The following is a 134,582-nucleotide window of genomic DNA, read 5'->3' as shown; positions in this document are numbered from 1 at the left end:
TCTGTGCTGTGGTCCTCCACGTTCCCACCGCCGCTGCGTTGTAGTTCTGTCATCAATATTTAGTGATCAGTCTCCTTCTGTTTTTCACCTGAAGTCCAGGTGTGTCTCCTGGGCGAGCTGCACTATTCCAGATGTCCAGTAAGATTCCTGGATCTTGTTTAGGAGACAGATGGGTTTATGTCTGGATCCGGTCCGTTCAGGACACCTTGGATTTGTTGGCTCTTTTCTCTGATCTGACTTCAGTCCTGATAAGGATCGGATCACACGGTCTGAACAGGTTCCCCTTCGCGATCACTCTGGCATCATGGCAGATGGAGAAGATGGCGAAATGGTGACAAAACAAGGAGTTTGAGCCTGAGGTCAGGGGTGCAATGTTGGACTTTGTCCAGCAGATGGAGCTGAAGCTTAGGGATTTATCGTAATTCTCCAGAAGATCACCAATATTCCATCCATCCATTTTCTGTACCGCTTCCCTGTTGAGGGTCACGGAGGGGGTGTGGGGAGGTGGAGCCTATCCCATCTGTCATTGGGTGAGAGGCGGGTTCACCCTGGACGGGTCACCAGTCCATCACAGGGCCATCAGGAGCAATTAGAGGTTCAGTATCTTGCTCAAGGACACTTGGACATGGTCACTGGGGGAAGTGGGGATCAAACCAGTGACCCTTCAGCTGTTAGATGGCCTCTCTACCTCTGAGCCACGCCGCCCCCCTGTCAATCGTCTTATTAATTTATTGACTTCTCAATTTGTTTGCTGATTAAGCAAACAGGATGTTGATAAATGTTTTTAAGTTTTTCTAATCCTCATCCAGGATAATCCAACAACAGAGGTAACCGGATTTGGTAAACCAACATTAGAAGGGGCAGCGCTGGACGGTGCCAGGGCCCTCCTGGAATGGAAGGAATCGTGATTCTCCTCCCAAGTAAATGGAATCGCCTTTTTGAGGGCCTCAACAAAACTCTTGGAATTTTCCACAAAAATCAGCGATGATGGAAAAGTCTTGTGCGAACACATAGAAAAATAGCTTTGTTTCACCGTCGTACATGAAACTCTGTGACATCAGGCCAACAGGAATTCCACCATTTTGATTTGAATTTCTGACTTTTGCCATTTCTAGAGGTCGTCAAGCGGCAACGTGGGGGCAAATGTTGATGTTTCGCCATGACGCATGTCACGCGATGTCCTGTAGGTCTCATGTATGGGGTGAAAAATGCCTCAACAGCGCCCCCTAGAAATAGAAAAAAAAACTAATTTCAACTATGTGCACAAAAAAGTACCATAACTACACTTGCAAAAAAATCGCTGGTGCCATGACCTCAAACCAACAGGAAGTCCACCATTTTAGAATTTTGAGTGTAATTTTTGGATCTGATCTGTTCCAAACTTCACATTTGATAAAAGTCTGTCTGACATCTGCAGGTCAATCTTACCCCTCATCATAGTGCCACCTGGTGGCGACAGGAAGCAAGTCACGTGTAACAAACATCAACTGACTGGCATGAAAATTGCAGCGTGTGGCATTCACCTGATGATCAGCAACTAAATGTAGCAGGAGTTTTTGTCCTCTAGCACAACCTGGTGAACCAAAAATCAACAGCAGGAGATCCAGAGGAGGTGAAGGAGGCAGAGGAGGCGGAACACACCCGCCCAGGCAGCATGCAGGCTCCATCAGCCAGATGGGTCCCCTCGCCGCAGGTGGCCTGACAGCCAGCGACCTCCCTGTGGACGCGGTGGACATGAGGGCCCTTTGACCCCTGGACACAAGTCATATTCACAACCTTCAGAATGCATTTGCAGCACAGAGGTGACGATTAAAATGTATTCATGCAAGACGTCCTTATTGCTGAAGTACCTACAACATGAATCAGTTGGGATTCAAACTAATTGCTCCTACGTGTAAGTGAATGGATGGATCCCAGTCGTGTGGAAGTTCCTCTACCAGTGTCTGTTGCCTTTTTATGGCCTTCAGAGACAGAAAACCTTCTTTGCGCTTGATGTTGATATGCAGGAGTGCGTTATGATGTTGCTGCGACCCAAGAGTGCGTTACAAGCAAATTATTGTGTTTTGTGGTTGAATGTCATGAAAATGTAGTCAATATTCTGTTGCAATGAAGGAAAAAGAAACCCTGGAGTGCTGGAGGAGAAGATTTAGAGAAGTAAGTCACTGACGTTTTTATGTGTTTAAAAAATTCTATTTAACAACACACGTTCTATTTAGCGGTTCCCATCTTCTGTGCTAAGCTAACTAGCGGCGAGCTGGTCTCTATCTGGTTCTTGGAATGAAAGACAAACAGGGTGTCTCTCAAAATGCTGCTGTGTCTGCTCCCAGGCACCCTTGGGTCTGTGAGGGACTGGATCCTGCTGGGTTCTGGTCTCCAGATTGCAGATCTGCAGAATGCAGATTAGCAGCACAGCTCAGCAGCTGAACCAGGATCTTCACCCCGCCACTGTCACTCAGTGAACCCTCACCAGTCACATGCCCAACGTTAGTGGAAGGAGGAAACACTCAACGATGATTACCCTCCTTTCCACCAACAGAAACGTGTCACACTTCCTGCATCACAACGTTATCTTCACTCGCACCATCTCTGCACCGCAGCAGTTCCAGGGGAAGTGGTCAGCAGCAGCCGCGCGTGTCACACCTGACACACCGATGACAGTCACTCTTTACTAAAATGCCTCAAAAGATTAGAGAAACCTTTTCTGTTCTGCAAAACGTTGACCTCGTGTGTTGGCGGATGGTTCAACCCTTTCACACAGCATTAATACCATAGACAGCGGAGGACACAACTATTAACATTCTAAAAGACATGCTGATATTCACCAGCTCTCACATGCAAACATTTCCAAAGACTTCCTGTTGTATGGAGAGGAAACTGAAGAGAAGAACATGAGTCGGTGTCACAGGTCAAGAGTCACGTACGCAGCGGTGCTGCCAGCAGCTGAACCTCCTGGTCTGTCCCTGTGAATGTGTACAACCAATCACATTTACCCCTAAAACCAATAACTACCAAAAACAACACCGGTAGACTGACCGCTGGCCAGCGCTCACTGAAGTCTGCTCCCGCCTGGCTGAGCTCCTGCTCCGCCTCACGTTGTTGCTGGGAGCCAGGAGACGCAACACCTCGGGTGGACGGGACCCAACAGCATGCAGGACCTCCGTCCCAGCTCAGCTGCACGAGCCCTGGTGTGGACATCACCCGGAGGGACAGTCCTCACTACAACAAGTCCAAACTGGAAAAATAAAAGAAAAATTGATTGGAAAACACAAATACAAAATCAGTTTCAGTTTGAGTCATTGAGTCAAAATCCCACATCACTCCCAGCTTCCTGTCTGCTGGTTGACCAGCTTGTGGCTTCTCCCAGTCAGCTGGGAAACTCATCACAAACCACAACGAGCGCGAAAAGGGATGGTAACATGGGTCTTCTACAGAAGTCATGTAACATGGTGGCACCATGCTGGAGGCAGGCTACAGTTCTCCAGGTGGAGCCTGAGAGCGATGGCTACGACCACGAGGCGTCTACAAGATGCCTGAACATGATGTAACTCATACAGAACCTTGGTGATGCATTCAAATACTTTGTCTAAACCGATTAGCAACAGAAAGCTACACAACACCACCTTCAGTCAAACCAAAAACCACCAACCTGCATTTTAACACTGTTTACAAACTGCCGTCACGCCTGCAGTGATGGTTAAGTCACATGACGCCGACGCCACCTCACACTCCTGCAAACTGCAAACGAACCAGGGATTGTTGTTTGAAAGACATTTGCAAACACCCTTCCAGGAGCACTGATCAAACCAGTCAATGACAAAAGGGTGCCATGATCAAAAAGTGATCAATGATGATTTTACCTCAGTTTAAACAGCAATGCCTGCTAGCAAGATGACGGACGTGCGCGTACGTCTGGGCCGATTGAATTCACATTCAGTCAATAACAGACACATCTTCCAGCGCGCCAGAACACCAACGAGGCGTAACGAGCAGCAGCCAACATCCGCTGTGTCTGCGCTGTTAACATGAACGCGTGTCTAAGCCACATACATGATGATTAGTAGGCACATGCAACACAGCAAGACCTACAAAATAGTCTACTGGTGCCATGATGTCACCCAACAGGGAGTCTGCCATTTTGAATTTTGTCTGTACCTCCCAGCGTCTTCATCCGATCCTCCTCCAGTGTGACCCACATAGACGAGACACCTTGGCAACGTCAAATTTCAAAACTTTTCAAACTGTCATCGTTTGTGGTCGTGGCGGCCAGCAAATTTGGACGATTCTCCATGAAACCAGGAATTGTTTTAAACCCCAAATATCTCCTCCTTTATCTGAAATTCAAAAGTTGTCAGGTTTCATGACCTGAATGATCTACAGGGCTGTGACACACACACACACACACACACACACACACACACACACACAGCATCATAACACGTGTATTTTTAGATGATAAAACATAGGACTGACTTTATTAATGTCTTCTTGTTATTGCCGTACAGTGGTCCTTTATTAATCCCACACACTCCAACATTCCATCGGCTTCATGTAGTTGGCAAACACATGGAATTCTGGATGAACGCCACCTCGTTACTGAACCTCCTCATCAGGACAGAAGCACGTGTCTCCTCCTCGTTCCTCAGAGGGATCAAATCTGAATCAAGGAGCAGACAAACGCAGCAGCCCCGGGTCCACAGAGTCTTTGCTGCACATGAAAATGATGTTGCCTTCACTGTCATCTGACATGGATGGAAAAATCAGTGGGAGAGTTAGCGGCAGCTGGTTGAATAGGTCATGATGCTGTTAAACCTGACAGACGGTTTGCTGCTGTATTTTGTCTCGTGTGCCTGCTGAAGGTCACCACCAGTGTTTTCCACTTCATCAAAGCCCTCCCCGTCTCCAGCATGAGGAGACCGACATGTACGCGTCAACTATTGGTGTAAATGTCACCTGATGTTCTCGCCACTCTTACACAAACTTCCAACCGGCTCCAGAATGTCACGCAATTATGGTTAAATCAATGTTGCTTCTGTCTGGCAGCCTTGTTGTCATTGGCAACAGGGTTGTCATGGTAAACTGCTCAGACAGGGAGCCACTGAGCTGCAGTAGAAACCAGGTTGGACTTGCACAGGCCAGGAAGCATTTAAAAGCGGGTGGGACCAGGACTCAGCAGCCACCATGTTTGTCCTGAAGATAATCTGGTCCGTGAGGCGCAAGCAGGCTCACTCAGCCAGCAGAGAAAATGATAATAATGGTGGAGCTGCCATTTGTGGTGACTATTTTTGAATTACACGGTCTTGTTCTCGTATGATTTCAGAACATTCCCTGAGTACAGGATGTGTATTTAGCGGCTCAGCCTCCGTTCGTCAGTGTGGTAAAGGGCTCCAGCTGTCCTGCACACCAGGCCCTGCCCGCCCCACTCCAGCCGGACTGTGAAATTAGCTAATCTCCACACAGGAAACCCAGCAGAACCGGCTCTTAGACCGGAAACAAGCTGGAAATGAAGAAGCCCAAAGGAACGGGAACAAGTCCAGCGAAGAACACGTACGGCGTCATCTGTCATTTATTTTGTCTTGTTTTTATTGCTTACTATGTGCGACGGTGACCATTAGCATCCGGAGCGAGGCGGTATAACGACCGCACCTCATAGAGTCAGCTGAATGTCTGACGATCGGAAGAAGCAAGTATTGAAAAATGGGGTGTTTAAACAAATCAAATCATTATAAGATATTTTTGTAGCATTTTTTTCTAAAATACAAGTGATCACGACAAAATGAAGACACAGGTTTAGCTCATGTAATTTCACTATTTTGTATTTAAGAGAAACTTGATCCAGAAAGTGTATTTTGCCTTACAAATACTTGTAAGTAGGTGTCTGGAGCTCATAAAAGACATTCTCCCTTCCTGCATCGCTCCCTTGTATTCCAGTGTGCAGAAAGATCCAGCCACCTGTGTTAGGGTTGAAGCTAATGGAGCCTCAAGGCTAACGACAGCTAAACTGTTTCAAATGTACATTTACAAATCACCTCACCGGGTTTTATCCCCTCATCAGTGCTAGTTTGTTTTTGCTCAACTCAGAGTGTTGGTGGATTGCTGAACTTTTGTTAGCCACCATTCTATATTAGCTTTAAGCTAAATATATGTTGCTGGCTCTTCCTGCAATCTATGCTCATCAATGAAAAGATGCCTATTTATCTGTGAGTACTTGAAAGTAAATACACACTTTTTGGGGGAAGTCATAGTCTAACCTCTGCTGAATAAGCAACATGGTTTTGCAGTCGTGCTGCTAACATTGGCTGCAGCTGCTGCAGGGGAGATGATCACATGATCCGTTGTGACAGCTTTTATTGACTCATATTTGGTCTATTTTGTGTTTGATATTAGAAAAAGAGTAATTCTCATCGATGCCATTTGACTGTTCAGTTCCATATTTGGAGAAATATAGCGATAGTGTAACTGCAGAGAATTAGCTAACAACCATAGACTACGCTCTTAAGGTGCTTAGCTTAGCATAGCAGCTAGCTGTTTGTGTTCCCAAATTAAAACAACAGACAGTCGCTACCATGAAGCTCAGTAAAACATTTCAGATTTAATCTTCACAAGAGAAAAAGCAAACAGGAGAACCTGTGGTTTTGTGGGCCATTATGACCAAGTTCCCTGCCAACAGCTCGCACGCAACGCTGCGTCAAGGTTGTTCTTTCTTTCATACTTCAGTACTTCAGGCGTCTTGTCTTGAGGGTAACAGTAAATTCCACTAGCGTGAAGCCTTCACTGCCACTCATTGCTTCCACCAGCACTCTGACAGTGAAAAGAGTTAATGATGTACACCAGTCAGTGCAACACGAGCTGCTCGACAGCAGACGCTGCAGTTTGAATGCACCACGTCAGTCTTTGGCAAGGTTATGTAATCAACAAATACATCAGTACACCGATGCAGCTATGAACCCTCCGCTCCAGTCCGAGCCACAGTCACAGTAGAGGCTCCGAACTTCCCGTTCATTCCTTGTTTCCTCAATGTGTTGAGGGTTTTGTCGTCTTCAGGGCCTGCTGGGGGCTGCGTAGACCGGCTGCTCCCAGCTGGACGGAGGCGTGTGTGCAGGCGGCGCCGAGGCCAGGCTGTTGATGAGAGGAGCAGCGTACGGCCCGCGAGAGGAGTGGAAGTACTGGTACTGATAAAGACTGGCAGGGTAGCCTGCAAAGGTGCTGTAGATACCAGAGGTCTGAGGGTCAGACTGGCTGGCTGAGGCTGTGGAGGAGGGGCAGGCGGCTGAGCCGGGGGTGCTCTCAGGTAGGTGCGGAGGTGGGGGAGGAGGGGAGGAGCACTGGGAGCATCCTGGACTCAGTTGCTCTGTTTTAATCTGACGTCTGTGGCTGCTCTCCTTGAGACATCTGTGACTGGGAGGTGATGGTACGGGGGACGCCCCAGTTTGGGGTGTGTGGATGGAGGGGCGGATGCTGGGGGGGACGCATGACCCCGAGGCTTTATGTCCGTGGCTGTTGTTTGGCAGGGGTGGAGCAGCGGCGGTGCTGCTGTCAGGGCGCAAGTACTGGTCAAACTCATGCACATCGATGCCGTTGATGTTGCCTATGACGTCGGTGCTGAGCTCAGCGATGTCCACGTGACTGAAGTCAATCTTCTGGCGGCCGGTTGCAGGAGCGCAGCTGCTGCTATCAGTAGTCCTCTGGCCCTCCTGTTTGATCCCCACCTGATGGTCAGTTTTAGGAGTAGTGGGGGGTGTCGGAGGCCCGTGAGACGGACCTGCACGCCAGCACAAAGAAAACAATGACAGCTCAGATTTGATGGCATTTAAATGAAACTCACTCTATTCTTCAGCTGTGGTCATATTTCCCCTCCAGTGATGATGTCAGACTCCGCTACCCCCTCACCTGTCCTGTCAGCCGGCCTCGCTTTCCCTGCTTCTGCCCTAAACGAGCCCTGCTGATGCTGCTGGGCCGGACCAGGTCTGCAGTCCGCCCGACCCCCTGGTTTGGCACTCTTGCGTCTCCGTGGCTGGTACTTGTAGTCCGGGTAGTCTCGCTTGTGCTGCAACCTCAGCCTCTCAGCCTCGTCAATGAAAGGTCGCTTCTCAGGTTCAGAGAGAAGTCTGAGGAGCAGAGAGAGTAAAAACACGATCAATCACTGCAGCGCTGGATGAGTTCTCTCTGTTTCAGGATGTTTACTGTAATACGTCACATGGAGACATGAATGCAAACAGCAGCGGGGGGGGGGGTGCTGGACACACATACACAGAGGCTGCGATTATTTTCTTTTTATCTTTCAAAAAATATTCAGTTAAAACCAGACGCTGCGTCCCCCTGGCGCCTCTGTTTCGAGAGTTGAGAATTATTAAAAAACAAACTGGAGGCAACAACGCGGCTGATGAATTCCAAAAGCCCTGAACATTTACTGGCACCTTCAGGCAGGCGAACCGGTTCACTGGTCAGCCGGCACGGACCACATTGCTGTAACGCTCTGGTCTGGGACGCAGCCGTAAAGGAACCGTTACCGATGGACCTTCTGGAGGGAACCACCATGATTTGGGCGCACATACCCAACAGTGGTGCGCTCTGCCGGGCTCGGACTCACCTCCACAGCCGGCCCAGGGTCTTGCTCAGCTCCGCGTTGTGCAGGTGAGGATACTGGTCCGCCAGCCGCCTCCGCGCCGCCTGCGCCCACACCATGAACGCGTTCATCGGCCGCTTCACGTGACATTTGTTCTTCTGGCCTCGGCCCCCCTGACTGGACGCGGGCACCAGCGACCACCCGTACCCCTCCAGCACCTGCGACACCGCGTCTCGGATGCAGGTGGGGAAGCGCTCGTCCTCCGGGCCGCTCACGGCAGTGCGCGCTGCTCCTCCGGGAGGACAGTCTGATCCGGCGGTGCCCGCTGACGGGCTGCGCGGGTGGGCCGTCAAGGGCGTGTTCTCCTCGGTCATGTTTGGCCGGTAAAAGTGTCTTAGACGCTGCACTGCCCTGTCGAACTCTCCAGGTGTGGAGGGAAGCACCCCGCCCTCACCCGGATGGGGTGGGCCGGCTGGGTTCCTCCTGCTCTGGCAGCAGCCGCTCATGTGGAATGATTTACTGCCTGCTTGTCAGTTCTCCAGCCCCTGTTTGACACGAACCCGGGAATCAAACCGTGGGGACCTGAATGAGTTTCCACTGACCTCCCGTCTTCTAGCACCCATCCTTCACTCCGAGCCGCGCGACCCTCACGTGACACTTCACCTGCTCTCCTATGGAATGATGAATAACTTATTTTCTCCACTCCTCCAGTAACTTGAACACTTTTTTAATCATCAGCTTCTTAACGCTTTGTTGAAAATGTGATAATAAAATGAACGAGGCACGTGGAGCGCGTTGCCGAATGTTTTGAAAACGGTTTTTTAAGCCCGTGTTTGGTCACGTGACTGCATGACGCGTCAACATGGCGGCCCCCGGTGACGGTACACAACCCTCCGTGAGGAAGAGGCGCGTGGACCGTAGTAAAACAGAGACCACCGAGCTCGGAAGCGGCGGAGATGCCGCGGAGAACCCGACTGAAGGAGGCGAGGAGACCGGGAGGAAGCCCCGGTCGCTGCGGACCGGAACCTTCTGGCTTACGCGCGTCGTTCTGCTGCGCTCCGTCGCCTTCATCTACTGTGAGTCAGCCTCCCTCACCACGGTCACTCACCCGGGGGGAGGACCAGGCTGAGGCTCTCACCCAGAGAAGGGAAGGCGTTAGTTAGTTAGTTTACTCCTTGTGTCGTCAAGTTTAGCTAGCCAGGCCAACGCGTTGGCGTTCACGTGACGACGAGGGAAAAGTTAGCCTCAGGACCCAAACTGAGCTAAAGGGCTAACAAGGAGTGGTTGACAGGTGAAGCACGTCTCACGGAGCTAGAAGAGCTCCTGGGGAGTGGAGGGGCCCTGAGATCAGCCTGGTGCCTCCACACCCGACCTGGACCTGTGAGAGGAGGCTGGCGGCCTCTCTGCCCCTGGCAGTGGGGGTCGACCCGGAGGAGCGTTTCCACACGGCTTCCAGAGCCAATGAGCTAAAAACGTGGAAAGTCTCTGAGGGGCGAGTCTCGAGTCCAAGTTAGCAAACGTAACCACGAGTGTTGTTTTTATCAGTTTGAAACCTCTGTAACTCGTTTCTACAGGCAGCAGTGAATGATCGTCACTCCCCACAGACACCTGAGCAGGTGATGGTCCTGAGAACTGTTGGCAACACTCAACTTTTAGCTCTGACTCTTTCCTGGTCATCATGTGAGACTTAAGGCTCACCGTTAGCATGGACTTTCAGGACAAAGAAGCTCGAATCACAGGACCTCAGGGGAGACGTGAACACAAACTAACAGAAGCTTCTTGTGCTCGTCGTCTCCGTTGTGTTTGTTTATTTGTTCATGTCACTGTCAGGGAACTGTAGGCTGTAGACGAACAAAGACGTGACTTTTAAAGAGACAGATGTCTTTACAGCCTGTTTTCTGATGGCACCTGTAACAGAAAAGCATCTGTCTGGTTCTGCAGTCGTGGCCTTCAGCGTTGCCTACAGCCAGAACAAGCAGCTGATAGGGAGGCGTGGCCTGATGCCCTGCAAGGACTACCTGAACAGTGTCAAGCGCTACGTAGGGGGGAAGATCGGCATGGCCGCCCTGGCCTACACGCCCTCCATCCTCTGGTTCCTGGACTGGAGCGACATGGACGCCAACCTGGATGGGATCGCCCTGCTGGGGATGGTCCTGGCGGGCTTCGTCCTGGTGACAGGAATGGCCAATATGGTGATGATGGTGTCACTCTGGGTGCTTTACCACTCACTGGTCAACGTGGGACAGCTGTGGTGAGTGAGGAGGCTCACATGCAAGAACCCCGCGTGTGCAGTTTTTCACAATAAAATCATCAGGTTTCGTTTGTCAAATGTGCAGCAACATGGCAGGACGCTTAAAATGTACTTTTGGTCAAAGATATTGATCAACCTGAACAAGTGAGAGGAATCATTCATACTGGAGTGCAGTTTAAGTATTACTTCACCAAAGTATTTTTGCTTTTCAAGTACAAACAAGTGTCTGGAGTTCACAAGACATTTATTCCCTCTTTCATTGAGCCAGCATGTTTGTTTGGATTGAAGCTAATGGCAGCTAATGGCAGCTAATGGCTAATGGCGGTCTCGGTAGCGCCGAACCAGAGGCGTTATCTTGTGTGTTTGTACCTCAAACGGAAGCATCTGTGGGTGACTGATCGTACGTCTGGGTGAAGAAGAGGTGCGTAGTTCCGCAGTCTCCGTTAGCTTCAAGCTAAATACACATGGCTGGATCTTTCTGCATTCTGGAGTTTCAAAGAAGCCACGCAGGAGGAAAGACAAAATGAAGATTAGTCCGACTTGATCTAGAATCTGAATCTGGGTCTCTTATTTTGAATGCACCAACGTTTGTGTTGGTTTTTGTTTTATTTCTGCAGGTACTCCTTTGGTAAGTGAACATGGGTGTCCTGGCCACGCACCTTCACACTTGGTTCCCTTCTGCTTCCTGTGTTCCTCTGCTGTCATTAGAAGAAGTGGATCTGAAGATTGACATGAGGCGCACAGGTTTGGCTGTCAGTCAGCGTTCTTGCAAGCTCCTGATTTATTCACCAAGGAATGTGCCGATTGGCAGAATAATAGTGAAGAATGTTACCGTGTGTCTGCTGCTCATTGTTCTACTTTGATGATTTGTTTTCTCTGGATTTTTCCTCCAACGGCTGACACGCAGCTCCAGTGCTCCTGGGAGGCTTCACTGCGCAAGATGAAGCGCCGGTGAACCCAGTGGCCGCAGTAACAGTCCAGGGCAGGCAGACGGGAGCAGCGTAGGAAAGTTAAATAGGAGGTTGCATGTGGGGCTCTGGTCCAGATGCATTGGTTAATGACACTTAGTAGTCAGAGACGCCAGGACAGCGCCTGTGGTTGGGAGCTGTGGCTTCCATTCCCCGTATTTTCTTTGTTCCATTCTCACTGTCTCTGTCCTCCTCCTCCTCTCTTGGATGTGGTATCGCTCCGTGGCTGAGGAAGCTCCTGTTACAGGCAGTAGTTCCGAGAAGAGCTTGACAGGCAGATTGAAATAAGCCTTCTTTTTTTTTTAGAAGAAAATAAGAACTTGACACATTTGGTGAGGAGAGCGTGTGATTATTTGGGACTACTCGTGTTGTATTGCCTCATAGACGGCGCCACTCTCCCGCTCAGGAGAGGTTGTCTTGTGAGCAGGTACAGTCTGACTCGGTCCTGCTCTCGTCGGGTCTAGAGATGAGATGTCAGATCAGGAACATCAGTCAGGTGCCTGGTTCTGACGATATCCACGGATCAGCTGACTTGCTGGGATTGGGCTTCAGAATGACGGTACTGATCCAGGTCCCATCCATATCTGCCACCGGATCATGAACCCACAGTAGCCTGAGACATTGTACTGATCTATATGTTGGAAAAAAATGTTCTGGAATATATCTGAAAGTACTGCATTTGTGAGTTTTTTCTGCTCTTGTGATAAGAAGCATTGTCATGATGTAACTACAAACAAGTTCTGGTCCCAGATGAGAGCTGAGACTCGTGGGTGGGAGCGTCTGGTTCCTCCACAGCACCAGAGACTGTCCCAGCGGTCCAGCCGACCGTTAACATTCACCACTGATAGTAGAGGAGAAGCTGTCAGCTGATGCTCTGATCTGACGCTCCGTCCAGGTTGGGAGAGTCAGCTGTTGGAAACTGGGTTCCTGGCCATCTTCCTGTGTCCGATGTGGACTCTGTCTCAGGTCCCCCGCTGCTGTCCCCCCTCCCTCATCTGCATCTGGACCTTCCGGTGGCTGACTGTCCGCATCATGCTTGGAGCCGTGAGTACACCACTGCCCCCCTGCTGTCCACATACGTCTGGGTCTTGGGTTGCCAGCAGTAGACCAACAATACCAGAGAACAACATGATTTATCTGAATATTCATATGTTTGGAAAGAAATCACCATTTTTCTCTCAATACATCCATGATTGGCACAGCACAAGCCCTCTGCTGCAGAGGTTCTGCTCCTGGTTCTAGACCCGTACATTTGGAGCAGCGCTTTTCCATTCAACCACATGTGGAGTCTTGCTGTTAGACGGTTTCCACTGTGAATGTAGACCCCAACCTGGTTTCACCACCAAGAGAAAATATTCCCCTCCTAAACAGTCCCAGTCCGGTTGGTTCTGTTCTTCCCTTTTCAGTCCAATAATCAGATGATACATATTTACTTTTCCTGACAGTTGAGCTTTTTGTGTCATTTAAACCTGACTGTGTCCATTAGAGGAGACGATGTGGCGTCATGAGGATGTTTGCCATGTGAAAGCATGCAGTGATTAGCCTAGCCTAGCATTGGACTTTTACTAGGTCAAACCTGAAAGGCTACAATGCTGTCCCAGTCTTAAGAGTCAGTTTGACCTCAAAGTATTTGAATGTGCATTCTGAAGTTTTGCGTTCGTAATGGACTCAATCTTTTAGAGTTTTCTAGTGCTGGAAATCAGAGCAAACACCCTAAAAACCCCAAACGTTAGCTTTTAGCGATCACGTTCGCCTCCTGAAGCTCTTCGTTCCACTGACTTGGTTCTGGCTGTGTTCATCTACAAGAGGAACCGAGCGTGGACGGGGGTGATCAGTGCTTTCAGTCACTGATGGGACCACTGAACTCATATTTATTTGTTATTTAGTTTTCCTATATTTCTTTATGTGGTGATTTACCACTGTTACCAATACTACTACTACTACTACTAATACTACAAATGTTTTGTGTATGTTTTCAGGGTCTCATTAAAATCAGAGGGGACCAATGTTGGAGAGACCTCACCTGCATGGATTATCACTATGAGGTGTGTGTGTGTGTGTGTGTGTGTGTGTGTGTGTGTGTGTGTGTAACAACGATGAAACTTTCATCAGCCACCTTTGCTTCTTTCATGGCTAATTAGCATTTAGCTCATTGGATGACCATTCAGACTTGTTAGACGTATATGTGACTTCTCTATCTTTACTGAATGGTGTGTGTGATGATTCTCCAGTTGTCGTTCCACATGTGTGGCGTGTGTCAGGCTGATGAAGCGGCGATGGGGAAGTGGAGGGGTGTGTAAACAGAGGCATGAATACATGAAGCACAGAGACAGCAGTGAGCCGATTGGCTGTCAAAGAAGGTGTGTCGTTGTGCTCTTGGATGGAACACCAGGTGATTGACAGCAGGTGGCGCAATTGACAGGCCAGCAATGACAAGTGGAAGTTGAGATTGAAGACTCATGAGGGAAGTGAACAGCAGAATGGAAATGTAGAAATCTGCGAATCCTCCGGACTGGAGTTTTGATTTTGCCTCATGGAGTGTAATTTACCCCCCAAATGTCCTGTTAATTCTCACACGTTCTCATGAACTCTTTTGAAAAAAGAAACAGAAAATCCTCCTCAAAATTCTCGAGCTCAACTTCTCATGGAAAATGTGTTTGTTATTTCCTGAAATTGTAGGAGGAACTTCAGGTTCCTGTTTGAAACAGTTGGTCGTCAGTCGGTTCGTCTGCTGACGTCTGGAACCTAGAGTGTGAAAACACGGCAGCAATGAGCTCCTGACACCAAGACTTCACACTTGTTACAGCAGAGCTGAGCTTTACTGAGGGCATTTTTCCACCCAACTTAATAAAAAGGCCCAATCACTCTGAAATGCTGAGTTCTAAATATCTTGCAGCCTTCTGACCAGCTGGCCATCGTATCGGCTGATCCAGGACACCGCGCCTTTGCTTTGTCTCCCCCATAATGAGCAGACAGCACTGAGCTCCCAGTCAGCTGACCACACCAAGGCAGCTCATTTTGGAACCGCTGTCATGGGTTTCACGACTTCAACCTCACAGACTGCGAGGTTGTGCAAGGAGTGTTTGTTTTTCCAGCGTGGGACGCTAAGTCAGTCTGACCTAATACTGTTGTGTTAGCAGGACGCAGAGGGAGGCGGACTGGACGCTACACTGGTGGAGATCTGGTTTTTGGTTGGTCACGGTGGTCAGGCTAATCCTGCTCCCAGCCCTTGACGAGAAAATTAACTGTTTTTGTGCCGTGTCGTTGTCGCAAGGCTGTCACGAGATCTCCTCTCTGTCGTGGGGCTGAACCAGCGGTTGGTGGTCGCTGCCGTGCTGCTAGCTTCACTTTCCAGCCTGATCAATTGGAATTTAAAACTACTTATTTGTCAAGTCATTATTAAAAGTTAGAATGGAAGAAAACTCACTTTTATTCATCTAGATGATCCTCACAACACCTCCAAACGAGGCGAGGCATTTGGTGACCACACAGACTCTGGAGCCAGGAAGTCAGACTCTTGATGGGGTTCGTCGTGAAAGATCACCTGTTGAGTATCTTTGTAGGAGGTTCTTGGTTCTGGACCAGCTAAACCTTTGGGGTCCAGAGGTGGTTAATTGGTTATCTGGTTTAGGCACCGGCTACAAATTGAGCGTTGAACTCTGCAGAGCAGCGGAGGGATTGGAGCAGTTCGGTTTCCTTTTCTCTCGCTGAGGAAATGTTTGGTTTGGTTTTCTGCCAGTCGGCCTTGTCAGTGTAGTTTATTTCCTGATGTTAAGTTGCCAGAGTTCCACCCGTCTCAGCTCAGCTTATCCATTGCACAAACGTATGAATTTAATTGAGTTTATATGAAAACTGGTTTCATAATCAAGCAAAACAGCAGTTGTTGCCGCAACTGATCTGCATAATGTAGATAGGTTTTTTTTTTCTTGTCGATGTAGAAAAACATTCATCAGCGGAGAAACACAAACCATCCCCGAACATCAGAACACCTCACTGGAACCAGTCGCAATGATTGTTTTTCTTTTTGGTGGAGTGACTCGCCATAATTAGGCAGCGGTGAAAGAACCTCCGGAAAACATTGAGCCCTTCAGGGACAATTTACAACAAAAAAGAATCAAATCCACCAGATCTGAATTCCGATGGCAGAAAGAAAATATGTGCTTGATTATGTTGCCTACACTCGTTGAGTCTTACATGGAGCAGAATGGCCCTCTACGTTGGCCCCGTGCCTGCATGACGACCTTTGAATGCTCGTTCTGCGCTCGTCCCACAGCCCAACTACATTTCCCATGTCCTGATGTCCTGGTGAGGTCTCGTTGGGCGTCATCGACCTGTCTCTTTCTAGCTGGGGAGGTGGGGGGTAGCTGACCGTCCAGTCTTGCCTAAAGGGGGTGAACTTTGATTTTGTCTTTCCGAAGCCCATTTCAAGTCTTGGCACTTGAGGAGACATACTGGTGTGTTGAGGAGCAGTAGAACTGAGAACTAATGTTAGCTCACGTTAGCTTGGAATGGAGAACAAACACCACAAGACAAACGTAAAGACAAACCTTCGAGATGAGCAGATGATGGCTGGTTGGTGGCTGAGATTCCAGGGCAGGTAGCACCGGAGTATTTAAAGTTACCTGTTTTAGCAAGTTCAAATACGCTCCATTTTTTCCAGACTCTGTAAGAACAATAAGAGCACAGACCAGCGTGCTTACCCCCCCCCCCCCCCCCCGCCCCTGTGACCTCACACTGTTTGCATGTTCAGCCATTAGACGGTTTGCATGCGATTTCCTCACACTGAAACCCACCAACACAAACAGCCATGGATGAACGCCCTGAGTGTGCTGAGCTGTGTGGGTGGACAGACAGTATTTCAATAAAGTTCCAAATTTATTTGGACATGGAAATATTTCCCCCAACGTGTGGCGCCATAAATCAGTCTCCATCCCGGTCGGAGACAGGGCCGAAATAGAGCAGCAGCAGTGTGAAGCTTGGAGCCTGGAGAAAAACCCTGGTGAGCCCCATTTGCTGCCTGTCTGTAGGAGTCAGACTCCCGTCTGTGGCATCAGGTTATGCTGTATTCCTGGTTTCACTGTTTTCAGCTCCGTTGTCTGCCCCCCCTTCTCCTTCCAGACCCAGCCGGTTCCTAACCCCATGTCCTACTACATGCATTACTCGCCGTGGTGGTTCCACCGCTTCGAGACCCTCTCCAATCACTTCATCGAGCTCATCGTCCCCTTCTTCACCTTCCTGGGCAGGCGGATGTGCGTGGTCAACGGAGCAATCCAGGTTCTGTTCCAGGTAACACAATTGCACACAGATACTCAGGGGTTGATGATAACAAGCCTGACGCCATTTGGAGTGACAAAAAATGAGGCACATGTTCATTGAAGTAGAGGAAATGATTTTTGTTTTTCCAGTGTATTTCAACCACAGCGCTGTTGAGGAGACATTCAGATCTGACTCAGCATTTAAAAGAGCTGAGATAAGATGAGCTGTTGGTACCGGTCCAGACATCCCACATGTAGACCATTAAAGGATTGTTCCACGTGATCGAACCAGTAAATCAGCTCTGGTGAACAAAAGTCGATGATCTTCCAGGTTTAGTTCATCAGGATCATCCTCACTAATGAACCCTCTGATGATGCTGGAAGCCTGGATGCTACGGTTAGCAGTGCTAAGCTAAAGGTAGCCTATGGAGGAGCTACACCAGGGTCACATGACTTCAAGGTCCCCACCACTGAGCTCCAGGCTTCTTGTGTTTCCCCTGATGACCTTTAATGACCTCTGTAGGCTCCTCTAGACTCTTGTTAGCAACCCAGGTTTTTAAGGCATTCAATTTTTTACAGCACTGCTCTCTTACTTCCATGTCAGGACTCATCCATCCATCCATCCATCCATCCCTCCATCCATCCATCCCTCCATCCATCCACCCATTCTCTCCCTCTTCTCCTGTTGAGGGTGGTGGGGGTGGAGCCTATCCCAGCAGCCTTCCCCCTGGACAGGTCACCAGTCCATGGCAGGGCCAACACATAGAGACAGACAACCACTGGCTCTCCCAGCCACGCCTACGGTCAATTTAGAGTCTGGATTAACCTGGTCCCCTCTTGATGTCTTTGGACTGTGGAGGAAGCTGGAGTACCAGAGAGAACCCAGCAGGAACAGGGAGAACATGGAGACTCACACAGAAAGACCCTGTGCTGCAGCCGGGGCTCCACCCACAACCTTCTTGCTGGGGGGCCACAGTGAGGACCACTGCTCCACCGGGCTGCCCTGTCAGGACTCATTCCTGCTTCATTGTAGGAAGAACATGTCATCAACAATTCCTGATATCTCTAAGTATTTGTGGTGTTCAGGGCGGCAGGTTAATCCAGACTCTACATTGACCGTAGGCGTGGCTGGGAGAGCCAATGGTTGTCTGTCTCTATGTGTTGATGGACTGGTGACCTGTCCAGGGGGAAGGCTGCTGGGATAGGCTCCACCCCCACCACCCTCAACAGAAGAAGAGGGAGAACATGGAGGGATGAATTTTTGGTGTCAAGGAAACATTTTGAAGAGATCACATTCATTCTACAACCACTGTACAGGCGGGTTAGACAGAGAAATATCACCTAAAAACCTGCAAAAACTGGAACCAAAACTACCTCGTATGAGGTCAGCGGAGATGGAGGAAGTATGTAGTCACTTGGTAAGTCAGTGATTGTTATTCTCATTAACACACTGGTTGTTCAGCTTCTGCTTCATATGGTGAGAATCCCAATAACAACTGGCCATGAGCTGATTTTAGCTCTGAGTTCCCAGGCTGACCATGAAGCGTAATGTTGAGGATTCAGCCGACCCATAATCCCTCAGAGAGCCAGGTGTTGAACAGCGTGGTTCTGCTGGGTCTGTTGGGCTGCAGGTGGTTCTGATCGTGAGTGGGAACCTCAGTTTCCTCAACTGGCTGACCATAGTTCCCAGTCTGGCCTGTTTTGACGATGCATCGCTGGGCTGGGTTGGTGGGTTTACTCTTTCTACCTGCTTGCTTCCTCTGTCAGGGTCTTATTTTGGAGTTAATCGGACATCAGGACTGTGTGAAGGAGGTGGCGAAGGTCCCCCCCCCCAATATTGGAGAGGGAATTATGGGAGGAAGCACCTGCACAGCTGGGGGTGATTGGATTTAATTTTGATGGCTTTATTGGGATTTTTACAGTGCAGAGTGCCTCTAATGTGGTAGAGGTGTGAGTGGGGCCTCCTCCTTATGGGGCCCTTTGGACCCGGGAGTGTCTTTGCTCCCTAGCATGTTTTAATCATTAGAACTGACCCAGGAAGTCTGAAAGTGCCGACGTTTGACTTGGTTTGATGCCTTTAACATGCCTGAGATCAGCAGGCAGACACGTGAGGGAGGGAGCAGTCTTCTACCCAGGGAGTGTTAGTGATCACACGCAGGGACTTGATCCACACAGAACTCATGTTCTGCAGGAACGTCCCTCCATAGACCTGCAGGACCCCTGCAGGTCTATGGAGGGGCCTCCCTGCAGGACCCCTGCAGGGAGGCCCCTCCATAGACCTGCACCAACAAACATGCCCCCTTGATTGAAGCTCTTATACAGCCTCAAATAAGCGGAGAGTTTGGTGTAGAAGTCCTGGAGGGAAGCTTTGAGTTGAATTATTTCTCCTAATGTGATCATGTAAACAAGTGCTTGACTGATGTGGAATTTTAGAGGCCATTGTTGATATTTAAGAATAAAACGTTGATAGCTAAATCATTTGCTGGTCTTATTTATGTTTATATTTAAAAAATGTTCTGACTTTGTGACAGACATATATTGAAAGCTGTGCATTGACCTTTTAACACTAAACACATTTCATTGTACAGAGTGAGTGCTGTCAGCGCACTCTACTGGACAAAACATGCAACAACATCACTTCTAAATTCAAGCAGGACTTCTTACCCAGACTAAAACCAGTGTTCCCATCAGCTCATACCAGGTAGCGTACCCGCTCCTTCAGGTCATGCAGGAACAGTGACATCACCTCCTACGTCTCCATCAAATATGGCTGCCAGTGGTGTGGAGACGACTTGTGTCACAGCAGACGGACCCTCTGTATTGTTTAGGACAGGAACCGTATCCAGTTGTAGCACGGTACTCTAGTCTGCAACACTGAGGTCTCACACGTGTGCATCAGGGATGCTGATTCGCCGGGTTGTCAACGTGTCTTTGGGGATTCTGATTGGCTGTCTGAGCGTTCCCGTGGTGATGAACCTGCTGAGTTCCAGGCAGGTGATGAACACCTCCTTCGACCCGCTACGCATCGTCAACACCTATGGGGCCTTTGGCAGGTGCACAGTATTTCTTGTCTGCGTCTTGTTTTAATTCTATGTGTTCGTTTCTGTAGAAATTTCATATACAGTTTGGCTCCCAGAAGCGGTGTTGTGCTCATCTGCACCAAGTCAGTTGTGTTGCATGAAATGTGAGACGAAATAAAAAGCCCCCCTCCCCCACCACTACCTTTCAGTATCACCAAGGAGCGCACTGAGGTCATTTTCCAGGGGACTCTGAGTCTGGATCCCAAGGCCCCAGAGGCGGTCTGGGAGGAGTACCAGTTCTTGTGCAAGCCGGGAGACCTGCACCGACGTCCTTGCCTCGTCTCCCCCTATCACTACCGGCTGGACTGGCTCATGTGGTTCGCTGCCTTCCAGGTGAGCCGCTGCAGGGGGAGGGACGCTGTCTGTTTCCTGCCTGTGAGCTAATTGATGCCGAGGTAGCTCAGTACTGCAGTAGTAGCTGTGTTTCGACACCAGGGGGCAGTACTCCACATGCTTTCAACCTCCTGTGTCCCCTGATGCCACAGTAAAGGTCTTCATCACGTCTCCCTCAGACCTACGAGCAGAGCGAGTGGATCATTCACATCGCAGGACGCCTGCTGGCCAATGACAGCTCAGTTCTGTCCCTGCTGGACCACAACCCCTTCCAGGGCAGAGACCCTCCCAGGTCAGTAGCACCTGGACACACACACACACACACACACACACGTTGACACATCTGACCACAGTGACACGTGTTGCCCTCATGACTCTATTTTGATTTTGTGTAATACAGTTACACGTCACACATAAGGCACACGTGCAGGGAGAGGCGGAGCAATGAGGAGGCGTGTGGTGAAGCTCTGATGGCTGCTACGCCGTCACCATACAGCACATTGTTTTCTGCTTAAGAGCACAAACATACCATTTCTTTCTCAAAGTGGGTTATGGCTCTTTCATAGTAGCTGAGGTCTAAATTCAAAAATGGCCCCCCAAATACACATTCTTAGTCATGTGATCAAAATCAAAACAGGTGGATTTTGCCAGGCAGGCTCAGAGGAGGAAGTGCAGGAAGCTGAAAATCTAAAAATGTTCCTTCAGTGTTGTGTTTTGGGGGTCATGTACCTGCTGCGTAACTCACTGTCTGACCTCTAAGCCCCGGGTTCATGACCGTCTCGCCTGTGCCCCCTCAGGTGGGTTCGAGGGGAACATTTCCGCTACAAGTTCACTCAGCCGGGCAGTACCAGCGCAGCTCAGGGGAAGTGGTGGGTGAGGAAACGTATCGGCGCCTACTTCCCCGCCGTGGACCTGGAGGCACTCAGGGGCTACTTCCAGTCCAGGAACTGGCCCCATCCTCATATCCCTCACCAACGGAACTGAGATTGTGAGCTGAGATGTGAAGCACTGATGGAGGTGTGAGGCTGCTGCAGTCAGGCAGGACCAGGATGAAGGAGGCCGTCCGAGGTTCCTGCTGTCAGACGAACCTGCATGTTTTTGTAAAATGATGGTTGTTGTGGTTTGAATTGTGTGATCGTCGCTGTTGACGTCTGACGTTTGTATGCTGTCAACATACTCATGAATGGGATCAGATTCCAACATTAAAGGGGGTCCACTGTCAGTCCACTCATTTCGTGTCAGAGGTTTGACATGGACTGAAAGCTTTGAGTCAGTCACGCATATTCAGCTTGATGCTAACGGAGCCTGACGGCTAACAATCGTAAAACTGTCCACAAACACCCCTCACAGCCTCTCCAGGTCCACTGTAATCTGCGTATTCCTCATCCAGAAACTGTTTAGTAATCCACAAACACTTTGATGTGGGGTGAAGATGAACCAGAGTTCTTCTGGTTCTGTTCTTGTCGAGTGGGTTTGTAGCTCAAACCAGAACGTGTCTGCAGAAAGAAGAAAGGGATCATATCGGACGATGACCCGGAGGGTTTGTAAAAGGGCGTGGAAGGACAGTTGGCGTTCATCTGTTAGCTTCAAGCTAAACGCACATGGCTGGCTCCTTCTGCAGAGGAATGCAGGAGTGAAGACGTGTCGTTGTTTGTCATTGTGGGCTCAAGACGCCAGTGAGTAAACACTCAAAATGAAAAATGCATTTCTGTGGTGAGGTATCGCTTCAAGCAGTACATGCGAGTTTCTGTTGGCCTGGACATAAGTGAGGCGTCGGTCAACATGTGCACGCCAGGACTCTGATCCAGCTGAAGGAGGCGGGTCCTCATCCTCACGTCACGCTGCTGCTCATGCAGACTCGAACCAACGCTGGACACGACAGACGGGAGCAGTTGAAGAATGAGGCTGACAAAAGTATTTCCACTCGGCTTCCTCCAACAAATACACTGTCAGCCTGCTGGTGTGTGTGTGTGTGTGGGGGGGGAGGGGGGGGGGTCAGTGGGACTAGAGCGAGGACAAGCTGGGCAGCAGGAAATGAATGTGTAACCAGGTGACTAACCCTCCCCTGACCTTAGCGCGTCTGCACGTGCAGCTTGGGTTGTTGAGCGTTCGGACTGATGTGATGTTCACTTGAAGGACGAGGATGCAGACGTCCAACTGCTCGCATCTCTACAACCTGTTAGCAGTCACGTGACTCCAGTGACGCGGGATGATGCGCCTCATCATTGCGATTGTGCTCTCCCGTTTGTTATTGAAAGTAACAGCGACAGTATTGCAATGGATGGTGTGTGCGCTCATACAGCAGCTGGGAGGGTGCGGATGGCCGAGCGGTCTAAGGCGCCGCGTTCAGGTCGCGGTCTCCCCTGGAGGCGTGGGTTCAAATTCCACTCTGACATCCTTGGTTTTTCACAGCGCAGCAACAGTTGTGGATGTAATACTTGAAGAAGGAAATGTAGCCTCCCCTGAGTTCACCATCACTGTGACATCACATCTGAGGTATCATGCAGGCGTGTGTGTGTGTGTGAGAGAGAGAGAGAGAGATCTCTACTGCATGAGGACTTTGTGGTTGTTGGTTTGATTCCCGCTGTTTGACCAGCAGCCTGACTTTTGTACCCAGTGGAGCTGCTACTGGTCCCACTGGTCAGTTTCTGCACAGACGTGAGTGAGAGAGAGCCGGAGAAAAGGCTGCCCAGCTCGTCTCCTCTGGAGGCTGTGATATACGTCCCAGGAAGTGAGTCACTGATGCTCTGGTCCAGGTCTTTGTTCACGGTTACATAAAATGCTTCTGCATCACCACAGCACAGAGTTGACGTAACCAGTGAGTCACCAGGGTTCCACGCAGATTTACCCCACTTTCCAAAAATCAGGTCCATCAATGAACGTGGACGTAAAGCAACACTGACGAAGGTCGTCATCCGATCTCTGGAGTTACGGGATTATTCAGGGTGAGGAGCACAGCCTGATGGTCTCTGCTGGATTAGGAGAGATCTGATCAACGCACACTGTTTTCTGCTTTGTTGAGTTCATGTCATGTGACTGCTTCTCTTTTTTCATGCTGGAAACAGAGAGAAGGCAAGATGTTGGTGCAACAGCAGCAGCAGTACAACGCATACGGGGTGAAACATCTGGACTTCTCTAACTCATGGAAGTGGAGGAACGGCGACAAATCTAAAGAAGAATCTTTGAAATGTCCGAGGTGGCTTTTTAAGAATTCATTGTCTCCTTACGACACCGTCATACTGCCATGTTTAGAAAGTAATCAGAGTTAGGACTTTTACATCGTATGATTAGGGACTCGTGTAAACAAGGTTTTCCAGGTGTTGGACGCGGGTCTACGGTTTACTTCGCAGCCCCTCTGGACCAGTCGCCTTCGTCGTCTCTGCTCCGGTTGACTTCTAATCCCTGCAGGAGTGGAGTTCATCCACCGTTCATGTTGGTAAAACGGACGAGAGACTTGAGACCGTCACTGAAGTGTAGAAGTGATCTGGATGCTTGTCGGTCGCTGTGAGTTTGGATGTTTCTTCTGTAAACGCCATCGAAAGGTCATGTAGCTGTAATATCAGTGCACGCATATGTGTGCAGGCTCTTGAGGTCTCTGTGCTCCTACACAGCTGACCCAGATCAAGGGTCCTGGTCAGGAACCCCTCACACATGCAGGATCAGTGTTGATTGAACTACTTGGATGTGCAGTTCTACAAACAGCCACTAGAGGGCGTCAAATCAGTGCAAGTTGCATCCAGAGACTTGAACGCTTGAGATTTAAATGTAACGCTCCTCCTCCAGGTTACTGCACCCGCTGGCCTATGGTTTGACATGGATCCTTCTGCTTGGAGAGCGGCTCAGACTCCAAACAAACCTCATGCACTTGTGTGTCCCCCAGCTGCTGCTACGGTTTGCCAGTTTGCCTCTGAACTCCACCTGGCGGAGACGCTGCTTCCTCGCACTCACATGTCCTCGTCCTTGTCCTCCTGCTTTGATAAACTTCGCAATCCTTAAATCAGCTAGCCAGCTCAGCACCTGCAGACAGAATTCACGTGGATACTGGAGCCTGTCCCCCGCTGGCGTCCTCCTTCCCAGTAGGTGGCGCTGATCAAAAATTACCAACATAAACATAGAAAATGTGCCACAGTTGTTAGCATAACTTGTTTTTTTAATGCTGTGTGACACATCTGCAGGTAGAAACTCTGGGTTTGACATTTGCCTGAGAAAATTTAGACCTGTGCAGCCGCACCTGCAGTCCCAGGTGAGCTGGTGAGAGGAGGACGCGTTCCCAGTGCCAGCGCACCGGGGACAGGACGAGTTGGACCCGGTTTTAGGGCGGAATCTCCCTTTAAACCCGCGAGACACCTATGTGATCCCGTTACTCCAAACGAGAGAGAGAGAGAGAGAGAGAGAGAGAGAGAGAGAGAGAGAGAGAGAGAGAGAGAGAGAGAGAGAGAGAGAGATGGGGGGGGGGGGGAGGCTCAAGTCTGGTCTACCAGCTCCAGCTCAAACAGCTGTGTCACTTCATAGAAGCTCCAGCGCCTGAGGTCGACGCCAATTTACGCGTTACGCACAGTCATGATTGGGACGCACAGGTGAACCTCCTCCTGCTGCTGCTGCTCCTCCTCCTCCACGCGCCTCTCCAGCCACAAGTGTTGCTCCTTCTCCACCACCTCCCCGGGCTCGTCGTGAACGCTGGGAGCGGAGCTGCTGATCAGAGCCATGTCCAGGAAGAAGAGCGGGAAAGGCAGGAGCGGCTCCAGGAGCCCCAAGGCGTCTCCGAGCGGCGGCAGGACGGGGAAGGGTCTGAGCGTGGCCGCGGCTCCGTCCTCCGGGCTGGTCTACCCGAGCCGACCGTCCATCAGCAGCAGCGGGGAGTTCTACGACGTCGCCTTCAAGGTGAGCCGAGCCGCGGCTGAGCTGCTCGTCGGTCACGTGACGGTCGCTGATCTCCAACCACGCCAAAGTTTCCTCAGAAGTTGAGATTCGACTTTTTTTTTCTAGGGGGAAAAAAAAGCGATTAAACCGAAACGTTTGACACGTAGAATTTCGACTAAATGTCCCATAACGTGACGTAGTAGATTGCGCGTGACTTATTAGCGCTGATTGATTAATTTGCATTTTCATATTAAAGCTGCTTCACGTTCGAAGGTTCCGGAGGAGAAATGAAGCCACGGCTTCGGAGCGGAGCCCCCGCCGGTGCCCCCTCCCTCCTGACCTTCACTTTCATATTTTTGATCACAAATCGGCATCAAACCAAGAGCGTTTGTGTCGCGGCTCTGACGTCAGGCAGCATTTGGCTCATCACTTGCAGTTTTGGTATCTGAACAACATAAAGTTGAAATTTTTGGACCTTTAAAGTCTGATTTAGTTTAATTTTTTTTTGTTTCAGGTCAATGTAGTATATTTATCTTATACTCAGTGATTTCTAGTCATGTCTTCCAATGTGCGCTCTGGGAAATATTTACTTTTTCTTTCAAATCGTGAAGATATTTTCTTCTGCGCCACTGTGCCCGACAACTGATACCAGCTGATAACGGAAGAAATAATGAATGAGTCATAAATGAATCCCCCAAAACTACATTTTTTGGGGGATAAACATCAAAGGGTCTTGCTGCAAAGTTTCTCTTAACTGAATGGAAAAATAAAATTGGTAAATCAAATGTTAGATAGAAAGATAGATATGTTTATCCATCTATCTATCTTTATATATATATATATATATATATATATATATATATATATATATATATATATATATATATATATATATACACACACACACACATGTCTGTAATCCAGTGTACAGCGGACAAACAGCAGTGTTTCAAAGGCTGCTGATACACTCTTAAAGCACATTAGCATGTTAGCATTAGCTGTGTGTGTTTCTCAGGTGATGCTGGTGGGGGACTCGGGTGTGGGGAAGACCTGTCTGCTGGTTCGCTTCAAAGACGGAGCCTTTCTAGCTGGGAGCTTCATCTCCACTGTGGGCATCGACTTCCGGGTGAGCACATACTAATGCATGCTGCATTCTAACACGCTATACGCTAGCTTACACCAACTGCTAACTCATGCTACACACTAGCTTACACCACACGCAAACTCACACCACACATGCTAACTCCCGCTACAAGCTAACTCACGTTACACACCAGCTCACGTTACACACGACTCACATTACACACCGGCTCACGTTACACACCGGCTCACGTTACACACCGGCTCACGTTACACACCGACTCACGTTACACACCGGCTCACGTTACACACCGGCTCACGTTACACGCTAACTCACGTTTCACTGTAACTCGTGTTATATGGTAACTCAGGTTGCATGCTAACGCTTCTACTCTCATCAGTTCACACGTGTGTGTTGTCGTCATGCTTCTTTGCCACAGCCATCTCTGACATCAGTATAGTAACTGCAGTATTCCTGCTAACATGAATGCAGTTTTTACATCATCAAATGTTCAACAGATAAAACAAACCGACTGGCTGCTAAAATATGCTGCTACTGATAGCCTACGATGAATACTGACACATTTATTGATCTATAATCCTTGGATTTCACACTCTTTTCTTTTTGACTGCTCAGTTCTTTTAAAGAACATATTGTGAAAGTTGATGAAGCTCAGCTGATCAGTCCTTAACATTATCGTCTCCAATCCAGCGTACAGCTGACAAACAGCAGTGTTTCCTCATCTAAGGCCGCTGATACGATCTGAAAGCACATTAGCATGTTAGCATTAGCTGTGTGTGTCTCAGGTGATGCTGGAACAATGTTAGCACCACCTGTGTTGACAAAACCGCTGTCAGGAAGAAGTTCTATTCTGGTCATTTCTGTATCGTCCTTCACCTTCTAACATGAATTCTTGACACAAAACTTCACCCAGAAAGAGTATTTTGTCCGTCTAGTGCGCACTAACAGCTGATAAGCTCACACTCATGTTCCCCCCGGAAGCTAGGTAGCCCTTAGGTAGCTAGCCAGGTATGCTAATCTTTGCTGACAGATGTTTAATCCATTAGCCTACTTATACTTGCACTTCTGCTTTTGAACAGACTAAATAAAGTGCTGTTCCAAGTACTTTTAACACTTTAATTGTTTGACAAGATGTTAGCGGACATCTTTACTATAAAAATGCTTAAAAATACCAATATGTACTTGAAAGCCTCCTGGTTCTCTAGTATTGGCAAGGATTTTGTTTGCCACTGGTTTGCCAAGTATTAATTTGTCCTGCAAAACTAATTAAACCTTTTTTTCACGTCGAGCTTGACGAATAAAGCTTCCAGTGGTGCTCTACAGCTCTTTGTTTTAATTTTAGAGAAGGTCATTAATTTCCCTATTAATGACATTTCATTTCACCAACTCGTACACAGTTAATCTGAAGGTTGATGAAACGTCCGTCTCCACAAACCCGTGAAACCCACCAGTTGTTCTTCATTGGTCCATCATTTTTAACCGTTTGTCTACCCCCGATCCTTTAACTGGGAATATTTCCGTGTCATTTCTCATCCTGGTTGCCTGATTGCTCGTTAGCTCCCACACCGCCCACCAGTGTTTCCTAATATCACCGTGTCTTTCATGTCAAAGATTTAGAGGAGTCCATCTTTATTTGGCGGAAACGTGTGGTGGCCTTCCAGACTTTAAAAGTTAATGTCCCGCAGGCAGAGGAGGAAGTTACTTACCTGACTTCTACCCACACGTCTCCTATGGGACACAACACATTTCAACTGAATTAAGCTACATTAAAAGGGCCATTTGAAGGGAGGTTATTTATTGACAGACTAATCCTTTTTTACTGCTAATGCCTAAGCCATTTCTTGCCTATAGTGCCTTTGGGAAAACTGCAGTTGAGGGTTACAATGCTGGTAAAAAATAGCTGCCACTTAAGCTTTAAAGCAGCGGCCTAGAAGCAGTGACCTGTGCCGGTCTTCACTGTCTCTGACCAGATCCCTGCTGAAACTGCAGGATCTGACACGGCTGCTTGGACCCCCCCCCCCCCCCGCAGGAATTTCAGTCCTGGATTTCTGATGCTGTCATCAACAGCATCTTCTAGTAGGACAAAATAGAATCAAGAGCTGAAACACTGTTAATGGAAACAGCAGGAAGCATCCTGGTGCATATTAGCATAGTGAGTGTGTCTGGTGATTCTATTACCCGATGTCTCACTCTATTAAGCGATGGATCAGCTAACCGAGGATGTAAAAGTGCAATCAGCACCATGTGCCACATGAGAGAGCGTCTCTGAAACAAACACTTGCTTTCCTCCAGCAACGACTGAAAAATAGGACAAGCTTTCTTTGTACTAAACAAAACTTAGCAGTCTATTTACAAGAAGTACTACAGGCGGTAAAGAGGCAAAAATAGAAAAGAGGTCTGCACTCATAGTAGAGGAGCCGTTCAGCACCGGGGCCATTAACCTGCAGCAGAGCGAGGGTCGAGCTCAGCAGCTGATAGCCTCAACCTGACCAGCTACAGATGCTGCGTCTGTACTGGCCCTCACTGGCCCCTTCACCCTCTGACACCAGGTAGGATATTCACCGGTTCACACCTGCAACCGGACGCTTCCACGGCTCATCATCCCTGCTGAATCTAACGGTCAGTTAGCTGCTGTTTGAGGAGGGATTTTTATAGAACTGGTGATTAGGCGAGGAACATCGAAAATAGCCTGTTTTCACACCTACCGGCAAGTCAAAGCGATTTATTGAGTATAACAGGAAACAAAAGGGGAATATAAAGTGAAAATGAAAAGCAAAGTACACGATTAAATTCAAATCAAACAACACCAACAAGAAAACAAAATACAGCAGTTACTTACAAGCCATGGTGGGCAGGAAGGTCCTAGCCTGGATAACTGGCACGTCGTTCCATATATGAGCAGCGTGGAAGCCTCAATGAACTATTTTCATATTTTTTGGATTTAACTTTCCATGACATTTTTAGATTCATACTAAATTTCCGTTTTACAAAAAATACAATTGCACACGCAAAAACTAGCAGAACTAGTTTTGTCCTTGTTTTTATGAACTATTTTGATGCTAAGCTAATGGCTTCTTAGCTTATACTGTCTCTGTTTGACGATGTTTCGATGGTCGCCTGCTTTCATTCGTCTCAGCCATATCTCATCCAGCAGGCGCATGAGGACGGTTCTGTACTAATGAATCTTGGATAGAGAATATATGTCGTCGTCGCCGCCATCGTCCTCCTCTTATCCGGTTGGTCTGGGTTTCAGGGGCAGCAGCCTCATTATGACTGTCCTCTCCCAGCCACGTCCACCAGCTCCTCTGGGGGGATCCCAATGCGTTCCCAGGCTAGCAGAGAGATATAATCCCTCCAGTCTGTCCTGGGTCGGCCCGGAGGCCTCTGCCTGGTCAGACATGCCCGAACCACCTCAACTGACTCCTCTCGACGTGGAGGAGCTGCAACGGAGTTGTTTTACTGCATCAGCGACTTCTGCCCCAGAGAATGGGCGATATCCCCCCCCACACACACACACACACACACACACACACAAGTACTCCCCCAACTCTTTTTCCTCCATGGAGTACGTAATAGTGGGATTGAGGAGTTCCTCAAAGTATTCCTTCCACCATCCAATTATCTCCCCATTTGACATCAGCAGCCTCCTGTCCCCACTGTAAACAGTGTGGGGAAGTTGCCCCCCCCCCCCCCGAGGCGACTGATGGTTTGCCAGAACCTTTTCAAAGCCGACCAATGGTCACTCTCCATGCCCTCACTGAGCTCCTCCCACGCCAGAGTTTTTGTCTCGGCGACCGCCATGGCCACACACCACTTGGCCTGCTGGTACTGGTCGGCTGCCTCTGGAGACCCACAGACGAGCCTCGCCCTGTAGGCCTCCTCCTTCAGGCTGGCAGCTCCCCTCACCTCTGGTGTCCACCAGCGGGTCTGGGGATTACTGCCATGACCGGCCGCAGCAGCTTTACGGCTGCAGCTCACAACAGCCACCTCGACAATGGCAGTGCAGAACATGGTCCAATTGGACTCAATGTCCCCCACTGTCCCCAGGATGCGGTCAAAGCTCTGCCAGAGGTGGGAGTTGAAGTTCATCCAGACAGGTTCTTCAGCCATGTGTTCCCAGCAAACCCTCACTACTCGTTCACCATCACCAGATAGTGATCAGTTGACAGCTCAGCTCCTCTCTTCACCCGAGTATCCAGAGCATACGGCTGCAGATCAGATGATACGACTACAAAATCGGTCATAGACCTACAACCTGGGATGTCCTGGCGCCACGTACACCGATGGACATTCTTATGGTCGAACACGGTGTTTAGTTATGGACAAACTCCGACTCGCACATGAGTCCAATAACTGCACACCACTCGGGTTCAGGTCGGCCCATCCCTTCCTCCCAATCAGGCCCCTTCAGGTCACGCTGTCATTGCCCATGTGAGCGTTGAAGTCCCCCAGTAGGACAATGGAGTCCCCAGTCGGGACGCCATCCAGCACCCTTCCCAAGGACTCCAAAAAGGGTGGGTAATCTGAACTGGTGTTCGGCGCATAGGTGCAGACAACAGTCAGGACCCGTTCCCCGACCCGAAGGCGCAGGGAAGCAACCCTTTCATCCACTGGAGTAAACCCCAACGTACTGACAGAGAGTCTGGGGGCTATCAAAAAGCCCATCCTGGTCCTCCGCCTCTCACCTGGAGCAACTCCAGTGAAGGACTCAAGGACTTGGGTTCCGAACCCAGAAATATGTGTTGAGATGAGGCTGACTATATCCAGCTGGTAACGCTCAACCTCTTCAACCAGCTCTGGCTCCTTCCCCGCCAGAGAGGTGACATTCCATGTCCCAAGAGCCAGCTTCCGTGTCTGGGGATGAGACAGCGAAGTCCCCTTTTGGTCTGCTGCCCAAACCACACAACACCGGAAACCTTCTGGTTCCTCCTGCAGGTTGTGGGTCCAAGGGGGGAGGAGAATATACAAATTTTGTATTACATTTAATCAAGTCCATGAAGTTACAATGATGTGACAAATTGAATCGTATCATGATGGCAACAAGTTTGTTATCCATTCATACACCAGCTAATCTGACTGCTAATCTGACAGCTCTGCTTGACAGAAATGTGACTGTGGAACTGTGAAACTGACAGGAGTGTTGAACAGGATTTGCTATGATATGTTGCTCTTCAGCTAAAAGTTGTTAACATCCTGTCTGAGTGAGTGTGAAAGTTTTTAGCACGGTCAGGAATTTGACCTTTCACATTTAAAATAATGAGAAATCGAGTCAGCAGCTGGTGGGCAAGCTAATGTGCTCCTGTCTGCTTCTGTATTTCCTGACAGACGTCTCACTGCCATTTGAAGGCAGCTGGACGTTTCGGCTCATTCAACCAGCCAGTTAGAACCGAAGAAGGCCTTGGCCCCTCCGGAACCGGGTCCAGTTGCCTCCTGGGGCGCTGAGATGACTTGATGAATGTTCAAAGTCATGAAATGATGAGTCAGAACTGGAACTCTGGTCTTGCTGCTCTTCTTTATACTGGAAGAAGTTTGTCAGGATTGGTGATGAGATTTGTGTCTCTGAGGTGTTGGTGCATTTTGTGTGTGTGTGTGTGTGTGTGTGTGTGTGTATTAATGTATGCCACCGCTCATTTTCTTTCACCACGTATTCACTCTGCGTGAAACGACGAAGCAGCGGCCCGCTTAATCATTATACAAAGTGTTGCTCTGCTCACACAGATGCTTTCTGCCTGCGTGCGTGCGTGTGTGTGTGTGTGTCAGGGTGGTAATGTTGACTACCCTTACTGCCCTTTCAGAGCTAATTGCCATGTGACAGGGTTTGTGAATGTGGTTGTAGCGGCGGTCGATCCGCCGCTCCTCAGCAGGAGTCACATTTAAGTTGCATCTTCTCTGTCTGTTGCGTTCATGTCTTATTCATCATTATAAAAATATTCAGTGACATCAGTACAACCAGGGAGGCTCGATATGACAGGACGCACGCAGCACCACAGGCAAGATGGTCAGTACTTACGTTTAAAAATCACCACCAACTCGTCCCAACCATTCAGGAGATTTCCCCGCCATCATGAGTAATATTCACAAGGTCGTGTTGAAAATACAAACATAATCAGTATAAAGTTGATATTGTGATGGAAAATAATTAATTGGTAGTGAAGGTGCAAGTTTTTAATTGAAAATGGCCACAGAAGAAACAGAGAAGAGAGAAATCTAGAATCAAAAGTTTTTATTTTTGAGCGGTTTGACGGAAATGATGTCACACTGTGGAAGAAAAAGAAGAAGCTGGTAGAGTTATTTTATTATGGAAGGTAGGAGAGGAGGAGCAGTGACGTTTAGCATAGGAAAGTTACTCATATCTACAAATGAACTAAACTGAGGTAACAACTTATCTGTCGTGGCCCCAAAATACCCAAGTTGGGGGAACAAGTTGTAGCCAAACGCGTCCACAGATTCATTACATTGAAGGACTCAGTTAATGCCTAAATTGTGGGTACAAATTATACTTTGTTGCTGCATATTAATGAAACTGTGAGAACAACTGGCTGATAAAAATTAGCAACATTTCCTCTGGTCTCAAATCACTGAACTGAGGGAACGAGTTAGAATTTGTGTCAATGAATTCAATCAAGGCAACAAACAAGTTATTCAAGAAAATTCTAGAAATATTCAAATTCAGTTTTTTCTCTTTATCCCCCCCCCCCCCCAAAAAAAAAATCTCTGGCCAGTCCAACAGTCTGTTTGCTGCTGCCCCCATTTTCCAGCTGGTACTGGTGAAGCTGGAGGTACTGGTAGTGCTGGTGTAGATGGTGATTCTGATGGTGCAGGCGTGGACGGTGGTTCTGGTGGTGCAGGTGTGGACGGTGTTTCTGGTGGTGCAGGTGTAGATGGTGTTTCTGGTGGTGCAGGTGTGGATGGTGGTTCTGGTGGTGCAGGTGTGGATGGTGGTTCTGGTGGTGCAGGTGCGGATGGTGGTTCTGGTGGTGCAGGTGCAGATGGTGGTTCTGGTGATGCAGGTGGTTCTGGTGGTGCAGGTGCGGATGGTGGTTCTGGTGGTGCAGGTGCGGATGGTGGTTCTGGTGGTGCAGGTGGTTCTGGTGGTGCAGGTGCGGATGGTGGTTCTGGTGGTGCAGGTGCTGCAGGGCTCGTAGCTGCTGGATGATTCTGGAGATGAAGTGTTGCACTGAAGGTGCAGCTGGTGAGATTTACACTCCATGTGTGCAGGCTCATGTGTGGGTGGCCTTTGTAGCCTCATCGATGGACTGCAATCATTCAGGAGATGATGGCGATGGCTGTCCCTGTGTGGCTCGCCGGGCTCCAGACGTCCTCCATCGATCCCAGTTTGTGGCTGTGAATCTTAATTCCCCTGCTGGAACCTGCAGACTGTATATCTCAGCTGCAGGCAAATGTAATCACTTCTTCATGCTTGACTGTCTGCTTTGAAATTCATTGTCGAGCACACTGGACAAGACCGGTTGTCATGGTGATGATGCACAATTGTCCATCCGCAACAAAGGGAAAGGTGGAAGGTTACTTAGATTATTCATGTTTTCCCACACAGTCGTAACTAAATAGACTCCTCAGGACACACTCTCAAAGCAACATGAATCATTTATGTCTGTGTGGAATCAGATACAGCTGAATATGATGTCATCAGCTCATGCTAAGTACCTTGTAACTTTACACAACTGTCTGAGAGGAGGAGGAGGGTCAGCACCACAGCCTTGGTAACACACACATCAGAACACGGTTGATTCAACCCTTTTTAGCTGCCCTTTTACTCCTGAAGCAGTACTTCACTGACAAAGTGTATTATACCTCCAAAGTACTCACTAATAGGAGTCTTGCACACTGTGACTCCAGAATGCAGACAGAACCAGCCACATATAGTAGCATGATACTACTGGATACTGATGGCTAGCCCACCAAAACTGCCCTACCATCCACACTAGGGCTGTAGTGATACACGAATCTCGCGATACGATACGATATTCGTCTCACGATACGATATATATCACAATATTCAGCTCACGATTCAATTCGATACTTACATCCTTTTCTGAGAGGTTTTAAAGGGACAAAGTGACTTTGGTGACATCTTGAGTTCCTTTGACTTGGATTGAATGAACTGAACTGAAAGCATCAAGTACACAACATGAGGCTCTGACTGGCAGCTCACAAATGCTGGACAAAGTGAATCAAAGACGTGCTGAGAAAATTAGTTTCATTTATTGAAACTGAGTGCAAATTGTAGCTTTCAAGCTTTAGAAGAGTGAACATTGAGAGTTAAAGTGCAGCCACTGGCCTTCTTAGGGTTTCAGCTAGATACTGAACATAGGAGGGAGCTGCTAGCCAGTCCAGCCACCAGCTTCACCAAAAATAAACAATGGCAGCCAATAATTCAATTCATGGGTGACGGTAGCATGGCGGGGCTCCATCGCGTTCACCAGGCGCCTAAAGCCGGTGTTTGCCACCACCCAATAAGCTCTCAAATCAATGGACTCCATCATTTTCTGCAACCTCGGTGAAGAAGATGGGAACTTGTGGCAACAACCGCCGTCACTGTCCAGCGTGGTTTGTTTGGGGTCACGCCACAGCTTCTTGGGCTCGGTCTCAGTTGGCATGTCCTTGTCCGGTGGTGACGTTTTAGGAGGCTCGCAGGTGGTGGTGCTTCCAGAGGACTTCACGTTGGTGTGACTCAGCTCACAAACTGCCACACTTTTGTCTAAATCTTAACTGTCCTTTTTGTCTTTGAACCCAAAATGCTCCCACACATCTGCGTTTAAGCCTGCAGGCGCTGGATTTATACTCGCCGCCATTCTCCTGAATCTCTCAGCTCTCACCTGAAGAGAGAGGCGTCGGCGTGTGGTTAACTAGAAATGCTCTACAGCGACACCAGCAGCTGGCAGACAGAACTGCTCTTCGTGCACACTGTGGGACACGGGGAATTGGAATGGGGCTCAATGTATCGATACTCACGGCTGAAAAATCGATACTCTGAGGAAACAAATATGGATAAATATATCGCAGAATTGATAAAATTGCTCAGCCCTAATCCACACACACCAGTTTATAAATTCTCCATGTTGTCGTCCAGGAGCATTCACATCCAACCCGTCATGATCAGTGTCGAAATAAACGCATTGAAACCCTCTGTGGCTGCGGTTGGCCATTAGTCTCCATTGGCTACGAGCCAAAAATACCTGACTGCTTTTTTTCTACATTCCAGAGGTCTGCTAGTTTGAGGGTCCTGTAGTGTTTTAGATTAGATTAGATAGAACTTTATTGATCCTTTGGGCACAGCCCTCAGGAAATGCAGGTTCCAGTCGCAGCACAGACACCGAGTGTACATACAAGAAAAAAGCCAGAGAAATACAAAAATTAATAGTGCAACAGAATCACTACCAGCTATCAGAAACTATAACAACCAACAAAGTTATTAACACAGTTGTGAACAAAAAAAACACAAAAAAACAGTTGCACATTGTAGAGTACTGGCAGGAACAAGCAGCAGTAGTGGAAGTAATGAGTACCTTATTATGTTCTACTATAATATGTATTGTAGTATTGTATAGTATAAATAATAATGTTGGATAAATAATAACCTAGTTTATTACATTATAATCTATGTATAATCGTACATAATATTCTTGTATGCACAATATGCATATTTGTACAGGTAAAGTTACATTATAGCAAAGTGATAGTATTCATAAGCAGATGTCCAATGTCCTGTCCTCCTGACGTCCTCCTGACGTCCTCTCCTCTCCTCCTGACCTCCTCTCCTCCTGACGTCCTCTCCTCTCCTCCTGACCTCCTCTCCTCCTGACGTCCTCCTGTCCTCCTGACCTCCTCTCCTCCTGACTTCCTCCTCTCCTCCTGACCTCCTCCTGTCCTCCTGACCTCCTCTCCTCCTGACTTCCTCCTCTCCTCCTGACGTCCTCCTGTCCTCCTCTCCTCCTGACGTCCTCTCCTCCTCTCCTCCTGACCTCCTCTCCTCCTGACCTCCTCTCCTCCTGAAGTCCTCCTGAAGTCCTCCTGTCCTCCTCATCTTCTTTCCTCTGCTCATCTCTCTTGATCATAACTGGTCGTGGGAGTGATCTGGACTTCTCAAAGTCAATGACCAGCTCCTTAGTTTCTGAGGTGTTGAACTGTAGATGGTTCCTTTGGCACCAGACTGTGTGTGTGTGTGTGTGTGTGTGTGCGCGTGTGTGTGTTGATAAATATAAACTACCAGTCAAAAGTATGAACCCATCCTCTCAGTCATCGGTCTTCTTTATTTTTACTACTTTCTACGTTGTAGATCCGTACTCAAGATGTCAAATATATGAAGCAGAATTTATGGAGTCATTCATCTCTCCTCGTGTAGGTTTTTGTCTGCTGCTGTTTTAATATAGTAGTAATATTTAATAGGATTTGGCTCCTCTGCAAAAATGATGGGAGTAAATTCCCTCTTACATGCAAAACCAGCAAAAGAAGGAAAAACGGCACCATGACAAGCATTTCCTGGGTCTGCTCCTCTCCTGAGGCGATGGAAACGTGCAGGCAGAAGGATCAGACACACTCGTGACGGCATCACCTGGAGGAGAGCACAGCTTCATGTGTCTCATACCTGAGCTCGCACTGCTGCTCCTGTTGCCTTCGTGCTTCAAAGTCACACACACGTACTTCTCTCTCTGGCACTACTACCTGTAGTATATGCAGTACATGACTCCCATTGGATCTTGTTTCCTGTGAAGTGGCTCCAGAGGACTTGTACCTTCATTGTCAGGGATCTTGGTCTGCCTTTATCCTCTACATCATGTGACTTCTCAAGTGTTGTGTTTCCAGGAGACTGTTATTATGGACCAGTAACCATGACAACGCAGTGCACGTGTATAAACTGCTCTCAGCAGAATCTACTGGTTTGGTAGGCAGGACAAAGGTTGTCAACTGGGGACAGGGAGCGTTGTAGTAGTGACGGAGGACGCCATCACCATCTGCATGTGTCAACAGGGATCCTCTCTGGCAGGTCGGTGTGACAGCGGTTTAGCTTCACACCCTCACAGTTTGCCGAGCTCAGAACTGGACGCGTTCCATTTCAATCAGTGTTCTGCCGAGCAGCTCAGTTGGAGCACGTCAGGCTAACATGGCGCCGTGTTTCCTCGACGCGATTTCACGCAGGGACCAGATGTGTGTCCATGATGGGACGATTGAGAACAGACACACACACACACACACACACACACACACAGGTTCCAGCCTGCATCCTGACACACAATCAGCTCACATCATGAGTTGATACTAAAAACTAATCATCATTTGAGGCTTTCTGTCCGGATCGCCAGTGTTTGGTTAGTATGAAGTCTCTGCAACACCCAGAAAGAATTCATCTAATTTGACTCCAGTGTCCACTGGGACTCAAGGATGTACTGAAATGATTTTGGGGGGCAATGTGACCTCAGATGAACATAAATTCTCCAGAACGATCTTAGAGAATTTCCCGAATATAGTAAAAACATCCACTGGGACTCAAGGATGTACTGAAATGATTTTGGGGGGCAATGTGACCTCAAATGAACATAAATTCTCCAGAACGATCTTAGAGAATTTCCCGAATATAGTAAAAACATCCACTGGGACTCCAGGATGACCCGAGGGCAACGTGGATGTGACGATCATCGTGACATCCACGTCCCAGTTGTATTCCTGGCAGAGAGAGGAGGAAGGCAGTGGCAGGGTTGGATGCAGCCTGGATCAGATTTCTATCTGACGCCTGTTGCAAAGAGATGCGAGTAAGCACCGGCGTCATCGTTTCTGTTGGTCGCAGGAGCCATCAAATTTCTTGTTTTTAAAACTCTTAAGTTTCGTTTCGTCCTCAATGATGGACTTTTAAGATCAGAGCGGCTACTCAGTAACGTCCTTACATGCAGCGAACATTACGGGACGTTTGACCAAATCCAAAAACTCAGTGCTCAATTATGGTAAACAACAGTTGGACAGTGAATTTGTGATTTTTACTGTTTTATTTTTCAAAAAAGACAAAGCATTCATGCATTCTAGATGTTTCAGGAACGGGTCGATGCCTCAACACACCACATCTGTCCTCCACGTGTAACATGAGCCTAACAACAGCTGGCGACATGGACGCGTTTGTGTCAACTGGTGATTGTGCAGCCGATCTGTTTTTCCTTCCTTGTGCCCTCCTGACACTTGGAACGACAGAAACCTGGAACCAAGTCAGTTTGAGCTGCGGGGCCTGCAGGACTAACGGAACCAGAAAGGCTGCTAACAGATCTGAGGCTACGGCGCTCTAAAGCATTTCGATTAGCGGTGGCAATAGGCGGCTAAGCCAAAGTGAGTTTACATCTGATACGTAATGTTTGTAATGCGGTAAAATATGGCAACCAGAACTCCTCCTGTTGTCCCCATTGGAGGGGAATGTTGTGACTCCTGTCCACCCGCTGCACCTCACCTCCCTCATAAAGGTGTCAGTTCCCTTTACTGGCCGTAAAGTTGACAACTGCTAACCAGACATCTCCTCCTCAGAAGCTGTCCGCCGTCTCCTCCTCCAGGGAGAGAAACTCGGGTCAGGATGTGACTTTGTGTCGTGAACCAGGTCTGTTGGATTATTGAATCAGAACCCACCGTTGTGGGTTTGTATTCCACATCCATCCTTTCTTGGCCAGATTCACACTAGCTGGCAGCCCATCATGTACCTGTGAGCTGGTATTTTAATTGGCTTCATGTGGTCTTTGATCTGGTTCTTCTCATGCAGTTTTATAAATATCTGTTCGACTTTGAGAAGTCTGCTGGTAACCTTCAGGTTACCGCTGCCGCCGCCGCTGCTGGTGAGATGGGTTATAATTAGATATGTACAAATGTGAAGATGCTGCATCAAAGGAACTCTTGAGAGAAAGAATTCCTGCCAGATGATGCGCAGAACGGGCTTGTAAACAAAATCTCTCATTTAATTGTATGAGACAAAGTGGGCCAGGAGTCAGTAACAACTTCGGTTCTCTCGATCCAGTTTGATTCGCTGTGTTCTGAGCTTGTCTGTTCTGGTTGTTTGTAAATGGATAGAAATGTGCGGAACACCGGAGGGGTCACACAAAGACCATATGGAAACAGTCAGCTCCCGTCTGGCAGGTACGACAAGGCTGCATGTCAGACACAGACAGTCAGAACCTGAACAGCAAAGAGCAGAACAATATTACTGGCAGGAGTCCATTCTGGATCAATAAAGGAAAATGACTGGAGATGTCTCTCCTGGGATCATGAAGTCAGATGGAATCTACAGTACATGAGTGGTGGTGGTAGTACCAGCAGCAGGAGCAGAGATATTTAAACAGCAGCAGGTAGTAAAAGCTCTGTATTAGTGCCTTCAGGCAATGCCATTTGCAAAACACGGAAGTACAGAAAACAAATAAAAAGGGAAAAAACTTACAATCTGACAGTAACTGAGGAGTTCAGGGAGCGACGGAGCACAACCGAACTCACACATGCTACGAATATAGAAACACGACCTGACGTGTATAAGCACTGTAAAAATATCTTTTCTCATTTCCACTGACCTGCCACGCTGAAAGAGTGATTTTATTTCACACGTGCTTGTGTCAACCTAAAGGTGTGAGAGACCATTTGAAGAAAACAAAAAGAATCAGGAGCTGCAGGTGCTGATTAACCAGAGAAGCGTCTGAGGAACCTGAGGCTTCGTTCTGTTAGCGTCTCAAATGCTGTTGGACCAACAAAGCAGCAGGACGAGGGTCAATGCTGGTTCAGCAGGTCTACACTGGTCTGGGCTGGGGGACCAAGAGTGGTGAACGGCCATGCTGAGGGGGCCCCCTTCTGATGGACAGCTAAGCTAACGGTTGCTAACAAATGATAGCAATAGCTCAAGTTAGCAACATTAGCCTATGACAGGTTCATGTTGTTGTTAGTGTGTGGCATCATCACCATGGTGACGAGCCGGACCGCATGACTTGTCTGTCTAAAAGTCGCACAAAGAGTTGAAAATGTTGCGTTTACTTCCTAAAGCAGCCGCTTTCCTCCTGTTGCCTTGGGAACGTTGTGAAGTGATGTCATCGGAAAGCTGCAAACCTCTCGAAGACATGATGAAGTCCGCAAATCCGTCTCACCTGCCATCAAAAATAAGCTTGAAACAAGCTGATCTCGTTTGACTCATCAAGGTTTTGTAAGTTGTGTTTATTTCAGTCTGAAATTGAACGAGATGCTTCATTATTCCAGCACTTCCTGTGGCGCAGTGCGCTCGCTCATCACAGGAAGTCATTAGAAACGACTCTTTACATGAAGGTCGTAGCGCCGTGAGAACAGAGGGTTGGAGAATCACTTTTTTTTCTCTCATTCATCAAACTGCAGTTTTTGCGAAACCCTGCAATTTCATCGCACAAAATTGCATAAATAACCCACATAGCCCATTGCATTAAAAAAAAAAAAACGTATTTGGCAAAGACACCTTTGTTGAACAGCAAATAGACAGGAAACAGGTGGTGTGTGTGTGTGTGGGGGGGGGGGGGTGACATGCAGCAAAGGACCTCTGGCTTGGATTCGAACCAGTGTCAAATGCGTGTGTGACACGCGCTCCAACCACTCGACCTCCTGAGCAAGCCTCCATCACGCTTTTTAAGAAAATGTGCTGCATGATCAAATATTTGAACCCCCAACAATCTCAAAAAACCTCTGCATTTTTCTGGAAGGACTGTTTTTTTTCCCCATAATTTTATTCTTTGACCAAATTGTAGTCGGGGAAGCAAGTAAATTCATTTTAAGAGCTGAATGTCAGGATATTGTGTCTCCACCTCTGTGGTTGAGCTGGATACAGCAAGTAATGCCGCTGACCAAAGGGGAAGCAGTGACGTTGTGGCGGCCACACAGAAACCAGCGGTCTTCATCTAATGTCACCAGTCTCCCATGGTCCTGCCACATCGTCGTGCTGCTGGCGAGAATGCAGCTCCAGACCGTGGGTGGCAGAGCCGACATGGAAACAGCAGCAATTTTCAGAGGTGCAGTGGCTGAGAGGAACTCAAGGTCAACCTAAGAGAGGAACTCAAGGTCACCGAGAGAATGAAGCTGTGAGATGCTGACGGTGAAGACGGCAGCTGAGCGCTCTGACCAGTACGTTAGCATGCGGGCTCAGTGCTCCCGTCAGGCTCCCTCAGCTTCATGGCCTCTGATAGGCTCATTTGTCATGGACACATGCCAGTAACATCCTGCCAGTTTTGCTGTAGTGGTTGGTTGAGGGGGCGTGGCTGCTGCTGCAGCATCGGTGACATCGGAACTTGAGGGCATCTTTGATGGAGGAGAATGCCACTGAAGGCTTTTCTCCATGGAAACCATGTTTTCATGCTACTGACTGACTTCAGGGGTCAAAGGTCACTGTGACCTCACTTGTAGGTGGGAATAGTCTGGTCGTTTCTGAAAGAGCAAATGTCCCTCATATATGCCACAAATGTCCACTGGTGCTGAAGACCAGACACGGAGCAGGAGCAACCGCATCGCTCTGTTTCCTGCCTGAAACCGCCCTCCCTCATCCAGGCAAGCCAAGCTAATCCACGGGGGTTCTTCAGACCCATGCAACACATAAAAGTGCAGCAGTAGTTTTATAAAAAGCTCCCAGTATTGGTTGATGACAACCAGTTAGTCGCTTGATTTAAACCCCCAGGCTGAAGGGGGACTTGAGCTGGACCCAGTCAACGTGTAAAAACCAGCTGGATGGCAGAAGCAGAAGGTGCGTGTTGCTGCGCTAATGCTATTCTGGCTACTTTATCACAGCATAACAGTGCGGCTCGCTAATGACCCTGGAGGGAGAGAGAGCGACACCCCAGCAGCAGCGCTAACACACAAACACACACCGGAGCAATCCAGGGAGCAATGAGCTGCACGCAGAGGAATCCTCTCTTGGCCGAGTCTCCCGTCCTCCATCCTTTCATATCTTCACTCCCTTCAACTCAATATTAACTCCAGTGCCGTTTTACCACTTGTTCCTTGTTCCATTAGACAGCAGCGCTCAGTAATAATCACACAATAATCAAACTCTGGTTCCACAGAAAACCAGGGCGGAGGGGATGAGGGATAGGGGAACAGCTACCATGATGGGAAACTAATTTACGCTCCAGCTTTTGATTATCAGACGGGAACACCTTCCTCCTACACATACAAGCCACGCAGGACGGCAGCGAACTCATCGCCTTCGTCAAAGTGCAGAGACACAGGGACTATTCATCAAACTGTCAGAACCAATTTCCTTTACTTTACTGTATCAAAACTTTAACAAAATACTGTAGTAGAACAAAATACTCCCTGAGCATTTGAAGCAAACTCAAATATGGAGAGGCAGAAGTTTTATCATGGAGGGATTTCAGGCCATTTGTTCGCATCATTCCCAGGTCTGCGCCAGCATCAAACGCTGGATGGGGCGCTGGGCTGCATTCTTAAATAAACGGGGTTCTGTTGAGTTCGTTCCAAAGCACCGAGAGAGAGAACAACCTTTGAAAACGATTCCACATAATTTCCTCAGGGATGATCCTGGCACGCTGCTGAACAACTGTCTCATTCAGCGTGTTTGTCCTTGCAGAACCTCACCAGTAACACTGTGTGTTACCTTTGATCGGATAGGGTCTTTGGGGGGGGGCACATAGAGAGGGACAACAATATTGTGGAGCCACAATTTTTGATTAATTTGTGGTCGTAGTTATTTTGTATTTTTGGACAAGTTATGTATTTGCAGTGAATTCAGGGAGTAAGTTTTATTTTCTGCCCTCAGAATAACTTAGTCATGGGAATGTGTAGTCTTACAGCCTTGAACTATTTTTCTCTCTCTGTGACTGCAAAGGAAAGAAATCCAGATGAAATGAGGGCAAATCTCTCTCTGGCTGTGGAGTGAAGAACTTCAGAAACTCAACTCCAGGTGCATGCCAATGCTCCGTGTCTGCTTGATTTTCTAGAAATACACTTAGAGAGCCAAGACCGCCGCCCAAGCCAAAGCCCACCCCTCCACAACATGCAAATCCACAACTGGACCATGACGCATGACTCTGGAAATACGCGGCAGAGTCTTACAAGTACAGCAATATGAGGTAAATGTGAATGTCATGGGTCAGCAGTTGTCCAGCAACAGCAGGGTTCATGTTGGGCCCCACATGATGTTCACGTGTCAAATCAAAGGTCATGACGACTGTTGCGAGGACGCACGGAAGGAAACTAGCTCGCCAACTGTGACCCGTTACAACTGTACGATGGCTGAAGCGCTGAGTGGCATCATGAGGGCGGTGAAGAGGAACGTTAGGTTTCCCCCAGAGAAGCACAGAGAGGACAGGTGGCACAGCTTTACAGCGGGCACGTTGGATCCACGATGGTTGGCTGCTCCCAAGGCTAAATCTCTGGGTCTTGACAGGGGGACAGAGTTAAACCGTGCGAGCCCCCGTGGGTTCGCAGCAATCCAGACTTAATCCCGACTTCTCTCTCCGTACACAGACGGGAGGACGTGGCACAGTGATGCCAGACTTCAAAGGGAATAATCTGCCTAAGGAGGGATATGACATGGAATTCTATAAGAGAGAAGGATGATGAAAAGGCAAAGAACAGTTCTCACCTCAGAAGTTTGATGGAAAAATGAGCGCAAATTTAGAGATCTGAAGATGGACGGATGGAGCCGAGGTCAGACCAGAACCAGCATGAGGGAATAAATCTCCACGAGGCAGGAGAGGGAGGAAGAAATCATCTGGGCAGGAAAAATGAAGTTTTGAAAGAGAAGCTATGAGGGTGATGAGACAAACACAAAGGGACATTCAGGACAGAGAAGGACAGTGAAAGAGCGGCAGAGGGTGTCCAAGAGTCACGGAGGGTGACAAATCCAGGATTAGCCGCTCTTACTGGTGGAGGCGTGGTGGGAGCTGGCCAGCCAGCCGTGAGGGGAGGCCATGAATTCGGCTCCAGCCACTGCAGTGAAATTTAATATTTGAAAATCTTTCTCTGGTGGTTCCCACCCAGCCCCCCCCCCCCCACACACACACACACACACACAGCCCCCCCACCCAAACTCAATTAGATGATGTTCATCAGATCTTGCATCCATCAAGAGGAAGGCGTGGCTCCATGATGGCGAGACCCAGGACTCTGCACCACAACCCACCAGCTGCTCCTCCTCGTCCTGCACCTTTAATTAATGAGGGACCCACCAAGAACATTCCCTGTGAGAGTCTCCTGCTAATGGCTAAGGAGCTCGTTAGCAGCTTACCTGCAGCAGTCACCGCGCAGATGAGTGCCGTGTGGTAATAAATGTAGCCAACAACCCCTGAGTTTACACAACAGCAAGTAGCTGAAAGAGCCGGACGCCATCGACTCATGTGGTTCAGCCGTGATGCTCGGAGGTTAATTTAAAGCAATTTTTTACTCAAAGAGAAATTCTTGAGCTCACAAAGATGTTATTTTCCTCCTGTGTAATTATTCTGAGACTTTGGAATGTGGAAAGATCCAGCCATGTGCTAGCTAGTGAAGCTAATGAAGACAGACTGCTAACAAGCTAAAAGTTTAGTTTGTTTTTTTGATCTCAGATCAAAGTGTTTATGTATTATTGATCATACATCGGCTGATGAACTCATGGATGATAGCGATATCATAATGATGACCTTTTTTAGCCGTTGTTTGCGGCCAGTCACTCAGCTTCAAGCTAAATATTTGTAGCTGGCTCGTTCTACACAGAAGAGTCACAAAGAAGTGGTGCAGGAGGGAAAAACCTCTTTCTCAGCTCAAGACGTGTATTTGTGAGTACCTGAAAGGCAAATTACAGCTTTTGGTGAAGTATTACTTTAACACAAGCTCGTCCGTCTGCAGCATTTCCTAGCCTCGCCACACAGTTACTCCTTATATATCTGACGGCTCTGTTGTGTTGCCACTAGTTTTTAAAGCCGTGGCAGTTGCACATTTCCAGGACCTTGAGACTGACGCAGCTAAATGGATCGCAGCCGGTCATGAAAGCCATTTACAGCTGCGCTGCTTCTCCTCGGCACATGAAGCACGTCCAGCACTTGTCAGTACATCCATGTGAATGATGGCTCACATGACCGTCGACTGTGAAGGAGGTTTGACGAACACCAAGGAGGATTATCCTGATGACACTTCTCTTGATTTATAGAAAAACCGCGTGCAGCTCCACTCAGCCGTAGCTGCACGCCGTGTTTGCTTCTGTTTCCGCACGCTCGTCTCCACGCCAGCTCCTCTGTTCTGAGGTCCTCTTGGGGTTGTCGTTTTTCAAAATATGACTTTAACACTGCTCAACATTTATAAGCCCAACAGAGCGTCACCGTGTCACCGCCTCTGGTTTCAGCGGCTTAAGGTCCCGTGTCCAGCCGGGCGCCCTCCTGAAAGCTGTCGGCGGGGAGTGTAGAGGTCAGTGTGGAGGCGTTTACACCAGATAAACATCACACAGGGAGAACGACAGACCCGCTCGTCTGTGTCGGTTCTGTAGATTTTGTGGGTTAAAAACTCGGTCCAGGTCTTGATCTCCTCCAATGTTGCCTAGCAGTTGGATAAGCGAGATGTGGACCAATGGAAACACATTTTTCAACTCAGTCGATGTTCAGTGCCTTGACACATCGCTGGCCTTAGAAGCACGACCTTGAAAATGTGGCGCTCCATCCAGACGAACTCAAGGGAGCCCTGGTCCAGAGCTGCTGGCCCTGCTGTTCCTGTCACACCACGCGCTTGCATCAGCTTGTCGATAACTGTGTGGACGCACAACAGTGAATCAGCTGGAACTGCGGTTCTCAGTGCTGCAGGGTTGTTTTCCTAGTGGTTTCCAGCTCATTGTTTCGGTCCATCAATCTCATCTCCAGCAGCAGAAGAGCTCATGAAGGCTCCAGACGACCTGGCCAGAGCAGACAGACAGGACCCGAGGCAGCCGGTGTCAGAAAAGCTCGTCTGCAGCAGAGGTCAGCAGAGGTCATAGCACAGCTGGAGGGAGAGCAAACACCGGCGCCTTCATCCACCGGCACCAACCAACAAATGCATGAATGAATGATGTTTTACTTCCGTGTGTGGTAACTGAAGTGACCCATCGCATGTGGAATTCATCCGCCTCAGTGATTAACAACAAACCAAACATCCTTACACCATCGTCGTCATCGTCGTCAGTGCCTTCCACGCCACAGGAGGATTAAACTACAGGGGAATCTTGAAAAATTCGAATATCGTGCAAAAGTTCATTTCTTCCATTAATTCAACTTAAAAGGTGAAACTAATATATTAAAGAGACTCATTACATAGAGAGCAATGTCAAGCCTTTATTTGTTATAATTATGATGATTGTGGCTCAAAATCTCAGAAAATTAGAATATTACATGAAATCAGGTGAAAAAGGGATTTTGAATACAGAAATGTTGGCCGTCTGAAGAGTATCGCGTGTACTCAGGACCTGGTCGGGGCCCCCTGTGCATGAGCTACTGCCTCGATGCGGCGTCGCGGGGATGCTAGCAGCCCGTGGCACTGCTGAGGTGTTAGGGTTTACTCTCTGAGGGTTCAGGTCAGGCGAGTTTGCCAGCCAATCAGTCCCATGGTCACTCAACCAGGTTTGGTACTTTTGGCCATGTGGGCAGGTGCCAAGTCCTGCGGGGAAATGAAGTCCGCATCTCCATGAGCTTGTCTGCTGAGGGAAGCATGAAGTTTCTAAATGTGCTGTGCCTGCGTTGGACTCTGGACTGCAGAGACACAGTGGACCAGCACCAGCAGACGGCATGGCCCCCCAAGTCGACACCGACTGTGGGACCTTCACGCTGCACGTCAGGCATCTTGGATCGCGTGCCTCTCCTTTCTTCCTCCAGTGAATGGCCTCTCCCTGACCGTCCTCTCCAGGCTGTGTCGTCCCTGCTGCTTGAGCACCTTTTTCTTCCACACTTTCCCCTTCCACTTAACTTTCTATTAATGTGCTTTGATACAGCACTTTGTGAACATCCATCTTGTTTTACAATTACCTTCCCTCCTTGTGGAGGTGTCGGTGGGGGTTTTCTGCACAAGTGTCAGGTCAGCAGTCTGAATTCTACCGAGCCAGACGGAGAGCCCTTGGAGAGGCTGAGGAACCCTGTGCAGGGGTTTTAGATTAATTAGCTGAGTGTGTGACACTTGGAGCCTACAATATTGAACCTTTTCACAATATTCTGACTTTCTGATATTTTGAATTTGGGGTTTTCATAAACTTCGCCATAATCCTGAAAATTATTACAAACAAAGGCTTGAAAGATCTCACTTTCTACGTTTTGAGTCTACATAATAAATGATCCTCACCTCTTAAGTTGAAATACTGAAACAAATGAACTTTTGCACGATATTCTAATTTTTCGAGGTGGACCTGTTTATGTCACCTTCAGGTTTTCATCGTCCCGCTCCTTCTCGAGTATTCATCTGAACATCGAACCTGCACGTCTCCTATTCAAAGTATTTGCCTGATTAGTCTGAGTTGTATGCAGTTCATTTATGTGGTTAAAAAAAAGCTGTACTGCTTGAAATAAATGAAATTCAATCAATCAGTGGTCTACAGATGGAGGCACATCGAAGTGAGACGGCCTGGAAACACACTTGAGAGCTGACAGGACAGCGTTCATGAGAGCCCAGCCTTCCCCATTAGATCCCGTTTGCTGGTTGAAGTGCTGTACCTGTGGATCTGCAGTCCTGAATTTATAGAGAAACGCCCTGGTGTGTATGACAGTGTTGCGTTTACTGCTTGTTGGCTGGCTCGTCTGTCACGGCGTTCCACCTCCGTCAGCAACAACCACATAATTGCTTTGGAATCTGCATGTTTACAGTATTGTACTTCGTGAACTTTGCTGTGGCGTTGAGGCAGTTCAAAGTGCCGGCGTGCTGGTGGAATCAGCGAGGCGCGTTATTCTGATGACAGCGTGTGAGAGCAGGATTCCATCGATGCTCCAGACGTCTGCAGAGTCTTTGTCAGCCCGTTCGTGCTGCCCTGCTCTGGTTGAACTCGAGGTTGGCGAGGGGGAAACAACTTCCTTTTATTTCCCTTTCATTCCTGAGCTCTTCCTTTTTTGGTCACATTGTTCGCTGTCTGTCTTCATCTCTGGCTTGCTAATCTGTGTTTACCTGAGTGTTCGTTTCCTCCTGAAACCCTTGGAGCCGCCATCATCCCCTCTCACTGGGTCCCTGCTAATGGGAGGGAGCTAGTTCAGGGGTCAGAGAGATGGTCACCAGGGCAGAAGTCTCTGGAGGACTTATGATGACACGCCGCTTCACAAAAACACCAGTAAACCAGCGTTGGGACGAAGACTGTAGCTGAAGCATGTGTGCTGTCCTTACACCTGCCCGACTCACCTGGCCGGCCAGATTCTCCTGAAGGACATTTCGCGATTGCTGGTCTCTGCTGGAGCTTTTGTGAAGTTACATCCTTCTCCACTGGGACTGAAGGATGTGAGGAAGGTGTGGTGGTGGGAGGTCAGGTGACAGGTGAACAGCTGTCGTGTTGGTGGCTGCTGACTGTTGCTGAGCTAACGAGGGCTGCGATAGGAGGATCAAATATGGAGCTGCGGTTATTTTGACTGGTTCTGGGATTTTAGACGGAATCTCCATTTTTATTTCAACGTTCTCGTTTTCAGTAGCGACCTATTTAAATGATGATGGGCGGGATTGAGTGGCAGAAGTGGCAGTCGGCAGAAGCTGAAGTGCAGGCAGGAAGTCTTGCAACACATTTCACTGGAAGTGGCATTTTGACACAATTAACATTTATCCTGCGATTGAAAGAAATCCTTCTCAGTAAAATAGTGATTTGTGATTGTCCTGGTGCTGAGGCAGCCAAAGCTCCTCAGGAGAAGCTTGCACATACAGCTGTTAGGAATTCAAAGTCAGTGCTAATCAACCTGGGTTTCCACGTCCAAGTCAAACCTGGAAGGTGAATGACGAGGACGGTCCTCCTGCGTCAGGAATGATAGGAAAGGACCCCGGATTACTGCCCTGAACTCAGGCTGGGACATGAGCTCAAACCTTTTACTATGTACAGTACAGAACAACACACACACATCCTTGTACTTATATCTTTGTGAGGACTTTCATCGACGTAATACATTCCCTAGCCCCTCCCCCTAAACCTGTTTGGGAGGGGCTGGATGGACAGTTTAGGGTGGAGCGCTGCTGCTGAGACTCCTGCTGTTCAAGCTGACGTGCTGCTGGGAAACGAAACCCACAAACGACTGGAAGGAATGAATGAGATCTCACTGAAGCCTTTGTTTACATTTCAGGCACATTAAACAAACTCGTTTCCAAAAGAAACTCACCAAGAATGATAATAAAACCATAAATACAACTATATGGTTCTCGAGTTGAGGTCCATGCTGTAACTGTGATGGCAGAAACACTGAGGGCCAATCAGAATGCACCTGAGTGCACCTGAGGTCATGAACATCCCAGAGGTTCAGGAAAACTCGGATCGGGTTGATGCAATGGTCAGAGATGCCGTGGATGTTGATGAGGTCGCACCTGCTGCGTGGAACAAATCCACCTCCGTGTTCTCGAGGTCTACGATTCGACACACCTGATGTTAGTATTCATCGCGTCACTCCAGCACAGCGGGAGAGGAAGGCTGCTGTTAGTGATGTCAGAGCGCTGCACGGATGAGGGCAGTTTCACACTCACCGCTGGCCGGTGGACATCATCAGAACATTTTGTGCTGTGAAAAACTGAACGGGTTGTTGACTGAAGGAAGATCATTTTGAGTTCATCCTTCTTTTCTGTATCAGTGGCTGAATTCAACAAGAACTGCTGGACAAAAAGCTGAGGACAAGAAAGTTGACTAGACATTTATGTGCTGTGATGCTCGATGCACGTTAGCGCCCTCTACTGCAGGACATCGCTAACGCCAGGACATCGCGTAACATGGTGCCGTGCACCAGTCGGTCATGTTCAGTTGGGATTGTCCCATTTCTCGCTTCGAAGACTTCCTCTGGGTTCTGATCCATCGCACGGCTGCAGTCGGGCTGCCAGTTTGATTGACAGCTGCCCCTCCAGCTGCTGTTGAATATTCATTCATTCAGTCATTGTTTGTTAGTCTGTCGTTCAGCGCTGTGTGTTTACATCTAAACTCAGCATGGCTGTGTGTGAGGCTGCATTATCCTAGTAGCCATCATGTTTCCGTTTAATGACTGTGTGTGTGTGGGGGGGGGGGGGGTGAGCTGATTGTGTTAAATGTGTGGTTTGTTACACACAGTCTCTCTGTCAAAGCTCATTCCAAAACCTGCCAATCGCCTGCAGCCGTTCTTATCTGCTCTCTCTCTCTGTCTCTCTCTCTGACACACACACATACACACACACACACACACACACATTTGCACCACCATTATTTGATAAAGCATCAACAGAGAAATGGCCTCATGGCTCAGGTAAGCCGGCGTCCGACACAGCTGTTACCATCATCAGCTCCCACAGTGCGTTTATGTGCAATGACTGAGTGGGGGTGCAGGACTGTGAGGGGCGGCTGCTAGCACGGTCGCTCTGACACCAGGCCCAGGAAAAGGAACCCTCTTACTTACGTTATCTGATGACTAGCGTCACATATTCAGTCTGTCAGGGTTGGGACTCCAACAGATTAGTTCTGTCTTTGAAAGCTGGAGTTCCTCCCAAACACCAGTGGGGTTCAGACTCGGAAAGAAAACGCACGACTGGGTTTGTGCTGTGTCAGCATGAATGGACGCTTAGAGTATTTGAAGGTCAAGACAGATTTGCTGCATTGTTGGCATTTTTTGATCGCGGTGATCATTTTCTTGAATTTATCATAACGAATCTGAAAACCACTCCTTGTGAATCAACCGATACACCGTGAGTCGAACCGTCCTGATGTGAGAGCGTTGAGCGTTGAACCGGCTCATCTACTCACAGCAGCACTGATCAACAGGTGCCTGGTTAGTGGATTCCTGAGTAGGGACGCCCCGATACCGGTATGGGGTATCGGCACCGATACTCCATGTGCATACTTGTACTCGTACTCGCAAAAGAACTCCGATACCACAACAACCGATACCACTCTTGCCCAAGTACATATGTTGGCGGCGCGTCTGCCCGCGTCTGAAAGACAGAAGCCAAAACACGACACACACTTATGACGCACAAAGGATGTGCCCCCTTAAAGAGGACGCAAACAACCCACCTTAGCTCAGCACAGCAGGAAGGCAGCAAAGGGAGTAGAGATATTCGCAGTACAGAACTATTTCCAAGGTAAACGACAGCGACAAAAGCAAAGCTAACTGCCAATTATGCCCGTCGGAAATCTCGAGAGGAGGGACGAACAGCAGCGCTTACAACACCAGCAGCTTGATTAAACACCTGAAGAACCGACACGCCGACGAGTTCTGGGAGTTTGTGAATTCCCGCAAGCAACAACAACCAACTTTGCAGCAAACGCTAGCAAAGAGAGAAAAAATGTCAGAAGGCAACCCGCGGGCGGTGAAAGCAACGGAGGCTCTTACCCAATACATTGCTCTCGATGACCAGCCATTTTCGGTTGTTGACGATGTGGGTTTTCGGCATCTTCTCGGTACACTGGAGCCGAGATATGACATTCCCAGCTAAGCACTCGTATCGGTACTCGGTATCGGCAAGTACCCAAATGTAAGTATTCGTACTCGAGTGTGTAAAAAAGTGGTATCGGTGCATCCCTATTCCTGAGCAAACGTCTGGATTAAGAAGACCTGGATTATCGTAGACGATGAGCTGGAGAGTGTTTTAAAGGACCGTTTCCGTTCATTGTAGCTGCCTTGACCTCATGGCAGCCATTGGTGAGACCTTGATAGGTGAAGCATACTTCTTGAGTGAAATATTACTTTGACAGGTCATGGTTGTTATATTTCTGTGTGTTCTCCCTGATAGAAAATACAATTAAAGACAGGTGGATAGAACTGGTGTATGCAGTGAAAATAAAGGGCAACCATTCAGGATGTTTTACAGGATTCCCACCCATATTTCTTGGCAGGTCGGTGAACTGTGAGTGTTGCTATGCGAGTTTGGCTCGTTCATGGGTCACCAACTCCCCAGTCCGTGGAAGTATTGTAGTTCTGCTGTCGTGGGATGATGGAGGGATTAAAGGATAGTCAGTCAGACGGAATGACACGTTGTGTGACTCGTCTCATCATGCTCAGCTGTGACAGACGCGCCCAGCTGCTAGTTCATGCTGGACCAGTTGGAGTGAAGGTGTGTGAGTGACTAATCCGACGCAGTGACCGTCACATATGGCAGAAGCTTGATAAGCTCCCAATGTCTCCAGTGTCAGCAGCAGTTAAATGAAAGCAGCTTCCACTGGGTTTTCTGGAGTCGCGAGCCTCATTCAAGCCACCGAGGACGATGCGTTTACATTTTAGTGACCTCTGGGTGTCTTCCTCCTCAAATAAATCAGTATCAATCAAACTTTATGAGACCGGCATCTTTCCAACAAGTACATTAGAATTCAAATTAAACATGATATGTATTACTGAGCTCATCTCAGATCCTCAGGAAGGTTCTTCCAGCATTTGCTGTGGTTCTGCTTTGACGAACAGCTCCAGGATGCTAGTTAGCTTAGCACAACGGGTGGTAGTGGGTGGGAAGTGTTAGCATCAGCTAGCTCAGGTCCAGGATGCTGGTGTTTCCAGCAGGAATCCTCCTCCTCCTCATGAACAGTCACAGCTGTCTAGTTTTGAGAAAAGTGTGTCAGATGACTTTTGAGGCATCCTCCTCAACTGCCCCGCTGCGAGCGTTCACAGCTGCTAAGCTAACTAGCGGTCAGCTAGTTAGCTTAGCGAGGTGTGGAGCTCTGTGCAGCAGCAGGGAGGAGAGAAACCTCTCTTTCTGGTTCTGAACATGATGGGCAATAACAGGATCTCCCCATAAACCGATGTGTTCATTTAAACTGACTGGCTGGGAGCTTGTTGTGTGCGTTCCTCCTGAAACGACCCTCAGAGAGCAGCTGGGATTTCTGGTGTAACAGATGCTGTTGGCGTGACAACAGCGCTGAGAAGAAAAGGAGCAGGAGTTAGAAAGTAACAGCTTAGCTGAACAGAGGAAGACGACAATCACCAAAGCTCTTATCTTGCACCTCCTGAACTTCTTTGAAGTGTCTTGTACCTCCAGAAACTTGGCTCCCTCTTTCCTCTGGTCACACTTTGATGTCTGTGGTTATGAAGCAGCTCCAGCAGAGTTCATCTGGGTTATAATAAGATGATCGGAGCCAGTGAGACAGACGGAGAGATAGAGACAGAGAGACGGCGAGAGAGAGAGAGAGAGACAGAGAGGATGTGATGGGAGATGCGATGAGTGTTGGAGCCTCTGGTTATTGGAAAATCATAATTGTCACGGCCATCCAGGTCTTCACTACATCGATAAATACCTATAAATATTGATCTGATAGATAGAGAAACAAACTAGATTTATTCAACTAACAGACTTTGTTCTGTTTTTGAAAATCTATTCCATGCAGGTCAGTAATCCCTCAGCGTGCGTGTCATGTTCGCTTCCTCCATGCGGGGCTGGAGACCCGGGAGTGACGGTGCAGGTACACCTGACAGTTGTGTGAGTTTTAAAAAAAGCCAAGCCTGAAAGCCTGATCTGTTGACAGTTTTGCATTTCAGGGACACGATGACTGCTTTTCTTGCTCAGGCTGATAATGAGCGGTTGTCTGAGCCTGAAGGTGACGCAGGTTAACTCATTCTTCAGGAAGCCGACATTCCTCCAACTTAATTACATGGTAGTTTTTCCATCCATCCATCCATTTTCTTCCGCTTATTCCTGTTAAGGGTCGCGGGGGGCTGGAGCCTATCCCATCGGCTACGAGCGAGAGGCGGGGTTCACCCTGGACAGGTCCCCAGTCCATGGCAGGGCCAACACATAGAGACAGACAACCATTGGCTCTCCCAGCCACGCCTACGGTCAATTTAGAGTCTGGATTAACCTGGTCCCCTCTTGATGTCTTTGGACTGTGGAGGAAGCTGGAGTACCAGAGAGAACCCACACAGGAACAGGGAGAACATGGAGACTCACCCAGAAAGACCCCGTGCACGAACCAGGACTTGATCCTGGAACCTTCTTGCTGTGAGGCCACAGTGCTGACCACTGCAGCACCGTGCTGCCTGGTGGTTTTTCCTACCTTGACATTGACAGTTGAATGCTGAAGTCAAACTTGAGTTGCTCTGCAGAGATGACTTGGAGGAGGTAGCTCACCCAGACTTTTCTCTTCTCCGGAGCTTCATGCAGTTCTGCACTGAGAAACTTTTACAGAAGTTTCTGCTGAGCAGCTCCTCTCTCCAGATGATTAACTGAGGTGCTCTGTACCAAAGGAGGCTTTAGAAAATGCTCTGCATTTCCCTCCGTATGTTAAGTGGCCAGGTAATCTAGCTATAATGTACACTATCCCATGCAATATGGATGAAATGCATTACTAATGAGGCCCAGGATGTTGTTTGTTCTCGTCACGTTTATTGTTCTTTTGCTTTTGTTCTTCTCAGCTGCACTGAGAATCTTAGCGGCCCTTTAGAGTCCTGTTTTGTCTCTGAAATGTTTCTTCCAGCCGGTCACAGGTTTATGCCAGGATGGAGCGCCTGCAGGGCTGCTTCAGCATCTTCTGATTTCTGTGCTCCAGTGCTGCTTTGACTCTGTTGGTGTTCCTGGTGTTGAGAGGCAGCTGGTGCAGGTGGACATGTGTTCCCAGTACTCATTTAAGCACCATCCTTGTTTCGCCTCCCCGGTTTCTTCATTCGGAGGCAGCAGACACCATGGACGCTTCAAATAGTGACGTTGGTCTCAGTAGGATGACACTGGTCTGGTCCTCTGCTTGCCCTCAGGGTTTACAAAGATGAAAAGATGCTTAGAAACAACAAACAGCTGATTTCTATTCTCCTTTGCAACAAATACCTCCATAGCTGCCATCCATCGTCAACTGCTCATCTGCAATTGGGTGGGGGGGTATCACCTACGACCAATGATGGGAATAACGGCGTTAAAATAAACGGCATTACTAACGGCATTACTTTTTTCAGTAACGGGTAATCTAACTAATTACTTTGTCTATCGTTACAACTACTTTTTTCAGTAACGGGTAATCTAACTAATTACTTTGTCTATCGTTACAACGCCGTTACCGTTACCAACACGTCGTTACTCTGCGTTACTGAAGCGACTCACTGAAGCTGCCATCCGGCTCGGCTCACAGACACAGGAGCCGCAAATGCGTGTTTTTTTGTTTTTCTCCTTTGGTGCGGGGGAGGGGCGGGGCGAGATAAGCGCTTAATGCTGATTGGCTAAGACAGAGTAAAGCTTTCACGTTGAGCCAACCAGAGACATCAGGTGGGCGGGTGTTTACTCAGGAACCCAGCACAGAGCAGCACTCACGCTAACTATCAGAGACGGCGAGTCTGGGGGAAAGACAGCGTTTTCTAGATGGAAATAGAGGCACTACTTTAACTTCGTGGCGGTCAAAGGTCAAAACGTACATATTGAGGGGGCGTTATGTCGTCCCAGAGCGAGAGTGAAGAGGCTGTCAACGTCCAATGTCAGCAACTCCAATTTAATGAAGCGCCTCTCGACGGCCCTACTCTTCTTCTACTAAACTAGTGGCCAGAAACTGCGTTGACACCCCTAGTGGTGATAGCAAGCAGGTGCTGTTCAGGTGAGCTCCGCTAACAGAGAAGGACAGGAGCCACGCGTCCCAGCAGCCACAGCAGGATTTTTCTGCTCCGCTCCACAAAAACTTGTGACACAGACAGAACTTAACGAACTGATAGGCCTTTATGTTGAAAACAGGCTGCCGTTGTCAGCTGGTGATTCAGACTCCTTCAGAGCCCTCATAGGCACCCCCCCCCCCAAAAAACCCTCCAAATTCTTTGACATTTTAAACTTAAAAGAAAAAAGAGTAACGCAAAAGTTACTTTCCCTGGTAACTAGTTACTTTCGTAGTGGAGTAACTCAGTTACTAACTCAGTTACTTTTTGGGAGAAGTAACAAGTAACTGTAACTAATTACTATTTCAAAGTAATTTGCCCAACACTGCCTACGACAGGAACCCCAAACTTCCCCTTCCTGTGCTACATTGACCAGCACAAACTGGGGGATCCTGCGGTGTTCACGGGCCAGCGTGGAGACGTAGTCCTCCCCGGTACTTCTGGTCTCCCTCCCACTTGATGTGCCTGGAACACCACTTGAGGGCGGTGCCCAGGTGGCAGCGAGTAAGGAGCAGCAACATTGAGTCGCTCATGGATGATGGAGCTTCTCACCTCATCCCTGATGGAGGGATTCATGATCTCGCTCTGATTCGCCTCAGCCAGAAATATCACACTCATGATGGGAGACAAGTTTTAAACAGCGTCTGGGCTCCAGATATAAAATCTTTAACTCCATTCGTGTCGTAGCTGTCGAGCTGTCGTCTCTGCCCTCCCCCCCCCCCGCTCAGGTGTCAATCACTCTCTCTCCAAAGCCGTGTTGGTTCCAGCAGCAGTAGCGCTCGGAACTAAACATGAACCGCCAGATTGTTCCCAGCACATCTTTTCGATCAAGGTTTCTCTGCTGCCTTGACCCTGGTGCACCCAACATCCATGGGACAATGGTAGAGAATGACGCATCCTCAAACCATTCGTGTGTGGACAGAGCGTGAACACTGCAGCTCAGGAGCGGCGACTCAGCTTGTACAAGATGATTTAAAACATGGCACATGTAAATACTACAGTATTGACAGAAATGTTGCCTTCATGCATTTTTTTATTTCAGTTCTTCTAATTTTACATTGAGTGGTCACATTTTCCCCTCTACTGTTGTCTGAAAGCCGCTGTGGAATTCATTCCTCACGTAGGAAATATTGAGGGAAACGGTTAAAATTGAACCCCCAGTTTTGCGTGTATGAGGTTTTTAATGAATGGAGTAAAGGCTCCAAACAGGAGCTGAACGCTGACGCAGCGAGTCTGAACGCAGGCGACTGAGCTGCTGATTCTCTGGACAGCAGCGACGCGTCAGATACGAGCTGGTGCTTCTCAATAATCAGGACTTGTCCGACTGACGGTCATTCCTCAAGACCTCCTTCTGATAGACGGCTCTTCTTCGACTGTTTCTTAAAGTCGCAGTCGTGAATGTCGCCTTTACTGCCATCGTCTGCCAGGATCACGCCATGTAACATCTTTACTTTGTGTGTGTTGCAGAATAAAGTGATGACCATCGATGCTGTGAAGGTGAAACTTCAGGTGAGAACCCAAATCTCTTTGTGTCCATTTGTAGTTTTTTTGTTTGTTCGAATGACTGATAACCTGCGAGTGTTCTCCACGGTGCAAAGAGCTCCCATACATCTTCATTAGCTGCTGGGGGGTGAAGAAGGTCAAATGGGGATTTAATGAGGGCTCAGTTAGTCTGTATCAGTCAATTAGCCGGCTGCTGTGGCTGACGGAGGGCTCTCCAGGGAGCAGCAGACTCTCCCATCAGGCTATCAAACCTGGACGTTATCAGCGGCAGAGACGCTGATGAATCCTCAAAGTTCAGCGGCGTTGGATGAGCACTGATGGGTTCGCGCTCTCCCCTCCTACATCTTTTAATGGATCTGCGTTCCTCTGTCACATGGAGGTGATATCTCAGCAGCAGTTTTAATAAAACTATGAGAAGATGCTTTTTCAGCCTCTGGTGGCACGAAACATCCTGAACCATGGCATCAGTAACACCTCTTGTGTTGGGTCGTATCGGATGGATGGCTGGGAGGCTCCAGAACACGCCACCGAGTAGATCACATGACAGCAGAGCTCCGTAAACACAAAGGAGGGATGAGAAGAAGGAAGAGCAAGAAATGAAACAATAAAACGCAACAGTGTTTAAAGAAGAAGAACAAATTAAGAACACATTCTGTGTTGGAAGCATGGTTCCTGCTACAAAGGCACGTTGAACAAATCTCCAGCCGTCACGACGAAGAAATGACACCGTTTTCATTTGATGGTCGATGCAACAACTTTGGAAAATTTCATTTTTAAAGTTCTGTCCTCGCGTGTACTCTGACAGTCGATGGAGACGAGCGTCTTCACACACCAGCTCGTCTCTGATGGGGCCATCAAAGCTCTGACAGGATGCACTTACGATGAAACGCAGAAAACACAGCGCTGTTCTGTCTCTATGGCAACAACATCACTTTTCTATGAAAGATGAGCACCGTTGCTGAGTTTTTATCATCCATTTGTTTTTTAATTTCTGATGAATGAGAACATTTATTTAAAACAATACAATATAAAAACAAGCGTTATATGTTTGACGAGTGTTGACCCCTTTATCAAACCCTTAACGCATTTATAATTCATAATAATCCCATATGGATTGGAACACATCAATAAATAACATAAAAAGAAACAACTCTGAATATGACACTTCATCATCCACATAGCTTTTAAAAATAATGTTGTGTTGGCTTTGTGTTGTCTTTTAATAACAATGACACTACAAAAACAATTTGAATAAAAGTAACTCATAAGAAATCCCCTCCCCCCTTCTTCAAGCTTGGATCCTCGATCAGAGAGCTGGCAGTTTGCAGGTTCTGTGCAGGATCCAGATGTTCCTACCATCTCTCTTCTTTGGTTTTGGCTTTGGGAAAGAGAAATATTCAACACCCTTCCCTGAAATGTTTCTGCATGTCAGCCATCAGACTTGTAGGTCCCATAGTTGCACTGTATTTTCACCACTGCTGAAAGGTTGAAAGGCCTCCGTTGCACAGTCAAGATGGCCCATGTAGGACTGGATTTGGCCGCGGCCGTCTTAGGGGGTCTGAGTGAAGGGCACTGCAGGCACGACTGCATTACTCACAGGCCAGTTTGCCATCCAAGGAGGAGAGGGCGATGGCAAACGCCTGAAAGGCACACATGGGGAAGGAGTAATCCAAGGTGAAGACGTCCTCTGACACGCGCCCACACTGCATCACCACATAGTCCTCATTGTCAGGGTGGACGAGCTGGAAGTTTTTGACAGACGTCAGTGTGGCTCGCCCTCCAAAATCAAGAGTGTAGGACTCACTCTGGTCATTCCAGATGGGGCTCTTGCTCTGCAGGGTGATCAGTTGATCCATGTTGTTGTTGGCCTGGCGCATCACAAGGGTTTCCTGTTTATTTATGGGACGAACACAAACTCTGGCATCGTTCTCTAGGATGCCAGGGATCACCACCCTCATTTTCCTGGGACCATACATCCCGAGAACATTCGCCTCGTAGCAAATGGATGCTAGCTCTTGTCGCACTGCTTCACTCTCTGCGACAGTAGCTTCCTCTGGGTTTTCTCCACTGTCGTAAACTGTGAACTTGGTACCCAGGAAATTGGACCTCAGTTTTCCAATGCAGCTCCTGGCTTTTCTGGACTCATTTGTTGGGTCAGTGGAAATCAGGTAGTAGGATGTTTTGCACGTCTTTTTTCTGGCGGCCATTAGAAACTCCTTCTCTCCGTCTTCCCCGTCCGTGTGGAGCTGATAAACGGGGAAGCCGTTGCTCTGGTCCCTTGTGATCCTGCACTTGATGGTCTCCTCTCTGGGAGCAGGACACATGGCAAGCTCATGCAGATCGTCCACAAACAGAGGAGATGATGACCTTAAGTTCGGTTCACTCCCTGTGGGTTCGTGCCTGGGGGTGGAGAGAGGGGACAACACACCTGGTGAAGCTGTCCCTTCTCTCTTCCAATCTGTGTCGTCTTCTATGTCCTGAATTTCCTCATCACACAGTTGGCTTCCATCACTTGAAGATGGAGAGACAAGCCTCTCATCATTGTCTTCTTCCTCTTCGTCCTCACTTGCGCTCTCATATTGGGTGGTCCTGTAGGACTTCTGAGTGCCTTTTGTCCACGAGGAAATCACCTCACCAAATGGCAGTTTGCCATCAAAGGAGGAGAGGGCAATGGCAAACGCCTGAAAGGCACACATGGGGAAGGAGTAGTCCATGGTGAAGACGTCCTCAGACACGCGCCCAAACTGCATCACCACATAGTCCTCATTTTCAGGGTGGACGAGCTGGAAGTTTTTCTCAGACGTCTCTTTGACTCGCTCGTTGAAGTCGAGAGAGAATACCTGAGCCTGGTCATCCCAGCTGGGGCTCTTGCTCTGCAGGCTGATCAGTTGATCCGTGTCATCGTTTGCTAGCCGCATCAGGAGGGTTTCCTGCTTATTTTTCGGACGAATGCTCACTCTGGCATCATTCTCCTGGATACCAGGGATGACCACTTTCATTTTCCTGGGACCCCAAAACCCATGATCACTCCTCTCATAGCTAACGGCTGCTAGCTCTTGCCGCACTGCTTCACTCCCTTTCCAGTTTGTTTTCTCCGGGTTTTCTCCACAGTCATAAACTGTGTACTTGGTACCCAGCAAATTGGACCTCAGTTTTCCAATGTAGCCGCTGGCCTTTCTTGACAGATTCGAGTAATCTGTAGAAATCACATAGTTTGAAGTTCTGCACTTCTTCCTTTTTCTGGCGCTCATTAGAAACACATTCTCTCCGTCTTCCCTCTCCATGTGGAGGTAATAAACCGGGTAAAAACTGCTCCGGTCCCTGGTGATCCTGCACTGGATGACTTCCTCTTCAGGAGCAGCACGCATGGCGAACTCCTGCAGATCCTCCACCGACAGAGGAGACGCTGCCCTTTCATCATCCTCACTCTCTGAAGAGTATTGAAGGGACTCAGCACTTTCTGTGCTGGATTCTTCTTGCCTGTCATCTTCCTCCTCCTCCTCCTCCTCCTTTTGCCACCAGGCACGTGTCGTGTCGGTGGTCGTCCTCATGTTGCATTTGAGTGTGTTCTCGTCTGAGGCATCTTCAGGCTCACTCAGGGAGGAGTCGCTGAGGGACTGGCTGCTCTGAGGTGTCTGGTCCAACGGAGTTTTGTGAGACTCTGTCCAATTGCATCCAACACAAGACAAAGGTATTCCCTCTGATTCCAGGTATTTCCTCAGGCATTCCTCTTGTATTTTGCTCGGTCTCCATAGCTGAAAGAGAAAACATGTCAGCTTCACATTAGCGCCAAAACTGTCAAGGTTGTTGTTGGGTTAGGGTTACAAGATGGCAACCCAAATAGTACAGTAACGAGACTTAAGGTCGAGCAGGTGATTGGGACACAGGTAGTAGCCATGACAGCGAAGACAGCGCCACCTCAGCCCCAATCACTTGTTCACGCGTATAGAAAAAGAACAGAAGACAACACAAACTTTGATCAAAAGGATCCTGAAGTAAACATGTACAATAAACATGTGCATATAGTACATGTTTATTGTACATGTAGCATGTTGCAAAATAGAAAAAGCACATCACCATTTTCACCATCTGGTGTTTGTGCCAGTGACGTTAAATGGTGAAAATTCTTTACCGGTTCATCCTGCCAACGCTGTTCCTTAGAATTCATGTTTATTTCCTTAAACCTTGAACAGAATGTCTGAACAAGAGGCGTCAGACGGTCGTCTTTGGGTTGATGTGGGTGTGGTTGTGGTGGTTTGTTTCCAGGAGAACTTTTCTCTCCTTTGTCAGATGAAGTCGTGCTATTATAGGACGTGACCATGATGATGACTGCCAGATGACATCACTGTGAGTGACAAGAAGACTGACAGTGATGATTCAGTCTGAGTTCACCCTCAGAATTACGACTGTGATCTCACCACGAACTCTGAAGTCCTGCTGCCGTCGGCACGAGTGTGACGGTTGTAGAGCGAGGAGATGCCACCTGTGGTGAGTGAGCGGGAGTTGACTTGACTTTGACAGTTGATTTTCTTCCTCTCTCCTAGATTTGGGACACTGCTGGTCAGGAGCGGTTTCGGAGCGTCACCCACGCGTACTACCGGGACGCCCACGGTAGGACTCGTCCTTCTCCATCTTTCACTTCCTCCTGACTCACGCTGAGACTTTGTTTTCCTCCGATGTGTGATTGGCACTCTGCACACCACGCTGCAGATGTGTGCAGGAATTAGCAGCAGGCTCTGTGATGAGCAGGTGAATGAGTCTACCTCTGTCTCAGTCAGGGGCGGGATATCTTTTAGTGTGTGAGTGTGTGAGAGAGTGTGTTTGTGTGTGTGTGTGTGTGTGTTGGTGTGGGAGGGAGAGTGTGTGTGCGCACGCGTGTGCACAGTTTCTATCTGCAACACTCCCAAACAGCCCCACTGAGTACAGAGAGAAGCATGTCGCCTCAGGCCAACATGAATGAGCAGGTGTTTTGAAACACCCCCCCCCCACACACACACACTCACACACACACTCATACACACACTCATACATATATTAGCTGAAACACTAGTCTGTTGAGCAGCATACCAAATAGCATGGTGATCGGTGGATGTGGTGAATTTGTGTTCCTGTTGTATCTCTATGTAGGTGTGTTATCTGAATGAACTTCATGTGTTTGGTATTTCCTGTGTGTGTATGTGTCTGTGTGTGTCTGTGTGTGTGTGTGTGTGTGTGTGTGTGTTTGTCTCCAGTTGCTGGGTGTTATTCTTTTCCTTCATCTGTAACAAGAGCCTCGAACAGTTTGTCTGTCGTTGAGTTTTAAATAAAGCTCATTCATTCTGACAGCCAGGATCAGGGGAGAGGATGCAGACCTGAACACAGCTGGTATGAAAGCTGTCAATTCCTGGGAACTAATGGATGTTTTCTTCTCAGACTTGGAAACCTAAAGATCGGACAGTTGCAGAGCTCAGCCTCATTTGCGAGCTCTGACAGGTGGACGTCAGCAGGTCTGAACCCTAAAAACGGGCGATGGGTTGTTAAGAAGTCCTTGATTCTTCTGGTTTAGCTGCCTGAGTCAGGAGCAGCTCCGTAGGTCTCATGGGGGAGGACAGCATGACTCCATCATGGTCCTTGGCCCCCAGATAGCCACTGATGTTTGATTTATTCAGCTTTGTCCTCAGACGTGATTACGTCCTTAATAGGAGAGCAAGAGGATCCAGACAATCAGTGGAAGTGAGCAGGCTGAGCGAGTCCTGCAGGGACCGGCGCTGCAGGAGAACCACTGCACAGAAGTTCGACCGAACAGAACCTTCATACAAGCCAAGTTAGAAACACCTGTGTCCACGTCCTGTTTCGTCAAAAGGATGGAGGTCACCGGGGTCAAAACCAAATGACCATAAACAACAGAAGGAAACGCATCAAAGAATATAGTTCCTCAAAATTCGTCATTTCATTGTTTTACTTTGCACACATTTTATATTCTTCGTATTTGTATTCGTATCTCTAGTATTTAGTTCTTCTGAACCCTGTATTTATATGCATTTCTCTGTATTCTTTTTATTTTTCTTCATGATTTTTTCAGCATCATTATGCAAATGAGGAGGCTGTCATTCAAAGTCAACTTTTCCCAGATCGCTTGACCTTTCTTGGCCGCTGACCTATGTACTCTTCACCTGCTTGAATACAAATACAAGAGGAAGCTGAAGTAGTTGAAGCAGGATTGAAGTCAGAGGAAATCAAAGGGCAGGAACTTTTACAGAAACAGGAATGCGGTTCAGTCACACTGGGAAACCAATCGTCTACTTCTATTATTTTGGCATTCATCAAATGATGAGCTGCCATGTGAGCAGCGAGCAAACAACTTCCCTTGAACGTGGCCTCACATCCGAGCGAGCCTTTAAACAGTTCCAACAATGATTCCTTCTTTCTGCCTCTCCAGGTGCTGCCCCCCAGCAGGCTCCCTGGAGGTGGCCAATCAGAAGAAAGTCAGCTTTCAGGGACCGTTAAAAAATGCCAGTGTAGATAACAGTCCCTCCAGAAAAACGCCATAATGCGTTCGCATAATTCAACACTGCAGCCAAAGTCACACATTTCTGCGGGATCGGCATTTTTCAAAGATGCCGCAGTTTTCGCAAGTTTCCGTGCAAAATGGGCAAAATTTGCGGGGCATGCATGATGTCATAATCCCCACATTTTTGTTGAAAATAAAGTCACACACGTTGTCGCATAAAGTTGGGAAATGTTACATTTACTTCCCACAAGAGCCGGCATTTTCCTCCTGTTTCCTTGGGAACTTTGTGAAGTGACATCATCAGAAAGCATTAAACCCAGCAAGAAGACACGATGAAGTCTGTTAATCTGTCTCATTTGCCAACAAAAGCAAGCTTGGAACGCGTTCATTCCAGCACTTCCTGTGGCGCAGTGCGCTCGCTCATCACAGGAAGTCATGAGAAACCACTGTTTACATGAAGGTCGTAGCGCCGTGAGAACGGAGGGTTGGAGAACCACTTTTTTTTTCTTATCAAAACGCTGTCACAGAACATTGCATAAATATCCCGCATATCTCATCGCATCTTTTAAGGAAACCTGCTGCATAACCAAGGAGTTTTGCCTGCAACAATCATAAAAAACTCAGCATTTTTCTGGAAGGACTGAGATGAAAGGGTGGACTTTTTTTCTTCTAAACTATAAATCATGCAAAGCTGCTCTATTGTGGTCGCTGACTGCACTGGAAATCAGCACCATCGCCTCTAAAACCCTCCTTTGTGTCGGTGTTTTCAGTCTTTTAGTCATACAGATGTCCCGTATTTGTCTCGACTTCAAAAGAAACACGTCCACTATCTTCATTACCCTAAAAACACCCACCGTCATGAATCTGAAGAAGGCAGGATGACATGGAGCTGGTAGGTTTCCTGCGCTGCTCCCGACGGCGCTGTATGATTGAGAGGCGTTGTGTCCCCACGAGGGGCTTTGGCTGCCTCATTTTCCTCTAATGGCCTTCAGCTCTGGTCTTTGCCGGGGAAACTGCTCTCATTTGAATATGTAACACTGTCATTTTAATGCCGTTGAATATGAATGTCTTTTTCAGATTCATCTGTGTAATCACGGTGCTCACATTAGGCAGTAAAGACAGCAGTTAGTGGGTGATGGTGAATAAATGAGCCTTGTTGCAACAGGAATATCACTGGAGCCCTGAGAACGTTTCCTGGGGGTTCTGTCCACGATCCGATCCTCGCAGATAAATCAGCTCATTATAGCTCATCACACTGTTGTTGCTAGCGTTTATTTTGGAGCCAGGATGAGGACGCAAAGATCTCCTTGAGGGCAAATGTTGCCTGTCCAAGTTGTAGTCACTCACAACACAAAGAATTTTCACTGCACATTACTACTACTCTTGGAGATCCCTGCGACCTGTGAGTCTGCAGGAACTGTGAGTCTGGTGTGACGTGTGAGTCTGCTGGAACTGTGAGTCTGGTGTGACCTGTGAGTCTGGTGTGACAAGTGCATCTGCAGGAACTGTGAGTCTGGTGTGACCTGTGAGTCTGCAGGAACTGTGAGTCTGGTGTGACCCGAAAGTCTGCAGGAACTGTGAGTCTGGTGTGACGTGTGAGTCTGCAGGAACTGTGAGTCTGGTGTGACCTGTGGGTCTGGTGTGACCTGTGGGTCTGGTGTGACGTGTGAGTCTGCAGGAACTGAGTCTGGTGTGACGCGTGAGTCTGCAGGAACTGTGAGTCTGGTGTGACGTGTGAGTCTGCAGGAACTGAGTCTGGTGTGACGTGTGAGTCTGCTGGAACTGTGAGTCTGGTGTGACCTGTGAGTCTGCTGGAACTGTGAGTCTGCAGGAACTGTGAGTCTGGTGTGACCTGTGAGTCTGCTGGAACTGTGAGTCTGGTGTGACCTGTGTGTCTGGTGTGACGCGTGAGTCTGCAGGAACTGTGAGTCTGGTGTGACCTGTGAGTCTGCTGGAACTGTGAGTCTGGTGTGACCTGTGAGTCTGGTGTGACCTGTGAGTCTGCAGGAACTGTGAGTCTGGTGTGACGTGTGAGTCTGCAGGAACTGTGAGTCTGCAGGAACTGTGAGTCTGGTGTGACCTGTGAGTCTGCAGGAACTGTGAGTCTGCAGGAACTGTGAGTCTGGTGTGACCTGTGAGTCTGCAGGAACTGTGAGTCTGGTGTGACCTGTGAGTCTGCAGGAACTGTGAGTCTGCTGGAACTGTGAGTCTGGTGTGATGTGAGTCTGCAGAAACTGTGAGTCTGGTGTGACGCGTGAGTCTGCAGGAACTGTGAGTCTGGTGTGACGCGTGAGTCTGCAGGAACTGTGAGTCTGGTGTGACGTGTGAGTCTGCAGGAACTGAGTCTGGTGTGACGCGTGAGTCTGCAGGAACTGAGTCTGGTGTGACGTGTGAGTCTGCAGGAACTGAGTCTGGTGTGACGTGTGAGTCTGGTGTGACGCGTGAGTCTGCAGGAACTGAGTCTGGTGTGACGTGTGAGTCTGGTGTGACGTGTGAGTCTGCAGGAACTGAGTCTGGTGTGACGTGTGAGTCTGGTGTGACCTGTGAGTCTGCTGGAACTGTGAGTCTGGTGTGACGCGTGAGTCTGCAGGAACTGTGAGTCTGGTGTGACAAGTGCATCTGCAGGAACTGTGAGTCTGGTGTGACCTGTGAGTCTGCAGGAACTGTGAGTCTGGTGTGACGTGTGAGTCTGCAGGAACTGTGAGTCTGCAGGAACTGTGAGTCTGGTGTGACCTGTGAGTCTGCAGGAACTGTGAGTCTGCAGGAACTGTGAGTCTGGTGTGACCTGTGAGTCTGCAGGAACTGTGAGTCTGGTGTGACCTGTGAGTCTGCAGGAACTGTGAGTCTGCTGGAACTGTGAGTCTGGTGTGATGTGAGTCTGCAGAAACTGTGAGTCTGGTGTGACGCGTGAGTCTGCAGGAACTGTGAGTCTGGTGTGACGCGTGAGTCTGCAGGAACTGTGAGTCTGGTGTGACGTGTGAGTCTGCAGGAACTGAGTCTGGTGTGACGCGTGAGTCTGCAGGAACTGAGTCTGGTGTGACGTGTGAGTCTGCAGGAACTGAGTCTGGTGTGACGTGTGAGTCTGGTGTGACGCGTGAGTCTGCAGGAACTGAGTCTGGTGTGACGTGTGAGTCTGGTGTGACGTGTGAGTCTGCAGGAACTGAGTCTGGTGTGACGTGTGAGTCTGGTGTGACCTGTGAGTCTGCTGGAACTGTGAGTCTGGTGTGACGCGTGAGTCTGCAGGAACTGTGAGTCTGGTGTGACAAGTGCATCTGCAGGAACTGTGAGTCTGGTGTGACCTGTGAGTCTGCAGGAACTGTGAGTCTGGTGTGACGCGTGAGTCTGCAGGAACTGTGAGTCTGATGTGACGCGTGAGTCTGCAGGAACTGTGAGTCTGGTGTGACGTGTGAGTCTGCAGGAACTGAGTCTGGTGTGACCTGTGGGTCTGGTGTGACGTGTGAGTCTGCAGGAACTGTGAGTCTGGTGTGACATGTGAGTCTGCAGGAACTGTGAGTCTGCAGGAACTGTGAGTCTGGTGTGACCTGTGAGTCTGCTGGAACTGTGAGTCTGGTGTGATGTGAGTCTGGTGTGACCTGTGAGTCTGCAGGAACTGAGTCTGGTGTGACGTGTGAGTCTGGTGTGACCTGTGAGTCTGCTGGAACTGTGAGTCTGGTGTGACAAGTGCATCTGCAGGAACTGTGAGTCTGGTGTGACCTGTGAGTCTGCAGGAACTGTGAGTCTGGTGTGACGCGTGAGTCTGCAGGAACTGTGAGTCTGATGTGACGCGTGAGTCTGCAGGAACTGTGAGTCTGGTGTGACGTGTGAGTCTGCAGGAACTGAGTCTGGTGTGACCTGTGGGTCTGGTGTGACGTGTGAGTCTGCAGGAACTGTGAGTCTGGTGTGACATGTGAGTCTGCAGGAACTGTGAGTCTGCAGGAACTGTGAGTCTGGTGTGACCTGTGAGTCTGCTGGAACTGTGAGTCTGGTGTGATGTGAGTCTGCAGGAACTGAGTCTGGTGTGACGCGTGAGTCTGCAGGAACTGAGTCTGGTGTGACGCGTGAGTCTGCAGGAACTGAGTCTGGTGTGACGTGTGAGTCTGGTGTGACGTGTGAGTCTGCAGGAACTGAGTCTGGTGTGACGCGTGAGTCTGCAGGAACTGAATCTGGTGTGACGTGTGAGTCTGGTGTGACGTGTGAGTCTGCAGGAACTGAGTCTGGTGTGACGTGTGAGTCTGGTGTGACGTGTGAGTCTGCAGGAACTGTGAGTCTGGTGTGACCTGTGGGTCTGGTGTGACGTGTGAGTCTGCAGGAACTGTGAGTCTGGTGTGACGTGTGAGTCTGCAGGAACTGTGAGTCTGGTGTGACCTGTGGGTCTGGTGTGACGTGTGAGTCTGCAGGAACTGTGAGTCTGGTGTGACGTGTGAGTCTGGTGTGACCTCTGAGTCTGCAGGTACTGTGAGTCTGCAGGAACTGTGAGTCTGGCAGTCAGGCCTGTTGACACTAGCTAGCATGCCTACAACAGCCCCACGCACGTCGCCACATCGTCCTGAGAGGTCCCCGCAGTGGTCACACCTGAGATACACCTTGATACACCTTGATGCATTCAGCTAGCAGCCATGCAAGCTTCTGACTTTGCTCTTGATCCCTCGCTGTGATCTTTGGCTCCCTCCATCACGCTGGCTGCGTGAGATCCACGTCCAGTGGCGGTTGGTGCCTCCACACCGCAGATGTGATCATCTTCACCAGAGGTTCCCTGAGGTCAGCGTATCCATGTTGTTTTTGTTCTATAATATGAACAAGGTCACGAAGCACTGATGCTGCGAAATGTGGTGCCTTTCTCTCTCTCTCTCTCTCTCTCTCTCTCTCTCACTCACACACACACACACACCGGTGGGTCCATATTTCGTATCATAGCAACCGAAGCATCTCTCTGCACCACTAAAGTGGTGTACCATGCTTCCATCTGGGCATCAGGAAGAGCACCTGGGATTTTCAGCTGGAAGAGAAAAACTGGTGGAAGCGGCTCTTGAAATCATGTGACTGCTTCCTCATCTACACCAAGATGGATGGATTTTTTCCTCCAATGACTACATCAACAAGGCGTTCAGTCTCTGAAGACCCGCGGCGCTGCTGGACTCTCTGTTATTGTGTTTTTACAATTAAGGGAAATACACCACAGCTGCTTTAATTGTTAAAAACTCTTCACCAGTGAGTCAGATTCAGAAAGGAGGTGAGGTCACATGTCAGCAGGCAGATGTCTGAGGCCACTCGCTGTCTTAAAATAGTTACTTTGCGAGATAAATTTTACTTTTTTTGCTTTTACTTCTTTTTTCCTTTGCCAAAAAATGACACCAGCATGGCCACAAAGAGCTACAGCAGCAAAGACGCGGTGACTCATAACAGCAGAGGGACCCACAGAGGCGACATCTGCTCCTTCCAATACCAACAAGTGTCATTACCTCTGCGTGTCTGCCTCATCCCTCCATCCCGCCTGCAGGCTCTTCTATTCCCTCTGTTCCCACTTTCATCACTAATGAGCGACTGTAGGCCTCAATCAGCAGCAGCTCGCGGAGGCGGAACCGACAACGATGGATAGCAGCAGAGGAAACCATGATCAAGAGATGAGGATGAGAAAGAAGGAATGAGAGAAAGGACGACACAATGGAAGGATGAAAAGGAGCAAAGACCGTTAAGAAACTGAGGCTCCAATTGGCCTGCTAAATGTCTGCAAATGAGAAGGAAAGAACTGCTGTCGCTCCCGAAGGTGAAATCAGCTGTAAAAACACTGATGAGCAAACAGCGCCTCAGTGCTGTGAGCCAACACCAGGAGGAAAACCTGCACCACTTCTGTGTGAATGAGCGTCATCGCATCAGTCCGGCCATGATCACCCGCGCCGGGAAGCCCAGGCCGTTACAGTGGAGGCGTGTTCCTCCTCAGGACAACACGGAAGGTGGAGCGTTCCGGGATCTCTGGCTCCATCGCCGTCTCTTTCAGGCTGATCACCACCAGGATCTTCTTCTCCTCCATCACCAGATCCATGATTCCTTCCTGCCAGATCACCTGCTAGTGAGCTACTACCAGAGCTCATGTCGCAGACCTGGACTGCCTCAGTCTAACATTAGCAGCTAACATTAGCATCAGCAGGTGCATTGAGCTCCAGCTGTGCGCAACATGAATGAACGACACCACATAGCGTCTGACACCGAAATATTACAAGAAAAAAACCCTGTCAAATTAAAAGTACTTTCATTCCAAAGTTTTTACTATTTTGTTTGTATTCTTTGAATTTAATTGTTTTAATTTCCCTCCTTTTCAAACAATTATTCCTGGTATTCCTCCACGTGCCACTTCAGGGAGCTTGCGTACCACCACAGTTTGAGAAACTGTGCGTTTGAGGAATCTCGTAGGAGAAGCAGACAGACAGCACGAGCAGGTGACACCCAGCTCTTGGTGCCGTCAGCAACCTCAGAGTTCACAGTGTTACTGTAGGGAGACGGGATTTGCTCTCTGCCTTCGCACTGGCATTAGCAGCCCACTCGCTACTGCCCTACGTGCTGAGACAAGATCAACGACATCTGGAGAAATGTGAGCTTTCAACCTTCAGGGACAGTCCAGACTTCCTGAGCCACCCTCAGGGATCGATGAGGCTCTGAAGCTTTTCAGTTCATTTCAGGGTGACATGTTCCACGTTTGCTGTAGCAGCTAAGTTTTCCGCACAATAACACTTGCATGCATCTGGTGTGTTTTTACCTCCGCCTTCGTCTTTATTGATGTCTATAGTTTTACCACTGTTGTGTATCTTGGCTCACTTGATGATTGTTAAATATTCATTGTGCTGTCACATCCTACACGCTTCAGGTTTATCTGAACCTACTGATTCCAAGTATGGATTCAGGTGTCAGAGCACCGGGGAGCGAAGTCATGGCTTGTGGTTTGATGGGGTCCACCATGTTCTGAGGTGAGGCCGGAAAGTACGCACGCTGAGCTGGCGTCCGACAAATGCTGGAAGTGTCACAGAATTAATGAAGGTGAAGCGACGAGTCGCCGGCAGCAGTCAATGTCATTGTGTCCTGTTGGTATGGTAACATCAGCGCCGGGCAGCAGTCTGCCTGAGGGGGCTCATGGGAACTCATCAGCCGGGTCTGTTCGTTGGCGCGTGTGACATAATGACAGGTGTCCTTTAGAAGGCATCATGGACCAGAACTGTCACTGTTGGTACGTAGCGGACGTTGGTGAGTTGATGGAAATGTTCATGAAGATTTTTAATCATTGCAGCTCCAGAAAGTCCAAAAAACACATTCGAAACTTGATTTCTTGCCTTTCTAAAATGTGCACTTCCATGTTGACAAAAAAGAGGCGTTCTTCAGCTCTTCTTCAACGCCGGCGCCATGTTGCTGCAAATTAGCTGCTGGATCACACTGATCACATGCTGAATGGTGACATAAGCTGATGGCGGCGGATGAATCGCGTGAGGACAGATATCTTCTTCTCAGCGTCTCTGTGTGTTCAATCTAAAATCAAACTGCAGCTATGTTGGTTAGCTTGCGCCTGTCAGCAGCATCGCCCACCGCCACCGTCAGGGACTGTGCTCCACGCCGCCTCGCATGCTGTCTGCCAGCTGCAGCCTCTGTTTGAGCCGTCAAGAGCAGTCGTCTTCAGGCCTTCTTTGAAGCGTTTCTTCTCTCATGACGGTTGTGTTGATGAACGTCAGTCAGGACCACGGAGATGTTGGCGAGCTCTCAGATCAGCGTCCTGGATGTACGGCCGAATTCTTGAAAACATCGTGGAGATGTCATATGGTGGTGAAATGAACACTCAGGTGACCAGCAGCAGCTCTGGTGGATGTTGGCAGCCAGCAGGCCAGTAACACGCGCCCCAACAACATGCCAACACGTGAAGCGTCACGTGGCGTGACGAAGCTGCACATTTGAGAGGTTCCTCCTGTTCCAGACTGCAGGAGAGATGCAGGCAGGTGCAGGGGCGTGTTCACAAGCTGAAGCGGTCACAAGCCCGTATTTCAGCACCTTGGTGAGATGAACGTTCATACAAAATCAGCAATCTTTTACATGAGCTTGTTTAAAATCCGAACCTGAAGGCATTGATATCTTTGAGTGTGTTTTTCTCGCAGTTGCTGGACTGGTAGCATAATTAAGATCTAACCGGCCTGCATTTGTATGCGTGTGCTCGAGTGTATCGCCTGTTTATTTAGGGGTAGAAGTGACCCAAGGTCAGCTGAGGATTATTGATAGAGATTTGCATCCAAGCGGTGATGGATGGCAGCGCTCTTTACGGATCACTTCACCTCTTCCCTTCCTGCTCGGAGGTTCAGGAGCAGTCAGGGCGGCTCCAAAGGTCGGAGAGGTGTTGAGTGCTGAGAGCTTTCCTGGGTTGCATCATGCTTGGAGGTGAAAGTTTCATTTTTCTGTTGAAACGAGTCGTTATCAGATTGACTGCCCAGACGGGAGTTACACATCTGTGTTGTCGTCCCCAAGGTGGGGATTCTGTGCTGACACGAGCGGCGCTGATCCACTCCCGGAGGTGTGTTCTGGGTGAAGGCAAAGCAAAATTTTTGATGTGACACATTTACATAATACAAAGTCAATGCAAAGACATGGACGTGGAATAGACATCAATTTCACCAGGACTCATTTATTCTTTCCGTCTGGCGTCCGCTGCTTTGCAAGCAGGAAGCTTCATTTGTCTTGTGGTCCTGGCCAGAGGTAATTGGATTAGGGGAGGGTGAAGGAGAGCATCTCCTCCTGGTTCCCTCTGGTTCTCTGGTGGCTGATAAACACAGGAGACGTCAGGAGGAATTACCGCACTGCATCCCTCGCTTCTCTTTACCACTGTGGGTTTTCTCACTTTGACAGAGGCGGGACGCGCTTACAGTGATTACAACTAATTACAAACCCTTCATGGAATCGTCTGGCTGGAATAAACAGGATGCAAAAGAGTTGAGGACAGAGGGAGGGAGAGGGGGAGAGAGAGAGAGAGAGAGACGGCTGGAGGGATTAGATGCAGTGGGAGGAGAGGTGCTATGGAGGCAATTAGCTCCGGAAAATTCTTCCAACTGGTGCTTGATCCAGCAGAGAAAATGAGTAACAATTGTCTATGTAGGTGTAATGAGTTTTTCTGTTTGACAGAATTATAATGTGCACCATTTAGTCGACGCTGAATAACACCTGAGGTGATCTTGACGGCGGCTCGGTGCACTTGGACTTAATTTTGTGTTGTCAGGCCTGATACAGAACACAACTGTTCCCAGCAGCACCGGACTCAGTTTCAAAAGTTTCCACGCACACATGTACATGTACACATACATGTTTATATAAAATTACTATTTAATTAGTGACATGTGCAGCGTAAATAAAGTAGAAAAAAGGGCTAAGCTAGCTGGCTATGTTAGCATGACCCTTGGTGAAGTGGCTGAGCCCTCAAACACTGAGGGAGGTTAGCATGGTTGAAGCGCTGTTCCTGTCTGTGGGATTGTTGAAAGGAGTTCCAGTTAAATGCCTGATAAATGTCTGTGGTTGAGGCTCCAAGCAGGCTGACGTGTGCGGCTGCTTATCAGGTTGTGATGTGGACCAGGTGGAGGCAGCTGCACACGAGCAGGAACCAGCAGGGAGTTGAACTGAAGCAGGGTTAGAATGCAGGAAAGAGGCGGAGCTGCTGAACAGAGCGACGCCATGGAGGTCGAACACAACAGAAGTAATGGCTCATCAGGGGCCGAGCCTGAGAGCAGGCAGGGAGCTGACTGGCTGAGGAGACGCCGGGACGGACGAGGACTGATTAACTGGTGAGACGCAGCTGGAGCCGAGAACAGACAGGAACTAAACAAGATACACAGACCTTTCAAAATAAGAGTAAATATACCAAGATCAAAGGAAACACAGTGCAAGATGCATGCTTGGTCACATTTGAGTACTTGTGCATGTGTGCACGTGTGTCCCCTTCCTCCAGTACTAGAAATTGCAGCGCGCTTGACTTGTTGCGCCGGTGAGACCCCAGTGGAGCCTCTTTGTCCAGGCGTACGACCCACAGTGCAGCGTGTGAGGCTTCATGAGTCACGAGGCAAATAAAACAACATCAGTCGTGTTTCACTGTGACCACCGTGTCATGGAAGTGTCTCTCATTTAGTCGGCTTCGTCTTTTTGTTGTCACTGATCTCATAAACAGTTCCACTTCTTTTCCATTATTTCTTATTATGGCGGAGAACATTGTTATTAGCGTTGATGCGTGCTAACTCTGATTGGTGTGTGTGTGTGTGTGTGTGCGCGCGCACGCACATTTTAGCACAATTAACATGATTTTCATCCGGACGGTTGTCAGTAATGGCGTTTCTGTCTACGGGTGATGGGGAGGCCTCAAGTATGTCCTCATACTTTTGAATGTCGCTCCCACGAGCAGGAGCTCCTGGCCTCTCACATCCTTGGAGAGACACTAAAAGTCACTGAGTCCAGAACAGAAAAGAACTCAAAACTGACGCGGAGCTGGATGACGGCCAAGGGTGCCCAGCATCTCTGGGTTCCCGGGACCGAGCAGAGCAACAGACCCGGCTGGACTGTCTTGATTTCTTCTCTTTTTTACTTCCAGCAGGCGAGGAAGTAGAAGCCCAGAAACAGGCACCACGTTAGCAGAATGAACGAGGAAGATAAGAGAAAGTGTGAGCAAGGAGGAACGGTTGTTTTATGAAATTCTTTTGTATTTTTCGTAGCACATCATGAATATTCCTTGATAAAACAAACTATTATTGTTTCATAGTCCAGCTGATGTGATGTCACAAAACCAAGCGATGCATTTAAAGTCGCAGCGTTATGTAGGATTTCAGAGTTGAGGTTGGTGCTGCGTGTATCCTGGGAGCTCTTGACAGCCTGAACATGTGAATTTATTCTTTCAGAAGGTCTTTGGTTTCATGGAAGAAATGAAAGCAGCAGCCATTAAACCCTTCGCTCTGATTCACGCTGTTTCCTCTCTGTCTTCTCAGCTCTGCTCCTTCTGTACGACGTCACTAACAAAGCCTCCTTCCACAACATCCAGGTAGGAACCACAGCTCCTCCTCCTCCTCTCATCTCCTTTGTTTCAAGCTTCACAGTTTCAACTGATCTGATCCCTTAAACGTCCTGGTTTTCAATGTTCAGAACAAAACCAGGACGAAACCATAATTCGTCCTTGTTCTGACATCGGTCCTGTCCTGCCACTCATGATTACCTCATCCTGCGTGAGCTTCTAATAATCCAGCACACATCTGGATCTGCTCTCTGGTGTCTGAGTTGATGGGTGACAAGTCTAAGAGTTCATTTTGAACAAATTGTCAGCAAAAGAAAATGTGAATTTATGCACATTTCCATCCATATATGGTGTTAGTTCACGTGTGTGTGTGTGTGTGTGTGTGTGTGTGTGTGTGTGTGTGTGTGTGTGTTACATATGACTCAAATACTCCAGCAGAAGTAAACCTGGGCCTGCTCATTTGTGTCCTGCAGGGACTGAAGGACAGAGAGGGAGGCTCAATGATGAGAGTTGATAAAACTTAGCTTCAAAGTCATTTGTTCCCTCAAATGGACCTCCTCTCCTTGCAGTGGCGTGGTGTCCTGGGAACGCTGCTCCTCCTGTGATTTTCTGTCTCCAGCTCCATTTAGTGCCACTCCCATCATCTCCTCGCTGCACCAGCCTCCTTTGATGAATGCAGAACTGAGCGATGAGCAAAATACCACCGATATAAAAGTGCATCAAGCATCAAAGCTCCACAGCCATCCAGAGTCGGTGTGCACATTAAGAGATGTGCTTAAAGTGTGTGTGTGTGTGTGTGTGTGTGTGTGTGTGTGTGTGTGTGTGTGTGAGAGTGTGTGTGTGTGACATCATTAAAGCAGGAGGCAGCCTTGTCTCCGCAGAGTGAATCAGACACGGAGCTGTCACTTCTCTAGAAACATGGGGAACAGTCCCATCAATCTGTTGGAGGTTTTGTTCTCATGAGGAAAGACAACAGAGGACTGAAGAGATCGAGGGTCAAGGTGGAAGTCACAGAGAAAGAAGTCCGACGGACAGACGGAAGAACCCAAAAGCAGAAAGACCGACTAGTCTCCAACATGAAGTTTGTGAAACGGGTCGTCCAGTCCTCATGGACGAGAGTCACCACATGGTTCACGTAGCAGCAGGAGCATAGCAAGCTGCTCTGAGGTTCTGATGCTGGCTAGAGGTGTGTGTGTGTGTGTGTGTGTGTGTGTGTGTGTGGGCTGCGTGGGCTGTGATCCCTGCTGAGGGGGGAGAGGTCACACCTGTTCAGCACAGCGCTGAGCTACAACCTGAGAGACAAACACAGCAAAGTAATCTGGGTTTGTTCGTGTTAATCAAGTCTAATTATTACAACTCTGAAACAGTTAGGCCTTCTTTGTGAATTACACACACACACACACACACGCACACTCATCTACCCTCTGGGATTTTTTTTTTATAATGGATGCAAAGTGCAGCTTGGTCCCAGTAAGGGGTGGTTTTTCTTTTTTTTTCCAAGTAGAGTTTTTTCACCTTTCAGCTTTGTGTTCTGTGTGTGTGTGTGTGTGTGTGTGTGTGTGTGTGTGTGTGTGTGTGTCAAGGTCTGACATGGACACCCTCCATGCTCCAGATGTTCATAGTTATGCAATCAAATATCCGATGTGATCCAAACAACACGGGACACAGAGCTCAGCTTAGACTCGTCTGTTAGGGGCCGACTAGTAGTCGTTGTAGTGGTAGTAGCACTAGTAGCAGTAGATGAGAGCAGCTTGGCCCCCTGGTGGCAGCAGGTAATTAAAGCGCTTTGACACTCCTGATGGCGTTGCTCTAACAGGAGTCTCATTTGCAGTTCCGAAGGTTTTGCGTTTTATACTTCAATTATTTTTTACACTCACTTGAAGCGGTTTTGGCCTTTTTTGGAGAGTGAATACTGACAACAGGAAACACTGAATTCAGATCCACTCTGAAGGAGGGAATCTGTCAGTCATGTGACTGATCCGCTGTTTCCTCGTCTTCCCAGTTATTCCCACTCTTTGTCCTTGTTTGTAGAGAAGCAGTAACGTGTTCAGAACCAACCAAAGTACTATTCCTACTTGTCCAGCTGAGAGTGCTTCCTCTGGACATCTCCAGTGGTTCTGACTGGAGACCTGTGGTTTGTCCAGGTCTGTCCTTCGACGTGCCGCCTGTGCTGCCAGGTCATTCAGCTGAAACCACTGACTGGAAGTGACCGTCGTTTGCATTTCCTCTTTTGCAGAACTTCTACAATTTGCGTGACATTGTGTGTTGTCATTAAAGGCGTTACCACAGCAAGACGGCCAATTTTGATATTTCGCTGTAGAACAGGAAACTGCAGCAGCTGGACTCCACACCATCAGACCCTCCCTTCCTGGTAACAGCAAGAATCTTGAAAGATGAAAAATCCCAGTCAGACTGAAGTCTTCACCTGAATCAGGCAGAGCAGCATCATGGTGTCCCTCCCTCTCCCTCTGCTGACGGACACGCCAGCGTGCACGGCGCTCCCTGCTTCGGTCGGCCCCTCTGAGCGTCCTCCTGCTAGCAGTTGTAGTTGTGCTGATGTGTTTTGTGTTTATGTAAATGTTTCCACAGAAGAGTGTGTGCATGTGTCCCGTCTGTGTGTGGACGTATCAGCAGCAGAGCCTTCTGGATGGTAGAGACATGGACGTCCCCTCCTCTCTAACCGTCCGTCCCTTCTCTCTCTCGTTTTGCTCTCATCCTGCCACCCGTGTGTTCTCCCACTCCTCCGCCGCCGTCTGTGACCATCACCACAGCTCCCGCTCTCTGCTCTCCAGGGTCAGACACGTTTCTTTAGCTGTGACCTCTCTCTCTTGTGTCCCGCACCAACAGGATGTTCGTTAGCTTCGAAGGGTTTGACAGTCTTTTCAAAACATTACAAAGAAAATGCCTTCGCACAGCAGTTGAAAGGTCCTGGTACGAGCCTCTCAGCTCCATCCTGGCCCCTCGTCAGCGCGACAGAGAGCAAAGACAGCGAACCTGTCGTCTGCAACACATGAAGCTTTTAATCTGACTTCATTTCTGTCCTCCGTCATGTGACAGCAGTGAGCTGTCACAACAAACCTCTCAGATGACGGCAGCTGTATCTGTAGAGCAGCATCTCAAGGCTGCACTGCTGCCACACACCCAGAAAATACACTCGTCGTGACGCCTGTGAGTACACGTGTCCAAAGACGGGGAACTGTTATTAGTCACCTGGAACATTGAAAACTCACAATTGTACCTCTGTGCTGCACCGACCATCATCCTGCTGATTCACAAATATGGAAACTACATCTGCAATTATTGGGTTTCTTTTTTAGTTTCAGTCTAAGCTTTAGCTTTTGCGTGTTTTGGGGCCTGAACTGCAGCATCCAGAGAGACAGAAATCCATGACAGTCAGATTCTATTCACAGATCCCAAAACCCAAGCTTGGCTTGAGAAACCGTGCAACTTCTGATAACTTCAAATTCTGTTGCCTGTGCTGAAGATGGTGTGTTCATGTGAATGTGCTGCACGCGTAGCTTATCAGAGGCTTTTAAATGTTATCGACATCCTGGAGTGTTGTGGTGCTGTACCGCTGCTATGATGTCACTGACGTGACTTTTAGCTTCTGCAAATTCCTGAAGAAACAACTTGATCACTTGATTATTACTTGATTCACCAACTTGGGTTAAACAGGTAAATTTGTGGAGTTTCTGAGACCTCTGAAGTTATTTGTTGCTAAAATGCATGCTAACTATTGCTAACTGCTGCCGACTGCTACTAACTGCTGCTAACTGCTACTAGCCGCTGCTAACTGCTGCTAACCGCTCAGAGCTGGTGCAGAACAATGTTAGCGCCTCCGAGATCAGGAGATCCTGGTTTGAAGCGGTCAGTACCAGGGTGGTCGATGGAGGCTCCAGATAAATGTGCTTGTTGTAGTTGCTGCTTTAAGACAGTTAGCTTGATTAGCTGTGCTGCTAATGTTAGCGGTAATATTAGCTCAATAAAGCAGCAAGCCTGGATGGTGGCACGCTGACGTGCTTCATCCTGACGCATATTTAAATTCATAACACACACAAAGGGTTTTGTAAGAGTCCCATGCAGTCGTGTACAGGGAAATAATGGGGCGGGGGGGGGGGGCACTCACAGGATACCAGAGCTGTGTTGTCGTGAGCCGTTGCTTAATGGGTCTGTCCTTCCTCAGTTGTATTATTCTACTGTATCCAGCATAATAGGTTGTAAAGCTTCAGGACAACCTGGTATCAGAGCTTTACAGCTGTTACTATGGCACCGTACATCACCAACACACACACACACACACACTCACTCTCACACACACACACTCACACACTCACTCTCACACACTCACTCTCACACACACACACACACACACACTCACTCTCACACACACACATCACTCTCACACACACACACACTCACACACACACTCACTCTCACACACACATCACACACACACACTCACACACACTCACACACACACACACACACGTTTTTATTGGTATTGACTGGCAGGCTCAGAGGCCACAGAAAAGCCATTTAATCATCAGCCTCCTCACAGCGGGGAAGCTTCAGGAGCTTCTCACAAAAGGAGAAATCAATTGGATGTTTGTCAGCTGGCGCACGTCCAGAAGAAGAAAGCCTTGCGTCAGAGGATGGAGCGCCAGAACGGGCCAGAGATCCGTTTTGTCCCGTTAACTATGAATAGTCACCTTGTTGAGTGGTACAGGAACCGTCGCAGTTCTGCAGCCGTTCCAAGTCTGCTGCTGATGGAGCAGCAGGGACCCCAGAAACCTCGGTGACTGGCAGGCTGGCGGCTGCTCCTTTGCCAGCCTCTCTCTCTCTCTCTCTCTGCTAGTTTGTCTCTGTCTTCTCTTTACAGGCACACAAACATGTTTGTTGATTTCCTCCACCGAGCCTTCCAGCCTTGCACCGCCATTTACGTCCTCAGCCTGATTCCCGTTTGCTCGACCCGTCATGCCGTCCTCCTCCTGTCTCGGCAGCAGCAGTTCTCTGGTAGCTTTTGTTTCCACCTCATTATTGTGCGTCGTACTCAGAAACATTTCCAGAGAAGTCCAGCATCTGTGCCATGAACATTTCGAAGAGGAGAAGAGGGAGCGATTAGGATGTGGAGGACTTTGGTAGTAGGCTACTAATTGGTTATTCAGCTTTTCTGGGGCTTTGACAGAACCAGGAAACGGGTCCATCAGCAGCTGCTGAAGGAGCTGGAAGAGGCACTCGTTCACCTGCAGAGGAAATATGCGAGTGTGTTCTCCGCTCTTCTCCGCATCCGAGCCTCTTCACCCTCGACGAGTGTGTCGGCGGGACTTGAGAACAGGCAGTGTTGAGTTTGGATTAGCAGAACTCATATTTGGGTCAAACGTCTTTGTAGTGTTGTTTTAAAAGAATCACGATGTGTGTGTGTGTGTGTGTGTGTGTGTGTGTGTGTGTGTGTGTGTGTCTTATCATTAGACGTGTTCCAGAGACCGTGTGTGTGTGTGTGTGTGTGTGTGTGTCTTATCATTAGACGTGTGTTCCAGAGACCGTGTGTGTGTGTGTGTGTGTGTGTGTGTCTTATCATTAGACATGTGTTCCAGAGACCGTGTGTGTGTGTGTCTTATCATTAGACGTGTGTTCCAGAGACCGTGTGTGTGTGTGTGTGTGAGAAGCAGCTCTCATTAACGTTCCACGCCTCTCAATCATGGCGGCAGGTTTCACTGCTCTCAGCATCAAAAGCAGCTCTACAGTACAGAGAACCATCACTTCCATCGTGGAACTTTAGCCTGCGAGTTCCTGCTCAAACCCAACTGACCTCTCGTCTGTCAACCAGCTCAGCTGCTCACTGTCACCTGACCTACCTCGTTTAAGGTGGACTGACCTTTAAGGCAGACTGACATATAGATTCTCTCTCTGAGTGTTCATCAGGTCTGTGGTGTACATAGTGATGAAGGACCAGGGGTGAAAGTGGCGTCAAAGTCTTGCTGGAACGGCAAAAAAAAGCCGCCGAAGTTTTACAGTTTTTAATCGGTTTTGGGTGATTTTTTGGACAGTTTTTAGGTGTCAGCCCCCATAGCCCCACCCTTCCCACGCGACCCCTGGAAATGCTTTGAAAACTGCTTTTTACAGGAACTGCCCACTACAGCGCTGACAACAGGGAACAGGCAGACATGGAAACACAGATCATCATCACTCAATGATTTATTTAGCAAAGTATCAGCTTTCACTTTACAGTGAGAGACAACACAGAACGTGGAGAATTTCAAGAACAATCACTTTACTGTCCTGCCAATGGAGGGAGAGAGGGAGGGAGGGAGAGAGAGAGAGAGAGAGAGAGAGAGGGACCAGAACTGTGTCAATCTGCAGTCCGTCTCTGGGACGTTCAAGGCTACAGTCAAAAACAGTAGCAAGTAGGACAAACGTGTCACTAAGCCACAAGATCACACACAAGGGGGACAACAAAAGCCCAGCAACTCTGTAGCGCTGCGCGTGCTTGCGCCCCACCCCACGCCACCCCGCGCCGCGTCTGCCGCGTTCAGAGTGAAACCGCCTTCAGACGTCGTTTTCTTTATTTAATGTGGGATTTTGACAGCTCCCTTCTTCTTTTTTCGCGGAACTGCGTTCCGGCTCACTTTCACCCCTGTGAAGGACAGACTGCAGTGTTTGTAATTCGTGAAGTTTGGCTCCAGAAAATAACAACACACACACACACACACACACACACACAGGCAATAGAGAGGTTTACTTTCTAAAAAAAACAAAAAACAAAGTTGATTGCAGCTGATTTGATAATCAATGTAATAATTGAAAGAATGTTCCTACTGATATTTATTGTGAAAGTTCCGATAGCTGCAGCCCTATTTGGCCCCAAGATGTTTTGGATGGTTGTGACTGAGTCCAGAATGACTCGTAGCGCTGCTGCTCATGGCTGAGTCACTCACAGCTGGTCGTGTTCCCTGGAGGGCTGGAAAGGAGTTAATATACAGCACATACATGACCGATGCTGGCCAAGGAGACGGAGCAGAGACAAACCGGCTGCTGCGTCGCCACGGCAGCAGAACTTTCCTGGTTATCTTCAGGATTTCATTATTTCTGTTGTGGGACCCACAACACACACTCACACACACATGCAAATACACACCAGATGAAACACAAACAGAGAAGCATGGGCAGGTCTCGCACACACTCACACACACACGCACAGGAAGTGAAGTGTAATAATAGCTGGTCTGTGTCTCTGAGGGATAATAAGATCGCTTCCTCTGTCATTTCATCTTTCTTCTCCTCTCCTCTCCTCCCCTCCCCTCTCCTCTCCTCTCCTCTTCTCTTCTCTTCTCTTCTCTTCTCCCCTCCTCTCCTCTCTTCTTTCCTCTCTTCCTCTCCTCTCCTTTTCTTCTCCTCCTCTCCTCTCATCTCCTCTTCTTCTCCTCCCCTCTCCTCTCCTCTCCTCTCTCCTCCTCTTCCTCTCCTCTTCTTCTCCTCCTCTCCTCTCTCCTCCTCTTCCTCTCCTCTCCTCTCCTTTCCTCTCCTCTTCCTCTCCTCTCCTTTCCTCTCCTCTTCCTCTCCCCTCCCCTCTCCTCTTCTTCTCCTCCACTCCTCTCCTCTCCTCTCCTCTCTCCTCCTCTTCCTCTCCTCTCCTTTCCTCTCCTCTTCCACTCCCCTCCCCTCTCTCCTTCTTCTTCTCCACTCCTCTCCTCTCCTCTCCCCTCCTCCTCTTCTTCTCCTCTCCTCTCCCCTCCCCTCCCCTCCCCTCTCCTCTCCCCTCTCCTCTCCTCTTCTTCTCCTCCACTCCTCTCCTCTCCCCTCTCCTCTCCTCTCCTCTCCTCTCCTCTCCTCTCCCCTCTCCTCTCCTCTTCTTCTCCTCCACTCCTCTCCTCTCCCCTCTCCTCTCCTCTTCTTCTCCTCCACTCCTCTCCTCTCCCCTCTCCTCTCCTCTCCTCTCCCCTCCTCTCCTGTCCCCTCCCCTCCCCTCTCCTCTCCTCTCCTCTCCCCTCTCCTCCCCTCTCCTCTCCTCTCCTCTCCTCTCCTCCCCTCTCCTCTCCTCTCCTCTCCTCTTCTTCTCCTCTCCCCTCCCCTCTCCTCTCCTCCTCTCCTAGAGCATTTCTCATCAATGCTCTTGAGACTTTTTTTTTCCTTTTTTATCCCTCAGGTTAGAACGGCTCTATTTTCCAGGAGTGTTGCTGCTCTGATGAGACACCAAACCCCGGCTCACGGCCCTTCCTTCCTGACCTCCTGCCAGCGTGGCTCCTTCCTCCATCCACAACTGCACTTCTCTCTTCTTAAGTGTTGTCAGGCTTGCGTGCATTTTATTCGTGTCGTTTCCAAAGGTTTTGTGTAACAGCAGTGTTTTAACTCATGAGGCTGTGCGGTGGAGCACGAACCCAACGTCCATACTGACACAGGATTTACGGGGTAAAGTGAGGATTTTTGGGGGTGAGGGTTTGTGCGTGAATCTTCAAGCGCTCTGGAGCCTCGTCACTCATCGCTATGGCGAGCTGTGAGATCTGACAGGCAGCAGATACGGGTGGACGTGCATCATCTGGGCCGATTGTGTTCTATTTATATCTTCACAATAACAAATGAAACGCCGCATCACGGCGACCAGATCTTCCACGCCCTGCTTCCAGAGTTTCCCTCCTCGTGTCGCAACTCTGCCCGTGAATCAACACAATCTTTATTTTTTGCCTCTCGTTTGTCAGCGCCCAACCCTGTGACCCCCCAGCAAAGCTGCGGTGACCGTTTGTGTTGACCTAAGGTGACCTGGTGAGGGCCAGACAAGATCCGGGTTTGGACGCCACATGACTCTCACCAATAAGGGTACATTAACTCTCAATTAGTGCCTCGTTAACATTGATAATTCCTAGTTAACCAGAAATTAATGTTTTATTAACCACCAGTCATGCATACTTAACAGTTAGTTGGTGCTCAGTGGACCATGAGTGATTCGTTAACTGTTGCATGGTTGAAGTTGGTCATTTTTAGTTAACTGTAAGTCAGTGCTTTCTTAGAGCAGTCAGTAATTCATTGGTAGTTGGTTAATGCTTAGTTAATCATTAATACCGCCTAGTTAAATGTTAATTAATACATTAGTCATGCGAAGTTGATCATTAATGTATGCACAGGTGACCACTGGCCAATGCTCTGATATCCATAACTAACAATAAGTTAAAAGTTGAGGCTTAGTGAAGCGTTAACTGATGTTCCTACTCGGGTTGTCACGACACGGGAATTTCAAGATTCAATATGAGAAAAAAACTCAATACCACAGGGAAAAAATGATAAAATATCAGGCATCAAAGGTTTCTAATCATGTCCAGAAAATACAAACACAAAACATCTCTTCCACCCCGCCGGTTCACTCAGGGTTGAGGTGTGCGCCTGTCAGCATTCATCATAACTCAGTCTCTCAAGTCTCACACATTCGCCATGTGACACACGCATGACCACGTGTTTCTCACCCTGAAGTATCACGCTCGGTCCTGCTGAAGTACATGTCAGTACATAGCATGTAGCCTAGCGGACGCTAGGAAGAGTGGTCGTCGATGAATAGCCTACAACACAACAAGTTTATGATGGAACCCCCGATCCCCCAGCTCACGCCCACAGACACGCTAACCTGAGAGCGCTGATCAGAACCACGTTTCATACTTCAGTGTCGTTGGAGCGGAGCTTTGCTGCCCCTCAGCTCGGTCTCCAGAGTGGGGTGTGTCCCTCAGGGCTTTGTCCAGTTGTGGCCTTGTGGCAGTGCTTGTGGAACCCAGGTGCCGAACGTGTGAATAAATCTAAGTGTAGGACTGTGTGAATGGCGGACATGTGGGTTGGTTAGCCAGTCGCAATGGAGCGGCCTCAGTGCTCCACGCAGGAAGTGGGTGGATGCTGAGAGCAGCTGCAGGTTGGTGGTGAAATGTTGGTCGTCTGTTACCGGCAGGGCTCAACATTTAACGCGGTTAACGTGAGGTGGGTGAATTCCGTTGGCTTGTAGACGACGACCCTGTGAATCCTTGCTGCTTGCTGGCCCCTGGTTGCTCCTGGTCTGTGTTCATGTATGGAAGGTTCACAGTGCCCTTTGGTATGTGGGTGTTTCTATTTAAAGACACCTTCTGACATCTTGAATGGACTGAATGAAATATCGTTCATGTATGTGTATTTTTTTCATACCATTTGCTTGTGTTGTTGTTATTTGATGACATGGAGATGCAGAGTTAAATGAAGTCTTCTGTTAATACAGGCCAGGCCTGAATATGGAGACGCTCCAGTATGAGGGGCGCGTGATGGCGAGCTAACCCTGACCTACTCTGGGGTACAGGCCTCTGATCTCTGCAGCCAGCATCTCCCTACCAAGGCGGTAGGCCGCCCTGCAGCCCTGCCCCGTTCATCCTCCTCCCCCTTCGCTCACTGGAGCTTCGCAGTAGCAGGGAGCGATAACTTTACAAATACTGGTACTGCTTATCTTGTTTATATTTTGTTTTTTTACAAATCTCTACTGATTGTATTTCTTTATGACCACCTGTTAGGCACACTTCAGTCTCTGGCTCGTCCTCTGCTCTCCCTTCAGCGTAGGCTACGCTTGCAGACTGGCCTGTTGCCGTCTACGACTTCCCCCTCACTGTTTGCCTCGTGTGCAAAATACTTCCATACTGCGCTTTTGCTTTTGACATTTTCAACCAAAATTGGTGGTGAAGGTCCAGCAGCAGCACTCGCCATGTTTGTCCTCCACACACTGAGCTCCTCGTGAGGGGAGGAGCAGAGAGGTGGTCCGCGTCGGTATCGATAACTTCTGCGAATGAGGATCTTATCTAAACACTAATTTAGAGTATTGAATGATATTCGGTATCGATACTTTGACAACTCCAGTTCCTGCACTTGTGACGTTCACACGTTTATGGGGAACTGCAAAGATGCATTGAGAACCTGAGGAAATGAGAGGAGAGAGAAAAACCCAGGACGATCACGCGCTCTCTTGCCTGCAGAGGCGATCTCTGTCTGCCGGGCCTGATAGCAGCAGCTCTCAGCTCCTCTCAGTGGACCGAACCCACATTCTCACACACACACACACACACACACACACACACACACACACTGGTGGCTGTCGGTTCTCTCCGTCTGAGGAAATATTCATGAACTGATTCATGTGTTCTTGTGTGTTTGCGCTGCTGCGTGCAGGTGTGTAACCAATCCTGGGGTTTACTTTCAGCTTTGGATGAGGATTTGTTTTGGACCGCTTTGTTTCTCTACAGCCAGAACTGCTAGACAGAGCCAGTAGACGGTGACGCGTCAGTCATCGATGGTCACCGGTGGGCGGGTGAATACGTGTCCTGCTGATCGCTCTGAGTCTTGATCTGATGTCACCTTATCGTTTCCGTTCGTGTCCTCCTGTTTGTCTCAAACAGTGTCAGGGAACTGAAAAACACACAATTTGAAAAGTATGGTGTGTGTGTGTGTGTGTGTGTGTGTGCGCGTGTGTGTGTGTGTGTGTGTGTGTGTGTGTGTGTGTGTGTGTGTGGTTGGGGGGTCATGGAGAAACATGGACCTTTTGCAAGCTCACACAAAAGTTTTCTAAGTTCCCCTCAAAAGCTCATCACTTTTTCCAAATTAAGAACAAAACAAAATTTAAAAAAAAACTTTTTCGAGATCCTGCAAAAGTGCAGTACTCATTTTTGACCATTGATCTTTTTACACTCTGAGTACTGAATAAAAATTTAGCAAACATTTTTTGCAGACTCACAAATGTGCAGTTTTATCATTTGGGTTTCACTTTTTTTTTTTTCTCAGCCGTTGATTTTGCTCCGTGTCCCTGCGAGGCTCGGTGGGCGTGGCCCCAGTAACCATTTATCCTGGTTACTGGGATGACGCAGCACTTTGTTCTGCTGTTTTTCCAGTGAGTCCCAGGAAGCAGATGTTCCTTTGTGATGTCCTGAGATAAACTGCGTGATTCTGTTCACCACAGTCGGGATGCGGCCGGCACGTCAAACGTGACTTGGCGTGGTGCGCAGGAGCCTGTCACACCTCAACTGGAGCGCCGCACAAATTCAGGCCATGCGCCTTCACAACAAAACAGCGTTTTTGCAGAGAAACCCATTTAAAGGCTGATTGCAGCCCCCCACAGCTTCAGTCGGTGTCCAGTTTCACTTCCTCCACAGCTTTTACTTATGAACTGAGGGGTTTTCAGCATCGCCGCCATTGCGCTGCTGTGAGAATCCCTCACAAATGATTGAGGATCACTTAAAAACTCAATATTGAATTCAATATGCAATTATGAAAAGCGGCAAATTTTCAGTTTAAAAGCTTTAAGGAATGTTTGTGCTTTTATTTGAGCCCCGACCCCCCCATCCCCTCCAGCTGCTCTGGTTCAACCGTCCGCATGTGCGGCTCCTAGATTCTTTGTATTCAGAAAATTTAAAGCCTCATTTGATAGATTTTGACGTAATGAAGTCATTCATTTGCCAACCAAATATTTCTAGAATGTTTCAGATTAAAGAAACTGTTGCTCAGGAAAATAAGTGACAGTGGGACATTTATTGATTGATTGATGATTTGTCGGAGCAACCAGCAGGAAATTCTCCAGGATTTATCAAAGTGCTCTTTCTACACAAGCTGGCGTTTTCAGCAGAAGTCTGACACATCGGTCGTGTGGAGGCTGAGCGCGATTCAGAGTGTTGGAGTCGTAGCCTGTCTCCGCTGTGGTGTGTGTGTGTGTGTGGGGGGGGGGGGGGGTCCCTGCTGGGATAAACGGTCCTCGTCCTGAGGGCGGCGGTGATGGCTCAGGGGTGGCTGGTGTTGGATGGAGCCTGGGGTCTGGTCAGGCCATCAGCCAGGGAAGCGTGGGGCGGTCCTCTCCCTGTCACAGCTGCGGTCCAAACTCGAGCCTGCTGGAGCGCAGTAAACACTCACTCAGAGCTGGTTACAGTAAAGTACTCATTCTACCAATTTACTAAAAGTAAAGAATCTAAAGTGTACTCAAAAGAAAAAAGTCCTCTCTCTTCTCCGTCCCCTCTCTTCTCTGTCCTTTCTTCTTCGTCCTCTGTCCTCTCCATCCCCTCTCTTCTCTGTCCTCCCCGTCCCCTCTCTTCTCCGTCCTCTCTCTTCTCTGTCCTCTCTCTTCTCCGTCCTCTCTGTCCTCTCTCTTCTCTGTCCCCTCTCTTCTCCATCCTCTGTCCTCTCTCTTCTCTGTGCCCTCTCTTCTCCATCCTCTGTCCTCTCTTTTCTCCGTCCTCTCTCTTCTCTGTCCCCTCTCTTCTCCATCCTCTGTCCTCTCTCTTCTCTGTCCTCTCTCTTCTCCGTCCTCTCTCTTCTCTGTCCTCTCTCTTTGTCTTCTCTCTTCACCGTCCTCTCTCTTCTCTGTCCTCTGTTCTCTCTGACTTTGCTGTAAGTTCTTGAGTGATTCGGAGTTCTTCCCTAACTGATCTTGTACTTGTGATAACATTCGCATGTTTTACCCATTTTTATCTTTTAGTGTCTTTTATTATGCATGTAGAAGACAGAACATCCAATACAAATGTGCTGGTGCTACACCAAATGCTACATCAAAGCATCAATGCTACATCAAAGCATAACTGCAACATCAAAGCATTAATGTATATTGCCAACTTGAAGATGCACATTTATTTTGAAATCACCGCTGCTGGTTCTCCCATTTCCACCTGCCTACGCACACCTCATAAATAATTGTCCTATTTTATAGGAGCCTTTTCAAGCTGCTGTAAATGGATGAATATTCTCTCATGTTGATAAGAGGTGCCTGAATGGGATTTCATTGAAATTGTATCCTGCAAGCTTTGTGATTTGAGTGGTCGTTCCAACCCCGAATAAATACAACACGCACACTTTTAGATAATGAAGACAATAAAATTAGGATTAAATAAGATTCAATTCAGTCCCGTGTCTTATTGCATATTAATGTTGAATTGTACTTTATTCCTGCTCTCAAGGTCTAAATGTCACCGTCGGCCACTGACAAACCCACACCAGTCAAGTCATTAGCATTAGCGGAGGCGTTAGCGTCGTAGTTAGCCTCCACGTCCAGCCTCCACCCAGTGGACATGGTAGCTGTTCAAGCTAACAGTTGTGGCTTCTGTTGAGCAGACATGCCACACCTTCTTGTGTGTGATCAAATCATGGCTGCCCACCAGTCATTTCATGATGGATAGGTGATTATTGATTATTGATGCGGGAGCCATCAGTTCCTACCGATGGCTGCGGCGTGCCGGCTGCTCTTGGAGTTTGGCTGTCCTGGTTTTGGTTTTTGTTTGATCACACTTGCATAAAGGTTTTCCTCCTGCTGCACTTGGGCGGTATCACACCTCTGGTGTTGGTGGGAATGAGCTATCAGGCGTGCCATCTGTACCGCCATGGGAGTTTTGATGGGAACTGCTGGTGGTATTTTGTGTGGCCGGGTCGTGACCTTCTCCTGGAACACATCCTCAGATTCTTCCTGCTGGGTGACAGGGTGGAGACAAACACTGCAGAGTTCCTCCAGTGTCACCACGGGCAGAGGACTCTCCAGGGACCTGAGGAAGGCTGAGGAGTCGGAATGATGGCGACGGAAGGGTTTGGGTCCGGGAACAGGTTTGGTTTTGGGAGTGAGGTCAAGTTGAGAGGCAGAATCAGCGTCTGGGGTGGGACTCGACTCGACGACAGGAATGCTGACCGGTAGGGACAGCCTGTTGGAGCGGGAGCGGAGGGAGGAGCAGGACTTGGGACGCAACTTCCATCCCAGAGGGTCGGGGCCGGTGATGACAGACGTTGGAACAGGAGGAGGAGAGGAGCAGGAGGAAGAGGAGGAGGAGGAGGAAGAGGACAGGCGAGTTGCAGAGATCCCAGTGGGGGGGCAGGAGTAACGTTTGCACGAAGAATGAGACTGGGATCGGAGGAGGGACACTCTTTGCTGAGGAGAAGGGGGCTCCGTCAGGCTCTTCTTCACACTACTGACGGGGGAGGGGCCACACCTGAAAAGATCCGCGGACCAGCGGCGTTGATGAGAACGGGGACCTGGTCTACCTGGGACGAGAAGGCACTGGGAGGTGTGGTGACTCATTACTGGGGTCACAGCAGAGCCACAGCTGGACTTGGCTGGACGAGCAGAACCCTTCTTCATCAAGTCCGTCCACAGATCACCGACAAGAAAGGAACAAGGCTGTCAGGGGAAAGGAAACGTGGTTAGAGAGAGAGGGCGTGGGGGGGATGTAGAAAAGAGGAACTGGAGGCGCCCACGCCTCAACAGCCCTGGTAAAGTTTCACAACCAGTTTCCCTTCTGGGTTCAGCCCACCTCGGTTCACATGAATGTCTAGAAAGAGAAGCAGCTGATAAACACTTAGAAAATCGTCGAGGATCCACGTCACAAACAGCCTGAAAGTCTGCCGCTGCGCCTGCAGACAGGAACGCTGCCCGTCAACCAGGTGTCGTCCCACTGTGGTTCTCAGGGCGGTTCCACCATCAGTCGGTGCACCAGGCTGATCGTGACAGTTCCACTCAGTTGCAGTGACTGTTACACTTTCAGAGCCAAAATGTAGAGCAGCACAAACCTGAAGGCTTCATTCAAAAGATGGAACGTTTCTTTACACACGAGACGGAACGCCGTTAGCAATGGAATGAAAAATGACAAATATGTAATCAAATAATCACCCAACGACCCCCGAATCCCTCCAGGAGAGGATGTGGGCGCGCGATCGTGACACCAAACACCTGCAGGTCAACGCGTCTGCAGTTTGCTGACATGTTCTCAGTATGTGAATATAGAACACGTTACCTGCTGCACCGTGTTGCTCTCAGCTCTCCGTGTGGACTGATCATTGCATGTCCTCTCTGTCTTAATGTGTTTGTGTGCCCCACCCAGAACCCCCCCCCCCCCCCACCGCCACTTCCTATCCTCAAAAGATTTCACACAAGCGTGTGAAATCTTTTGAGTGCACAGTCACACCAGTCAGGCTTGATTAACATTGTTTTTTTCAAGAATATAAAAATTGTTTCTAGCCATGAACCTACAATTGTTGAGCTTAGTGAGGAACGGAGGCTTGGCTGGATCTGAATGGGGGTCTTCTTTTATAGATACAGCCAAATAGGACAGATTTGCTGATTTTTTTTTTTAAACCACATAATAGCTCAAGATTTAATGTTGCAGGCATGTACAGGACTCAAAGATCCAGCAGTCCTGCACTGTGGGGCATCTGAGTGCAGCTGCCGAGTCAGTTTGAAATAAGACGGGGGCATTTATTCCCTGACCTTTGGACCCCTGTGGTTCATGTTCCCCTCAGGGCGAACTGAGTGCTGATGCCTTTACTTTTTGGTGTCACAATCAGATTGATTGCTGTTAGTGAAATTATTTTCCTGCTCATGAGATATTGTAGTAGTCCAACAGGAAGTGGTCTCCTGTGCTGCGTCTCAGAGCAGGTCGTAGGCTGTCCGAAACCACAACTGGCGCGAGTAGCGACCTACTTCGCAACCTAAATTCCAGCCTAAACACGGCCATTGTAGGTCGGTTCAGGTGCATCCTATGGAGCAACCTATGGCCCACAATGCACCGCGGACTTCTTCTTCGTCCCCTAAAAATTTGTGGACCCGCAAGCCAAGTTTACGCCACCAACAGTCTCCCATTCTGATGCAACACCAACATTTATAGTCGTTGTTGTTGATGACTAAAGGTGCGTTGATGTGCTTAATAATAGAGGATGAATGAAGGGTGCATTCAGAGTAGAGTGCAGTACGACAGCCAGGCCAGCAGGTGGGGCTTTCGTTGGTGCTGTCTACCTATTTGTGGTATCTGTGCTCTGCCAGCAGAGGTCGTGCTTCACCACCAGTCTTCTAGGGTGTCCGAATGGTGCCGCCGTGTTTAGGTTGTAGGAGTAGGACGTAGCGGTAGGTCGTAGCAGTAGGACGTAGGTTGGCACTTGGCAATTCAGATGCAGCACTGGTGCCTCCACCAACAGGAAGTGGTCATCTCCTGGTTCCTCCCCCAGCAGCCAATAGGATCGCTCCATGTGATTGTGGTGATTGAACCAGTAAATCAGCTCTGGTTAACAAAATCTGATGATCTTCCAGGTTTAGTTCATCAGGATCATCTTCACTAAAGAACCCTCTGATGATGCTGGAAGCCTGGATGCAGCGGTTAGCAGTGCTAAGCTAAAGGTAGCCTTTGACTGCTGTGACTTCCTCTGTGGTTTTTGTGATCGCGTTGAATGTCTTTATCAACCTTTTAGTCTTGTACCTTTACGGGTGCTTTACAGCCAAACCTCCAGTGAGTGGGAAGCACAGACTTCGTTCCAGTCATTCGACCTACAAACCTCACTGACTCTGAGGCTTTGGACAACGTCCAGCAATACTTAAAATGACGTATTTTTCAAAGCGCACACACTTTTGGGTCATCAGACCTTTTGCTGATATTTTTTTCTTCATGTTAAAAAAGTGTTAACTTACTGGGAGCAGGGCTCTCATTTTCATCTAAACTGGTTCCACTGTTATGTCCTTTTCCAGTGGCTTGTGTGTTCGGAGCAGTCGTGGTGACTTCGCTAATTAGCAACTAACATTAGACGGTGACTTTTGGTGGCTTGCTATCTATAATTGGATTGACTGCACTTTATTATCTGGCTTTGAAGTTGCATCCTCTCTGAAAGCTATAAATAAATAAGAGCACAGTGACCTCGCTGCAGACCCACAGCCGGACGTTCAGTCTCCTCTCAGTACAAAACACCAAGGATGAACAGCAAGCCCAGGAGTCACCGGGAAAGCCAAAACAAAGCTATGAATCCAGCGGACCCTCCTGGTGATCCCACAGACCGTGAACTCTGTTCCCATTGACTCCTTTGTAGTTTGATCTCTTTCAGCTTAGACGCTGCGTTCTGTTTCCCACTAGCTTTAATCCACCCACAGGCCGCCGAGATCCTTCAAGGCTCTGGGAGTAATTGGCAGGTTGCTGCTAGGTGAGCGCTCGCAACATTAATCTCTGTGTAATGAAGTGATGTAAACCCCCAGAGAGGCAGGGAGGGAGGGAGAAATACTGTAAACCTGCAGATGAGCAGCTGGATTACCACTAATCTGGCTGCTGGGGGGGGGGGGGGGGGGGGGTCAAGCAAAGAAAACAAATGTGTGAGAGACTTGACCTTTTCTCTCTTTTATTTGATGGCAATGAAACGCTGCTGCCAGTCAGACGATCAATGCTTCCCATAGCAGCACTTGAAGTGCTCATCTCCATTCATGTCTCTTGCTCGTACTTCTTTGTAGAAAATACTTCTTATTAATCTCTCACCCACGATGTTACGGCACATGAGAACAAAACTGAAAATCCTAGAATTTGATTCTGTTTTCTTCAAAATAAAACGTGAGAGGTCGGTGCTTCTGACCTTCCTGGACTCTCTGATGTCTCTGATCTCTGTAATTTAACCTGTCACACGCTGATGTTTGTGCATTTCATTAACAAAACGCTCCGTTTTAACTGGTTGTATGTGATGGCGGCGTGGGTCATGATATTTTACGACGGTGCCATGAATCTGGATCAGGACTTGGATGGGAACCATCACTCAGATGTGGACCAAGTGTGATTAACCTGGGTATCAGCACCTGATTCTGAAATCCTGATGTGATGTCTTTGCTGGGTAGAGCTGGGTATCACCACTGACCTCCCGATACGATACGATTCCGCTACACGAGGTCCCAAGTCGATACGATTTCCGATACGATTCGATCCAATATACGATACGATATTTTAGTTACAATACCAATTTTGCTTTGGTAATGGAAGAGATTCTCAAAGGACCGATGCTGTAAATTCAATAGTAAAGTAACCCTCTAACCTGCTGCATCATTAAATATTAATATTTACCTTGAGAACTGACCATTAAACAATAGTTATACAACATCATGCACTTTTTATTTAAATATTTGACCATCATTCAAAACAGAAGGGCAACTTAGACTTCCACAAACCGTCAGCAGCTCAGCAAGATGACTCGCGGTGTGGCGAGCTTCAATCACCCGCGTTTGTCAATGTGGGACATGAGGGACCAGTGACTGTCAGGGTACTGAGAGGTGATGGTCAAGTAGGAATCGTAGCTCTGCTTGTCCAGCTGTCACAAGCGATGGCAACTCCCTCTGCCGATTTCAGTGCAGTTGTGACATTGTTTTTAACTTCTCTGTACATCTTTGAGATTGTGACTTGACTCACTTGTTTCCGTGTCGGTAGCACATAGCGTGGTTCCAGTGTCTGGACGAGGGGTCTGAAGCCTACATTTTCTACCACACAGGATGGTCTGAGGTCCTTGCAGATAAAAATTGCCAGAGCCAAAGTGATGTTCTCTGCACGTGGAGGCGTGGATGGAAACTTGGTCCCAAATGCTGTCTCCAGTGAGGGCTGTTGCAGTGACTTGTAGTGTCCTGGTTGTTGAGTGTCCTCTGGTGACGCCTCGTCACATGGCTCCAGAGATTAGTTGTATTTCTGTTGTACTTTACCTCTACTTTGCACATTTTGCACACAGCATTATTTTTGTCAAGTTGGGCGCAGTTTTCTCGCTTCTTAAAGCCAAAGTGCTGCCAGACATCGGCACTTAAGTTTGTCGGAGATTAAAGTTGAGCTTCCGCCATCTTGTTGTTCTCTGATCGGCGGCACATGGCCTGGATCTGGCGAGATCTGATCATCTGACTGCAGTAACGTTGCACTACGCACTAAACCACGCCAGACTAAAGGGGCAAACAAAACAAAAAAATAAACGGCTAAAATCGAATGCATTTTAAAAGATTGATACTGGGATTTATGTCTTGATAATCTTTCCTACAAATGCATATCGATAAAATATCGGAATAGACATTTTTAACCCACCTCCATTGCTGGGGGTAAAAAAGGTCTTTGACAGTTTGGACTTTGATTGTGGACTTTTTTTTTCCCCCAGACTCTGGATTAATTAGTTCCTGTTTTATTTTGAAATATTCTCCCTTGTATTTCCTGCCCTGTTGGTGCGGTCAGCCCGTCTGTTGCTGTCAGGTCCATCTGTGTCCTTCAGGTGTTGTCAGAGAACCACTGGTCCAAGACCACCTATCCTAAGGGTCTCGGCCTGTTTCCAGGTGACCCCGGGGTTGCAGTGGGTGCAGCCTGACCCCCCACATTTGTGGATCTGCTCTTGACCACAGTGGTGAAAGTGATAGAACATGTGGTCTAGTTCTCCGGAACCCTGGCTGCCTCCGTTTGGACTCACCTGCCTTTTTACCAGCATCGCAGTCTCACTACAAACTGCAACAGTCTTATTTTTACAGAATATTTGAACCAGTAATAATAACCCCATCAGGCATCTTAAGGTTGAGTTGTCTCATCGGTTTTTGGGGGCAAATGAGTTGCACGCAACGCACGAGTGGCGTGAATCAGGTGCGAGCGCTGGATTGTTGGGGTATCGCGATTGTGTACTTGAAGACCCGTAGACGACGTTCACAGATGGACCGATCTTCTGTGGATGTGTTGGCGAGGGACGTTTCCTCGTGTTTAGCACTCCAAACCGCTCTTTTTCTTCGGATGTGCTTTGACTCAACCTTGACTCTCCCCCCGAGGCTGACTTCACTGTTGCATAAGCGCTCTGTTTCATTACACCTTACACCATCCTCTTCCTCTCACTCCCATCCTGGCTTAACGGCAGAAGCTCAAAGAATTAGAACAACTGTGAACGTGAATCCCTCCCTCCCTCCGCCGCGGTTCATTATTTAGTATCCTCACCATCAGGGTTCATTTTACTGGTGAAAAATCACAACATTTCAGAATGTTCAATAGTAATTAATGTGTACTGGTTGGAATTAATATGAGATTTTGAATTAAACACACTCACACACACACGTTGAATATCCCCTCGGAGAATGTTAAGGGAGAGTAATTACCATAACTGAAATTATTTCCATAATCACCCGGGGTAATTAGGAACATGAAAGTAGGGCAGCTACTTGGCTCTAATGTAAATGATTGTAGCCTGCGTTCATAATCCTGTTTTACATCAACGCGAGCATCAGAGGCAGAGGAACAGTGAGCTGGAGTGGACCTGTAGTCAATTGGAGCTTTACAGTAAACCAGACTTGATTCCTGTTCAAGGGTTCCTGAGGGTTTCTCTTATCTCTCGTTTCCTGTGGAAAGAAGCTGCTTGCATTAATTGTTCTTATTAATCTGGAGAGCTGGGGTGAGCACCTGAGGTCGCTGGTGTCACCTTCATGAGGAGAAAAGTGCTCCCTCTCAAAAGCCTTCCAGGACTAATCCACTGTAGTGGAATCAGGCTTTTTGACCATCGTCCCCAGGGACAGACGAGGAGACCCTTCGCTAGTTAGCTTAGCACAGTGAATGGCAGTGGATGGTTAGGGTTAGCATGCCTCATCCCCGATGTCAGAGTCAGTGTGTTGTTTAGTCCAGCATCCTCTGTCACAGAGTCGGCCGTGATGAGGAGCAGCTGTCGCTCCTCTCGCCGTTAACAAGCGTTTTGAGGTGCTTCGTCAAATCACTGCATCCAGTCAGGAAAGTAGTTCCGGCTGTGTTTCTGATTCTGAAATTACGACATCTAGTAATTTAGAAATAGTTCTTAAAGAACAAATGTTATCGTAACACTCTTGAATTCAATATTGCCACTGAGAAAAGTCTATTTGATGGAGGTATGCTAACACTTCCCACCCACTGCCATTCATTGTGCTAAGCTAAGTACCACCCAGCTGGTCTCAGCACCCTAATTCACTCATGCAGGAGAGAAGGTTTCTGTCCTCCTGTCGGCCTCTGCAAAGGAGCATAAAGGAACGTATCCCCCAAGAAACGAGCGTTCCTTCAATATCGGAGTCCTGCTCTCTTTTGTACTCCAGCGACTGGCAGTACTTTGGGGGAAATCATGTTCTTACCCTTATTGGTGACTCTGTGCGCCGGGAAAAGGGCTCTAAGTACACGATGGCATAAATGATCAACAGACTGGTCTCACGGTGCAAGAGTTTAAAAGTCATCTGCATAATAACTGGCCATCATATCCAGAAATGTCAAACCCACTGCTGCTCCCACACAGTCGCTGTGATTGCATTCGCTTCTGTCACCACCTGGAGAAGTGCCAAGGACACCGTGGGTGGTCGTGGTTCCGGAGGAAGAGCGGGTCTTGACTAATGTCAGCCTCCAGTCACACCGAGCACACGGCCAGCTTACATACGAACACAAATAACCAGATAAGTGCCATAAAAGCGGAAGACATTTTCCCCTCCTGCTTCACTTCTTTGTGACTCAGAATGAAGAACGAGTGAGATACAAATTTAGCTCGACGCATGCGACAATCATCGACTGAACCGGTACTGTCCAGAGGAGCGTCATCATCCGGTGTGGTCCGTGTCTTCTTTATCCTGCCACACGCTCAGGAATCCACAAACACGTACAAAGCACATTAACACACGATGACACTGAGTGCAGAACACGGACGAGACTGAGAGTCGGGTCACCTGGACGCGCTGAACAGGAGTTACACTTGTGACCTGTTTTCATCTCAATCCAAGTCTTTGTGGATTTCTGATTTTACAGCTGGACTGAAGTGAAGGGAGGTTTTGGGACAGTTTAGCTGCTGTTAGCAGCCAGTGCCCGTTAGCGTCAAGCTAATACTTGTGGCTGGCTCTTTCAGCTTGCTGCAGTTTGGTAGAACTCACGATCTTGAGTTGCAGAGTGAACAAGTGGCAGTGGTGCTTACGAGCTGACAGTAAAGGATAGCTGGACCGACACTAATCGGCTCTGGGGGGACGCGAGCAGCGTCATGTTCATGTTCGGTGTCTTTTTTTGTGTTGGTTACACAACTCTGCCCACTGGACAGTTGCTGCATCGTGGTGAAACTCTCAAAGTTGGGCGGAAACTTCTGTTTGTGTGTGCATCCATGGAAGAGACAGAGGTCTGCAGAGGGCTATGTGTGTGTGTGTGTGTGTGTGTGTGTGTGTGTGTGTGTGTGTGTGTGTGTGAGTGTGTGTGGCACAGCGCGAGCTAACAGATATTCCAGGGGTCTGTAATTGGAAGGACAGAGAAGCAGGAGGGGAGAAGACAAAGGACTTGGGGAGGACGGGAGGACAAGATGAAGTGCAGCCAGTGGAGACTAATTGACTGTATTGTCTTTCTCCCTCTCCCCTCTTCTGTGCATCCATTTATCCCCCCCGTATCTCCAAACCCTCCCACCTCCTCATGCCTCTCACATCTCCCTTCCCTTTTGGGTTCCTCCGCCCATCTCATTTGTCTCCAGGCGTGGTTGACAGAGATCCATGAGTACGCCCAGCAGGACGTGGTCGTCATGCTGCTGGGCAACAAGGTGAGACCCTGGCGCTGGGAGACAGATGGACAGATGGACTCAAAGAGAGAGAGAGGGAGGGGGGGATTGTTCATGTCTGAGAGCAGGGGAAGAGAGCGGTGGGTAAACCATCATTCAGGAAAATCAGCTGAAATGAGTCAACATCAAATTAATACTTGATGTTTTGTGTTTGAATTGATGAGGGGGTCTAGTTTGAGTTGGACGCTCGATGATGGGGTTTAGTTTTAGTGAACTCTGCTCCAGTTTTAGACCACAGTTTCACACACTCCTCATTTCCAGCTTCAGCAGCCAGCCAGAAACTTTGGCTCGCTCCTGTCTCCTCCTGGGGCGATGATGTGGAATTACAGACCTTCTCATGGAAATGAGGCACAACACATTAGCTAAACAGCTAATAACCAATAGCTTCAATCAATGTTTATTGATGGACATTTCTGTCTGAATGTTTTGTTCTGTTCTGTTAATGGCTATGAGCAAAACCCTGACATAGAATCAGCCGCATGAAAACACCGGCCAGGTTATTTCTGCTTGGTCGTGTTTTATATGTCAGACGTGTCCTAGAAATGCAGCATTCACTCATCATGTGAGGCTCCACACACGTGACTAGTGTGTAACTTGATAGTGTGTTGAATGTGTTGCAGGCCGATTCCACACATGACAGAGTGGTGAAGCGAGAGGAGGGAGAGAAACTGGCAAAGGTGAGCTCGCTGTCACACACACACTCTCTCTCTCTCTCTCTCTCTCTCTCTCTCTCAGAAGGGACATGCTGTACCTAATCTCATCACGTGTGTCCTAAAACGCCCCCCTGTAGCTGCTGCATCTTGATTAGTGTGTGTGTAGTTATGTATTCACAGAGGTGCATAACATTTTTATTGTTTGGAATAAATGGCGGGGGCTCGCTAACTCAATTTTCTGGGCCGCTTCACTCAGATAAACTCTGAGAGGCGTCTAAGAGTGAACAAGAGCATCAGTGGAAGTGAGTAGCGTGACCAGAGATGCACGGCAGGAATATTGACGTAGTGAAATGACTTTAACTGAGAGTAACATCATCGACGACACGCTGTCTTTTAATCCACGTCAGTGTGGGGAGAAAATACAGACCCAGAGTCAGAAAACTTGGTGTGCTGGCGTCGTCATGAGTGGACATTCAGAATTTATTGCTGTTGTAAGCAATAATGACACCAAACCTTGTCCTACTTTCTACAAACCAAAAAATCCCCATGAATAAGCCATCCGTAAACTTCATCTTTCCCTCTACATACACACACACACACACACACACACACACACACACACACTATCTACAGTAAACAGACCTGTGTGCTCTGGTTGTGCAGGAGTTTGGAGTACCCTTCATGGAGACAAGTGCTAAATCTGGACTGAATGTAGAGCTGGCCTTCACTGCTGTGGCCAAGTGAGTCTCTCTCACATACACACACACACACACACACACACAAGCTCATCAAAGTATTCTGAAAAATACCAGCAAACGTCTCTCTGAGAGTTTTATGGTCAAAATCTGACTAAGATTCCAAGAATGTCCATCAGCTGCATGACACACAACTGACTTACTACAGACACGCCCCACCCCTGACATGACCACTTCCTGTGGTGCTACAGACACGCCCCATCCCTGACGTGACCACTTCCTGTGGTGCTACAGACACGCCCCACCCCTGTCATGACCACTTCCTGTGGTGCTACAGACACGCCCCATCCCTGACGTGACCACTTCCTGTGGTGCTACAGACACGCCCCACCCCTGACATGACCACTTCCTGTGGTGCTACAGACACGCCCCATCCCTGACGTGACCACTTCCTGTGGTGCTACAGACACGCCCCACCCCTGATATGACCACTTCCTGTGGTGCTACAGACACGCCCCATCCCTGACGTGACCACTTCCTGTGGTGCTACAGACACGCCCCACCCCTGACATGACCACTTCCTGTGGTGCTACAGACACGCCCCACCCCTGACATGACCACTTCCTGTGGTGCTACAGACACGCCCCATCCCTGACATGACCACTTCCTGTGGTGCTACAGACACGTCCCACCCCTGACATGACCACTTCCTGTGGTGCTACAGACACGCCCCACCCCTGACATGACCACTTCCTGTGGTGCTACAGACACGCCCCACCCCTGACGTGACCACTTCCTGTGGTGCTACAGACACGCCCCACCCCTGACGTGACCACTTCCTGTGGTGCTACAGACACGCCCCATCCCTGACGTGACCACTTCCTGTGGTGCTACAGACACGCCCCATCCCTGTCATGACCACTTCCTGTGGTGCTACAGACACGCCCCATCCCTGACATGACCACTTCCTGTGGTGCTACAGACACGCCCCATCCCTGACGTGACCACTTCCTGTGGTGCTACAGACACGCCCCATCCCTGTCATGACCACTTCCTGTGGTGCTACAGACACGCCCCATCCCTGTCATGACCACTTCCTGTGGTGCTACAGACACGCCCCATCCCTGACATGACCAGTTCCTGTGCAGGGCTCCAGATACATCGATGGTTCTGAACTTCAGACACTGATTGAATCCCAGTCATCGTCCAAGTGTTCGTCTGGTTTCACCTGCTCGCCGTCACGTGTCGCTCCACTGTCAGCCTTGTTTAAAGCAACACAATCAAACTTTTATTTGCCCAAAGTCACCGTGAGTTTTCATGACTGGGACGATGACATCGGACTGAAACGGCCACACAGACAGAGGACAGTAATTCAGACGGACGGTAACTGGAGGAGTTTACTGCTGGTCAAGAGGAACTAAATCTTCATCAGGCCACTAAACGAATGGCGTCTGCACCTCCTCTCAACAGCAAAGCTCATGGCGTGACGGATGGTGATCAGGAGGAGTGTCTCGGAGCAGCTGTGCTCATCCTCGGGGCCATGATGCTACACTTGTTTTTTTTTAGTGATTTAGAAACTATTTTAACTGCGATCCACAAAAAAGTAAAGCATCTGACAGTTTGTGTGCGATCTGTTCCACAGGAATAGCCTTGTTATGGTAACAGGCTGGCAGGCTGGCTGATGCCAGGAATAGCACGACAGTCTGGCACACACGCACGCGCGCACGCACACGCGCACGCACACTCCAGCTACAGAACATGAATCCAAACCGCCGTCCTCTCATTCGACTTCTCAGTTTTACTACTTGTTTTCGCACGTGTAACTCTTCCTCTCCTACTCTTCATCCTCCGCTCAGCCTCGTCTCTACGCTCTGCTGCTTTATTTGCATAAACACACACATCGGTAGAGAAAACCCTGAGGAGCAGATTACCACAATTACACAATTCAGCTGTTGACAAATTAGAATATCGAGGCTTGATTTATCAGCTTTAATTAGAAACAGGTGCGTCTCTCTAAGTTGCTTGGAAGGTTGCTAATTCTCAGTTAATTCAGAAGTCAGGGAGTCAGCGTCTCGTCAGCTAAACCTGAAGCGTGTCTGCGTCCCCTGAGGGAGCTCCAGGGAGTGTGACAGGATGGTTTTCTTGACCAGTTCCATGAAACTGCAGCTATCACCGTGTTACTACTGTAGACTGTATTTGTGTGTAAGAATCGTCCCAGCCCTCCCAGTCAGGGCGCTAGAGAGTCCTCAGAAAGCTCATCCTTAAAATACATCAAAGACAGGCAGCAACACGACCAGCGACTCAGAGCGCCAGTAAAGTGTCCCTGCAGCCACGCGCGGACCCTGGCAGCTGCAGTCCACACGGAGGCAGTCGCCCCAAAGGTACCTGGGAATGTTCCCATGGTCGAAAAGGGTCTAAACGTGGATTTCATTAGGGCGCGGCACGTCTGTCATCATTACCAACGTTAGCATCAAGTTGACACTGTCTGTCTGTCTGTCTGTCTGTCTGTCAGGGAGCTGAAGCACAGAACCATGAAGGAACCTGACGAGCCGAAGTTTCAGCTGCAGCAGTACGTCAACCAAGAAATGAGGACCGCCGGCTGCTGCCGCTCATAGACCGCACATGTGTCCGTCTGTGGGTGTGTGTGTGTGTGTGCGCGTGTGTGAGAGAGGGAGAGAGAGAGAGTATTCCATCAGACTATGTAATAAATCAGAGTCTTTGTGCCTGAGAATTCTCAGTTGGTTATATTTCTATCAGTGGCCAATATATTCTGTCTCCCAACCCAAGTTTCCTCTGCAACTGTGAATGTCATATAACTCCTGTTTACATGATTTATACCTACACACACACACACACACACACACACACACACACACACACACACACACACACACAAGCATGTTCGTCCACCTCAGTTTTCCAAGTGTGTTGTACATATCTTTGATGTGATTTTGTGCTCTCAACTCTATGAAGTTTGTAAATTTATTGTCCTGTTGAAACAGAAACAGAATATAAAAGTCAGCTGAATATTTGACGGTCTCGTCAGTAGAATCTCAGTGATTCTCATCTTACAAACACAACTTGTACAGATGCTCTCTTCACCTGACGTGAGCTGTGTGACGGCACCGTGTGCTGTCCCCCTGCCTGACGCGGTCATGTGACTCCACAGGCCGATGAAGTCGTGTGGTTTTTTTATCACGTTGCTCAGTGTAGGTTTAAAGCTGCCATGTGAAGATTTTCACTTGACCACATTTCCATCATTGATTGTTAGAGATGCAGGAAATTGATAAAGATTATCAGTAAGACGTTTGCAGGACTCTGTGTTCAAAAGTAGTCGATTAATTGAATAATAATAAGACACAATCATTGTTCTAGAAAATCCCCTCTTTAGGAAATGCAAGTAAAGAGAAAAGAACAAACCTCCCACTCGTAAAATGAGTAGGGAGCCTGGAGTATTCCCAGTAATACATGGGGTGGGGGGGGGGGGTGAATAGCGTCAGTGTACAGAACAGAACACAAACAGGGCGAGGGATATTAGCTTAGCTACTAACAAGCTAGCAACACCTGACTTCAGGGCAGAATTTTGCAAAATAAGACGATGAAGGCAGCTCTGACAAAACTGTGATAGAAAAAATAAAGCATTGCTGCTTTTACTTTGAAGTCAGGATCACTGCAGTGGAAGTGACTTGGCAACTGATCCAGGATCAGGCCTGACAAGGCACAAACAGCACAAACAAGAAAGTTGACACTTCCTGAGTTAAAACCTGGATCAAAGTCTGAGAGTGAAAAACCCAACCTCCTTTTAATCTTTCAAATTCCAGATTTCGCTCGGTGTGCCTGATTGTTTCTGGTTGTTTCTCACTCGTTTGAGTGCGAGGTTCCGCTTCGCTTTGTTCTAAATATCTACGTGGTATAATGTGTACATATAACAAAAAAAAAAGAAAGTGGATGAAGGCAAAATGAAGAGAGTCACTATGCTAACGGTCGTAAATGACAAAGTTCTGGAAGAGTTCCTGCCGCTCGTGAACAGGAAGTGGTCACTGAGGACGGAGCAGACGCCGTTGTTGCTAACGAGGCTTCTCCAGTGACCGAGTGAGTTCGTGGGACGTGTCTTTGAAACGACCCTGTGAGCACTAAGAACTATTTAATTTGTCTGGCGTTTCAACCTGTTGGTGTTTGAAAGGTTTTCACTTCTACTGTACGGAGCTGTGAATACGGTTTCAAGTCACATGACTCTTCCTGTCTGCTTCACATCAACATGGAGCCGGTTGTTGATCCAGAACCTGTCAGACTGAAACGTTCCAGCAGTTTCCTCCTCAGAAGTGAACCTGCAGCGCTGCCTTCTGGCTGTGCGTTGCCATGACAACTGCACCTGACTGAGGGGGAATTTATTGAACAGTCCCGGTAACAATTATCACACGTGTGAAGTCTATCTGTAACACTTATGACGTTTGTAGCAACCCTGTCGTGTAGTTAAGCTACTCAACTTTATGCTTTCGTAATAAACTGCCAGTACAACAAAGTTCTCTGCTGTTTTCACGCTCAGCCAAAGAGAATGAAGAACTTCCTGTTCCTGCCTCTTCTTTCAGGGGTGAACTGAGTTCTTTGTGCTTTGCAGTTGTGTTGTTTTCATGTCGTGAGCTCGGACCTGCAGGTTTCCATGTCCACGCCGCCATGAACTCCAGCTGTGAGATGCTTTCGTCGTGTGGTGCCAGTGAGACTTGGACTGTTAGTCCCATGGCTTTGACAAACCAGGACAAGAAAACGGTTCCGGTTGACAAAAACTGAAGTGGCTTTGAAGTCGTCATGGTGCCACCTTGTGGTCCCAGGCAGGAAGCCTTCTATCAAAAGCTCTAGCCACTACTGACCTAGCCTTAGTTATGCTGCTATAGGCTTAGGCTGCTGGGGGATCTCCCATGGTGCACTGGGCTTCTCTCCTCCTCTCTGTCCTCCTATATTTGTCATACATGAATCATACTCATACATGTTACTAACTCGTCTTCTTCTCCGGAGCCTTCAGGCTCCCCCCATCCCAGATCCTGGTGCTGCTGGAGGAGGCTCCAGACCTGTAGACATATTCCTGGTGTGACCTCGACGACCCTGATCCGGCATTCTAGATGTCCAGCTGAGATCACGTCTGATTACCAAATACTGCAGTAGTAAAGTCAATTTTATTTGTACAGCGCCAAATCACAACAAAGGTTATCTCATGACACTTTACAGGTCCAGCAGGTCCAGCAGACCCAGGCTCAATGGGGACGGCCTTCTGCTTTGACCTGTTGGGGGGGAAAGAGAGCAGGAGAGCGGGGCAGAGACAAAGACAGATAATGGAGGAAGACATTTATGCAGAAGGAAAGAGAGGGACAGAGATAAAGAGAGAGAAAGGAGGAGAGACTGATGGACAGACAGGGACGTGAGCAGGTGGAGCTACGGGTGGCAGCTGGAGCCTCTTCAGGTCTGGAGCCTCCTCCAGCAGCACCAGGATCTGGGATGAGGGGAGCCTGAAGGCTCTACATACATAAATACATACACACATAAATGCACACATACACAATTCATTAACATAAATACATAAATAAATGAATACAGTACATACATACACATATATACACACTTACATACGTCCATATTACATACATTTACACGTACATCTATCCACACATACATAAATACACATTGATTCATACACACGTACATACATACATGCAAACATACACATACATACATGCAAACATACACACATTAACATACATACATAAAAAAATAAACACGTACATACACACGTATACATACACACAACATACATGTTATGTAGTGGCAAAAAGTCCAAAAAGGTTTCTCCTGTAACCATAGATGTTGAGACACAACTTTCCATGACGGGTTCACAGTCGTCCTGCTCAAAGCCTTTCAGATCCATCATTTGCATGGCACAAGACATCAGAGGTCCCTGAAAGGCCCACAGCCAGGCTGTGCCCTGTCCTGGAGGCTGAACACTGACACCAGACAAAAACCCTCCAAGGTTGGAATGTAGACTTCATGTTCTGAAAAGGCTTGACATTGATTGACACATTCATTTCATGGCTCCTTTAATGCTTTAAGTTTAATCATTGGTTCCAGAGAACAATTAAGGGGCCGGTGTTTTGGCGCCTGATGTTGGATTCATGTTTTGTTGTGCCTCGCGTCTCATTTATTTTGTCAGTGTGCGCCCCCTGCAGGTGACAGGTGGTCCTAGCACATAAATAGGACCCTCCCTCAGAGCACCATGCGGGCCCACCAGCTCTCCAGTCCTTTTCCGAGGCCTACGGCCAAACATTTCACTATTTGAAGCTGGGACCTCTGTTATTTTCTTTTTTCTTATTAAATTACAAGTAAATGCAGCGCTTTGACTCCTCGCTTCAATGGACTGTGACATGCAAATGTTGGATATTAAAGGCTTTGAGCAGGACGACTGGAAACACGATACACACATATTTAGACACACGTATAAATACATACATACACACATACATGCACACGTAAATACATACATACATAGATACACGTATAAATACATACATACACATACATGCACATGTAAATACATACATACATACATACATAGATACACGTATAAATACATACATACACATACATGCACATGTAAATACATACATACATACATACATACATAGATACACGTATAAATACATACATACACACATACATGCACATGTAAATACATACATACATACACGTATAAATACATACATACACATACATGCACATGTAAATACATATATACATACATACATAGATACACGTATAAATACATACATACACACATACATGCAAACGTAAATACATGCACACATACATAGATACACATATAAATACATACATACACACACATACATGCACACATAAATATATGCACACATACATAGATACACATATAAATACATACATACACACATACATGCACACATAAAAACATGCACACATACACCCAAACATACACATTCATTCATCCATCCATATACATCCATACATATGTATATACATTCATGACACATACATACATACGTCCATACAAACACATACATACATACATACATGAACACAAACATACATACAGACACATATACACACAAATGCAAACATGCATGCCTACATGAAAACATACATCTGTACAAACATCCATATATACACACATACATAACCACATGCAAACATACATTGGAATATGCACACATACACACATACATATACACATAAACATACATTCATAAATACATCCACACATATTCACATCGATACACACATACATAATATATTTACTGACGAAAACATATACACACATAAATACATGCATGCACTCATACACAAATACATACACACATGTACATATATAAATTCATAAAAGCATACTAACATACATAAACACATACATGGATACAAACATAATTACACACATACAAGTACATATATTCATACAGCACATATATGCACACACAAAATACACATACATACATGCACAAATACATACATCATACACACATACATGAACACAAACATACACATGAAATATATACATACATACACAAATACATACATACACACATAAATATAAACATATATACAGTACATGCACACATACATAAATACACATAAATACATACATACGCATATATTCAACATACATACATACATACATCCACACATACATAGATACATAAACGCATAAATACATGCACAAATATGCACGTACATACACACATACCTAAATGCATACAAACAAGCACACATACACACAAACATACACAAATACATACATACATACATGCATACATACATATGTATATACATTCATAACGCATTCATACATACATACACACATACATACAAATATACATACACACATGAACACATGCATATATCCCAACAGGAACCCCGATAACTGAGCAAAAACAAAAGAACTAAATTGCGTGCCCACAAGCCAGCACATGTGCCACTATGACTGAACACCGGGACAGAACAAATCCACCGACAGAAGGACCAAGAGAGACCCACATTACCAACCAGACAGAAGAGAACTACCACCGATTGTTCTGGAAGCTTTGAACAATTTATTTATTCAAATTTCAGACAGAATACAATACAGTATTTGAGAGTGAACATAGGGTATTAATAACAAACCCCCCCCCCAACCTCCCCCATGGACAAGAGTGGACAAAAAAAAAAAAAAAAAGAGAATAAATACACAAATAAGTAAATAAAATAACAGCAGGAGTCACATACAGTTATACATACATACATGAATTCCAGAATCGAGCCCTATTTCAAATCCGACCCTGGATGTCACCTATAGGAGCAGCTCTATTGTGTAAAAAGGTTACAAATCCGCCCCAACATTTGTCAAAGACTAATGGCTTTTTCTTAAGATTAAACATGATCTTTTCTGAAGGTAGGTATGACGAGAGCTCTTTAAGCCATAGAGAAACACTGGGGGAGTCCTCGCTTTTCCACTTAATGGCTATACATTTGTTAGCTGCAATTAGGGCTAGTCTGATGAAGCGAGTGTTGACTCTCATATTGATTGGCAAGACCGACAGGTCCCCTAATAGTGTCAGCCGTGGGTTGGCTGGGATTTCCACCCCCACAATTCCTCTAACAATTTCCAGGACAGATGTCCAATACTGCTCCAAACATCTACAAGTCCAAAACATGTGGAGAAGGGATCCTATTTCAGTCTTACACCTAGGACAGCATTCAGGATGGTTGCTACTTATCTTATGGAGACGGTGTGGAGTCATGTTAACCCTATGTATAAGATTAAACTGTAAAAGTTTGTGTCGGCTGTTATATGAGAACGATTGAGAGCTACTACATATTTCCTTCCATTCGAAGTCCTCAAAGGTAGAATTAGTGTCTGTTTCCCACTTAAGTTTTGCTTTAGAAGCTTCATTTTCTGCCAGGCTCCTTAGTCTGTTGTAAGCATAGGATAAAAAGCCTTTAGAGTTATGCTTGTCTCGCATCATACTATCTATCACAGAGTCCTCCAAGGGGCTAAGTTTCCCTCCCTGCTGCACCCTGATAAAATCTCTGACTTGTAGATATTTAAAAAAGTGTGCAGAGGGGAGCCCGAAAGAAAGTCTCAGTTGCTCAAAGGATCTCAGATTATTGTGCTCATATAAATGTCCAAAAGTGCTTATACCTCTGCTGTGCCAGTCTCTTGTAATGCTGTCTCTCAATGCCCCAGGTAAAGTCGGGTTAAAATGAAATGGAGTGGAAGTGTATAGTATGCGGACATAATGGAACTTTGATCTGATTTCATCCCAGATTTTGGATGTAGGTTTTACCATTGGATTCGGGGTCACATTTTTTTGCTTGTGATAAGAGTGAATAAATGGGATGCTTGCCAAGACTTCCGTTGTATGAGATTGTTCAATCTGTTTCCAAGATGGCGGGTGTTCTAGATCTTTGATCCAAGTCCAGACGGCTCTGGACTGAGCAGCCAAATAATATAACTGAAAATCTGGTAAGTTCAAACCACCCTGATCAGTGGGCCGACAAAGGGTTTTGAGCTTAACTCTGGGGATTTTACCGTTCCACAGAAATCTAGATATCAGCCTATCCAGGTTTTTAAAGAAAGTTTTCGGAATTGGTGTTGGCAGTGCTTGAAACAAGTAAAGAAATTTCGGTAAAATATTCATTTTAATACAATTTATTCTTCCAATTAGGGATATGGGAAGAGACTTCCATCTGTCTAGATCGGCTTCAACTTTTTTAAACAAAGGATCATAGTTAAGAGAGTAAATCTGATGTAACTGGTTAGGTATTTGCATACCAAGATAACCAACCTTATAGGGGTCCCAATGAAAGGGAATGTTTCCCCTTGGTATTCCTTGAGCAGCTGAGTTAATAGGTATCATCACACTATTCTGTTTATTTATTTTGTGTCCGGAAATGCAGTTATATTCTTCTAACAGGGTGCAGATGGCGGGGAGCGATATCTCTATATTAGTCAGATACAGCATAATGTCGTCAGCATAAAGCGAAATAACATGCTTCACATCTTCGACCATAATGCCCTCTATTACAGGATGTGCTCTAATAGCAGTTGCGAGGGGCTCTACCACCAGTGAGAAGAGGAGCGGAGACAAGGGACAGCCCTGGCGAGTGCCACGCGACAGGGAGAAAAGACATGAGATGTCAGAGTTTGTTCGAATCATTGCTGATGGATTAAGATATAGTATCTTTATCATCTGTATCAAATTTGGGCCGAAATTCATTTTTCTTAAAACTGCAAAAAGATAGGGCCATTCTAAATGATCGAATGCCTTTTCAGCATCTAATGAAAGGGCAACAACCGGTACATTAACATTTTGGGCGCAGCAAATTACATTCAGGAACCTGCGAATGTTATCCGAGGAAAAGCGGTTCTGAATGAAGCCAGTTTGATCTTTATGTATGAGGTCAGGTATCACTTTCTCTAGTCTGGTGGCTATGACTTTGGTAAAAATCTTATATTCTGATGAGAGAAGGGCTATGGGCCTGTAAGAGCCACAGAGTTTTGGGTCCTTGCCTGGTTTTAGCGAGACAGTGATCAGAGCCTGTTCCAAAGTTTTAGGAAGTTTGTGTATTTCAAGTGAGTGTTTGAACATTGTTCTGGAAGCTTGACAAATCCCGAACCAACAGCCCACCCCAGCAATCGGTGAACCTGGGAAGCAAATTAAAAGGCAGGAGGAGGCCGGCAGAGAACAGCAAACAGAACACATAATACTCTGGAAAGGATCAGGGAACTCTGGACAACGCGTCCGCCACCACGTTATCCGACCCTGTCACATGCCAAATGTCCAAGCAGTATGACTGCAGGAAGAAGGACCACCTAATCAGGTGCTGGTTTGGACACTGCAGTGAATGAAGGAAAGTCAGGGGGTTATGTGTTGTGGCTGCCCAGCAGCCAGTCAGCCCAGCACAGCTGCTGGCAAAGCCAATCAGCCCAGCTGCTTCTCATCTTCATCAGGACTGACTAGGTATAAGAGGAGGCTGAGAAGGGGCGCCCGTCACTTGAACGTTGACGATTGTGGCTCCCTCCATAATCCCAGTGGCTCCTCGTCGTCCTAAGCTCCCCACTGCCTCCTGGACCCTCTTCCCTCACACCCCTCCTTGGATATTTCCCCGTTACCTCCTCAGTCAGCACCCTCCCCATTCCTTAAGTAAATAAACTACCTTTTTGTTTGAAAAACCTTGCTCTGTGTCTGTCTCTGGGGTACCTGGCACATTTGGCTACAACCACTATCTGAGCCTAAAAGAACTTTCAAGCCAAGATGAGCCAAGCTGGGTCCCCAGGGGCAGGGGATCAGACACCAGAAGATCTGAGGGGTCTGATTGCCAAGCAGGCCTATGACCTTGCTGAGCTACAGACAGAATTGCAGAGGGCCTTTCCCACTGTACAGTCTCAGATTGCTGCACTCAAAAATTCATCTCAATCCACAGTAGCTACTGTGGCATCCCTTTCTACCCAAGTGAACGCCATCTCCGGGCCTTAGCCAACATTCAGAAATCCCTGGATACCCTTTCAGCCCAAACCTCAGTTACCGGAATTACGGCTTCCGTTGCTGACACCAGCCCCAGCTCTCCCAGCGTGGCATCTGACTCAGTGGTCTCCCCAGCCCAATTGCACACCCAATCCGAGCCCAAAATAGTCAGCCCAAGGCCGTACGATGGTGACTTCAACGCTGCTGGGGTTTCCTTGCTCAAAGTGAGTTACTTTTCACTCATCAGCCCTCCAGATATTCTTCAGATGGGTTTAAGATAGCCTTGGTAATGTCCCTTCTGGTTGACGAGGCCCTCAGCTGGGCCATAGTGGCAGTTGTGGGCAACCCTGCACTTACTAATGACATTTCTCTGTTCAAGAGGGAATTCCAGGCGGTGTTCAATCACCCTGTAGATGGGAAAGATGCCGCCAGTCGTCTGTTGGTAATCCGCCAGGGGTCACACACTGTAGCTCAGTACACCTTTGAGTTCCGGATTCTGGCAGCCGAGAGCCGATGGGATGCCAATGCCCTTCTTTGTGTCTATCGCAAGGGGTTAATTGATGCAATCAAGGATCTAATTGTCCGTGACAGCCCTGAGACCCTCAATGACTGAGGTTAAAAACTCTGGACGTAATTGGGCGCTGTAAAAATGTACCAAAATTTGACGGCAATGTTTACTTTCAATTCTTGATCAAAGTTTGGACTCTAATGCTCACAAAACAGGGTCGGGTGTCTGTTTTAGTGCAAACGTTACCTTTTTATGGTGATTTTAATCTGTTTTGGTACGAAATCGGGACATTTAAATTTTGCGACCACTGCGGAATCAAAGTTGAATAGTGTCACGTAGACTTCTTCTTTACGGCAGTGTTTGTAGTCTTTGGAAAGGGGAGAAGCAACTGAATCGATCGACACCTACCATTCCAAGAACTACCAATCCCAGCTACGTAAAACTTTGAGCGTAAAACCTGCGCAAACTATGCGCTCTCGCCGTCTTTTATGCGGAGTGCCCCACAGACGAAGGCAGACCGCTATACTGCAAAAAATGATGAGGCACAAGGTAAATTTCATATCCAAAAGCTCCAATAGTTAGTAGTAGACAAGTAAAATTAAAATTTATTGTAATTTGGAGCCAGTTTTCATCAGAGGTAGAAATCCCTGTGGCACTGTTTGGCACAATCTGGCACAAAAATGTGCCAAATTGTTCTCAGCAGCCTGGGTGTATCCTTACAAAATCCTTGATGTAGGCTTCACTGTTCGCCCAAATTCTATCAACTTTGATAAATTTGTGGTCAAGGAGTGGATGAAGCTAATCAGCGGTGTCTGGGTACATGAAATCATTGCTGGCATAGGGTTTTCCTGTCAAAAAAATAAAATATTTTGGCGAGAGTAAAAAAACTTAAATTTTCCCCTGGTTTATTCCAATTTACTCAGGCTTAATGACAGATACAACACTTCTGACACTTGGAACACATTCTCTGAAGTCCCTAGATGTCCAAGGACACCAAGAACATGCATATAACCTTTAGTAAAGTGTAGTAATTACACATTTACTATGGGTATGTCTTTTTAGGCGTTTTTTTTCCCGGAAATATGCTGTGAGTGGAAGAGGTTAAATAAAGTCAGGATGGTTTATTTAATGGATCCAATGAATGATTTAGTATAATTAAGCACTGATTAGTCATCCATATGCCGACCGTAATCGTCACTCATCACCTTCCTGCACTAATTACCCCCAGCCCTTCCCTAAACCTTCCCTCGCCTCAGACTGTCACACCAACACTCTAAATTCTTACTGTTCAGTCACTGCTTTTAATCTTCCCCACGAGTGTGTGTGCGCCAGACATGCAGGCTGCAGGTATCCCCACAACAGCCACACCACATCAGTCTAACTCTGTACTTTTAGTTTGATGTATCTAGAAACCAATAATTTAACTCTACAGCTGATAATAGTAATGATACAAAAACACAGGATGGTGTGATACCATAAGGAATGTTCACTGCTTACTGACGCTGTCTGACGGGATGCTACCTCATTTGATCATTGGATTACATGACACAACATTTTAGGACAATATTACGTTTTGGCCCAGCACTAGGGGGCAGCAAGGCTCAGAGGTAGCGAGGCCATCTAGCAACTGAGGGGTCGCTGGTTCGATCCTCCCTCCCCCCGGTGACCAAGTCCAAGTGTCCTAGAGCAAAATACTGAACCCCGAATTGCTCCTGATGGCCCTGAGATGGACTGGTGACCCGTCCAGAGTGAACCTGGTTATCTGATGACAAGCGTCACATATTCAGTCTGTCAGTGTTGGGACTCCAACAGATTAGTTCCATCTTTGAAAGCTGGAGTTCCTCCAAAACACCAGTGGGGTTCAGACTCAGAAAGAAAACGCACGCCTGGGTTTGTGCTGTGTCAGCATGAATGGACTGCGGTGATAGTTTTCTTGAATTTATCATAACAAATCTGAAAACAACTCCTTGTGAATAAACTGATACACCGTTGGCCAAACTGTCCTGATGTGGTGAAGAGCGGTGAAGGTTAAACCGGCTCTTCTACGCCGGCTCACGGCAGCACTCAACCACAGGTGCCTGGTTAGTGGATTCCTGAGTAGGGATGCAGCGATGCCGATACCGGTATCGGGGGTAGCACCTACGACGGAACCCCAAACTTCCCCTTCCTGTGCTACACTGACCAGCACAAACTGGGGGATCCTGCGGTGTTCACGGGCCAGCGTGGAGACGTAGTCCTACCCGGTACTTCTGGTCTCCTTCCCACTTGATGTGCCTGGAACACCACCTGAGGGTGGTGCCCAGGTGGCAGCGAGTAAGGAGCAGCAACATTGAGTCGCTCATGGATGACGGAGCTTCTCACCTCATCCCTGATGGAGGGATTCATGATCTCGCTCTGATTCGCCTCAGCCAGAAATATCACACTCATGATGGGAGACAAGTTTTAAACAGCGTCTGGGCTCCAGATATAAAATCTTTAACTCCATTCGTGTCGTAGCCGCTCAGGTGTCAATCACTATCTCTCCACAGCGGTGTTGGTTCCAGCAGCAGTCGCGCTCTGAACTAAACATGAACCGCCAGATTGTTCCCAGCACATCTTTTCGATCAAGGTTCCTCTGCTGCCTTGACCCTGGTGCACCCAACATCCATGGGACAATGGCAGAGAATGACGCATCCTCAAACCATTCGTGTGTGGACAGAGCGTGAACACTGCAGCTCAGGAGTGGCGACTCAGCTTGTACAAGATGATTTAAAACGGTTGAAGTACATGGTACATGTAAATACTACAGTATTGACAGAAATGTTGCCTTCATGCATTTTTTTATTTCAATTCTTCTAATTTTACATTGAGTGGTCACATTTTCCCCTCTACTGTTGTCTGAAAGCCGCTGTTGAATTCATTCCTCACGTAGGAAATATTGAGGGAAACGGTTAAAATTGAACACCCAGTTTTGCTTGTATGAGGTTTTTAATGAATGGAGTAAAGGCTCCAAACAGGAGCTGAACGCTGACGCAGCGAGTCTTAACGCAGGCGACTGAGCTGCTGATTCTCTGGACAGCAGCGACGCGTCAGATACGAGCTGGTGCTTCTCAATAATCAGGACTTGTCTGACTGACGGTCATTCCTCAAGACCTCCTTCTGATAGACGGCTCTTCTTCTACTGTTTCTTAATGAGGGCTCAGTTAGTCTGTATCAGTCAATTACCCGGCTGCTGTGGCTGACGGAGGGCTCTCCAGGGAGCAGCAGACTCTCCATCAGGCTATCAAACCTGGACGTTATCATCAGCTGAGATGCTGATGAATCCTCAGTGTTCAGCGGCGTTGGATGAGCTCTCATGGGTTCGCGCTCTCCCCTCCTACATCTTTTAATGGATCTGCGTTCCTCTGTCGCATGGAGGTGATATCTCAGCAGCAGTTTTAATAAAACTATGAGAAGATGCTTTTTCAGCCTCTGGTGGCACGAAACATCCTGAACCATGGCATCAGTAACACCTCTTGTGTTGGGTCGAATCGGATATCCATCTGATACACACGCTACCGAGTAGATCACATGACAGCAGAGCTCGGTAAACACAAAGGAGGGATGAGAAGAAGGAAGAGCAAGAAATGAAACAATAAAACGCAACAGTGTTAAAAGAAGAAGATTGCTTGGTACCTGGGACTTGCTGGCCTGGGGCCCTGCTGCTCCCCCGGGGGCTCGCACCCACATTTGGGAGGGGTTTGCTAACCTCGGCCCATCCTTGGGCGGGCAGGGCCCTGGCGCGATGTCCTGGACTGCCGCCACTCCTGGACAATGAGAGGATGCTGGGGGACGTCTGAGGGATGGGGGCTGACCTCCTTGATGCTGATCGAAGTGGGGGCCCTGACCATGGGCTGCTGGCTGGGGGTTCCGCCGTGCACCGGGGGCCTGGGCCCTCCCTGCCCTCGCACTGCGCGGTGGTGGACCCTCTGCCCGGATCTCCGGACAGTGCCCCTTGGTGCTCCAATCTGACACCTGGACCAGGTAGGCTAGACTCCCTGCCGGCTGGTTGCAGTGGTGACGGAGTGGTCAGCGGGGCCAGTCTGGAAGTTGGCCCCCTGCGGGTCTGGCCCATTCCTCAGTCCCTCTCATCGCCTCTCTGTCCCATCACATCACATCTCATGTGACACTAGGCCTTGAGGGGCTGGACCCCCCAATTTTAATCACATCGTAGACATTTAGGGCTTGGGGAAGTGCATGAAGATGTTCTGGGAGACTCTGCCATCTGCAACCGGCGGGGCTCCCATGCCCTGGGTGCCTCCCCCGATTTGAACTACATTCTAGACATCCACATCATCACATCTACATTCCAACGCACAACACACACCCTGCACCCATGTTGGAATGGGGGGTAAGCTGGGGCGGGGAGTGGGTCCAGTGCTGCCTCCTTTGCTAGTTAGCAAAGGAGGACCTGGGGGCCTGGACGGTGCTCTTGGGGGGGAGGGGGGGTGGTCCTCCTCCCGGCGTGGTGGTTGGGCTGGGTTTGGTCGCAGGCCTTGCTGTTGTGCGGTGGATCGCTCGCTGGCGGTTTCACTCAGTCTGAGGTGCCCTGGACCGGATCAGCATCTATGGAGTACTCAGCCCCTGTATGGAGGAAGATGAGGGTATGATTGTTTTGTCCGGGGGTGGCGGTCCTGGGCGTGCGTGCCTTCGGCTTATCCCGGCAGGCGGGCTGGGCCTCTCGGGGGAGTGGAGGGTCCTGGCTGGCTGGCTGCTGGTGCCCTATAGCCTGAAGCCCGCCTGCTCTAGGGGGAGGGGGAGAACAAGGAAAGGGTGGAGGGGATGGGGATCGAGGGTTGGGGGTGTAGCTCTGTATAGGGGCGGTGGGCCTGGTCGTTGTGGTGGGCTGTGGTTGCCCCACCTGGGTGTGGGGTGTGGGTGGGTGTCGGCCTCGCCGCTGGCGGACCTCTTGGGGGGCTCTGGTCGGGTCTCGGGCCAGAGGGGCCCTATGCCCGTGGGCTCTGCTCATTCTGTGGGGGGGTGGGGGGGTGCCCGGTGGGACCGGGGTCCTCTCTGCCCCGTCTCTCTGTGGGTTGCTTCCAGGTGGGGGTTGTTGCTCCTATGCTTTCCTACGTGTCCTGGCATGGTTTGGACCTGTGACTGTTTCCTGGGGGGAGGGGTGGCCTGGGGCTCCCCGTGTCCTGGGGGTTTCTGGGTGCTCTGGTGGCCTGGTCCTGACCTGCCTGCTATTATGGACTGGGGGTGCGATGTCCTGGCCCCCCCACATCAGCTACAGCCAGCGACGCACAGCATCCAAGACAAACCGTAGCACACACACACACATACACACATACACGCATGCGGCGCACAACTGAACCATAAACACACACTCAGACATTTATCTAAAAATTATATTAAACCAAATGGTAAGCCTGCACCAGAAATTCTGCAACTAATGTTTTTTGTGTGACCAGAGTAGAGGAAGCTCAGAGGTAGAGCGAGTCGCTGGGGCTAAAGAGGAGGGTCATCGCTTGGGGTACAATACTCAAATGAGGTCAGCTGCAGAAGATGGCCTGGAGACACCCCTAACTGGCCACAGCTTCCCCACAGGGCCATTATTGGAAATGTGGCAAAAGATCAGTAAATGGTGAGATGCTGCAGCTGACCCAGTGGGTGTGTGCCAGAGGTGGGATGGGCAAACCACAATGACATCACCTCGCTTTCCTCTCCAGAGCCAGAAAAAGAAGATGTGTGTACATTAGTGGGCTGGAGGAGCGGGTAGTGTGAGGATCCTTCCATCTAAGTCATCAAACAGACTAGTGTCAGGGTCTTGGTTTGTCCAAAAGTAATTCTCCATCCACGCTTAGAAAAAAAAAATCAACATAATTAGTAGCAGTTGCTTAACTACTCATCGACAAAAGAGGTTTAAGAGTTTTTTTGCATTCTGAATTGAGTCGGATCAGTACGCCCCATCAGGAAAGTAGTTCCGCTTAAATGGCTGATTCTAAAATTACAATGTCTCATCATTTTGAATGATTTCAATGCAGCTAAAGGCCGTTTTGGAGAAAAGTGTATTTATTGACATCTGATGCTATGTGCATTGTGCTAAGCTAACAGGAAATCAACAGGTCTCTGCTAGCGTCTCAGCTTTCGACAGAATAGGGATGGTTATTTATCTTCTTGTCTGGGTACGGAGAGGATGGACAATAAGCCCACTTCAGGCATCATGACTCACCAGCAGGAGGACCATAAAAAAGAAAAGAAAAAAAGGAAGAACAAATTAAGAACACATTCGGACTTCCGCCAACGTCGTGAACGGCAGCTGAATCTCCCGGCTCCAACAGAACCATTAAGAATAGCCGTTCTGAGAAAGTTTGATGATAAATGAACACTCGACTGCGTGACAGAGATAAACAAGTGAGCATGCTGAACCCCAAAACGACCAAGAGAGACGGAAAAATGAGTAAAACTGAAGATGGAAAACCCGGACCCAAGCAGCTAACGATAGCCGAAGCTACTCCACTGAAAACAAGTGGAGATGCTAACGGTACGGCGAACACCAGGGCTGAAACTTCAACAGGAAAAAACAGACTCATTCTGGGACTTAAAAGCCTCCTTCACCAGAACGGAGTCCAAGCTATCAGATTTGCCACACGCACAGACAACTCTGAGCGAAGAATGGGGGAAGCGGAGCATAGAGTGAGTGACGCGGAGGACAAAACAGCTAAACACGAGAAAAACCGGGAGTGGTACTCCCTTTGTTTGTTTTTTTGTTAATTGTTCTTATTACAAGGGTGATCCACGGGTCACATGGAAGGACTTATTATGTTCAACATTGTTATTTGCTGGTCTACTGTTTTTTGTTTTTATGCAGCTCGCAGCGTACGTGTCAGTTTTACTTCTTTATGTTCTAAGTTTTTATGATGAATACTCTCAAGGTGGTTAGTTATAACATAAATGGTCTCAACCATCCCATAAAGAGGAAAAAAATTATGTCCCAATTAAAACAAATAAACTGTCAAATTGCCGTACTCCAGGGGACTCTTCTGGATGAAAGGGAGCATCAGAAGCTCAGAAGAGAATGGGTGGGCCAAGTTTTTAACTCATCGTACAAGGAGGGAGGAAAAGAGGTGTTGCCATTTTGAAACACAATCTTTAGGCCTCACGGTTGAAAAAACTCAAGTAGACAGACAAGGACGGCACATTTTGATTGATGGAACTGTGGGAGGAATTAAAACGTCAGCTTTAAATTTGTATGTCCCAAATGAATATTAATATTGCTATTTTTTCTATGTGAATATTTTTTGTAATTGCAGAATGTCATTTTTTTATATATATTTTCTTCGTGGGAAGTACACACTGATTGATTTCAGTGTAAGAATGACCAAGCTGTGCTGAGGAGATGCTGCTTGTTTGTAAAATGTTCTGTTTTACTCGTGTAAAACCAAAATGTGTATTGACTTTACCAATTATCTCATAAAAAGTTTAAAAAAATACATTAAGAACACATTCTGTGTTGGAAGCATGGTTCCTGCTACAAAGGCACATTGAACAAATCTCCAGCCGTCATGACGAAGAAATGACACCGTTTTCATTTGATGGTCGATGCAACAACTTTGGAAAATTTCATTTTTAAAGTTCTGTCCTCGCGTGTACTCTGACAGTCGATGGAGACGAGCGTCTTCACACACCAGCTCGTCTCTGATGGGGCCATCAAAGCTCTGACAGGATGCACTTACGATGAAACGCAGAAAACACAGCGCTGTTCTGTCTCTATGGCAACAACATCACTTTTCTATGAAAGATGAGCACCGTCGCTGAGTTTTTATCATCCATTTGTTTTTTAATTTCTGATGAATGAGAACATTTATTTAAAACAATACAATATAAAAACAAGCGTTATATGTTTGACGAGTGTTGACCCCTTTATCAAACCCTTAACGCATTTGTAATTCATAATAATCCCAAATGGATTGGAACACATCAATAAATAACATAAAAAGAAACAACTCTGAATATGACACTTCATCATCCACATAGCTTTTAAAAATAATGTTGTGTTGGCTTTGTGTTGTCTTTTAATAACAGTGACACTACAAAAACAATTTGAATAAAAGTAACTCATAAGAAATCCCCTCCCCCCTTCTTCAAGCTTGGATCCTCGATCAGAGAGCTGGCAGTTTGCAGGTTCTGTGCAGGATCCAGATGTTCCTACCATCTCTCTTCTTTGGTTTTGGCTTTGGGAAAGAGAAATATTCAACACCCTTCCCTGAAATGTTTCTGCATGTCAGCCATCAGACTTGTAGGTCCCATAGTTGCACTGTATTTTCACCACTGCTGAAAGGTTGAAAGGCCTCCGTTGCACAGTCAAGACGGCCCATGTAGGACTGGATTTGGCCGCGGCCATCTTAGGGGGTCTGAGTGAAGGGCACTGCAGGCACGACTGCATTACTCACAGGCCAGTTTGCCATCCAAGGAGGAGAGGGCGATGGCAAACGCCTGAAAGGCACACATGGGGAAGGAGTAATCCAAGGTGAAGACATCCTCTGACACGCGCCCACACTGCATCACCACATAGTCCTCATTGTCAGGGTGGACGAGCTGGAAGTTTTTGACAGACGTCAGTGTGGCTCGCCCTCCAAAATCAAGAGTGTAGGACTCACTCTGGTCATTCCAGATGGGGCTCTTGCTCTGCAGGGTGATCAGTTGATCCATGTTGTTGTTGGCCTGGCGCATCACAAGGGTTTCCTGTTTATTTATGGGACGAACACAAACTCTGGCATCATTCTCTAGGATGCCAGGGATCACCACCCTCATTTTCCTGGGACCATACATCCCGAGAACATTCGCCTCGTAGCAAATGGATGCTAGCTCTTGTCGCACTGCTTCACTCTCTGTGACAGTAGCTTCCTCTGGGTTTTCTCCACTGTCGTAAACTGTGAACTTGGTACCCAGGAAATTGGACCTCAGTTTTCCAATGCAGCTCCTGGCTTTTCTGGACTCATTTGTTGGGTCAGTGGAAATCAGGTAGTAGGATGTTTTGCACGTCTTTTTTCTGGCGGCCATTAGAAACTCCTTCTCTCCGTCTTCCCCGTCCGTGTGGAGCTGATAAACGGGGAAGCCGTTGCTCTGGTCCCTTGTGATCCTGCACTTGATGGTCTCCTCTCTGGGAGCAGGACACATGGCAAGCTCATGCAGATCGTCCACAAACAGAGGAGATGATGACCTTAAGTTCGGTTCACTCCCTGTGGGTTCGTGCCTGGGGGTGGAGAGAGGGGACAACACACCTGGTGAAGCTGTCCCTTCTCTCTTCCAATCCGTGTCGTCTTCTATGTCCTGAATTTCCTCATCACACAGTTGGCTTCCATCACTTGAAGATGGAGAGACAAGCCTCTCATCATTGTCTTCTTCCTCTTCGTCCTCACTTGCGCTCTCATATTGGGTGGTCCTGTAGGACTTCTGAGTGCCTTTTGTCCACGAGGAAATCACCTCACCAAATGGCAGTTTGCCATCAAAAGAGGAGAGGGCAATGGCAAACGCCTGAAAGGCACACATGGGGAAGGAGTAGTCCATGGTGAAGACGTCCTCAGACACGCGCCCAAACTGCATCACCACATAGTCCTCATTTTCAGGGTGGACGAGCTGGAAGTTTTTCTCAGACATCTCTTTGACTCGCTCGTTGAAGTCGAGAGAGAATACCTGAGCCTGGTCATCCCAGCTGGGGCTCTTGCTCTGCAGGCTGATCAGTTGATCCGTGTCATCGTTTGCTTGCCGCATCAGGAGGGTTTCCTGCTTATTTTTCGGACGAATGCTCACTCTGGCATCATTCTCCTGGATACCAGGGATGACCACTTTCATTTTCCTGGGACCCCAAAACCCATGATCACTCCTCTCATAGCTAACGGCTGCTAGCTCTTGCCGCACTGCTTCACTCCCTTTCCAGTTTGTTTTCTCCGGGTTTTCTCCACAGTCATAAACTGTGTACTTGGTACCCAGCAAATTGGACCTCAGTTTTCCAATGTAGCCGCTGGCCTTTCTTGACAGATTCGAGTAATCTGTAGAAATCACATAGTTTGAAGTTCTGCACTTCTTCCTTTTTCTGGCGCTCATTAGAAACACATTCTCTCCGTCTTCCCTCTCCATGTGGAGGTAATAAACCGGGTAAAAACTGCTCCGGTCCCTGGTGATCCTGCACTGGATGACTTCCTCTTCAGGAGCAGCACGCATGGCGAACTCCTGCAGATCCTCCACCGACAGAGGAGACGCTGCCCTTTCATCATCCTCACTCTCTGAAGAGTATTGAAGGGACTCAGCACTTTCTGTGCTGGATTCTTCTTGCCTGTCATCTTCCTCCTCCTCCTCCTCCTCCTCCTTTTGCCACCAGGCACGTGTCGTGTCGGTGGTCGTCCTCATGTTGCATTTGAGTGTGTTCTCGTCTGAGGCATCTTCAGGCTCACTCAGGGAGGAGTCGCTGAGGGACTGGCTGCTCTGAGGTGTCTGGTCCAACGGAGTTTTGTGAGACTCTGTCCAATTGCATCCAACACAAGACAAAGGTATTCCCTCTGATTCCAGGTATTTCCTCAGGCATTCCTCTTGTATTTTGCTCGGTCTCCATAGCTGAAAGAGAAAACATGTCAGCTTCACATTAGCGCCAAAACTGTCAAGGTTGTTGTTGGGTTAGGGTTACAAGATGGCAACCCAAATAGTACAGTAACGAGACTTAAGGTCGAGCAGGTGATTGGGACACAGGTAGTAGCCATGACAGCTAAGACAGCGCCACCTCAGCCCCAATCACTTGTTCACGCGTATAGAAAAAGAACAGAAGACAACACAAACTTTGATCAAAAAGATCCTAAAGTAAACATGTACTATAAACATGTACTATAGGGTTAGGGCTAACCCTATAGTACATGTTTATTGTACATGTAGCATGTTGCAAAATAGAAAAAGCACATCACCATTTTCACCATCTGGTGTTTGTGCCAGTGACGTTAAATGGTGAAAATTCTTTACCGGTTCATCCTGCCAACACTGTTCCTTAGAATTCATGTTTATTTCCTTAAACCTTGAACAGAATGTCTGAACAAGAGGCGTCAGACGGTCGTCTTTGGGTTGATGTGGGTGTCGTTGTGGTGGTTTGTTTCCAGGAGAACTTTTCTCTCCTTTGTCAGATGAAGTCGTGCTATTATAGGACGTGACCATGATGATGACTGCCAGATGACATCACTGTGAGTGACAAGAAGACTGACAGTGATGATTCAGTCTGAGTTCACCCTCAGAATTACGACTGTGATCTCACCACGAACTCTGAAGTCCTGCTGCCGTCGGCACGAGTGTGACGGTTGTAGAGCGAGGAGATGCCACCTGTGGTGAGTGAGCGGGAGTTGACTTGACTTTGACAGTTGATTTTCTTCCTCCCTCCTAGATTTGGGACACTGCTGGTCAGGAGCGGTTTCGGAGCGTCACCCACGCGTACTACCGGGACGCCCACGGTAGGACTCGTCCTTCTCCATCTTTCACTTCCTCCTGACTCACGCTGACACTTTGTTTTCCTCCGATGTGTGAGTCTGGTGTGACCTGTGTGTATGCAGGAACTGTGAGTCTCATGTCGCAGACCTGGACTGACTCAGTCTCACATTAGCAGCTAACATTAGCAGCTAACATTAGCATCAGCAGGTGCATTGAGCTCCAGCTGTGGGTTAGGGTGACATAAGCTGATGGCGGCGGATGAATGGCGTGAGGACAGATATCTTCTTCTCAGCGTCTCTGTGTGTTCAAACTAAAATCAACAAACTGCAGCTATGTTGGTTAGCTTGCGCCTGTCAGCATCATCGCCCACCGCCACCGTCAGGGACTGTGCTCCACGCCGCCTCGCATGCTGTCTGCCAGCTGCAGCCTCTGTTTGAGCCGTCAAGAGCAGTCGTCTTCAGGCCTTCTTTGAAGCGTTTCTTCTCTCATGACGGTTGTGTTGATGAACGTCAGTCAGGACCACGGAGGTGTTGGCGAGCTCTCAGATCAGCGTCCTGGATGTACGGCCGAATTCTTGAAAACATCGTAGAGATGTCATATGGTGGACGCCCACGGTAGGACTCGTCCTTCTCCATCTTTCACTTCCTCCTGACTCACGCTGAGACTTTGTTTTCCTCCGATGTGTGATTGGCACTCTGCACACCACGCTGCAGATGTGTGCAGGAATTAGCAGCAGGCTCTGTGATGAGCAGGTGAATGAGTCTACCTCTTTCTCAGTCAGGGGCAGGATATCTTTTAGTGTGTGTGTGTGTGTGTGTGTGTGTGTGTGTGTGTGTGTGTGTGTGTGTGTGTTTGTCTCCAGTTGCTGGGTGTTATTCTTTTCCTTCATCTGTAACAAGAGCCTCGAACAGTTTGTCTGTCGTTGAGTTTTAAATAAAGCTCATTCATTCTGACAGCCAGGACCAGGGGAGAGGATGCAGACCTGAACACAGCTGGTATGAAAGCTGTCAATTCCTGGGAACTAATGGATGTTTTCTTCTCAGACTTGGAAACCTAAAGATCGGACAGTTGCAGAGCTCAGCCTCATTTGCGAGCTCTGACAGGTGGACGTCAGCAGGTCTGAACCCTAAAAACGGGCGATGGGTTGTTAAGAAGTCCTTGATTCTTCTGGTTTAGCTGCCTGAGTCAGGAGCAGCTCCGTAGGTCTCATGGGGGAGGACAGCATGACTCCATCATGGTCCTTGGCCCCCAGATAGCCACTGATGTTTGACTTATTCAGCTTTGTCCTCAGACGTGATTACGTCCTTAAAAGGAGAGCAAGAGGATCCAGACAATCAGTGGAAGTGAGCAGGCTGAGCGAGTCCTGCAGGGACCGGCGCTGCAGGAGAACCACTGCACAGAAGTTCGACCGAACAGAACCTTCATTCATACATACACACATGAACATACATTCATACACACATTGACATACACACATTAACATACACACATTAACATACATACATACACACATTGACATACACACATTGACATACACACATTAACATACACACATTAACATACATACACACATTAACATACACACATTAACATACATACATTCACACATTGACATACACACATTAACATACATACATACACACATTAACATACACACATTAACATACACACATTAACATACATACACACATTAACATACACACATTAACATACATACATACACACATTAACATACATACATTCACACATTGACATACACACATTAACGTACATACATACACACATTAACATACACACATTAACATACATACATACACACATTAACAAACACACATTAACATACACACATTAACATACATACATACACACATTAACATACATCCACACATTAACATACATACATACACACATTGACATACACACATTAACATACACACATTAACATACATACACACATTAACATCCACACATTAACATACATACATACACACATTAACATACATACATTCACACATTGACATACACACATTAACATACTAACATACACACATTAACATACACACATTAACATACATACACACATTAACATCCACACATTAACATACATACGTCCACACATTAACATACATACATTCACACATTGACATACACACATTAACATGCATACATACACACATTAACATACACACATTAACATACATACATACACACATTAACATACACACATTAACATACATACACACATTAACATCCACACATTAATATACACACATTAACATACATTCACACATTGACATACACACATTAACATACATACATACACACATTAACATACACACATTAACATACATACATACACACATTAACATACACACATTAACATACATACATACACACATTAACATACATACATACATACATAAATGCACACATACATGAACACACATACATTAACATACATACATAAATAAATAAACACGTACATACACACATGTATACATACACACATTAACATACATACATACATACATACATAAATGCACACATACATGAACACACATACATTAACATACATACATAAATAAATAAACACGTACATACACACGTATACATACACACAACATACATGTTATGTAGTGGCAAAAAGTCCAAAAAGGTTTCTCCTTTAACCATGGATGTTGAGACACAACTTTCCATGACGGGTTCACAGTCGTCCTGCTCAAAGCCTTTCAGATCCTAAACAACAAACATTTCACTATTTGAAGCTGGGACCTCTGTTATTTTCTTTTTTCTTATTAAATTACAAGTATTACAGCGCTTTGACTCCTCGCTTCAATGGACTGTGACATGCAAATGTTGGATATTAAAGTGTGGCAACGCTGTTCAGCGTCTGACAACAGGGCTGAGACTCACCTGCAGCAGCAGCCACGCATACGAGACTGTTGAGTTTCTGACCAGAACACACAAGGCCTCAGCTGGAGGAAGAGAATCCCCTTCTGATGAACTCAGTATTGTCTGGTTCCAGATGTGAATGGCGCCAAAGAAACGACAGCAGACCCGCAGCAGTATAAGTACACGCCTGTACTACGAACGAAGGTTCCAGCCCTTTTTCTGTCTATCATAGCTGATTTAGAGAGCAGCCAAACATTTACGTATTTGTGTCTTTGCACGTCGAGCCATCACACGACGACTGAGACTGAAGGCAAGGCAGTTTTATTTGCAGAGCCCGTTTTCACCACCAGTTTGTCTCCAGGCTTCATGGCATCATAACAACATCCTCTGCCCTCAGAGCCTCACATCGACTGAGGAGAAACTCCATAGAAAACCTTTATCAGGGAAAAATCTGAGAAACCTCAGGGTGAGGAGGGGAGGAGGATCCCTCACCAGCTAGGACCACCTGTCACCTGCAGGGGGCGCACACTGACAAAATAAATGAGACGCGAGGCACAACAAAACATGAATCCAACATCAGGCGCCAAAACACCGGCCCCTTAATTGTTCTCTGGAACCAATGATTAAACTTAAAGCATTAAAGGAGCCATGAAATGAATGTGTCAATCAATGTCAAGCCTTTTCAGAACATGAAGTCTACATTCCAACCTTGGAGGGTTTTTGTCTGGTGTCAGTGTTCAGCCTCCAGGACAGGGCACAGCCTGGCTGTGGGCCTTTCAGGGACCTCTGATGTCTTGTGCCATGCAAATGATGGATCTGAAAGGCTTTGAGCAGGACGACTGTGAACCCGTCATGGAAAGTTGTGTCTCAACATCCATGGTTACAGGAGAAACCTTTTTGGACTTTTTGCCACTACATAACATGTATGTTGTGTGTATGTATACGTGTGTATGTACGTGTTTATTTTTTTATGTATGTATGTTAATGTGTGTATGTTTGCATGTATGTATGTGTATGTTTGCATGTATGTGTATGTGTGTGTTCATGTATGTGTGCATTTATGTATGTATGTTAATGTGTGTATGTATGAATGTATATACTGTATGTATGTGTGTATCTGTCTGCATGTATTTATTAAGTATCACTCTGCAGTTTGTTTGCAGTCTTACCACTAAAAGTACAATATATTTTACCATACTGCATGAGGGAAAACGCTCTACTTTTCAAATACTCTGAGTGATCACAGGAACTTTGACTGGTCTCTGTTTTGACCTCTGCCATTCAGTGGAATTCTCAAATTTAACGCTGAAGTATTCGGTCGTGGTGTAAACCGCTGAAGTGACACTTCACCACAAGTGTGTTTGGTATTTCAAGTACTTCCGAAAAAGTGTCCTGAGGTCACAGGTTGGTTGTTTAGCAACACTGATATGAGGTCACCTGCTGATCCTTGGGAGGCAAAATCAATTTTTGAATGAAGCCTCAGTTCGAATGAAAGCTCAGAGGTGCAGAGCAGCACTGAAGAATTTCTGCTCTGAGGTTTTGAATGTCTCCTGCACTTTAGATTTGAAGTTCTGCACACTGAAACTCTGTTTTTATTTTTGAAGGCAAATCATGTTGTCTGGACGTACTGTTGTCCACAGAGAAGACGCTCAGCTTCACCGAGACAATCAGAAGGTTTCCAGAACCTGGCGAAGGCGGTCAGGATGACTGGCTCTGCTGGCCGCAGCCTCCCAGCCGGCCTGAGTTGTTCTCTACACCGACTTGACAGCATTGTCCTTCCTCTGATCTTGAGTTAGCTGTTATCATCACAGACAGAACGATGTCATCCTGCTCATCGCTGGACGTCCCCTTTGATGTTTGATTGACAAGTCATCAGTCTAATTAGCTCATCAGATCTGACAGGATGGTGATGAGGGTTCAATAATATTGAATAATGCAGGAGCTTCTCCTGGCAACATTTTCATCACAAACATTCAAATCCATTTAGGCTGAAATGTCAAGGCTTCCGTCAAGCTCATCGTCAGAGGGTTCCCGCTGGTTCCTAGAGTTCTAACAGTAGAACAGGAGAACAGATGAATGATGCTTCATGCAGCAAGTCTGTTTTGCCTTTCAAGTTCTCACCAATAGGAGTTTTGAGCTCACAATGGTGTTTTTCCCTCCTGTTTTACTTCTTTGAGACTGCAGAGAGAACCGTCGATGTATACTTAGCTTGAAGCTAACGGAGACTGACGGCTAACAACAGCTAAACTGTCCAAATTTATCTGTTTTCCAACACTGAAGCTCCTCGTCTGGTTTTCTGAATTCAGCTGCAAGGCAAGGCAAGGCAATTTTATTTGCAGAGCCCGTTTTCACCACCAGTTTGTCTCCAGGCTTCATGGCATCATAACAACATCCTCTGCCCTCAGAGCCTCACATCGACTGAGGAGAAACTCCGTAGAAAACCTTTAAGAGGGAAAAATCTGAGAAACCTCAGGGTGAGGAGGGGAGGAGGATCCCTCACCAGGAGGGACAGACGTGCAGGAGATGTTGTTACAGACAAGAAAACAGTTTATAACACAGAATGGAGGAAACATGGAAATGTTCATAACAGCTGAAGAAGGAAGCTTCTGGAAGGGGAGGCAGGGAGAGCAAGCCAGCTTGATGGGGGACTGGATGGTGGACTGGTTCATGGAAGGGGAGCGCAGGCCGGTGTAACAGTACAGTACAGTAACAGGAGATAAAAGGGGTGGGGGGGCGATGCAGGCGGCGGTTGGAGGAGAGAAATGGAGCAGTGGTGGATCTGAGGAAACACAGAGAGACTGAGAGACACCAAGACCAAACTACAAAGTGAAACAAGTAGTGGTAATGAGAGGAGAGGAGAGGAGAGGAGGGCTCCATGTAACCTGATGTGTCCCCCAGCAGTCTAAGCCTGTAGCAGCATAGCTATCAATGGTTCAGAGCTACCTGAACCAGTCCTGACTGAAGGCTCTGTCATAGAGGAAGGTCTTAAGCCTGGACTTAAAAGTAGTCAGAGTGTCTGCCTCTCTGACCCATGGAGAGAGCTGGTTCCACAGTAGAGGAGCCCGGTAACTAAAGGCTCTACCTCCCAGTCTGTTTTTAGAGATACTGGGAATCACTAAAAGACCTGCATTCTGGGAGCGGAGTGCTCTGGTGGGACAGTAGGGACTAATGAGCTCTTTCAAATAGGATGGAGCTTTATCATTGAGAGCCTTATAAGTCAGCAGAAGGATTTTGAAGTCGATTCTAGATCCTACAGGAAGCCAGTGGAGAGAAGCTAAAGTGGGAGAGATGTGTTCTCTCTTCTTAACTCCCGTCAAAACCCTCGCTGCAGTGTTCTGGACCAGCTGGAGACTCTTTAGGGAGTATTTAGGACATCCTGACAAGAGAGAGTTGCAGTGGTCCAGCCGAGAAGTGATAAATGCATGCACCAGTTTTTCAGCATCACTCTGGGAAAGGATATTCCCAATCTTAGCGATACTTCGCAGATGGAAGAAGGCGGTCCTGGTCACATGCTTTAAGTGGGAGCTGAAGGAAAGGTCCTGGTCAAAAATGACCCCAAGGTTCCTTGCAGTTGTACTCGGGGTCAGGGTGATGCCATCTAGAGTAGAGATCCGATTCAAGAGTGTGTCCCTGTGGTGTTTAGGTCCAGACACGATGACCTCAGTTTTATCTGAATTTAGCAGTAAGAAGTTAGAGGACATCCAGGATTTAATGTCTTTCAGGCAGTCTTGCAGATGAGTAAGCTGTCTTGTGTCGTCTGGCTCCATCGACAATTAAAGTTGTGTGTCGTCCTTTTAACAGTGGAAGTTGATTGAGTGCTTCTGGATTATGTCACCTAATTGGAGCATGTAAAGAGTGAAGAGAATCGGTCCTAAAACTGAACCCTGTGGTCCACCATATGTGAATCTGCTATACAGTGGTCCCTCGTTTATCGCGGGGGATACGTTCTAAAAATAACCCGCAATAGACGAAATCTGCGAAGTAATCAGCTTTATTTTTTACAATTATTATTCATGTTTTAGGCTGCACAGTGGTGCAGTGGTCAGCGCTGTGGCCTCACAGCAAGAAGGTTCTGGGTTCGAGTCCCGGCTCAGGCACGGGGTCTTTCTGTGTGAGTCTCCATGTTCTCCCTGTTCCTGTGTGGGTTCTCTCCGGGTACTCCGGCTTCCTCCCACAGTCCAAAGACATCAAGAGGGGACGAGGCTGATTGATACTCTAAATTGACCGTAGGTATGAATGTTAGTGTGAATGGTTGTCTGTCTCTCTATGTTTGCCCTGCGATGGACTGGCAACCTGTCCAGTGTGTCCCCCGCCTCTCGCCCGTAGATGCTGGGATAGGCTCCAGCCCCCCCGCGACCCTTACTAGTAAGGAATAAGCGGAAGACGACGATGGATGGATTCACGTTTTAAGGCCGTAAAACCCCTCACCACAGACTTTTATACACTTTCCTCAGACAGGCATTAACAATTTCTCACAGTTCTCTCTTATTTAAACTCTCTCAAAGTTCAAACTTTTGCAGACTTTTGCAAAAATAAGTACAATATTAGTAAATGAAACCAAAGATCAAAACCTGTTTTCAAGCCCAAACATTTTTAACAAATTTAATTTTAATGATCAATCTACAAGGTTTGACACATAAGAAATTATTACCAGTGACTCCCGCGTATTTCCCAGTTCCTCTGACGGTACCTCTTTGTCCTGGCGCTGCTCCGCTGTCACGTCTTTTTCCTCTGAAGGCCTTGGTGCAAGTTTTTTACCCGAAACCAAGTTTTAAGCTTTTAAGTTTTAAGTAGAAAACTACTACTACAGCACTTCAAAATCACAAGGCTAGCGATTGAACATTTATGTAAATCTGGCTAGCCGAACACATTCTGTACTCCCTTAGCCAATCAGGACGCAGAGCACAATGCGCGTTCACACTGTACGCTGTAAAAAAAAGCATGCAAAATTACACCAAAAAAATCCGCGAAACAGTGAGGCCGCGGTAGGTGAACCCCGTTATAGCGAGGGACCACTGTACTCTGAATAGTCATTATGAACATGAACAAACTGAAAGCTGTCTGATAAGTAGGACTTAAACCATTTTAGGGCAGGTCCTTAATCCCAATGTCATGGTCTAGTCTCTGTAGCAGGGAACTATTCTTTTCTAATTGATAACCTTCTTCTTCAGGGGAGCTACGGCATCAAGTGTCCCAAGGAGTGCTGCTGCAGTGCTGTCCACAAGATAGTCTACCTGCTTGGGGGTGGAATCAGCATAACTGCCCATTATATCACTACAAGATGTGGCAGCAAGTTCTGCTGGAATAAGCTCCTTAAATCTAGAAACAGCAGTGTCAGATAGACATCTACTGAAGCGGGACTTTTTCCCAGGTGGGATATAATTTGTTAACGTAAATTCAAATGTAATTAAGGAGTGATCAGACAAGACGGGGTTCTGAGGAAGAACTATGATGAGGTCAGCTTCTATTCCATAAGTGAGTACTAAATCAAGGATGTGATTAGAAGTGTGAGTGGGTTTGTTTACCCTCTGACAGAAGCCAACAGAATCAAGAAGCGACTTAAACGCAGTGGCCAGAGAATCATCATTGACGTCCACATGGATGTTAAAGTCACCCACTAGAATGACTTTGAGTTCAATGCCAAGTTAGACAGAAAGTCAGGGAATTCTTCTAAGAACTCAGAATAAGGTGCAGGAGGACGGTACACCACAGCAAGTAAGAGTGGTTTCTCTGCTTTCCAGTCTGGGTGGGAGAAGCTGACAGTCAGGCTCTCAAATGAGTTAATGAACTGTTAGGTCGAGGGTTAAGCACCAAATTTGACTGACAGATTGCAGCTCCTCCTCCTCCTCTGCCAGTGGTGCGAGGTACATGGTAGTTAATGTAACCAGGAGGGCAAGATTCATTTAAACTAACATACTCATCTTGCTGCACCCAGGTTTCAGTGAGTGCTAATACACCAATCTGATAATTAGTAATTAAATCGTTCACTAGGAGAGACTTGGATGCGAGAGATCGAATATTAAGCAAACAACATTTAATAGTTGTATTGGGTTGATTTGCTGGAGCAGTGGTTTTAATTTTAACTAAGTTGCTATAAATTACTCCTCCAGATTTGGGTGCAGGCTTATACAGCCTCGGGGCAGACACAGTTTCTATAGGCTGGGTGGGTGACAACACCAAGGAACCAGCAGAGGGCGTGCTAACCTGCAGCTCTGCCTGCTGGTCTGAACTCTGGGTGCTTGTCAGGGATTAGTATTGCTAATAAATTGGCCTCTGTTCCTAGATAAGAGAGATGCACCATCCAAAGCAGGATGGACGCCATCTCTCCCAATCAGACCAGGCTTTCCCCAGAAGCAGCTCCAATTGTCTATGAGCCACGTTGTCATCTAAGCACCACCTGGACATCCAGCGATGGAATGAACGCATGCGGCTAAAACACCGACATTGTTTTAGCGTATTTGCACACCGAAGCCATGTTTACTTTTGTTAATTCCGACTGGTGAAGCCGGGTGTCGTTAGCGCCGACATGTATCACAATCTTACTGTATTTAACCTTACGTTTTGCCAGCAGCTTAAGATTAGACTGAACTGGGACCAGGTTCTGTTCTCCCAGTCACAGTTTTTGCAAATGTATTCAAATACAAACCTCTTCAGATTTTGAAATGTGATCTTCTTGTTCCTGTAAAACCGGTAGGTAACAAATCCTTCGTCCTTCTGGCTCAAACCAAATATCTACACGACATTTCCTCCGTCCGACACCGGGGGGAGGAGTTATCCAAACATTGCATGCGTAAATCTGTCTCAGCAAAATCCTCCACTTGAGTTTGTTTTTGGGGGGAAACATATTCCGAGGGCACCTGGCGTGACCTCAACGACCCTCATCCGGCGTTCTAGATGTCCAGCTGAGATCACGTCTGATAACCAAATACTGCAGTAGTGGCTAGAGCTTTTGATAGAAGTACTTCCAACTACTGCAGCATTTACTTCCTCCTGGGTACTGTAGTTTCCAGTGAGGTGATGAGTTGACATGGGACACAGCAGACAGTCGTTGTGTGAGGAACTCCTCCCCCTAGTGGAGATCGCCCTCACTACATCACTACATTCCGATGCAGTACTTGACCGTGTACTGGTTCATCTGAAGCACTGTACTGTGTTGTCAGGTACTGCATTTTCAGTAGTTCCTACTATTCTAGTGGGACATTGTACTTTTTAACTCTACTGCTGGTACTGCAGATACTGTATAGTTAAATACTTCTTTGTTTCATGTATTCACAAAGGCAACGTGAAGACACCACAGTTTGATTGATTGATTGATTGATTGATTGATTGAAATCTTCATTTCGAGCATAATAAATAAAAGCACAAAACAATTTAAACAAAACATCAGAAAGAAACAAAAGAAAAAACAAAGAAAACAGTCCTTAAAAAAGATTTCAGTCTTACTTGGAGAAAAGAAAAATCAGCAGGCTACACCATCAGAATTGACCCCTGTTACTACATTATTACAAATATAAAAATATTACTGCACTACATTACAGTATTGTACCTGAGCATTATAAATATTACTGCACTACATTACAGTATTATACCTGAGCATTATAAATATTACTGCACTACATTACAGTATTGTACCTGAGCATTATAAATATTACTGCACTACATTACAGTATTATACCTGAGCATTATAAATATTACTGCACTACATTACAGTATTATACCTGAGCATTATATATATTATACACATTATTACAGTATTATACCAGTATTATAGTAGTACATAATAAAAAAAAATATATACATATATATACATACATATTATATACGCACACTATAAATGGATACCCGCACAATCACTGCCTCATGTCTCCTCTTCTTGTATCCGGCAAAAATCATTTCTCTGTATTTGTTTTTGAATTTGTAGGTGGTTGGACGTTGTTTCAGCTCCTCGCTAGGACCGTTCCATTTTTTTTTACTTGTGGTTCCACATGTCTGTATTTTAAAATTTGTTGGTTCCCTTCGTTCATACCTCCCCTGTCTTTCCTGCCATATTAACTGTAATTGTCCTGGTAACGAGTTATTTCTGGCTTTGTACATTATTTGTGCAGCCATTAATTCTGCAATATCGAGCAATTTTATTGTTTTGGACTTAATGAATAATGGATTCATGTGTTCAAGATAACCGGCATTGTGCATAATTCTGATGGCTCTTTTTTGAAGAATGAATAAGGGTTCCAAAGTACCTTTGTAGGTATTGCCCCAGACCTCTACGCAGTAATTTAAGTAAGGTAAAACCAGTGAACAGCACAGAGTGTGGAGTGATTTGCTGTATGGGAAGCGCCAAGCTTGTACCATTGTTGAGATGCTTCTTGCTATTTTAGTACTGATGTATTTAAGGTGAGATTTCCAGCAGATTTTGTTATTTATTGTCACCCCTAGAAATTTGATTTGATGTACTCTTTCAACATCAGTCCCCTCTATCTGTATCGGTGCCCAATTATCAATCTTCCTGTTGCCAAATATCATGATTTTGGT

General features: G+C 47.7%; 6 protein-coding genes across 7 annotated transcripts; 2 read left to right on the top strand and 4 right to left on the bottom strand.

The window, feature by feature from the left end:
* Positions 1-6,564: 6,564 nt before the first annotated feature.
* Positions 6,565-9,733, bottom strand: LOC147239267 (transcription factor Sox-8-like). Its single transcript, XM_086194944.1, has 4 exons — positions 9,672-9,733; positions 8,588-9,234; positions 7,888-8,105; positions 6,565-7,759 (listed from the first exon to the last, which is right to left on the bottom strand). The coding sequence occupies exons 2-4, from the start codon at positions 9,067-9,069 to the stop codon at positions 7,038-7,040; spliced, it is 1,422 nt and encodes a 473-aa protein (XP_086051070.1). The 5' UTR covers positions 9,070-9,234; positions 9,672-9,733; the 3' UTR covers positions 6,565-7,037.
* Positions 9,321-21,982, top strand: lmf1 (lipase maturation factor 1). The gene is given in 11 exon segments (XM_086194946.1): positions 9,321-9,639; positions 10,505-10,814; positions 11,432-11,442; positions 12,678-12,826; positions 13,762-13,827; positions 16,901-17,068; positions 18,669-18,765; positions 19,844-20,090; positions 20,267-20,450; positions 20,630-20,742; positions 21,248-21,982. Coding segments are annotated over 11 exon segments (1,746 nt in total). The 5' UTR covers positions 9,321-9,425; the 3' UTR covers positions 21,435-21,982.
* Positions 21,983-24,923: 2,941 nt separating this feature from the next.
* On the top strand, positions 24,924-103,128 carry rab26 (RAB26, member RAS oncogene family). Of its 2 annotated transcripts, XM_086195442.1 has the most exons (9): positions 24,925-25,331; positions 26,326-26,436; positions 57,549-57,590; positions 62,129-62,195; positions 75,060-75,112; positions 98,273-98,338; positions 98,977-99,033; positions 99,673-99,749; positions 102,217-103,128. In XM_086195442.1, exons 1-9 carry the CDS (start codon positions 25,155-25,157, stop codon positions 102,317-102,319), a joined length of 753 nt encoding a protein of 250 aa, XP_086051568.1. In that variant the 5' UTR covers positions 24,925-25,154; the 3' UTR covers positions 102,320-103,128. The 2 variants fall into 2 exon arrangements, with proteins under 2 accessions (XP_086051569.1, XP_086051568.1); XM_086195443.1 differs by lacking the exon at positions 57,549-57,590 and having other exon boundaries at positions 24,924-25,331.
* Positions 58,696-61,850, bottom strand: LOC147239265 (uncharacterized). The gene is made up of 2 exons (XM_086196027.1): positions 61,717-61,850; positions 58,696-61,339 (listed from the first exon to the last, which is right to left on the bottom strand). Exons 1-2 carry the CDS (start codon positions 61,750-61,752, stop codon positions 59,174-59,176), a joined length of 2,202 nt encoding a protein of 733 aa, XP_086052153.1. The 5' UTR covers positions 61,753-61,850; the 3' UTR covers positions 58,696-59,173.
* On the bottom strand, positions 87,565-90,873 carry LOC147239264 (uncharacterized). Its single transcript, XM_086195327.1, has 3 exons — positions 90,823-90,873; positions 89,264-90,209; positions 87,565-87,942 (listed from the first exon to the last, which is right to left on the bottom strand). Exons 2-3 carry the CDS (start codon positions 90,168-90,170, stop codon positions 87,884-87,886), a joined length of 966 nt encoding a protein of 321 aa, XP_086051453.1. The 5' UTR covers positions 90,171-90,209; positions 90,823-90,873; the 3' UTR covers positions 87,565-87,883.
* A 16,122-nt stretch (positions 103,129-119,250) lies between the features above and the next one.
* LOC147239262 (uncharacterized) lies at positions 119,251-122,826 on the bottom strand. Its single transcript, XM_086195167.1, has 2 exons — positions 122,703-122,826; positions 119,251-122,306 (listed from the first exon to the last, which is right to left on the bottom strand). Exons 1-2 carry the CDS (start codon positions 122,736-122,738, stop codon positions 120,138-120,140), a joined length of 2,205 nt encoding a protein of 734 aa, XP_086051293.1. The 5' UTR covers positions 122,739-122,826; the 3' UTR covers positions 119,251-120,137.
* Positions 122,827-134,582: the final 11,756 nt, after the last annotated feature.

The sequence above is a fragment of the Aulostomus chinensis genome, chromosome 23 (assembly GCF_037954235.1).
Source record: "Aulostomus chinensis isolate RoL2024-O1b breed Wild chromosome 23, RoL_Achi_v1.0, whole genome shotgun sequence".
NCBI classification, from domain to species: Eukaryota; Metazoa; Chordata; class Actinopteri; order Syngnathiformes; family Aulostomidae; genus Aulostomus; species Aulostomus chinensis.
The sequence above is the reverse complement of the archived record's forward strand: the minus strand, read 5'-3'. Positions and strand labels throughout refer to the sequence as shown.

What these genes read in the sequence shown, in the direction of transcription:
- LOC147239262 (XM_086195167.1), bottom strand. Translation starts at nt 122,738, where the DNA reads ATGAATTCTAAGGAACAGTGTTGGCAGGATGAACCG. An exon ending in AGTGTTGGCAGGATGAACCG is followed by an intron (nt 122,307 to 122,702) that starts GTAAAGAATTTT and finishes TTTCTCTTTCAG; the next exon opens with CTATGGAGACCGAGCAAAAT.
- LOC147239264 (XM_086195327.1), bottom strand. Translation starts at nt 90,170, where the DNA reads ATGAAGAAGGGTTCTGCTCGTCCAGCCAAGTCCAGCTGTGGCTCTGCT. An exon ending in CCGGCACGCCGCAGCCATCG is followed by an intron (nt 87,943 to 89,263) that starts GTAGGAACTGAT and finishes GCGCTCCAGCAG; the next exon opens with GCTCGAGTTTGGACCGCAGC.
- LOC147239267 (XM_086194944.1), bottom strand. Translation starts at nt 9,069, where the DNA reads ATGAGCGGCTGCTGCCAGAGCAGGAGGAACCCAGCCGGCCCACCCCAT. An exon ending in ACCCTGGGCCGGCTGTGGAG is followed by an intron (nt 8,106 to 8,587) that starts GTGAGTCCGAGC and finishes TCTGCTCCTCAG; the next exon opens with ACTTCTCTCTGAACCTGAGA. An exon ending in GAGGCCGGCTGACAGGACAG is followed by an intron (nt 7,760 to 7,887) that starts GTGAGGGGGTAG and finishes GCTGGCGTGCAG; the next exon opens with GTCCGTCTCACGGGCCTCCG.
- LOC147239265 (XM_086196027.1), bottom strand. Translation starts at nt 61,752, where the DNA reads ATGAATTCTAAGGAACAGCGTTGGCAGGATGAACCG. An exon ending in AGCGTTGGCAGGATGAACCG is followed by an intron (nt 61,340 to 61,716) that starts GTAAAGAATTTT and finishes TTTCTCTTTCAG; the next exon opens with CTATGGAGACCGAGCAAAAT.
- rab26 (XM_086195442.1), top strand. Translation starts at nt 25,155, where the DNA reads ATGTCCAGGAAGAAGAGCGGGAAAGGCAGGAGCGGCTCCAGGAGCCCC. An exon ending in TCTACGACGTCGCCTTCAAG is followed by an intron (nt 25,332 to 26,325) that starts GTGAGCCGAGCC and finishes TGTGTTTCTCAG; the next exon opens with GTGATGCTGGTGGGGGACTC. An exon ending in CTGTGAAGGTGAAACTTCAG is followed by an intron (nt 57,591 to 62,128) that starts GTGAGAACCCAA and finishes CCTCTCTCCTAG; the next exon opens with ATTTGGGACACTGCTGGTCA.